Raw genomic sequence first — 142,778 nt, 5'->3', positions numbered from 1 at the left:
TTTAATTCAAAACGGGTTCTTCCGGGAATTTTTTTGGTTTTTCAAAAATTTCTTCGAAAACCCCTTCTTCAGGGAAAATAAAATAGGTAAAATTAGGGGGCCGTAAAAAATTTTTCCCAAAGGACCAAATGGGTTTCCCTTTAAATCGGAAAAGCCCTTCCGGGTTTTTTTTTAGCACATTATTTTTCAGATTTCTTTTTAAAAAAAATTGAAATAATTTGTGATGATTTAATTTGAATTTTGTTTTTGATTAACTGGCAGCCTTAAAACCCCTGGGGGGGAGGGAATGAAAATATCCTCCTTTCCCCTTTTTAATAAATTGTCCCAAACAAAATTTTTTCTTTCTCCTTCTTTGGGGGGGAAACCCTAAAACATCCCTTTACACAAATTACAGACAAAAAAAGGATAATTTTAATTCCCCAAAGAAAGGGGAAAACCTTTTGTAAATTTAACTTCCCTTTTTGTGGCAAAACCAAAAGGGGGTGATTTTCCAAGGGGGATTGGGCTTTTTGGGAGCCACGGGTCCACCCCCGGGGCCCAAAGATTAAACAATTGAAAGGGCAAAGGCAATTTGGGCAGGGGCACTATACACTACCCCAACGAAGTGTCCTCTCTTTCACAAACTCAAATCTGGTCACCCTACAGTAATGCAGTGGGTCAAGTGAAGCTCGAAAATATGTCGGAATGATAATGGAAGGGGGGGGGGGGGGTTACTCTGTGTGTTTAGGATTATTTAACTTTGTGCAGCTCTTCACGATCGCCACTAGGTGTTGCTAGAGGGCATATGAAACATATACAAATACACTAGTTCCAACACAATCTCTCATGATAAACCTACTAGTCCCAGAATCAATACATGTCATTCATACCTGAGTCATCCTATAGTTATAATACCCATAAAACATCTTACATTCAACATTACAGTTACAATAATAGACAGTGATCATACTTTTCCACATGTTTTCCTCAATATATTCTTCAGAATATCCCTGTTTATTTATCATATCTTTCTTATGAATTAATTTAAAACATAGGCTCTCATTTACATGTGCAAGTACACAAAATCGACCAAAACTCGACAGTGCATAGTTTGCGCATAGGTGGAGTTGTCTTGTTGGTTTCCAGTCGGTGCACAGGCGTGTCCACGCCTCCTTTCTGCTCTGATGCACATTGATATGAGACTTTACAGACTCTCCGTTATCTATTTCTAAGTACAGAATTGACACATGGACATTCCTTTGATAAGATGAGTGTGGCAGCTGTGTCTGATTTGGCCTCGGCTGCTGGTGATTGGCAATCAGTCAGCAGCCGAGGCCGCCCTTATAAAAGCTCCCACTTGAGAGTGGAGGGGGAGAGGTGAGCAGAGGCACGTGATTTGCGGTCTGCTCGGTGTCATTGTGTGTGCAAATAAATATGTCCGTGAACAAAACCTCTGTGTCTGGCGGATCCTTGGTGCTGGTGGGGGAAACCCACGGGTGGCGGCGTCAGGCGTGCTACATTGGAGCCCAACGTGGGGCCCCTGAGGACCCAGTGCCTGAAAGGGATGGAGCCAGACCAGGAGGAAGAGCTGATGAGCAGCTTGGGCCAGATACTGGCCCGGATAGAGGAGATGGGGCGGGCAGAGGCGGAGGAGAGCCGCCTGTTCCTCGGAACCCTCCGAAACCCGCCGGCGCTGTGGCAGACTCCCGTTCCCCGTGACCCGTCGCCGCAGCCGACCCCCGAGCCCCGGGAGCCGTCGGAGCTGCCGACCCCCGAGGTCCAGGAGCCGTCGGAGCTGCCGACCCCCGAGGGCCGGGACCCGTCGGAGCTGCCGACTCCAGAGCCCCAGGACCCGTCGGAGCTGCCGAACCCCGAGGTCCAGGACCCGTCGGAGCTGCCGAACCCCGAGGTCCAGGACCCATCGGAGCTGCCGACCCCAGAGCCCCAGGACCCGTCGGAGCTGCCGACCCCCGAGGTCCAGGAGCCGTCGGAGCTGCCGACCCCCGAGGTCCAGGAGCCGTCGGAGCTGCCGACCCCCGAGGGCCGGGACCCATCGGAACTGCCGACTCCAGAGCCCCGGGACCTGTCGGAGCTGCCGAACCCCGAGGTCCAGGAGCCGTCGGAGCTGCCGACCTCCGAGGTCCAGGACCCGGCGGCGCTGCCGACGACCCATGGTCCCCGGGACCCGTCGGCGGAAGGCCGACCCTGGTTCCCCAGGACCCGACGCCGCTACCAACCCCTGATCCCCGGGGCCCGTCGGCGGCGCCTGTTACCCCTGCCCCGTCCCCATCTCGGCTGGCTTCAGCTCCCAGTCGACCCCAGAGTCCCCACGTCCTGAGCCCGGTCCCACAGAGCCCCCTCCTCCCGAGCCCGGTCCCCCAGAGCCCCTCCTCCGCCCAAGCTCTCATGGGGGGGGAGGGGGAGTAGGTTAGGCCGGATGGAGCCTCGGCCTAAATCGAGTGGTGGGGAGTGTGGCAGCTGTGTCTGATTTGGCCTCGGCTGCTGGTGATTGGCAATCAGTCAGCAGCCGAGGCCGCCCTTATAAAAGCTCCCACTTGAGAGTGGAGGGGAAGGTGAGCAGAGGGGCGTGTTTTGCGGTCTGCTCGGTGTCATTGTGTGTGCAAATAAATATGTCCGTGAACAAAACCTCTCTGTGTCTGGCGGATCCTTGGTGCTGGTGGGGGAAACCCACGGGTGGCGGCGTCAGGCGTGCTACAATGAGTTTTAAATATTGTACATAATCCTTAATTTTACAATCACACGTCATTGACAAAGTAGTCAGGACAAGAGGGACAGTCGATCCATTAAATGTGTCGGTTTCGTCGAATGAGTCATCTATGTCAATGAGTTTGGCGCCTAATAGTGGCATCATTAGGGGCTGGTTCTCCTGGGTCAATGCGGTGGCTGTGAGTCTGGTAATAAGAGTCCTTATGCAGGGGATGCAACAGTATCCACATAAGATAATGATGCTGGTGGTAATGGAGATTGCTGTTAACACTGAGTTAAACAATTGTTTGTATTTTCCAAAACCATGAGTCCAATAAATCAGAGAAACGTTCGTCAATGCCACTGTTTCTACTAGTTCTTCACTGAGGGAAGCAATTCCTTTTAATGCTCCAGTCACTGATCCGTCAGGGGCTGTGTTTGAAATGAAGGTGCACCCTACTTGTTTGTTGAAAACATCAAGTGTAAAACAGTCCAAGTAAGCTATTTCATTGCAAGTGTGCTTTTTTGCACACATTACATGTCATTTAGCTGACGCTTTTATCCAAAGTGACTTACAATCCTGTTACATTCATACACCGTAGACGCAGGTACAGGGTTAAGTGTCTTGCTCAAGGACACATCAACTAGGGCGGGGATTGAACCTCCAACCCCCTGATTGAAAGACAGACCTGCTACCCACTGACCCACATAAAACTTCATTTGCATTGTTTAGACCATTTTGTTGGTGATTCATGAACATTTTTCTTCCTCTAAAATGTGGTGCGACAAAAAAGTTTGAGAACCACTAAATTAGGCAAACACAATTGACTCGACTTTCTGATTATTACATTATTCCATTACATGTCATTTAGCAGACGCTTTTATCCAATGCGACTTACAATAAGTGCATTCAACCTAGAGTACAAACAAAGAACAACAAGAATACAGAAAGTAACATTTCCTCAACATAGTCGAACTACAAAAGTACCATAATAAGAGCTATTTAAGTGCCACTGAAGTGCAAATCTGTGTTTTAATCCAAATATAGTGGGAAAAGATGTGTTCTTAGTTTCCGGTGGAAGCTGTACAGACTTTCTGCTGTCCTGATGTCAGTGGGGCGCTCGTTCCACCAATCAGGAGCCAGGACAGCAAACAGTCTGGATGTAGAGTGATTAGCTCGAGGTGCAGGAGTCACAAGTCGATTGGCTGTTTCCGAGCGGAGCGAACATGCCGGGGTGTACGGTGTGACCACATCCCGGATGTAGACGGGGCCCGATCCGTTCAGAGGACGGTATGCCAGAACCAATGTTTTGAAGCGGATGCTGCTCCACCGGTAACCAGTGAAGAGAGCGGAGGAGCGGAGTGGTGTGGGTGAATTTCGGGAGGCTGAAGACCAGCTGCTGCATTCTGGATGAGCTGCAGAGGTCGGATGGCCTTAGCAGGTAGAGCTGCCAGGAGGGAGTTGCAGTAGTCGAGGCGTGAAATGACCAGAGCCTGGACCAGAACCTGTGTCGCCTTCTGAGTAAGAAGAGGCCGTGTTCTCCTGATGTTGTGCAGCATGTACCTACAGGAACGCGCTGTCGCAGTGATGTTGGCCGTCAGGGAGAGTTGACTGTCTAGTGTCACCCCGAGGTTCCTGGCAGTCAGGGTAGGGGATTATCTATTGTAATTCCCATTCCTCCTGAAACTACTGTAAACTTTCCTCTTTTTTAATTTGGAAGGTTTCGCTAAGCGCTCTGTGGAACACGCCTGGGCTTTCATGATACCCCATTGGGCATCTGGTCCAGGTGTATCCAAGTCCATTAAAAGAGAAACCAAACCAGTGTTAACACTCTGGGTGAACCGGGACAGAGAAAAATGCATTAGCCAAGTCAATAACCGAAGTGTGCGTCGACGATTTGATTCCCTGATGCATACAAACTTCTAGAAAACCCGACAGTTACCAAAACACGTCTGTTAACAACTCGTAATGGTTGTGAGATTTATCTTTTTAAAATTTTCAATTTCCATTTTCATGACTTGATTGAGTTTTAAATAATCTTAATCTCTCACTGCGTGTTTTCCGTTGTTTCTTCAACTGGATTGGATCGGCAGTCCTGGTCTCCGCAGAACGGCAGCTTCTCACCCTCGGGGAGGAATCATTTATCTTATGGCCTTCTGACCGTCCGTCAGAGTCCAGCTCTGCGTGTCCATCCCATCCTTGTCGCCAATTTGTGGTGGAATTAATGTTCCGTTACCTTGTGAGAAATCAAAAGTACTTTAAGCACGGTGGTCTTATCACACTTTATTATATAGTAACAAGTTCACGAATGATCAAAGTTTGAGCCAGGTACAAACAAGAAAATAAGTAAGTCAACCAAACAAATAAGTCATGAAAACACCCAGCTGAGCGGAGAACAACCCTGGACCCTCCGAATGAGAATGCAGGATGAATGCTCCCTTCTTGGTTCAATCGCCTCCTTCTTATACACATAGCAGAGAGGCCCACATTCCCAAAGTTCATCTGTTTCCTCTCCAGGAGGAGTTGGAGACCCCCAAAGGCTCCTTTTAGTCTGCACCCCCTCCATTGCGTGATCGATTGGGTTTGACCTGTCCAGGACCATAACCTCAAATCATTGTTCGTGACCTTTTCCCATGACCCCACAGAATCAGGTTAATCCTCTAAACATTTCAGGGGAGAGAACTACTAAACAACATTTTTCAGCAGTAATTTAACCTTTTAACCCCTACCCGATTTTTGGCCGCAAAACTCGGTGACGCCGGGTCGGAACACCTAATATTAAATTGAAGGCCGGCAATCTGTGTACTACGAATATACAGAGGTTTAAAGTGTCACACATCAATGCAGTATAGCAAATAAAAGCACACTGTGGAACGACACCCTTCATCGAGAGAGACAAGCTCATGCAAACAGGACACGGAAGAAGCAAAGTCCAGAAGAAAAGAGATGAACCAGCGTCCCTGAGGAATTGTTGGAGTTGGACAGCATCACACCACCTGGACGGCACTCACTGGAAGAAATACGGTAGACTTTTACTTTAACTCTATAAAGCGTTTATTCAAAAAGGGATACAAATAGACAATCATGCGCATGGACCCAACACCAGACCTGTCACCGATGGCCCCAGCTCTGGCTAAAGGATGCCGGATCGGTGCGTGCGGCCATTGAAATATTCAACAGGAACAGTTCTGATTGGTCAGGAGTAAAGAGGGTGGTGTCTTCTCATTGGTTCTTGTTCCTCTGCTTCCGCCGTTGTTGCTCCTTCATTGGTTCTTGTGGCCAGCCAATGAATTCATAGGTTATGTGAGAAAGCGTGAGAAAGGAAGAGAGCTGTGTTACTTTGTCTCTTTCTTTGAACCTGTCTTTCACTTCTCTCGCGGAGCCTTATCGGTGCAGGAACGAAACTGATATTCTTAGAAGGTCGTTAAACAAAGGCCTTTTCACGTGTGAAAGTGTGTGAAGCGGTCAGTGAGGGGGCATGGATGATTCCTGAGAATAATGGCCCCATCTGGACCTTATCTATCTGCTCGGTGAGTTTAAGGTCTATAGTTGCTCTTTCTGAACTATGAATATAATGAGCTCTTTGTATGTGACCATTTCTAGAAAATGCGTGATGCGGGGGAAGGGGGGTGCATAAGACTTCCTTCGAGTGTCACTGTTATCGTTATTAGATCAGTCAGGCGCAAGAGTGCCCTGCCGAAGTTTTCAACTCTCATTCAGTGTTATTCCACCTTACACATAATCTTTATGCACACAATATTTGGGACAAGCCAAGCAAAAGTATATATCCTTTACAGAATGACACGCACGGCAATATTAAGATGCTGGAGAGGTGAGAGTTGTGTCGGAAATACACAAGGGCAAAGGTCAAAACTGCACCTAAGAAATATTATTGTGCCTCTGATATCATGAGGTGAGGGGCAACAAATTACCCCATAATTCCCTCTAATAATGTTGAACTTGTCAAAAACATCGTAGCCTAAATGACCTGGTTCAATTGCACTATCATGTTTTGATTTACACCGTGAGTTTGCGTTAGCTAGCTAACATTAGTTACCTACAAAGGTTTGCTTTCAAGCTAGCTCAAGTCAGAGGGCAGTCATTCATCCTCATAAGTTAATGACATCTTGTGATCCACAACCAATCCTCTATTTGGGTGAAATACAATTAGTTGAGACTGCAGTTGACTGGGAGTTTCAAGGTTTACACTTTCAGCCACCTGACCCCAATTGGGGGGCAATTTTGGACATTGTGGTTAAACTGTGTAAAACATTATAATAAACATGAGCACATATAATGATGTTGTACATAAAAATAAAGAACACAACTTGGGCTATAAGAATCAGTAAGCCATGTCAACACAACTCAAACACCAACTCAAGTAGCCTAATCATTAAAATATCCTAATCATAATTTTGTCAGGAGTCGGCCCACTCAGCATGTTTCCGAAACTAGCGACAACTAGCTTGGTGCTATCGGAAGAAGCCATATCTTAAAAAGCAAGAGGACTTCACATATATTCTGAATATTTTTACAGAATCATTCTGCACCAAAGCATCACGGAGATATGAGCCAAAGAACACAGCCACATGAACCTCTTGATCGCTTTACAGTCAGCAAATGCTGCTTATAGGGCGGCTGTAGCTCAGTGGGGTGAGGGGGTCGTCCTGCAACCCCAAGGTTGTAGGTTCGATCCCGGCTCTCCCCATTAGTTGTTGCAAGTCGAAGTGTCCTTGAGCAAGGCACTGAACCCCCAATTGCTTCCCGGGCGCATCACTGCAGCCCACTGCTCCTTAATAACCAAGGATGGGTTAAATGCAGAGAACTAATTTCCCCTTGGGGATTAATAAAGTATATATCTTAATCTTATGATTAGAAGAAGAAAAACATTATTGTTAAATTTCAGCGTACCGGATTTCTCATTTCACAAATGGCGACGCCATTCTGTATCCCATTGGCTCACAGTGCTGTCAATAATGTCTTTCTTGTTACCAATCGATTCTATTGGCTCTGACGCTTCCAAAGACGTGTCGTTTGTTTAAACCCGCCCTTCCCCCGCTGAGATGTCCACGTGCGTAAAGCCCAGGCACGTGCACAGATAGAGCCCTTGTGGTGCTCAAGCACCAGCCCCTTTGCCCTGGATGAGAAAAGTTCCCTTTTTGCTGGAGCCCACTTTTTTCATTCTTCAGTATTTAAGAATAAAAGTTACTCTCTGTCATCAAGTCCCCCCAAATATGTTTTAATATCCGACGGGGCATTTATTTGAGTTCTTGTGAGAATTTCGCCCCGACATGCTCCGCGACGCTCGCAATTCCAGGATGCTTTATTTTCATTGGTTGCTGGATTAAATCTTACCCAGATACAACAGATAGGTTTTTTTTCTGATTGGCCCATTTCCTTTTTTTTGGATCCGCTGATAAGCGGCACCTCACAGCAGAACTCCAGGGGAGCGCTTGATTCCTCCACGGTGAGGGCAGCGCGGCCAGCTCATGTTTGCGCGCTGCGGCACATTAAAACATTAAATAGCCGAGAGTTTTTTTCAGCGTGAGAAATACGATGTGTGGCGGGAGTGCGTGACTTAAGACCGAAATGCGTGACTGTCACGCTCAATGCGTGACACTTGAGAGCAGGCACGTGCACAGATAGAGCCCTAGTGGTGCTCAAGCACCAGCCCCTTTGCCCTGGATGAGTCAAGTGCCCTTTTTGCTGAAGCCCCTTTTTTAATTCTTCAATATTTAAGAATAAAAGTTACTCTCTCTGTCATAAACTCACCCCAAATGTGTTTTAATATCCGACGGGGCATTTATTTGAGTTCTTGTGAGAATTTCGCCCCGACATGCTCCGCGGCCCCCCCCCCCTCCTCCCTCCTCCTCCTCCACCTCCTCCTCCGCGCAGTGCTCCTCGCGCCACCAAACGGCTGCACCTCCTTCTCCTCTGACCCGCAGCATCAGACACACAGGTCATGACGTGTTCGTCCCCTGACGTTGTTTTGTGATAAATCAACCACAACATTAGCGCTGCTGAAAACATGACGTCACAACTGGTCCGACGGTTCCACACAAATAAACAAACAAAAACTCACGAAATCCATGATTTCAAAGCTTTGCAGCTGTTTACTGACGTTAGTTATGTTTAGAGAATAGAGAGAGGGAGAGAGGAGAGAGAGGAGAGATAGAAGAGAGAGAAGAGAGGAGAGAGAGAAAAAAGAGAGGGAGAGAGAGGAGAGAGAGAGAGAGAGAGAGAGAGAGAGGGAGAAGAGAGAGAGGAGAGAGAGAAGAGAGAGAGGAGAGAGAGAGGGAGAGAGAGAAAAGAGAGAGGAGAGAGAGAGGGAGAGAGAGAAAAGAGAGAGAGAGAGAGAGAGTTCTTATTCCGTTCTATTCAACAGGGGCTCGTCTAGGATTTGCGTGGCCAGACTGAAAAAAAAATCATAAGGCCTCTGGTATTGTTCAGAGGGCCGGGCCAAATGTGGAGGCGGGCCTATCCGGCCCACGGGTCTTAGTTTGAGGACCACTGCTCTTGGCTGTTGATGTCTATCAATATCGCTTATTTTGAAAATGACGTAAGAGGGCAATACGGATCCGTATCAGACCAGCGAGGAGGGCAATACGTGGCTGGCATGACGACCATTAGCCAATCAGAACGCTTGTACTGTTGTTGCTATAAAATAATTCATCTTTATTCATAAAGAAAATGTAAGCTAGTGGTCTGATGCTGCCAGAGGAGACGCAGGTCGAGGACAGCTTCATCAGTGTCATGCTGCTTATGCTTCAACTCTGTCAGAATTTTTTTTGGCATTGGTGCCCTTTTTTTGGGTTTGAGCACCTGCCCCCCAAAATGTCTGTGCACGTGCCTGGTAAAGCCTCGAGGGAGAGGGAAATGATCATTGCGTACGAGGACGCATGCGCACAGCACCACTTTGTTTTATCGTTCTTTTATCTTTCTAAAGACAAAGACTGATGCATTTTAATTAGTGCTCTGAAAAATAACGCGTTAACTCAGTTAATTCAATTACAGGTTTAATTTGTTTGTTTTTTTAACGCATTTAACGCATGTGCAGAATGAGCTTCCAATCCTTCTGTTGTTGGTCGTCGGGACGAAAAAAAAGTCACTTGCAAAATGAGCTTCCAATCCACCACTTCAATCTGAACTCTGTCCGCTCTCATGCAGACGGTCTGTTCATCGGTAATGATCCTTCCGCAGGTTCACCTCCGGAAACCTTGTTACGACTTTTACTTCCTGTAGATCAGGGTCTCAACACGTCGATCGCGACCTGCCAGTCGATCGCGGCGTCGTGTCGGTAGATCGCATGACATTAAAAAGATTGGCCCGCCCCCTGACATGTTCTCTATAGCACGTCTTTGTTCTTTTATTAAACTAAACGTCTGTTGTTGATCGTATCTCCACAGCAGCATGTCATTTCTGTCTCTTCGCGTTGCGTTAACACTTATCGATCTCCGTCTGGCGCGCCACAGAGCTCCGTGCGCGCGCATCGGGACCGAGCAAAAAAAAGTCACTTGTCAATCTGTCCACCTGTCGGTGTCCGGTGAGGTTTCAGCTTTGCAGCGGTGTCCCCGCCGTCCCTTTCATCATGGCCCAGTTCATGAAGAAAACCCACACAGTCAGTTTGCCTCAGCAGCTGCTAGAGGAAGACTAGAGGCCTTTAGATTGTATCATGGTGGAGTTAATGGTTGACAAACAAGAGAAAAATGCTCTGTTTAACCCTCCTGTTACCTTTACATTTACTAACATATTTCACCCTCTGGGTCAATTTGACCCCAGCAATTAAAACCTCCAGAAAATTATTAGAATTAATATTGCTTCCCAAGTTTAAGTGTGAGGTACTTTATGTTTGTTTGTTGACTTCCTAAATAGCCCTTTAAATAAATAAAAAAGTTGATATTTCTTATATGTTTGACACAGTGAAAAACAGCCTGGGGTCAAATTGACCCCAAAGAACACCGACATTAAACATTGAATCGGGTCAAATTGACCCGAAAGGTAACAGGAGGGTTAAACATTCTGTTTAGGATGAAGATGTATTAATGTTCCATATGGAATGATGATGAACTGGTGGTAGTTGACGAATAAGCCACTCGTATATGTACGTATTTCTACACTGTACATGTCATTTAATATGTGCTCTTTAATTTTCAGAAATTGCATATTCCCCTCGGCTCTGCTGAAATTAATTGTTTGTAAATGTAATTTAATTAATCTATTTATAGCCCTTTTATAGCTTTTTGTTCTTTGTTTTGTCTGTCCTATCTGTATTGCCTGTATTAAATGAATACATTTATTTTTTTAATTATAAAAAACAAAGAAAAAAGTTATAATTTGTAATAGTTGTTTGAAAAAATCTAATAACAATAAATAACCACAGAGAAATAAGAATACAATTGAATATGATTGTCTGATTTATGTTTGTTTTTTGATCCAAAAATCTAAGAAAACACTTTAAATCTGTAGACTATTGCCTAATAGTCTTAACTATTGCAATTTGATGACAATTGCTCATATACTGTAAGGCTAAATAAGTATATTTATTATTTTGAACAAAGGTTAAATATTGTTTCAAAAGTTTCAAAAAGTGCCCCCAATTTCTTTTTTGCCCCCCAGTCAGTGGGGCCCCCCTGACTAAAGGTCTTACCCTGAGTGAGAGTAACGGTCGTTTAGTTATGTTTCCTGCCATCTTCATGTGATTTCATAACCATATGATCCCGTATTGATGTGATCTTGTTTTTATGTGATCTAATATTGATGTGATCTCATAGTCATGTAATCTCATCTTCATGTGATCTCATATTACATCGGAACATAACAGGAACGCTGCTCGTGAGCTTGTTTAGACTCTACTCTGAGCTGAAGGACATGAAGAACTGTGGTGACACAGAACACAGAGTTACATGACGATGATGAATGACCCGTCGCGTAAAGAGATTCTTCTTTCCTAAACTACTGCTTAAGCTCCATGAAATCTTCACACGGAGGAAAAACATTTCTCTCTCTCCTCATGAGTTAATGACAAGAGACCCAGACAGAGTGTTAGGAGACAGTCCTATACTGGACCTATTTCAGGTTGAAGAGTCTCTACGAGCCAATCAGATCGTTGCTGTCAAGCTTTAACAGAGTTCCCTGCTCTGCTTCTGTCAGTTGTCATTTCAGCTCAAACCTGAATGCGACCCTCGTCCACCCCAGTCACCTGCAGGCAGCATGCAGTCATATTCATGGTTTAACAGCGGAGATACTTCTCGACTTCTTGTCAGTGTTTGTTTGCTAAAAGTGTGCCATTATCAGATCTCATTCTTCTGGGAGCCATCTTGGGATCTGACAATGTGCTACAGATGTCCTCACAAGACTCGGGGACTTAATTCTGTTCAAAATGATGCACTTCTGTGCTTTACATGTTATTTCCTTACAAACTCTCTTGGCTTTTAGACTAAAAACACACCCGGCCGGCCTGGTACCTCCCAGAGGATTACACACTTTGTTTGAACATTTAAATATTGTTAGAGCACTCACTTCTACTATTGGACATCGACACATCAGCCAGGGTTTCCTTTCAAATTCCAACAGTACTTATGACAAAACGTTATTTGCCCTGAGCAGAACATGCAGACGTTCAACAATGAAGACGTCAGTCATGTTCATGATATCATATTATTGTGATCTCATAACCATTTGGTCCCGTATTGATGTGATCTCATCTTCATGTGATCTCATATTCATGTGATCTCATATTTCAATAGAACGTAACAGGAACGCTGCTCTTGAGCTTGTTTAGTTCCAGTCATCAGACTCTACTCTGAGCTGAAGGACATGAAGAACTGTGGTGACACAGAACACAGAGTTACATGTTTTATTGAAGCAAAAGAAGCATCGGCACCATGAAAAAACACAACTTCACCAATAAAACATATACATTCAGAGTTATGGATGTATAAACTACAGAAGAAGGTTCTTCATTATTAAAATAAAAGTACTCTTCATGCAGAATAAACTCTTTTAGATGTAATAAACAGCATGTTATTGGACCATTATTACTCAATAACATGCTAGTAGCATTTTAACGCTGCAGCAGGTCAAGACGCTACTAAACAAAGCTTCATATTCTCTAAGCTATAATACACATTTTATATTTAACATCTTACTGTGCAAAGTAACTAAACTCTATCTGTAACTCAGTATGGGTTCCTCGTGAGGTTCATAAAGAAGATTTCTAGAGAAGGAAAAGGTTCTTCAGAAGCAAATGGTTCTGGGTAGAACCTCAGCCCTTCAGGAAGAACCTGTTTGGAATCCTTATTTCTGAGAGTGTAGAAACTGAAGCTGATGGATGTTATGAAGTAAAAGTTTAATGTACTATGAAATAGAAACTGGGAACTTCACAGCAAAGGGTCTGTACTTTGGTACGTTGGTTCTTTCTACCATTGATTGAGAGGAAGAGGGAAAAGAAGAAGAGGAGGAGAGGAAGCCTCTGACCAGAGTGGATTGAAAGAACATTACAGCTCATCTCTTCTCTTCTTGGTCTTCTTCTCTTCCTTGTGAAAGACTTTTCCATCCGACTGCTTCCTCCAGCTCAGTTTGATGTCGTCGTTCAGCCCCTGGTCCTTCAGCCTCTGTTTGAGCTGAGAGATGAAACATGTGGAGAAGAAGTCTTCAGTAAACTGTTGTTCCCATGCATCCTGCATCCTTTCTCTCACTGTCCTCATGTGAAGCTCTGCTCTAGAAGAACTCTGGTTTCCACTAGAGCATCTTTGTTGTTTGCATGTTCTTTGGACACAAGTCTACCTTCAATAAAGACGTGTCCTTGTGTGCACTGCTCATAGCACCTTTACATTGCTCTTATGAGTCCACTACTTCTCATGTATCACCTGTTGTTCTGTTGCTAATGAGAGGAAGATGTACCTTCTTCAAGAGGTCCTCCATCACCACAGGGTCATTCAGATCCAGAGAGGAGCTTCTTTTCTCCAGCCGCACTTTCACCTCTCGCTTTGAAACAGGAACAACGTCTAAAAAACAAACAACCTTCATCAGTCACAAGATGTCTGGTGGATAATAATCAACATCCTTGAATATTTAACACTTTGAATGATAAAAGACAAAAGTGTGGTCATTTTACATCAGCTAAATGTTTAAATATGGCTGGTGCAAGAACACCTTAGCTTAGCAAAGACATAGCATTAGCATTGGTACATCACTCAGGCCAGCGCTCTCTAAACCTAAGTCCACCTTTAGAGACTAAGTGATTGACAGCTCACCAACGTAGCAGATGAACGCTGACTTGACGTTACAGTCCAGGGTCTCCCAATGTCCATCGGCACTGAAGTCTGCTGCCACACAAACATCAGAGGAGCCATCAGGTGGACGAGGCACCAGAGGATTCCAGTCCCTAAATGAGGAGCCACTTCCATCAGACCACTGCCATTTGTCACTGAAAAGGCCGATCCAGATCCACTCTCCAGAGGTAATTAGATTCTGGACCATCTGGTTCTCCGCCATGGTCCTCACACTGGCCAGGTCTGTGTGGTGTTCTCTGCAGTAGCTCTGGGCCTCAGTCCACGGCATCATGGTCTCAGTGAGGACATATGGGTTTGGCCCTGGAAGTAGAGCAGAGTGAAGCTGAGTAGAGGAACCATAACAGACCACATGATGCAGACCAGTTTATTGTTGCTCAATGAATCTCAGAATGGAGGCATCAACACAGAGCTGTGTGAGTATGAACATGCACATTCATGAAGGCAACAGACAATACTCTGCTTTAAAGGTCCTTCATGTAGCTGAACACTAGTTCAAGTAACCACGAGGAACCTTTAAGATGATCAGTCTAGTCCTGGTCATCTGGTCTGAGTTTAGTCCTGATTCTCTTTCTGACCTCAGTTTAGTCCTGATGCTCTATGTGACCTCAGTTTAGTCCTGATTCTCCATAGACTTAGTTTAGTCCTGATTCTCTTTCTGACCTCAGTTTAGTCCTGATTCTCCATAGACTTAGTTTAGTCCTGATTCTCTTTCTGACCTCAGTTTAGTCCTGATGCTCTATGTGACCTCAGTTTAGTCCTGTTCCTCCATAGACTTAGTTTAGTCCTGATCCTCTATATTACTCTATTACCTGCTTGCTGATAATGCTGGAGGGAAGAACCAGAACCAGGACTGAGAGGGGCAGACTGTCAGACCCTGCTGCACTACAATGAGAGGTTTTCAAAAGGGACCCTGTTGCTCAGAGTCAATACCACTTTAGTCCACAGGGGGCGCCAGAATCAAAACAGAAGGAATGTTTCTCTAATCACTTTAATATTCTCACCTCTGACATCGAAGCAGACTGACTTGAAGAACCTATGACAATCAATGTCGGCCCATTCCCCATTTGGAAGCATAGTGATGCAGTTTTCCAAGTTGCTGTTCGGTTCTCCAGGCCCCCATCGTCTGAACTCCGTCTCCCCGGGTTTGTAGAAACTTGTGTTTGACAGTGACCAACTCCAGTTGTCCAGGGAATAGAACAGTCCGATCCAGGCAGGCTGAAAGCAATATTTCATTGTGATATAAAGAAAGACTTTTTCTCACGATGCAGCTCTAAAAAGATAACATGACTACATTATATATTTACATGGACGATGTTTTTCTGATGAGATATTAATGCTGTACATATCCAGTTCAGATGAGCAGTATGTTGGGTAACATTTTCCAATAAGTACACACTATTTAGAAGAAGACAAACAAATGACTGACCCAAACAAAAAAGACTGGATCTAAGCAAAAACAAGGGCTATATTAATAATGTTGGTGTTATAATAACAATAATAACTCTCAGCTCTTGTTCTGATTCGTAAATATCAGTATATATGTTACTGCTTATTAGTACATTTTGTTTGCACACAACTCTAAAAATGGTTTAATTTCCTCTCCTAAATCATAAGACGATATGTGATGAGTCTCTCTGCAAAGGTTGACTGGAATAAAGTGAAGCAGAAAAGAAATTAGAGAGTATTTAGGACAGAAAATTCAGCGAGATCTGTCAAATCTGGCATTTCCTCTCCCTTCCCCCCTGGTCGGAACCCTCTCAGCCCCGTGCAGCGCCAGGAACGATTTTTGTGTTGCTAGATAGCTCGATACGCATAATCAATAATGTGTAGGTGCCTGCAAACGAAGAAACCAACTCACCACTCATGCCACTGACGGACATCGCCCTGCCGGCCTTATAATTTCATTCATAAATACTTTATGAGGCATAGATTGTCCTCACTTTAGATGATGAGTTCACAAAAAATACTTAACTACTAGCTACCTGAATTAATCATGAATTGCAGTCTTATAACTCAATTATCTCAATAGCCATCTGTAAGTCCTTAAAAATTGGTTTGTAATATATATTACTTAATTACCAAATGCAGAATACATCATTTATGAAGGAGGGAAACCCAATCATGAAACGCATAATCGTCACACTATTAACCAAGAAAAAAACATTTATAACTGTGTTCATGAATTGCTGAATAATGAATGTTTATGTTAGAAAAATGCTTTATAAATGATGAATTAAGTCAGTTGTGTAAGGGTTATAGGTACTGGAACCCAAAAGCACGACAAACACCGGAATGCAGGAGGAGGCAGTTTACTGTGTGTTTCAGGCAGGGTCAAAACCAGGTAGTCAGTCCAACAGGGCAACAAATCCAAAAAGGGGCAGGCAAAATCTTGAGTCGGGTAAACAGGCGAACAGGGTCGTAACAGGCAGGTCAGGAAGAAACTCTAATAAACGCGGGAAGGTTTGGCGGTGACACACAAGACAATCTGGCAGAGGACAAGTGGAAGTGAGGGAGCTAAATAGTGAGGGACTAATGAGGTGATGGGCTGCAGGTGAGAAGGGCGTGAGGACCAGGTGAAGGGAATGAGGGACAATCAGGTGAGGATGACAGGATCTGGACTGACAGGAGAGTTAATGAAACATGTAAGCAGGATGAATTTAACTAGGAAGGTGGGGAATTCGTGACAGTTGTTTTCAAACTTTTTCTGTCGTGCCTTTATAACTGTTCATTAATTGCTGACTAATGACTGTTGCAACATTGCTTCATAAATGATTAATTAAGTATTTACTCATACTTACCTAATGCTAGATAACATGTTTTTATTATAAAGTGTAATCGTATTTTGCATTAAATCCTATGTATTATATAAAAAATATCAATCTGTAAAGTAGCTGTGTCAAATAAATGTCCCTCTGGAATGTAAAATTAACCAGAATTAAACTTAAATATTCAAAGTACAAGTACACACTGAGGTCCAGTTCATCTCCATACTTTCCACCACTGTGTGAATGTAATAGTTCAGACCACCTGTCACTGACGTAATGAGACTCACCGAGTGGACCGTTCCCTTCAGGGTCTCCAGGGTCTTCAGGTCCTCCGGGTCTCGTATGGTGGCCAGGTCCATGTAGTTCTCTCTGCAGTGACGCTGTGCTTCAGTCATGGTCTTCAGCTCATAAACAACATGGTAGCGACGTACAGCAGCTGATGAGATACCAAAGAGTCCTGGATGGATAAAAGGCATATTGATCACATTTAATATTTATAACTTAAGCTGCGTTCACACAAAAAGTGTTGAGTAGATCCCGTGCAAAGTCAATGCACAGACGTGATTGGTCACGAATGAATGGAATTTTCGCCGGGCGGCACGACTGACGAAAGCCAATCAATGGGAAAAGAATAAAAAGAGAGGAAACTCTTGCCTGACATGACAACAACGGTCAGAAGAAATGTGTCCATCCTTGTCGAACCTCTGGTCCTCTGTGTCAGGCGGGGTGACTGTTGTGACTGTTGATGTGCAGCTCATGCAAAGTACAGCCAACAATCATTTTCCTAATGGACTTAGGCGTGAGCAAGTCTTGGGCCTGTAAAGGCAAGCAGTAGCAAGCATTGGGCCTGCCAAGCCATCAGGAGCAAGCATTGGGCCTCCATTGGTAAGCAGGAGCCAGCATTGGTCCTATAAAGACGGGAGCACGCATTGGGCTTATCAGAGCAAGCGGGAGCAAGCATTGGTCCTATAAAGACGGGAGCACGCATTGGTCCTATAAAGACAGGAGCAAGCATTGGTCCTATAAAGACGGGAGCACGCATTGGTCCTATAAAGACGGGAGCACGCATTGGTCCTATAAAGACGGGAGCAAGCATTGGTCCTATAAAGACGAGAGCAAGCATTGGTCCTATAAAGACGGGAGCACGCATTGGTCCTATAAAGACGGGAGCACGCATTGGTCCTATAAAGACGGGAGCAAGCATTGGTCCTATAAAGACGGGAGCAAGCATTGGTCCTATAAAGACGGGAGCACGCATTGGTCCTATAAAGACGGGAGCACGCATTGGTCCTATAAAGACGGGAGCAAGCATTGGTCCTATAAAGACGGGAGCACGCATTGGTCCTATGAAGACGGGAGCAAGCATTGGTCCTATAAAGACGGGAGCAAGCATTGGTCCTATAAAGACGGGAGCAGGCATTGGTCCTATAAAGACGGGAGCACGCATTGGTCCTATAAAGACGGGAGCAAGCATTGGTCCTATAAAGACGGGAGCACGCATTGGTCCTATAAAGACGGGAGCACGCATTGGTCCTATAAAGACGGGAGCAAGCATTGGTCCTATAAAGACGGGAGCAGGCATTGGTCCTATAAAGACGGGAGCACGCATTGGTCCTATAAAGACGGGAGCAAGCATTGGTCCTATAAAGACGGGAGCACGCATTGGTCCTATAAAGACGGGAGCACGCATTGGTCCTATAAAGACGGGAGCATGCATTGGTCCTATAAAGACGGGAACAAGCATTGGTCCTATAAAGACGGGAGCACGCATTGGTCCTATAAAGACGGGAACAAGCATTGGTCCTATAAAGACGGGAGCAAGCATTGGTCCTATAAAGACGGGAGCACGCATTGGTCCTATAAAGACGGGAGCAAGCATTGGTCCTATAAAGACGGGAGCAGGCATTGGTCCTATAAAGACGGGAGCACGCATTGGTCCTATAAAGACGGGAGCAAGCATTGGTCCTATAAAGACGGGAACAAGCATTGGTCCTATAAAGACGGGAGCAAGCATTGGTCCTATAAAGACGGGAGCACGCATTGGTCCTATAAAGACGGGAGCAAGCATTGGTCCTATAAAGACGGGAGCAGGCATTGGTCCTATAAAGACAGGAGCAGGCATTGGTCCTATAAAGACGGGAGCAGGCATTGGTCCTATAAAGACAGGAGCAGGCATTGGTCCTATAAAGACAGGAGCACGCATTGGTCCTATCAAGACAGGAGCAGGCATTGGTCCTATAAAGACAGGAACAAGCATTGGTCCTATAAAGACGGGAGCAAGCATTGGTCCTATAAAGACAGGAGCAGGCATTGGTCCTATAAAGACGGGAGCACGCATTGGTCCTATAAAGACAGGAGCAGGCATTGGTCCTATAAAGACAGGAGCAGGCATTGGTCCTATAAAGACAGGAGCACGCATTGGTCCTATCAAGACAGGAGCAGGCATTGGTCCTATAAAGACAGGAGCAGGCATTGGTCCTATAACGATGGGAGCAAGCATTGGTCCTATAAAGACGGGAGCAAGCATTGGTCCTATAAAGACGGGAGCACGCATTGGTCCTATAAAGACGGGAGCAAGCATTGGTCCTATAAAGACGGGAGCACGCATTGGTCCTATGAAGACGGGAGCAAGCATTGGTCCTATAAAGACGGGAGCAAGCATTGGTCCTATAAAGACGGGAGCAGGCATTGGTCCTATAAAGACGGGAGCACGCATTGGTCCTATAAAGACGGGAGCAAGCATTGGTCCTATAAAGACGGGAGCACGCATTGGTCCTATAAAGACGGGAGCACGCATTGGTCCTATAAAGACGGGAGCAGGCATTGGTCCTATAAAGACGGGAGCACGCATTGGTCCTATAAAGACGGGAGCAAGCATTGGTCCTATAAAGACGGGAGCACGCATTGGTCCTATAAAGACGGGAGCACGCATTGGTCCTATAAAGACGGGAGCATGCATTGGTCCTATAAAGACGGGAACAAGCATTGGTCCTATAAAGACGGGAGCACGCATTGGTCCTATAAAGACGGGAACAAGCATTGGTCCTATAAAGACGGGAGCAAGCATTGGTCCTATAAAGACGGGAGCACGCATTGGTCCTATAAAGACGGGAGCAAGCATTGGTCCTATAAAGACGGGAGCAGGCATTGGTCCTATAAAGACGGGAGCACGCATTGGTCCTATAAAGACGGGAGCAAGCATTGGTCCTATAAAGACGGGAACAAGCATTGGTCCTATAAAGACGGGAGCAAGCATTGGTCCTATAAAGACGGGAGCACGCATTGGTCCTATAAAGACGGGAGCAAGCATTGGTCCTATAAAGACGGGAGCAGGCATTGGTCCTATAAAGACAGGAGCAGGCATTGGTCCTATAAAGACGGGAGCAGGCATTGGTCCTATAAAGACAGGAGCAGGCATTGGTCCTATAAAGACAGGAGCACGCATTGGTCCTATCAAGACAGGAGCAGGCATTGGTCCTATAAAGACAGGAACAAGCATTGGTCCTATAAAGACGGGAGCAAGCATTGGTCCTATAAAGACAGGAGCAGGCATTGGTCCTATAAAGACGGGAGCACGCATTGGTCCTATAAAGACAGGAGCAGGCATTGGTCCTATAAAGACAGGAGCAGGCATTGGTCCTATAAAGACAGGAGCACGCATTGGTCCTATCAAGACAGGAGCAGGCATTGGTCCTATAAAGACAGGAGCAGGCATTGGTCCTATAAAGATGGGAGCAAGCATTGGTCCTATAAAGACGGGAGCAAGCATTGGTCCTATAAAGACGGGAGCAAGCATTGGTCCAATAAAGACGGGAGCAAGCATTGGTCCTATAAAGACGGGAGCAAGCATTGGTCCTATAAAGACGGGAGCACGCATTGGTCCTATAAAGACGGGAGCAAGCATTGGTCCAATAAAGACTAGAGCAAGCATTGGTCCTATAAAGACGGGAGCACGCATTGGTCCTATAAAGACGGGAGCAAGTATTGGTCCTATAAAGACGGGAGCAAGCATTGGTCCTATAAAGACGGGAGCACGCATTGGTCCTATAAAGACGGGAGCACGCATTGGTCCAATAAAGACGGGAGCAAGCATTGGTCCTATAAAGATGGGAGCAAGCATTGGTCCTATAAAGACGGGAGCAAGCATTGGTCCTATAAAGACGGGAGCACGCATTGGTCCTATAAAGACGGGAGCACGCATTGGTCCAATAAAGACGGGAGCAAGCATTGGTCCTATAAAGATGGGAGCAAGCATTGGTCCTATAAAGACGGGAGCAAGCATTGGTCCTATAAAGACGGGAGCACGCATTGGTCCTATAAAGACAGGAGCACGCATTGGTCCTATAAAGACGGGAGCAAGCATTGGTCCTATAAAGACGGGAGCACGCATTGGTCCTATAAAGACGGGAGCACGCATTGGTCCTATAAAGACGGGAGCAAGTATTGGGCCTTTTAAAGGCGGGAGCAAGCATTGGTCCTATAAAGACGGGAGCACGCATTGGTCCTATAAAGACGGGAGCAAGTATTGGGCCTTTTAAAGGCGGGAGCAGGCATTGAGCTGTAAAGGCAAGCGGGAGCAAGCATTGGGCCACTATAGACGGGAACAAGTTTAATGCACTGATTGGCTTGTTGAAGCAAAAAATATCATTGGCCAATCCAGGACCAGCGTCTTACATTAATATCAGGGTCAAGGCAGGTCACTTCCTGTTTTGATTGCCGTACTGGACAGCAGGGTCTACGTGAGCGACGTTCACTAGATTATAGATGATCGACAGAGAGCGGAGAGTGCAGTACTGTTGCAACTTTCATAACTGTTAGCCAAGTGAATGGCATTTTTTGGACATGGCTAGCGTGAGCAAATGGTCCACAACCACAGAGACTGAATGAGAAGACAGTTCAGATGCAAGTGCCTGTACATTTATCAGCATCGAGGGATGTTGTTTCAATAGCTAGATGTAATAGGCAGAGGAACAATTTACCCATTTGCATCTGTCTCGCATTCAGGTTGGAGCTGAAATGATAACTGACAGCAGAGCAAAGAACTACTTTAAAAATTGACATCAAGGATCTGATTAGCTGAGAGACATAGTGCCGCATCTAAATGGTCGCTATGAAGTGGACCACTCCCAGATCAGCTGATAGAGTAATCACTTGGAGTAATAAACTCGGACGATGATGAATGACCCTTCGCGTAAAGAGATTCTTCTTTCCTAAACTACCGCTTAAGCTCCATGAGATCTTCACACGGAGGAAAAACATTTCTCTCTCTCCTCATGAGTTAATGACAAGAGACCCAGACAGTGTTAGGAGACAGTCCTATACTGGACCTATTTCAGGTTGAAGAGTCTCTACGAGCCAATCAGATCGTTGCTGTCAAACTTTAACAGAGTTCCCTGCTCTGCTTCTGTCAGTTGTCATTTCAGCTCAAACCTGAATGCGACCCTCGTCCACCCCAGTCACCTGCAGGCAGCATGCAGTCATACTCATGGTTTAACAGCGGAGATACTTCTCGACTTCTTGTCAGTGTTTGTTTGCTAAAAGTGTGCCATTATCAGATCTCATTCTTCTGGGAGCCATCTTGGGATCTGACAATGTGCTACAGATGTCCTAACAAGACTCGGGGACTTAATTCTGTTCAAAATGATGCACTTCTGTGCTTTACATGTTATTTCCTTACAAACTCTCTTGGCTTTTAGACTAAAAACACACCCGGCCGGCCTGGTACCTCCCAGAGGATTACACACTTTGTTTGAACATTTAAATATTGTTACAGCACTCACTTCTACTATTGGACATCGACACATCAGCCCGGGTTTCCTTTCAAACTCCAACAGTACTTATGACAAAACGTTATTCGCCCTGAGCAGAACATGCAGACGTTCAACAATGAAGACGTCAGTCATGTTCATGATATCATATTATTGTGATCTCATAACCATTTGGTCCCGTATTGATGTGATCTCATCTTCATGTGATCTCATATTCATGTGATCTCATATTTCAATAGAACGTAACAGGAACGCTGCTCTTGAGCTTGTTTAGTTCCAGTCATCAGACTCTACTCTGAGCTGAAGGACATGAAGAACTGTGGTGACACAGAACACAGAGTTACATGTTTTATTGAAGCAAAAGAAGCATCGGCACCATGAAAAAACACAACTTCACCAATAAAACATCTACATTCAGAGTTATGGATGGATAAACTACAGAAGAAGGTTCTTCATTATGAAAAGCAAAATGACTCTTTATGCAGAATAAACTCTTTTAGAGAGCTATCATGTAATAAACGGCATGTTATTGGACCATTATTACTCATAGTAGCATGTTAACACTGCAGCAGGTTGAGATGCTGCAAAACAAAGCTTCATATTCTCTAAGCTCATCACACGTTTTATATTTAACATCTTACTGTGCAAAGTAACTAAACTCTATCTGTAACTCAGTATGGGTTCCTCGTGAGGTTCATAAAGAAGATTTCTAGAGAAGGAAAAGGTTCTTCAGAAGCAAATGGTTCTGGGTAGAACCTCAGCCCTTCAGGAAGAACCTGTTTGGAATCCTTATTTCTGAGAGTGTAGAAACTGAAGCTGATGGATGTTATGAAGTAAAAGTTTAATGTACTATGAAATAGAAACTGGGAACTTCACAGCAAAGGGTCTGTACTTTGGTACGTTGGTTCTTTCTACCATTGATTGAGAGGAAGAGGGAAAAGAAGAAGAGGAGGAGAGGAAGCCTCTGACCAGAGTGGATTGAAAGAACATTACAGCTCATCTCTTCTCTTCTTGGTCTTCTTCTCTTCCTTGTGGAAGACTTTTCCATCCGACTGCTTCCTCCAGCTCAGTTTGATGTCGTCGTTCAGCCCCTGGTCCTTCAGCCTCTGTTTGAGCTGAGAGATGAAACATGTAGAGAAGAAGTCTTCAGTAAACTGTTGTTCCCTTGCATCCTGCATCCTTTCTCTCACTGTCCTCATGTGAAGCTCTGCTCTAGAAGAACTCTGGTTTCCACTAGAGCATCTTTGTTGTTTGCATGTTCTTTGGACACAAGTCTACCTTCAATAAAGACGTGTCCATGTGTGCACTGCTCATAGCACCTTTACATTGCTCTTATGAGTCCACTACATCTCATGTATCACCTGTTGTTCTGTTGCTAATGAGAGGAAGATGTACCTTCTTCAAGAGGTCCTCCATCACCACAGGGTCATTCAGATCCAGAGAGGAGCTTCTTTTCTCCAGCCGCACTTTCACCACTCGCTTTGAAACAGGAACAACGTCTAAAAAACAAACAACCTTCATCAGTCACAAGATGTCTGGTGGATAATAATCAACATCCTTGAATATTTAACACTTTGAATGATAAAAGACAAAAGTGTGGTCATTTTACATCAGCTAAATGTTTAAATATGGCTGGTGCAAGAACACCTTAGCTTAGCAAAGACATAGCATTAGCATTGGTACCAGTGGTAGCTGGTGAATTTTTTTGGGGGGGGCGCAGTTGGGCGACGCGGTTTAAATAGCACTCAACAATGAGAAGAAAAGAGGTTTTGAGTAGAATATTGTAAAAAACAAAGCTTTATTTAAAGAACACACCGTGCTCAACACTGTCCAACAACAACTATCAACACACTGACTTTGGGCATGAGAGGTTCAGAGCAGCTTTAAGAAACATTGGGTTGGGTTTCAGAGGTTTACAAAATAAAAGAGTTTCACCCTCACATGAAAGAGGTTCAGAGCAGAATAGAGTCACAAAGAGATCACATGTTACATTGGGTGACAGAGTAGACCCACTACTGTAAAGACAAAGTAGCCTCCTCTCTTTAAAGTGGTCAAACGTCTCCATAACTCTCTGGTTAAAGTCAATCATGTCTGTAACCAGCCTGTTTCATCATTCTGGAGGGAATGTGTCTGTTTTTCAGAACTTCTTCGTTGTGTTTGCGATGCCAGTTCGGTCTCCTTATGCTGCTCTGCTCTGCAAACAGGGTTAGCTTCATGCTGTTAGCGAGTTAGCTCCATGCTCTTAGCTAGTTAGCTTCATGCTGTTAGCTAGTTAGCTTCATGCTGTTAGCTAGATAACTGCGGCACGATTCGTGCTTTACACTTGTCTGCAGCTCTTTAGATCCCTCCCCCCGTTGTAGTCCAGAGAGTTTCAGTCCCAGGACTTTGGAACAACAGACAGGGGAAACTAAACAGAGCATTACTCACTGAGCCTCCAGCTAACAGCTCCGTTAGCTACCTGCTCCCGTAGCTCCGTGGAGCTCTCTGGCTGAGGGAATGATACCGGTCTCTGATTTGCCGAATAGTCCAGTCACGTAACATAAGAAACGATGTCATTGGCCAGGGTGCACATTTTTGTGCCCCAAGATTCACGTTTCATCCGCCAATGAGAAGCCGTCCTTGCCGAAACGACCGTGAAATGTTTGCTCGCTGCCGTACACACACGTTGGGCCGGAGCCCCGAAAATGGGGCGGGGCTTCTCCCCGTGAGGATGAGTGGCGATATGTTATTTATGTCACATTTAACTTAAGTGGTTGTCGACAGGCTGACGGTCTCCCACACACATTTAGCGAGTCAACACGGTATATTTGCTATTTAAATGATTTGGTATATAATGTTTTTTGACAGGATATATTATATTTATTTCTTCTTCTTTTTTTTTTCATATCTAAATTTTAAGAGGGGCGGCGCCCTAGCGCCCTCTATGGATGCACCGCCACTGATTGGTACATCACTCAGGCCAGCGCTCTCTAAACCTAAGTCCACCTTTAGAGACTAAGTGATTGACAGCTCACCAACATAGCAGATGAACGCTGACTTGACGTTACAGTCCAGGGTCTCCCAATGTCCATCGGCACTGAAGTCTGCTGCCACACAAGCATCAGAGGAGCCATCAGGTGGACGAGGCACCAGAGGATTCCAGTCCCTAAATGAGGAGCCACTTCCATCAGACCACTGCCATTTGTCACTGAAAAGGCCGATCCAGACTTTTCCTCCAGAGGGAATTAGATTCTGGACCAACTGGTTCTCCGCCATGTTCCTCACACTGGCCAGGTCTGTGTGGTGTTCTCTGCAGTAGCTCTGGGCCTCAGTCCACGGCATCATGGTCTCAATGAAGACATATGGGTTTGGCCCTGGAAGTAGAGCAGAGTGAAGCTGAGTAGAGGAACCATAACAGACCACATGATGCAGACCAGTTTATTGTTGCTCAATGAATCTCAGAATGGAGGCATCAACACAGAGCTGTGTGAATATGAACATGCACATTCATGAAGGCAACAGACAATACTCTGCTTTAAAGGTCCTTCATGTAGCTGAACACTAGTTCAAGTAACCACGAGGAACCTTTAAGATGATCAGTCTAGTCCTGGTCATCTGGTCTGAGTTTAGTCCTGATGCTCTATGTGACCTCAGTTTAGTCCTGATTCTCCATAGACTTAGTTTAGTCCTGATTCTCTTTCTGACCTCAGTTTAGTCCTGATGCTCTATGTGACCTCAGTTTAGTCCTGATCCTCCATAGACTTAGTTTAGTCCTGATCCTCTATATTACTCTATTACCTGCTTGCTGATAATGCTGGAGGGAAGAACCTGAACCAGAACCAGGACTGAGAGGGGCAGACTGTCAGACCCTGCTGCACTACAATGAGAGGTTTTCAAAAGGGACCCTGTTGCTCAGAGTCAATACCACTTTAGTCCACAGGGGGCGCCAGAATCAAAACAGAAGGAATGTTTCTCTAATCACTTTAATATTCTCACCTCTGACATCGAAGCAGACTGACTTGAAGAACCTATGACAATCAATGTCTAGCCATTCCCCATTTGGAAGCATAGCGATGCAGTTTTCCAAGTAGCTGTTCGGTTCTCCAGGCCCCCATCGTCTGAACTCCGTCTCCCCGGGTTTGTAGAAACTTGTGTTTGACAGTGACCAACTCCAGTTGTCCAGGGAATAGAACAGTCCGATCCAGGCAGGCTGAAAGCAATATTTCATTGTGATGTAAAGAAAGACTTTTTCTCACGATGCTAACAGCTCTAAAAAGATAACATGACTACATTATATATTTACATGGACGATGTTTTTCTGATGAGATATTAATGCTGTACATATCCAGTTCAGATGAGCAGTATGTTGGGTAACACTTTCCAATAAGTACACACTATTTAGAAGAAGACAAACAAATGACTTACCCAAACTAAAAAGAGTGGATCTAAGCAAAAACAAGGGCTATATTAATAATGTTGGTGTTATAATAACAATAATAACTCTCAGCTCTTGTTCTGATTCGTAAATATCAGGATATATGTTACTGCTTATTCGTACATTTTGTTTGCACACAACTCTAAAAATTGTTTAATGTCCTCTCCTAAATCATAAGACGATATGTGATGAGTCTTTCTGCAAAGGTTGACTGGAATAAAGTGAAGCAGAAAAGAAATTAGAGAGTATTTAGGACAGAAAATTCAGCGAGATCTGTCAAATCTGGCATTTCCTCTCCCTTCCCCCCTGGTTGGAACCCTCTCAGCCCCGTGCAGCGCCAGGAACGATTTTAGTGTTGCTAGATAGCTCGATACGCATAATCAATAATGTGTAGTTGCCAGCAAACGAAGAAACTGTCATGACTTGGGACTTCTGTTTTTGCCACTGGGGTCATTTGGCGACCTCTGGCGGTCGAAATACATTATTTCAGTCTTTCTGTTCCACACCTGTTTCCACTTGGGAATGTTCAATGAACTTTGTTTGACCAGGACATAAATACCTGGCAGTGTGCTAGACACGTCATCGCGACGTTTGATTATACTTAGTGATACCCTCTCGTAATCTTTGCTATTCTTCCGTGTTTTGGATTTTGACTCTTGTTTGGATTATACCATTTTTGGATTGTGACTCTTGGTTTGGATGATACCATTTTTGGATTTGACTCGTTGTTGGGATTATACCCTTTTTGGATTTGACACTTTCGTTTGGATTATACCTTTTTGGATTTAACGATTTCGTTTGGATCTACCTCTTGTGTTCACGTTATTGCTGCTTCAAAGACACGTTTACATTTTGTGAAACTCCATTGTGACGGAGAGGAAATAAAACAATCATTTGACTGTACTCTCTGCATCTGGGTCCTCAATTGCCCACTGGGTAAATCGTGGGTTACCACTACAGCGACCCGGGTTTTCTTCCCGACTCCGGTGCCCTGACAGAAACGAACTCACCACTCGTGCCACTGACGGGCATCGCCCTGCCGGCCTTTCAATTTCATTTATAAATGCTTTGAGGCATAGATTGTCTTCACTTTAGATGTTAAGGTCACACAAAATACTTAACTAACGACTAGTCGCGACCTGAATTAATCATGAATTGGAGTATTATAACTAAATGATCTCAATAATCATTTATAAGTCCTGAATAGTTGGTTTGTAATTTAAAACTTACTTAATTTAAAAATGTTAAATATATCATTTATAAAGTCAGAAAACCCAATCATGAAACATATAATAATCAGGCTATTAATCAAGAAACAAACATTTATGTGTTCATGAATTGCTGACTAATGAATGTTTATGTTAGAAAAATGCTGTATTAATGATGAATTAAGTCAGTGGTTTTCAAACTTTTTCTGTCTTGCCCCACTTAGAGAAAGAAAGATGTTCGTGACCCACCGCCCCATACATTTTTAACAAAATGGTCCATGCTAAATTTGTATTGAAGTAAAAAATGTCAATCACTTTCAATTAAAGCAGATTGCTCCATTAGACAAAAAACTAATAATTTTTCAATCACTTTATTAGAATACAAATATGTGTAAACAATAACACATTTTTGGCAAAAAATAGCTTATTTTGTCTGCAATTAACCTGTTTTGCACTGAATATCTTTTTAAGATAATAACAATAAAGTTCAACCTGTGAAAAACAAAGACAAAACAGGTTGAAATATTCGGCAATAACATTTTTACAGAGTATTACACTGGATTTCTTTTCAAAACAATAATGTGCAACCTTTGCAAAAAGAATGCAGATATGTGTGCATGAGTCATCACGTTTTATCATTCTACGCTGCAATGAGCTTTCCACTCCATCTCTTTTTAAAACGGAGTTGCAGGCTTGATACGTCGACTCTCAATAATGCTCAATGTTGAGCTCTTGTTTTGAAGGGCAACAGCAGGAAAGCCAAACTCACAGAGACTTTGGCAAATCGCCAAGATTTGGGCAGGAAAAATCATTGCAGACCCCTCCCACCCCGGACACAAACTATTTAAACTCCTCCCCTCTGGTAGACGCTACAGATCACTGTTCGCCAAAACCTCGAGACACAAAAACAGTCTCTTCCCCCTCGCCGTCTCACTACTAAACAATAACCCACTGTAGCATATATATTTATCCCTGCACTTCTCGCACTCTCCACTTCTTCTGGCACTACTGTTTCACAGCCACTGTATATAGCCATTCCTCTTGTATATATTTTAAGTCACTTTCTTAAACTTCTTAGACAGTTGCACTGTTTTGCACTGTTTGTTCTGTACTGCACTGCTTTGTTTTGTTTGTTCTGTATTGTATTGTGTTGTAATGTATATTTTGTGTAAGCACTGAGAGACACTTTACCAAGTCAAATTCCATGTTTGTGCAAACTTACTTGGCCAATAAAACTGATTCTGATTCTAAGAATATCGGCGGTCATGTACGCTCAACTTAACCTGTTAACGCTGTAACTTAAACATTTACACGAAAGTTCAGGCATTTAGCTCTTTATTTATTAATGACTTAGTTTTATCTCTGTGTACTTTGTAATGTGAAGTTCTCAATAAAAGGTCTTGAAATAAAAGAATCTGCATCTCCGCTCGCACCCCACCTGTAATGCCTTGGCGACCCACTAAAGGGTCACGCCACACAGTTTGAGAACCACTGAATTAAGTGTTTACTCATACTTAACTAATGCTTGATAGCGTGTATTTATTATAAAGTCTTATTGCATGTTGCATTAAATCATGTGTATTATATGAAATATATAAATCTGTTAAGTAGATGTGTCAAATAAATGTCCCTCTGGAATTTAAGATAAACCAGTATTGAACTAAAATACTCAGTAAAGTACAAGTACACACTGAGATCCGGTTCATCTGCATACTTTCCACCACTGTGTGAATGTAATAGTTCAGACCACCTGTCACTGACGTTGTAAGGTTCTGTTCTGTGTCTTCTCTGTGTCTCCTCTGTCTCCTTGATTGTGTCATTCCCTGCACCTGCCCTCAGCCACTCTCGTCTCGTTAGTGTCTCATGTCATACACCTGTTTCCATGTCGTACACCTGTTTTCCCCCCTATATATTGTGCCACTCTTTCCCTTGTCTGTTGCTGGATTGTTGTCTTTTTTCCGTCGTCCTGTGTTTACCTGATCCTGCCTGTTTCGCCCCTGCCTGCCTGCCCTGAACCCCGATTCTCTGCCTGCCCCTTTTTGGACTTTGTTGTTTTTTGTGTGGTAACGTTTGCCTCATTAAAGAGCGCCTTTCTGATAATGTACACTGACTCCTCGATTCCTCTGCACATGAGCTCCTGCACCTCGCTACCTGTGACGTAGCCCTGACAGAACAATCCAGCCAAGATTGAGCTCAGCAGAAGACGACGCCATGTTCGCGGCTCTCCAGAAACCAGGAGGGACACTGGACTCGAACTGGTCTCGGGCCAGCAAGATCGAACAATTTCTCAGCGGTCTGCTGACCTGGGAGGCTATGGAGGCGGACCTGTCACATAGTCGTGTCCCCGAGTCGCTGTTCCTGCCGTCGCCGCCAAGCCCCAGCAGCCCGGCTACCCATCCGTCTACCAGCCTGTCTACCAGCCCCCACCGTCCGGCAACCCGCCAGTCTCTAAGCCGAAGCCCATGCAGCCGTACTACCCACCATTGGTCTTTCCACCATGGCAGCCCACGACTGTTCCCGCTGCAGCCTCCTTGCCACAGGTCCCGGCAGTTCCCGCTGCCGCCTCGCAGCGCCCGCCGACCCCAGCTCCTGGTATTCGGTCGCTGGCTCCATTCTCCAGTTTCCAGTACCCCTTTGCCGGTTCCACTACCCAGTACCCCGTGACCCGTTGCTGCCCCGGTCGGTTCTAGTTTCCCGTGCTCCAGTTCCCGGTGTTCCGTCGCCGGTTCCAGTCCCCGGTGTTCCATCGCCGGTTCCAGTCCCCGGTGTTCCATCGCCGGTTCCAGTCCCCGATGTTCCGCCACCGGCTCCAGTCCCCGATGTTCTGGTTCCAATCCCCGATGTGCCGGTCCCCGGTGTTCTGTCACCGGTTCGAGTCTCCGATGTTCCAGTCCCCGGTGTTCTGCCGCCGGTTCCAGTTCCGGTCCCCGGTGTTCCGGTTCCAGTCCCAGGTGTTCCGTCGCCGGTTTCAGTCCTCGATGTTCCAGTCCCCGGTGTTCCGCCGCCGTCCCGTCTCGGTCCCAGGTTCCCGTGCTCCCTCGCCGTCCCTTCCAGCCCCGGTTCCCCGTAACCGGTCCCATCCAGCCCCGGTTCCTTGTGAACCGTCCCGTCCGGCTTCAGTTCCCCTTGGCTCATCGCCTGGTCCCGGTCGAACAGAGCCCCCATCCCTAGACCCCTGTACCCTTGAGACTTCCTCTCCTGAGCCCGGTCCCCTAGCTGCCCATTCCTGTCCTCCGGCCCGCCCTCCAGAGCGCATCCTTTCGCCTGATGGCCGTCCTCCAGCCCATCCTCCCGACTGTCTCGGCCATGGTCTTGAACCCTCCTCCGGCTCCCCTCCACCCACCCTTGTTGATCTCCTGGGACGTCTGGAATCCGTCCCTTGAGGGGGGGGGGGTTCTGTGTCTCCTCTGTCTCCTTGATTGTGTCATTCCCTGCACCTGCCCTCAGCCACTCTCGTCTCGTTAATGTCTCATGTCGTACACCTGTTTTCCTCCCTATATATTGTGCTACTCTTTCCCTTGTCTGTTGCTGGATTGTTGTCTTTTTTCCGTCGTGCGTTTACCTGATCCTGCCTGTTTCGACCCTGCCTGCCCTGAACCCCGATTCTCTGCCTGCCCCTTTTTGGACTTTAATGTTTTTTGTGTGGTAACGTTTGCCTCATTAAAGAGCGCCTTTCTGATAAGCTACACTGACTCCTCGATTCCTCTACACATGAGCTCCTGCACCACGCGCTGTGACATAGCCCTGACGGATGTAATGAGACTCAACGAGTGGACCGTTCTCTTTAGGGTATTCAGGTCTCGTATGGTGGCCAGGTCCATGTAGTTCTCAATGCAGTGACTCTGTGCTTCAGTCATGGTCTTCAGCTCATCAACAACATGGTAGAGACGTACAGCAGCTGATGAGACGGCACACAGTCCTGGATGGAAAAAAGGCATTGATTACATTTAATATAATAACTTATGCTGCGTTCACATCAAGTGTTGAGTAGATCCCGTGCAAAGTCAATGCACAGACATGATTGGTCACGAATGACGCACATTTTTACCGGTTGGGCTGAATGACGACGCAAATTTAGCGAAGCGAAATAATATGCCCGACACTGAGTTGAGACGCTCCGGCCGTCATCACTGACGTTGATGAATCTAACTGGCTGTCCCACGTTTTGGGGAGTTCCACAAGTATAAAGCATATATAGTGTTTGTTTATTCTATGGTGGATGGGGGGAATTTTAACCACAGAGATGAGCAACGGCCCATTTAAGGATGCAAATGAAGCGAATAAAGACAAGGAAGAGAATGACGTGGATGACGCAAATAATTCACAAAAAGTCGTGCGAGTAAATCTTTTGGTGTGAACGCAGCATTAGCTCACTCATGCAAAGTATAATTTTATATGAAAGTTAAAAATACCAACATAGAAGTCGAAGTAAGAAGAATGTCACCGGGACACATTGTGAAACAGTATTATTATAATGTAGAAAAATAATAATAATAATAATTTAAGCTGCGAGCAGCGATGAACGGGTCCTTGCTCATCTCCGCTCGGCCGAGGACACAGGCACGCCGGTTGGACTTTTCGCCGTTGGTCACATATTGCGTTATTTTTCTTTCGCCAGTAGGTGGCGCTTTGACTAAGAATGAAATTAGGCGTGTTGATATACTCAGGCCGTGACTTGTAATGAGCACGACAAGTTTTGGGCAGATTCAAGCAAGTTCAGTTGAGCCACTAAGTGACGCTTTGACAGAGTAAAAATATACGTGTAGTTATCGGAACCTCTGGTCCTCTGTGTCAGGCAAGAGTTGTTGCCTGACACAGACTGTTGTGACTGTTGATGTGCAGCTCATGCAAAGTTCAGCCAACAACAACCATTTCTCTAATGGACTTAGGCGGGAGCAAGCATAGGGCCTGGAAAGGCGGGAGCAAGCATTGGGCCTGGAAAGGCGGGAGCAAGCATTGGGCCTGTTGCTTTCCTTTACAGGCCCAATGGCTGCTTAAAGGACCCATCGTATGCCCATTTTTCCACAAGTTTATATGGTTCCTTGGGGTCTTAATGAAATGTTTGTAACATATTTTGGTCAAAATACCACAAGAATCATTTAAAACAGCACCCTTTTTACCCTGTCAAAAACACCTCCCCACAGATTTACCTGTTTTGAGTGCCTGTTCCTATAAATGCTAATGAGCCAGCTCCCCCCTCCCCCCTCTCCCCTCCCCCCTCCTCCACGAGATGCGCTCACCTAGCTGCTGCCTGCCCAGCTAGCCATGACCTTTGTAGAAATATGGCTACTGCAGATGAAGATAGCGTTGTGCAACCATATCGTTTTGAACCAGAGTCAGACCCTGAACAAGAAGAGGCTCCCGAACAAGTTCGAGAAGTTAGGGCTCAACAGGACGTTTCTGAATGGTAAGTTAACTTTGTCACTTCTACATTTTTTTTTTTTACATTGGCTAATCGTTGTATTTGTTGACTTATGACTTATTTGATGACTCAGGTCTGTAATTCAATTCAATTCAATTCAGTTTATTTGTATAGCCCAATTTCACAAATTACAAATTTGTCTCGGAGTGCTTTACAATCTGTACACATAGACATCCCTGCCCCAAAACCTCACATCGGACCAGGAAAAACTCCCAAATAACCCTTCAGGGGGAAAAAAAGGGAAGAAACCTGGAGGAGAGCAACAGAGGAGGATCCCTCTCCAGGATGGACAGATGCAATAGATGTAATGTGTACAGAAGGACAGATTTAGAGTTTAAATACATTCAATGAATATGACAGAGTGTATGAATAGTTCATAGTAGGCATATTCCACGATGGAGACCTCCACGATCCATCAGGCAGATGGCGGTGGGGAGGAGGAGTGGGCGGAGTCTCAACAGGACAGTGGCGTAGTCATGAGCAGGAATTCCACGACCCAGACGATCCATCAGGCAGATAGGATCTATGCCGTCTCATAGGGTCCGATGACCCCATGAGACGTAAAGTCAAAAGGACTTCCGGAGAAAGCAGAGTTAGTAACGTGTGATTGAGAGATGAAAATTCATCCTTAAGGAGAGAAAAAGAGGAGATAGGTACTCAGTGCATCCTAAAACGTCCCCGGCAGCTATAAGCCTATAGCAGCATATCAAGGGGCTGGACCAGGGCAAACCTGATTCAGCCCTAACTATAAGCTCTGTCAAAGAGGAAGGTCTTAAGTCTACTCTTAAACGAGGTGACTGTGTCTGCCTCCCGGACTGAAATTGGAAGCTGGTTCCATAAAAGAGGAGCTTGATAACTAAAGGCTCTGGCTCCCATTCTACTTTTAAGACTCTAGGAACTACTAGTACTCCCGCATTTAGTGAGCGTGGCTCTCTAGTGGGGCAATATGGTACGACAAGCTCCTTAAGATATGATGGAGCATCACCAATCAAGGCTTTGTAGGTTAAGAGAAGAATTTTAAAAGTGATTCTTGATTTTACTGGGAGCCAGTGCAGAGCAGCTAGTGCAGGAGTGATGTGATCTCTTTTCTTAGTTTTAGTGAGAACACGAGCTGCAGCATTCTGGATCAACTGGAGGGACCTAAGAGATTTATTAGAGCAGCCTGCTAATAAGGAGTTGCAGTAATCCAGTCTCAAGTAACGAGCGCGTGAACCAATTTTTCTGCATCTTTTGAGACAAGATGTGCCTGATTTTGAAATATTACGTAGATGAAAGAATGCAGTCCTTGAGATTTGCTTTACGTGGGAGTTAAAGGACAAGTCGATCAAAGATAACGCCAAGATTCTTTACAGTGGTGTTGGATGCCAGGGCAATGCCGTCTACAGAATCCACATCACCAGATAATTGATCTCTGAGGTGCTCAGGGCCGATTAAAATTACTTGGTTTTGTCTGAGTTTAACATCAAGAAGTTGCAGGTCATCCATGTTTTATGTCTTTAAGACATGCTTGAATTTTACAGAGTTGGTTGCTCTCCTCTGATTTTATCGATAAATATAGTTGAGTGTCATCTGCATAACAATGAAAGTTTATGGAGTGTTTCCTGATAATATTGCCCAAAGGAAGCATGTATAAGGTAAATAAAATTGGTCCAAGCACAGAACCTTGTGGAACTCCGTGATTAACGTTGGTGGTTATCGGCGTCATCGTTTACAAATACAAACTGAGATCGATCTGATAAATAGGATTTAAACCAAATTAGTGCCGTGCCTGAAATGCCAATCGACTGCTCCAGTCTCTGTAACAGGATGTCATGGTCAATGGTGTCGAATGCAGCACTAAGGTCTAACAAGACCAGGACAGAGAGGTCCTTTATCTGCTGCCATTAAGAGGTCATTTGTAATTTTCACCAGTGCCGTCTCGGTGCTGTGGTGTTTTCTAAATCCTGATTGAAATTTCTCAAATAAACTATTATGATGTAGAAAGTCGCACAACTGATTTGCGACCACTTTCTCAAGGATCTTGGAGAGGAAGGGAGGTTAGAGATCGGTCTGTAGTTAGCCAATACCTCTGGATCCAGAGTGGGCTTCTTCAGGAGAGGTTTAATAACAGCCACCTTGAAGGAGTGTGGTACGTGGCCTGTTAGCAGAGACACATTGATAATATCTAATAGAGAGCCGCCAATTAAAGGCAAAACGTCTTTAAGCAGCCTCGTCGGGATGGGGTCCAAGAGACAGGTAGGCGTGTTCAAGTAGAAACCGTTGAAAATAATTGGTCACGGTTGATAGGAGAAAATCCTCAAATATACACCAGGGCATACAGCGGTTTCCAAGGCCATTCCACTTGAGGACAGATTGGCACTGGTTATGGGCAAGAGATTATTAATCTTGTCCTAATAGTTAAAATCTTTTCATTAAAGAAGTTCATAAAGTCATTACCACTAAGGTTTATAGGAATGCTCGGCTCCACAGAGCTGTGACTCTCTGTCAGCCTGGCTACAGTGCTGAAGAGAAACCTGGGGTTGTTTTATTTTTCTATTATTGATGAGTAATAGGCTGCTCTGGCATTACGGAGGGCCTTCTTATATGTTTTAAGACTATCTCGCCAAACTAAGCGGGATTCTTGAGATTAGTTGAACGCCATATGCGTTCAAGCTTTGTGACGTTGCTTCAGTTTGCGGGTCTGAGGGTTATACCAGGAGCAAACCTCCTCTTCCTCACTGTCTTCTTCTTCAGAGGGCTATCGAGTCCAGTGTCATTCTCAGAGAGCCTATGGCACTGTCAACAAGATGATCAATCTGGGACGGACTAAAGTTAGACCAGGAGTCCTCTGTTATATTGAGACGTGGTATCGAATCAAATACAGAAGGAATCGCTTCTTTAAATTTAGCTACAGCACTATCAGTTAGACATCTAGTGTAAAAACTTTTGACTAACGGAGTACACTCCGGTAGTATAAATTCAAAAGTTATGAGGTTGTGGTCTGACAGAAGAGGATTCTGTGGGCAGCCGTTCAAATGCTCAATGTCAACGCCATAAGTAAGAACAAGATCAAGCGTGTGGCCAAAGCTGTGAGTGGGTTTCTGTACTCTCTGACAGAAGCCAATCGAGTCCAACAAGGAGATGAATGCAGCACTAAGGCAATCATTATCAACATCCACATGGATATTAAAATCTCCAACAATAATAACTTTATCGGTTTTAAGAACCAAACTTGATATAAATTCTGAGAATTCAGATATAAACTCTGAATATGGACCTGGTGGCGGTACAGAATCACAAATCGAATTGGCTGTAGTGTTTTCCAGGTTGGATGTGAAAGACTAAGAACAAGGCTTTCAAATGAGGTGTAGTGTAATTTTGGTTGAGGATTAATTAATAGGCTCGATTCAAAGATGGCTGCTACTCCACCTCCTCGACCGGTGCCTCGAGGAATGTGAGTATTAATATGACTTGGAGGAGTCGATTCATTCAGGCAGACATATTCTTCATGGCTCAGCCAGGTTTCAGTTAGGCAACATAAATCAATGTGATTATCTGATATTAAATCATTCAGTAACACAGCTTTAGATGACAGAGATCGAATATTTAGGAGACCACATTTAATAGACCTATTTTGTTGCACTGCTGAAATAATTGTGTTAACTTGTATAAGGTTATTGTGTACGACTCCTCTTCTGCTTACTTTTGATTTATTTAATTGAAGTGGCCGTGGGACAGACACAGTCTCTACTCTAAAGTCAAGGGTGGGTAACTGCTCGAATGGAAGAGCAGAGAAGGGTGTTAAACTACAACTCTGCTCCCGGTTCCTGATCTGAACCCTGGGTTGTCATAGATTAAGTCCGGTGATCAACTTGGTCATATTCGCAGAAATGAGACGCTCCGTCCAACGTGGGATGAATGCCGTCTCTCCTCATCAGATCAGGTTTTCCCCAGAAAGTCTTCCAGTTGTCTCGTAGCCCACATTATTCGCTGGGCACCACCTCGACAGCCAGCGGTTGAAAGACGACATTCGGCTATACAATTCGTCTGTCTGCAAATTTGGGAGAGGGCCAGAGAAAATTACGGTGTCCGACAACGTCTTGGCATAAGCACACACCGATTCCACATTAATTTTAGTGAGTTCCGAGCGGCGGGCTCGGCGTCATTACCACCGGCGTGTATTACAATCTGACTGTATCTCCGCTTATCCTTAGCCAGCAGCTTCAAACAAGACTCCGTCGCCCGCTCTGGCCCCGGAGGCACACGACTCTGGTCCGTGGCTTCGCTATTTTCACGTTCCTGACTATAGAGCTCCCGATAACCAGGGTGTGTTCCTCAGCGGGTGTGTCGCTGAGCAGGAAAACTGGTTCAACGTGAAGTGGTTGGTGCACAGCGGGCTTCTGTGTAGACTTACGACTCCTGCGAACAGTTACCCAACCATCCGGCTGCACGGTTACCGCGGGCACAGCTAACAGCTGACTGTAGCTCCGCGCCGACTACGGGAGAGGGCGGGCTAACTAGCATAGCTGTCTGAGCTTCGATAGCGCGGAGCCGTGCATCTAACCCACTTAGACCTGCCTCCAACCTAGCAAATAAACTACACTTGTTGCATGTATCGTTATCATTAAGGGAGGCAGGGGGATAACTATACATGAGACACACTGAGCAAGAGGGAGCGCGAGAGAAGAAGAAGTCATGCTCGCTGTTGAGCTGGCAACCAAAGCTTACCGGAAGAGTGAGATGATGCGTTCAGGAGCAGAACATTCTAGGCTATCTTGGCTAATATGAACACAACTTTCAAATAAACTTTACCTGCAAAGTTGTGGTGGGGGCCAGTCCCAGGCCAGACTCCCATGGGCATGCTTCAAAATCTACGTAAGCGTTGGTGGTGATCCTTTGGACGCCCCTGAAGCATCTGGTCTGACATAGAGGAACCACAACAAGCCGCGTGAGTTGTTTTTTTCCAGCGTTTGTGTGTTGGGAGACATGCCAGATACCCAAATTAACGTATAGAAGCACTACAAAAGTGGAATTTTTTGTACTTGAGTTTTAAGCCTTGACAGGCCCAATGATTGTTAGATATATGCTGTGACACATGCCCTGGCTGCACACAAATGACCGCCAAGCTCAGACTCTCGCGCCCCTGATGTGTAAAGGTAAAAGAGATTCAATAAAAATCATATTTGTGTCTTTCTTTTTCTTTGATGGTTAATCAATGACCTGGTTTAGGTTGGTAGACAATTTACAATTAGCGAACTGTTGTTTGTACTTGAGTTTTTACAAGCCAGTTAAAACCCAATGGGTTAGATATATCTGTGAAAGAAGGTAAAAATAAATGAATAAATTACGCTACTCTCTTGTTTCTTCAGATAACTCATTCAATTTTCATATCTGGTTCCTTTGGAAATTAAAATATTATTTTTGTATTTTAAATTATATTAAAAGACTCTTTTTTATCTCGTAAACTAAGCGTTGGGCCTGGTTAGTACTTGGATTGGAGACCTCCTGGGAACACCAGGTGCTGTAAGCTCTTTAACTTCTATCTCCAGAAGGGAGTGGACAATGCTGCTTTTTCATTTGAGAAAAAAATTAGAAAAAGGCCAAATGAAAGAAGAAATGGATAAAAGAGGTGTGTAAAGGTAAAAGATATTTAATACATATCGTAATCATGTTTTCTTTGATGGTTCATCAATGACCTGTTTGCTAGCCGGTTAGGCTAAGGAAGACCTCTTCCCTGGGAAAGGGAAGGACATATTGTTTCCGTGACGATACTGGAAGTGGCTGCACTTGTAATGTACCCTGATGTCCTGGCAGCTGGTGAGGAGAGTGATGGGGAGTTATCTTCCATGCATATCAGATACAGTAATGTGTTGTATTTACTTTATTATAACAGGCACGATGTGTCTGAATCCCAGGGCTTCTTCACAACCATACGATATTTTATAAAATCAGATAGTTTTAATATTTCCACCAGTGTTAGAACAAACATATTTCTAAAATATCTAAATGTGACTATTTTAATTAATAGTCTGAATCAGAATCTGAATCAGAATCAGAAACAGGTTTATTGCCAAGAATGTTTTCACAAACGAGGAATTTTCTTTGGCGGAAGGTGCAAGATTGGCGCACCAAGACACCGAGGCGCCGTCCGCAGCGCCATCTTGGAAAGGGTGGATGAAAGATTACAGCATAACATGAGGGAAGAGAGGCGAGAAAAAGAAAAAGCAACCCCCCGACTATGCCCCTAGAGGGGTACAGTGTGGGAGCAGGAGAAAAAAAAACACCATTGCACATAAGCACATACATCTTAGACATGACTTGCAACGAGTAGGAAGGGGGGGAGGGGAGGTAAGCCAAAGACTGGGCGATAGCCCCGCCATTGGGGGCAGAAGGTAACCAGCACCGACAAGCAGCCAGCCCGGTCCGTCAGCCGTCACGGCGCGGACACAGACCCGTCCTGTCACCCTGGGGCAAAGCAGGCGAAGGCGTGGGATGGGGGGGGGGTAGTGATTGCATATCAGTGTGTTGAAGTTCGTGTGTGAGTGGCCTGGTGTCGTCCTCCCCAGTCCACAACAGACAAAGTTCCCAGACCGCAAGATGGTCGTTGCCATGGAGATAGCCTTGAAGGGTCCTGGGGAGAAAACAACCACAGGTGTCTGTGGATCGGGGGAAGGAATGAGAGAGTCTCGCTTCAGTGATCTTCGGGAGTTGTTGTTCCAGTCACGGCCTTGGCCAAGGCCCGTCCTGGTAGAGGGAGCCGAAAGCAGATAAGATTGGGATTGTTTGGTCTTCCAGTAGCTGCATTTCAATTTTGCGCACCTACTATTCCTCCATTTTCCTCCCATTTCCCAATAGGATTTCAAATCGATCCAATTTCATTTGCAGAGCCATCAGCTTCTCCACGATGTTGTCATTCTGACGGTTTAATGCCAAAGTCTGAGTGCCAACAACTCTGCCCAACGCGTCAATCATGTCGGGCAGCCTTAGGGGGCTTTTAACGGCTGTCACCGTTTCCTTAATTTTCCGATAAGCCAGGACAGCGCCAAATCCAATCAGCAGAAATCCTGTAATCAAAGTTCCGAATAGGTAGATGTCTTCTACGTCCTCCACGGAAAGGGCTGCTAGGCACAAGACACGCCACTTCCCCCACGCGTCCATCGTGTAACCAGCAACACTCGTCCCAGCAGGACAGGCAGGTTCCCCCGAACCCGAGCTTCTCGTCGAGAAGATGGTGTCAATTGCGTTTAGGGACCAATTGATCAGGTCCATGGTTTTTAGTTCGAAGAGCGATGCGGAGAGAGTCTCTCAAGTATAAAGACAGACAAGACATGACGAGAGAAGCCAAGCAGGGAAGGGAAGGTCATGGGGAGGAGGGGGAGAGAAAAATGCGACCGCCTTCGGAGAGAGCCAAATCCACGTGGACTCTGCGTGGACTCAGCTTCGCTATTGGAATAATTTGGTGGACAACTTAATGTCTTAGATGGCATCTCTAATTGTATGTGTAGCATTTGTTTTTGTGTGTTTAGCATCGTCACTTTGCCCCAGAGCCCATCAGACGCTCACACACTATTTACCTGCGACGGCGTCAGAGAGGGGCAGAAGACGGACCTCATGCAATGTGTTGCATACCTGCAAACTTGTCACCTTTCGGTGAAATTCACCGTTTTGAACTCAAAATAGTTCATCCACGTGAATCGTGGAGATCCGAAGAGTTTTTGTTTTGGGGGGAGGGGGGGGGGTCACCTGGTGCCGCTGCCGTTGAGATTGCAGTGAGACGCGGAGAAAAATGTGATGTGGTGCTCTTCACAATAAAACATCTTTGATGGGACGCGTCTCGGCCAATCAGCGTTCAGATGTCGACATCGTTTGGGGGTTCAGGTTAGCTTGAATGTTAGCCGCTACATCTGCTGCTGTCACGCTGCACGGTGTAGCGATGCTAACAAAGTACCCGTACGTTAAACACGATGTGAGTTAGCATATTTTTAGTTTCGATACTTCATTAAGAGAGCGATCAGAGCGCACGCGCTGCTCCGTGTGGAGCTGTCTGCGCACACTGCGCTGCGCAGCTCACAGCGAGAGAAGTGGCGCAGCTTTAGAGACCGACTTCGGCTTAAAAAATAAAAAGATGCCAGAAGGTAAATGTTTCAGTCTGTAAAGTTCTGTAACTCTACAGCTGCTCATCCTGATGAACTGTGTATCATCTGGTCAGAGACTAACGGCCTCATCGTGTATAATCAATGCTATGATGGAACCATGTAGTTTCATTCATATCTGGCTGTATTAATACTAATATTACTGTTATATGTTAAGTGTTGAAAAAGTTGGTAAAAAGTGAACCATACAGATGTTTTATTTATTACTATTATAGATAAATATACCAGTCTCGTATTTATGGTACCATATTGTTTTTATGGTGTATTGAATTCTGGTATCGGGTATCATGATATTAATGGCAGGTATGTAATATGTATAGAAGTTATAATATGAGTATCGTGACAAACAGGTAGAGACAGAACAGATTCAGGGAAAAGTCCATGAGGACTGTTCAGGCAAAAAAAAAAGGAAGTTGGTTCATGAATGACTTTAACCATTTTATATATAATGACAATGTATATTTGTTATTACTATCATTATAGGGCTGAGTCAGAGCGGAGGACCTTTTGTTCTTAAACTGTTTATTATCATTATTTAGATTTGTGGTCAGAACAATAAAATGACTGTAGTTGTGGTTCTAAAAGCTTTGAGGCTTCAAACAACGTGGATGTGGTGTGGTGACAACAACAAAAAAGAAAGTCACCTGCATTTTAAGGATAATTTCTGGGAAAAAACTATAAACACACAAATTGTGTTATTTTTAACATATATTTATGTTGAAATATGTAACACACAGCATTTTACAGGTTTAAGAATATATTACAAAATTCTAGTACACGAAGTACAAGTATGCAAGTTGACGTGAGTTTTCTTTTCTCGTTTCACATGGGGAACGAATATCAGTCTCCTGGGTCAAACTTGTCCACCTCTCCCTCCCTTTATCTTTGTACTTCCTTGTTCATGATTACATGAATAGCATACAAAATATGTCTGTTTTTCCTGATCCAATGTAAGGTCAAAGGTCAGGGATGTCGAATGTGTACAGATTGTAATGCCCTCCGAGGTAGATTTGTGATTTTGGTTATACAAAACTAATTGAATTATAGGCTCATGGGAATGCCACATTTTCATTAACACCTGGACCCAGCTCCACATATATGAAGCCATTCTGGATCAAATTTCAGAACGGAACTGTAGAGTGACATCAGTCATCTTCTTCTCGTAGTCTTCATCAAACTGTTCACTCTGGGCCGCAGAGAAATGGTTCTTCCAGTCACCAACTTTCCCTGCGAATACGCAAAGAATCATTTAGGTGTTTTTTCAGGTTTTTGTTTACATGTCACACATTGTATTTATCAGTTTACCTTTTCTCATGAAAGGAGAAATTTTGAAATCCATAAACGGGTTGGTCGAGTAGTTGGCCATGTTGTCCTTTTTCATGTTATCAAAATGCACTCCATTCGTAACTCTTTTCTTCACCTCGTCCGAACGAGACAAACCAAGAAAGCAGCAGAGTTTGTCTATTTCCCGTCCGGTGTCCTGGAAACAGAGTCAGATATCATTGTTGCATTATTACCAGCCGGAGAAGGAAAGTAGCTTGAGTAGAAAGAGCCACAACAACTAGATCACCTCGGCCAGATCTTCGTAGAACATGTAATGGAGTTTCGCGTAAGTCTGTTTCTTCTTCCACCAGCCGTTCACATGGTTGTGCCAGGATCCATACACCACTGAGGCCACAGAACCAAACATGCATTGTTCAGCAACGTTCATCGGAAATCTGAGCGTCTCATCTGTTGTCGTTGTGTTTTCACTCGTACCTTTTCCACCCATGAATCTGTGGAGGTAGTTGCTCCAGTCTCCGGCCTCCGGCTGAAGTATGTTCATGCGATCAAAATGAAAAGAAGACACCACGTTGTCTTTAGCATTACGGGCCACGTACACGACCTACGGAAGAAGAAAACGCTTCAATGATTGGAAGACTAGCATTTCATAAATATTGGACATGGGACACTAAAGTAAGGGTTTCTTTCATGTATCTCTTAATAAATTTGCTACTATAGGATTTCTAATAGACCATCTGGCTGAGAGTGACACACACCCTGTTTCATCCCAATCTCAGACGCACACACACTCTCTAACGACCCCACCTGTGCAAGTAATACAGATACTATTTTGACGGGAACCTAATAATCACACTTATTAAGGGAGGCGCTAAACATACAAAATGGTTGCTGAGACGTACTTCAACATTACATTCTGCAGATACGACTGCACCAAGAGAATGGCTGCACGCCGGCCTTTGGTCATCTTTTATAATATAATTGATGTATCTTAACACTTTAAATAAACATCTCTATTCATATATATATATTTAATAAGGATGTATGTATGTGTATATATATATGTATATATATATATTACCCTCATGGAGGTATTATCCTCTGTCATCACTGATGCCAACATTTCACACGCGTGACCAGCACATTTTTTGTCTGACGCGATAATTAGATCCAGAATGTATGTGCGATTCTTTTGATTCCCATGTTGGCTCCTTAATTATTAAATCTTAAACCAAACAGTGTACTCAACGGCCTCCACGGGAAAGTTGTTGACGACAATCCGTTTAAAGTAACTCGTATAATCATTCCCAAACACACTTCTACTGATATGGTAGTTTAATATCTAGAATAATGTCAACCCACTTTGCCAATGGGCCAATATTGAGCCGCAATGAAGAAGAATCACAGACACTGCAGATTACGGTCACGTGAGATGTGGAGCTTGGGATCTCATCCCCCTCCGTACTCACCCTGCAGTTTTGCTCCCAAAAGGACTTTGGCACGAACTGGACTGGAAAGTGAGTTTTGATGATTCGAGGGGAGGTGGCGAGGTTGTCCACCATGTCTGTTCCTTGTGTGAAGAGGTAAAGATGGAGTGAGCAAAGCTTTGAAGCTGAACAGCGATTCGATAGCTTCTTGACAGCTGCGGTGAGGTAAATACCTGAAAGCACAGATGGGAAGAAGATCTCCAAGAAAGGCACTCTATGATATATTGGGACGTCCTTCTGGCGCTCTGTCTCACCAAAATACAGCAGGTCAAGGATGTAGGAGACCCAGGTGGTCCCTAATGACAGAAAGAGAGAGACAGAGAGGAACATCAGGTGATCCCAACCACTCACCTCCTCGGTACATAGTTTCTTATGAGCTATAAATCATCTACACCGAATGTTTATGTTCATGGGTTACCTGCTTTGGGGTATGTCGCAATGAGTATATCATCCGGCCGGGCCTGAAAGTTTTGAATGTTCTCCCAGTTGTCTGTGAAGTAGTGGGTCATCGAGACTCCCTGGAAATCAAACAGTTCTGGTCGAGGCGGTGACTAAAAAGACAATAATCAATACACAGAGAGCATGTGATCATTTCAGGAGAGCAATTGACTGAGAGGAAAAGAACGCAAACGTTGTTCACTGTCAGTCGCAGACACTGAAGTCAGAATAAAAATGAAACTTCTCGACATCTGCTTCATACCTGCATGGCGTTAGATTTACTTATTCATTATGCATGAGTTTTAGCAAATGCCAACAAGAAATTAACCCGATGGGAGATAAGAAGCCCTTTTCAAAAGAGGTTTTTAGATGTTTCATATAATAGTATAAATATATATATACTGTATTTGATATTGTGTCATTTGTATGGAAGTCGGGTTAGGTTGACAACTGACTTAAATTAGATGAAGAATGTTACGGCCTAGAGATACTGGACCCCAAAGCAAAAGACTTAGAGAGATGATCACAAGCAAAAAGTTTATTCTTAGATAAGCAGAGGCAAAGAAAAAAGGCAGTGGAGGCAGGAAGCTGGCTGGCATGGAGACGTCAGAGACAGGAGGCAAAAACCCAGGATAGCAGCGAGACACACCGTAGGGTCGAACACAAGGAATTATCTGGCAGGGAAGTGGCAAGAGGACTAGGCCTTTATACACAGGTGATTAGGTGAGTGGAAACAGGTGTGCCTCGCTTGCTGCTGGGAGGAGCCAGCCAACTCCCTGTCACACACCAGGCCTGCAGAGGAAAACAGAGAAGGGAGGAGGAGACAGAAGAAAAACACAAAGGCACACAACAAAACCATAACTAAACTGAATCATCACAGTACCCCCCCCTCAACGGACGCCTCCTGGCGTCCTACCAGGCTTGTCCGGCTACCTAATATAAAAGTCCCTATGGAGATCAGGGTCCAAAATAAGGAGCGGAGATCCACGACGCTCCTCTAGCCCGTATCCTCCCAATCCACCAAGTACTGGAACCCCCGGCCTCGCCTACGCACATCCAACAACCGCTGGACGGTGAAAGCAGGGTGATTGTCAATAATCCGGGGGGGAGGGGGCTCGGCCGGAGGACTCAGAGGACTGGAGGAAACTGGTTTGAGCAGTGAAACATGGAATGATGGGTGGACCTTCAAGCCAGCAGGCAGCTTGAGCCTAACCACAGCGGGATTAATAATCCGTTCAATCACAAACGGCCCAATGTACCTGGGTGCCAGTTTGCGGGACTCAGTCTGGAGTGGAAGATCACGGGAGGACAACCAGACCTTCTGGCCGGGCTGGTAGTCCGGGGCTGGAGTGCGATGGCGGTCTGCAAGTCTTTGGTTGCGAGCAGCAGTGCGAGTGAGAGCTGCCCGGGCTTCCTGCCAGACTCTGCGGGCACGCCGAAGATGCCCCTGCACTGAGGGAACTGCCACATCCCTCTCCTGGGTGGGGAAGAGAGGGGGTTGGAACCCAACAGAAGCCATGAATGGAGACATACCTGTGGCGGAGCAAACCAGGGAGTTGTGGGCATATTCAACCCAAGGCAGGTGGGAGGCCCAGGAGACTGGATGGCGAGAAGAGACACAGCGAAGGGCTGCCTCCAGGTCCTGATTAGCACGCTCAGTCTGGCCATTGGTCTGCGGGTGGTAACCTGATGACAGACTGGCCGACGCCCCCAACGCCTGGCAGAAGCCCTTACAAACTCGAGAGCCAAATTGGGACCCCTGTCTGAAACAATGTCCTGAGGAATGCCATGCAATCTAAAACATGCTGGGTGACTAGTGTAGCAGTCTCCAGAGCAGAAGGTAATTTAGGCAGGGAATGAAATGTGCGGCCTTGGAAGCGGTCAACAATAGTCAGGATAACTGTATTACCCTCCGATGGGGAAGACCCGTCACGAAGTCCATGGCGATGTGAGACCAAGGCCGATGAGGAATGGGAAGAGGCGGAGAAGGCCAGCAGGGGCGCGGTGGGATGCCTTACTGCGGGCGCAGACGGAGCAGGCGGCGACATACTCCTTGGTGTCAGAGGACATGGAGGCCACCAGAAGCGTTGCTGGAGGAGGCCTAGAGTCCAAGTGCTCCTGGATGGCAAGCTATCTTAGCATCATGTCCCCACTGGAGCACTGAAGATCTGGCGTGCGGTGGAACGAACATCCGACCCGGTGGACAATCCTCAGGAGCTGGATGGTCCTCTTGTGCCTCCTGGACCACCCTCTCAACTTCCCACCTGGCTGCTCCCACCACACAGGAGGATGGCAGAATGGTCCCCACGGAGGACTCCTCAACCGGAGGAGCGAACTGACGTGACAGGGCATCCGCCTTGACGTTCCGTGAGCCTGGCCGATAGGTGAGGGTGAAGCTGAACCGGCCCAGAAAAAGCGCCCACCGAGCCTGGCGAGAGTTGAGCCTACAAGCAGAACGGAGATACGATAAGTTTCTGTGGTCAGTCCATACCACAAACGGGTGAGTCGTGCCCTCCAGCCAGTGCCTCCATTCCTGTAGGGCTAAGACTACTGCCAGCAGCTCCCGGTTGCCCACATCATAGTTCGTTTCTGCCGGGGAGAGCCGGCGGGAAAAGAAGGCGCAGGGATGCAACTTCTGGTCGGAGGCTGAGCGCTGGGAGAGGACTGCCCCGACACCAGTGTCGGAGGCATCCACTTCGACTACGAAAGGAGCTGAAGAATCAGGATGAGACAACACAGGAGCAGAGGAAAACAAACACTTCAACCTAGCAAAAGCAGCCTCAGCTGCAGATGACCACACAAAGGGAACTTTAACTGAGGTGAGCTTGGTGAGTGGGCGCTGCTCGACTATAGTCACGAATAAACCTGCGGTAAAATTGGCAAAACCAAGGAACCTTTGGAGTTGCTTTCTCGTTGTAGGAGTGGGCCATTCGGCCACTGCCATGACTTTGGCAGGGTCGGCTCTGACCTGCCCCTTCTCGACCACAAAACCCAGGAATGAAACAGAGGAAACATGAAATGCACACTTCTCAGCCTTCACATAAAGTCTGTTTTCTAGCAGTCTCTGCAGCACCAACCTTGTGTGTTGGACATGTTCTTGGGGGTCACGAGAGAAAATGAGGATATCATCAAGATAAACAAAGACAAATCTGTTAAGCATATCACGAAGGACATCATTAATGAGTGCCTGAAACACAGCAGGGGCGTTAGTTAACCCAAAAGGCATAACAAGATACTCAAAATGTCCCAGGGGAGTCTTAAATGCAGTCTTCCACTCGTCTCCCTCCCTTATCCTTACTAGGTGGTAGGCATTTCGGAGGTCCAACTTTGAGAAGATGGTGGCTTGATGGAAGCAACCAAAAGCTGAATCTATGAGCGGGAGAGGATATTTATTCTTCACTGTGATGTCATTCAAGCCCCTGAAATCAATACAGGGGCGTAGAGTCTTATCCTTCTTGGCAACAAAAAAAAACCCTGCCCCCAATGGAGAGCGAGAAGGGCGAATGAGACCAGTAGCAACAGAGTCAGTGATATAAGTCTCCATGGCTTCCCTTTCAGGCCTGGAGATATTATATAGTCTGCTCGAAGGCAAGGAGCACCGGGAGCAAGTCAATGCCACAGTCATAAGGTCGGTGAGGTGGTAGAGACAGGGCACGATCCTTGCTGAAAACCTCCTGGAGGTCATGATACTCCGAGGGAACTGACGTGAGGTCAACAGGCTTAGGGGGAACAGGTTTGGAAGTAACAGTGGTGGGTATGGCAGAGTGCAAACAGTGAGAGTGGCAGAACAAACTCCAATTGATGATGGATAAGGTGGTCCAGTCTATGTGTGGGTTGTGGAGTTTAAGCCAGGGGAGACCTAACACAAGCGGAGCAAGGGGTGAGGGAATGAGATAAAGGGAAATGGTCTCATGATGATTACCTGAGAGTAACAGTGACACTGGGGCAGTACGGTGAGTTACACGGGCTAGAAGTCTACCATCAAGAGAAAAAATGTCCTTGGGCTCGGGAAGGGGTTCTGAGGGAAGATTTGACTGGAAAACAACATCAGAGTCAATAAAGTTCTCGTCAGCCCCTGAATCTACTAAGACTTGGAGGGGAAGGGAAACTTGTGCACAGGAAACAGTACCCTTTAACTGGAGGCGATTAACGAGGGCAGGGGAGACGGATGTATGGCTCACCAGCGCCCCTCCCCTGGCTGATGAGCCTGCTCTTTTGACAGGACGGAACAGTTGGCTCGAATGTGGCCAGCCTGGCCACAGTATATGCAGAGCTTCTGGAGGAAGCGGCGTTCACGTTCGGCAGGTGAGAGCCTCATTCTCCCAAGCTGCATAGGCTCCTCTGGGCTTAGAGATGAGGAGGCTGATGGAAGTGGGTCCCGCTTGGGAAACGGCTCCAGGCGTGGGTTAGGAGGTGCAGTCTGTCCAGCCCGACGTGGTGACTTGGGTTGGTAAAAGGGGAGGGAATCTCTGCTTGCCTGTTCTCTCCCTACGCCTCTCACGAAGGCGATTATCTAAGCGAATGGCTAAAGAGATTAATTCCTCAAGGGACGAGGTCTCATCTCGAGCAGCTAGCTCGTCCTTTAACTCCTCGTTTAATCCACGGGAAAAAACTGTCTGTAGAGCCGCCTCACCCCACCCGCTCTCTGCTGCAAGAATGCGGAAATCAATGGAGTATGTAGAGACTGACTCTGAACCCTGATGTAAAGAAAGGAGTCGATTACCGGCCTCCTTACCCTGAAGCGGGTGGTCAAAAACGTTAAGCATTTCAGAATCAGAATCAGAATCAGAATCAGAAACAGGTTTATTGCCAAAGAATGAATGTTTTCACAAACAAACGAGGAATTTTTTTTGGTGGAAGGTGCAACATTTGGACATGACAAACAACAATCAACGCAAGGAGGGAGGAGGAGGAAGAGGAAGAAGAAGGAGGAGAGAGGAAGGTGGAAGAGGGTGGTAGTCCTGGGGTGACAGTCAGTCAGTCCCGGGGTGATTGATGAGCCCGACCGCCGTCGGAAAAAAGCCAGCCTCCTCCCGAGGAGGACTCAACAGGGAGTGTCCAGGGTGGGAGGGTCGGCGACAATCTTTCTGGCCGTGACCTGGAAGTGAACAGGACCTGGAGGCGGATGATGCTCTGCAGCCTGCGCTTGTCTTTGGCTGTGGCTGCAGGGTGCCAGACGGTGATGGAGGAGCAGATGATGGACTCAACGATGGCGTGTAGAACTGTACCATCATCTTCCCTGGCAGGTTGAATTTCCTCAGCTGCCTCAGGAAGAACATCCTCTGCTGGGCCTTCTTGGAGATTGAGCCGATGTTCAGCTCCCACTTGAGGTCCTGGGAGATGATGGAGCCCAGGCGGTAGGACTCAGTCACACAGGATGAGCATTCCTCCTGAAATCCACAACCATCTCCACTGTCTTCAGAGGTCACCAGGTGGTCAGTCTCCCACCTGAACTTTAGGAGCTTGACGGACTGGTGACTGGAGGTGCAGCTGTTGTGTACAGGAGAACAGCAGAGGGAGAGAACACAGCCTTGGGGAACCCGTGCTGGTGGTCCGGGAGCCTGAGTTCCCCATTCCCCAGCCTCACGTGCTGCTTCCTGTCGGTCAGGAAGTCTGTGATCCACCTGCAGGTGGAGTATGATGGAATTGAAGGCAGAGCTGAAGTCCACAAACAGGATCCTGGCGTAGGTTCTCGGGAGTCCAGATGCTGGAGGATGTAGTGAAGGTGATGGTCTTGAGGTGTGACAGGACCAAGCGTTCAAGGACTTCATGACCACAGAGAGTCCTGTGATCTTGGGTTTTAGGTGTTGAAGATGTCGGTGAACACCGGAGACAGCTGGTCGTGCTTCAGGGTGGAGGGGAGACTTTGCGGGGGTTCTGCTTTTAAACAGCCTGTTGACAGCTCTCTCCAGGATGGCGAGGCGTCGCTGAGTTGATGGAGGTGATGGGCTGGGGAGGGTGGGCTGATGGTCTGTGGCTTGTTGGTGGGGCTGTGGGGATTGTCTCAGGACTGCTCCATTGTCTTTCAAAGCAGTAGAACTCATTTAGCTCATCTGCCACATGGAGTGGTGATTTGGGCTTGTGGTTGGTGATCTGCCATCCAGGCTGTTGGTAGCAGTCCTGAAGACATCCCAGTCAGCAGTCAAAGCACGCCCGTAGATCCTCCAGAGCCTCACTGCAGGTTTGCAGAGCTAGTCTGCCTGCTGAGAGATCAGATGAAACATGGCGTGGTCAGGTTTCCCAGTGCAGCTCGAGGAGGGGCGTGATAGGCCTGCTGATTGTTGTGTAGCAGTGGTCTTAGGAGTCGTGGCTGAGGTTTCCTTGTTAAAATCCCGAGTACAATAACTAAAGAGTCCGGAAGGTCCGCTCCCACGCCGTATCTGTTCAGCCAGGATGAATGAAGCGAACTCACGTGGGAGTAGAAGGGTTTGCAGTGGATGATAAAGATTCCAGGTCCGCGAACAGTGCTGTAGAATCACCTGTCGTTGCACCAGCCGTTGTTGAGGTAAAAGCAGATTCCTCCACCTTTTTTACCGGAGAGCTCCGTGGCCGGTCCGCTCGGAACAGCTGGATTCCGTGAAACACAGAACGGAGGATGAGGAGAAGTCTCTGTCTCTCCCCACCAGCAGCTGGAGTTCGGTCTCAAACACAGGAAAGGAGTTATAGATAGCTGGATTACCCTTGGCTATGACCACCGCCCATGCAGACGCTTTACCCGATAACAAACTCATAACGAAAGCTATCCTAGTTCTGTCAGAGGAGTAAGTTAAAGGCTGCTGATCAAAGACTAGGGAGCACTGGTGAAGAAACTGACTGCATGTCCCTGAATCACCTGAATACCTCACAGGGGTGGGGATGAATGGTTCACGGGGTTGGCCGGGATGAATGACTTGAATCTCTGGAGCTGGAGGCGGTGAAGCAGGAGCTGGAGCCGTCAGAACGTTGAGCTGGGTGGAAAACTGGGTCAGGCGGCTGCTGAGCTGAGTTACACCGGCATCAAGGTTCTGGAGGGATTCCATGATTCCTTGCAGAGCTCGTTCGTGCTGCCCCACACGAGCTCCTTGTGAGGAAAGAGCCTGCTTAATTCTCTCAGTCTCTGCGGGGTCCATACTTTGGCCAGATAATTCTGTTACGGCCTAGAGATACTGGACCCCAAAGCAAAAGACTTAGAGAGATGATCACAAGCAAAAAGTTTATTCTTAGATAAGCAGAGGCAAAGAAAAAAGGCAGTGGAGGCAGGAAGCTGGCTGGCATGGAGACGTCAGAGACAGGAGGCAAAAACCCAGGATAGCAGCGAGACACACCGTAGGGTCGAACACAAGGAATTATCTGGCAGGGAAGTGGCAAGAGGACTAGGCCTTTATACACAGGTGATTAGGTGAGTGGAAACAGGTGTGCCTCGCTTGCTGCTGGGAGGAGCCAGCCAACTCCCTGTCACACACCAGGCCTGCAGAGGAAAACAGAGAAGGGAGGAGGAGACAGAAGAAAAACACAAAAAGGCACACAACAAAACCATAACTAAACTGAATCATCACAAAGAAAGTTATATTGAATAACGTTGAAACAATATATATAGAGTGTGTATATATTTTATTTTATGTGTACTTTTGTTTTGTTGTTTTTAACCTAACTTATTATTATTATGTATTACCAGGGGCATCGTTCAGCCCCCCCCCACCCCCCCAAAATAATTTGGCATTTTGGGCTTTGAACATTTTTTTGTTGTTGTTTTTTGTGTGACATCATTAAATGTAACTATTGTTTTTACATGGACATGTTATTTATAACTCTTACGTGCTGCACATGTGCCTGCGTTCTGGTTTGTATGTTTTTGCCCACTTCAAATTACAATCCAATAGCCTATGATCATACTTCATGATATAACGCCTGGGCACTAGGACCTTGGGGAAGCTGCTGCGCTGGCTTTCTCACTCCGCTAAGTAACGTCTCAAAACAGCTAGCGAGCTATTTTGTTAGAAACTGTCTCCAGTGAGCAAGACTGAACGAGCGAATTCGAAATACAAGAAATAACTATCGACATCTCTCTATTCTTTGCATTAATATATATTATTATAATATTGTTTTCTATTGAATGGTATATTTGACACTAAACCAGTTCATCTTTATCTCAGTGATAGTGTCCAAATGAGCATAACATATCACTATGACCCTGACATTCTGTCTCTTGTGCTGCAAAACTAGAGCAACACTTTCTGATTGAACCAATCTATAAACTGTTGGAAAAAATGGATATTTGGCCCCCAAAAAGTGAGCCCTCCCTTTCTTTGAATCCTGCAAACACCCCTATGAATAACTCAATCACAGGGCTCTCAAGTCTCAGCATTGAGCGTGACACTCACGCATTTCGGTCTTAAGTCACGCACTCCCGCCACACATCGTATTTCTCACGCTGGAAAAAACTCTCGGCTATTTAATGTTTTAATGTGCCGCAGCGCGCAAACATGAGCTGGCCGCGCTGCCCTCACCGTGGAGGAATCAAGCGCTCCCCTTGAGTTCTGCTGTGAGGAGCCACTTATCAGCCAATCAAAAAAAAGAAATGGGCTACACCAGTGGTCACCAACCTTTTTGAGCCCAAGATCCCTGACCTCCGCCTTCATGACCGGCAAGATCTCCCTATTGAGGCGTTGAGAGAAAACGACTGTCCAGACTGTCCAGAAATTGTCATTTTGGTCCAGCGTTCAAATTGATGAGACCAGGAACACAGAATTTAAGTGTAATATAACAAGTAAGATATTTGTTCACCGCACACAATATGAACAAAAATAAACACATTTGCAATGAGCAGCTGGATGAACTACCAATATAAATGTTGTATTTATTTACATTTCGTTGCCTCTGTACCTGGACTCTAGCAATGACAATAAATTGAATCCAATCCAATTACAGCACAACACTGACAACATGATCAGTCAATGCAACTCATGTAAGTTCAGCTCTCATCACAATGCCATCAAGTCATGTGATTCCAGTCAGTGTGATGGATGTGACTGAACTCTGTCTGTGAGCTTGTAGTTAGTTCATAATCACAGACAGACAGTCTGAGGCCGTCTGTGAGCTGCTGTCAGTAATCCAGCTCCTGGTCTTTGATTTGGTGATTTTCTCAACTCCACTGACGAGTTTTTCGGGGCAAATTTGGTATTCATGAAGTTTTCTCATCTGGGATTGGTTCTGAACTCAGACCGTTGGTGATTACATTCACATCAACTCAACAGACATCCTCAGATTTAAATAATTATCATAATAATAACTATGAGAATCACCATTTGTGACTCCTGCATCTGTCCCTTTTCAAATAATAGAATACATGTAATTGCAATCACTTTCAAGTAAACCAGATTGCTCTATTAGACAAGAAAAAAAAGCTCAATGTTGAGCTTTTGTTTTGAAGGACAACAGCAGAAAAGCCCAACTCAGGAGGTAAAATCTCGGCTGTCGCGCAGCGTAACCTGTTAATGCCTTAACGTAAACATTTACACGAAGGTGCAGACATTTCAACATTTATTCATTCATGACTTAGTTTTATGTCGGTGTACTTTGAGCTTGTGTAATATGTGAAGTTATCAATAAAGGTGTTTCTGCATTTCCCCCTGCGCCTCACCTGTAGTGGTACGTTCCCCTCTTTCAGGGAGCACAGCTGAGAACACGGCTGTGTAGCAGAACCCGTTTTCAGGCGTTCATGGGGGGGCTGGGGGGGGGGCTGATGGAAATGTCACTCTTGCCTGTCTTCAAAACTTGAGAGCCCTGCAATCACTTTTCTTGCTTGGCTCTTTGACTACTGAGCTGCTGCAGGAATCGCATGTTCCTCTTTCTTAGATTATTAGAGACACATACCTTGTCCGGATCAAAAGACATGCTTTACTGCTGCTGGTTCCTCTGCTGTAGTTCAAGACCAGGAAAGCAAACTGTTCTCTTTCCTCTCACTTTGTGTTGCAAAATACTTCAACCTTTGTATTTGGACACTCAGCGCCAGATGTGATTATGTAGCTCCCGCCCCTTCGCTCTCCGGTTTCCCTGTATATGCAGAATCTTGTGACTGTGAAAAAAAGAGGGGCTTTTTTAACCCTTTATTGACCTCACCAAGAAAAAAGTCATGGAAAAAGAAGTTTGTTGCATTTTGTTATTCTTTGGGGCAGTAATAACAACAATCTCCCAACGTTTCTTTAACAGACCTCACAGTTTTGTAAATACAGGTGTCTAAACTGCCAATAATTCAGTTCATGGTAAAAGTAGTTAAATATATACAAATACCAAAACAATAGAATTAGTCAAATACAATGCTAACCTATGGCAGTAATAAACAGCATACATGTTAGAAACACTTCACATGTCTCATGTTCGGTGATATGCTATCTTGTTTTTCATTCAAACAAAGGGAACACTGCAATACACACACAAAACATTGCATTTATAACATTTTACTCTCAACATTCCTCAACTGTGCATTAGATCCACTTTATTTCTCATAATTAGCTACAAACACACGTGTTTGAATGCAAACCAGCAATGCTATGTCAGAAGTGCAACCTTTTCCTGCAGGAAAACATTGCACTTCTGACATTTCCATCTCGACACTCCCTTTGGACACACGTTGCACCTCCCACGATTGTCACAGTGAGGCCAATGTTCACAGTTACCATAATGCACATCTCTATCATCCATTGAATCAAAAGAGGTATCCCCAGTCTCTTCTGCTTGTGTGGGATGATAATCAGGATCCTCAATGTGGTCATCGTCATCACTTAGATCAGCATCAGAGTCTTATCAACTTCCCTTTTCACAGGAAACAATTCAGTTTGGTTTAGGCAACAAAACTACCTTGTTATGTTTAGGAAAATAAACAAAGTGTGTTATGTTTAGGAAAATGAACAAAGTTTGTTAGGTTTAGGAAAATAAATAAAAATTCTAGAACACGAAGTACACAAGTTTACATGAGTTTTCTTTTCTCGTTTCACACGGGGAACGAAAATCAGGCTCCTGGGTCAAACTTGTCCACCTCTCCCTCCCTTTATCTTTGTACTTCCTTGTTCATGATTACATGAATAGCATACAAAATATGTCTGTTTTTCCTGATTCAATGTAAGGTCAAAGGTCAGGGATGTCGAATGTGTACAGATTGTAATGCCCTCCGAGGTAGATTTGTGATTTTGGTTATACAAAACTAATTGAATTATAGGCTCATGGGAATGCCACATTTTCATTAACACCTGGACCCAGCTCCACATATATGAAGCCATTCTGGATCAAATTTCAGAACGGAACTGTAGAGTGACATCAGTCATCTTCTTCTCGTAGTCTTCATCAAACTGTTCACTCTGGGCCGCAGAGAAATGGTTCTTCCAGTCACCAACTTTCCCTGTGAATCCGCAAAGAATCATTTAGGTGTTTTTTCAGGTTTTTGTTGTTGTTTACATGTCACACACATTGTATTTATCAGTTTACCTTTTCTCATGAAAGGAGAAATTTTGAAATCCATAAACGGGTTGGTCGAGTAGTTGGCCATGTTGTCCTTTTTCATGTTATCAAAATGCACTCCATTCGTAACTCTTTTCTTCACCTCGTCCGAACGAGACAAACCAAGAAAGCAGCAGAGTTTGTCTATTTCCCGTCCGGTGTCCTGGAAACAGAGTCAGATATCATTGTTGCATTATTACCAGCCGGAGAAGGAAAGTAGCTTGAGTAGGAAGAGCCACAACAACTAGATCACCTCGGCCAGATCTTCGTAGAACATGTAATGGAGTTTCGCGTAAGTCTGTTTCTTCTTCCACCAGCCGTTCACATGGTTGTGCCAGGATCCATACACCACTGAGGCCACAGAACCAAACATGCATTGTTCAGCAACGTTCATCGGAAATCTGAGCGTCTCATCTGTTGTCGTTGTGTTTTCACTCGTACCTTTTCCACCCATGAATCTGTGGAGGTAGTTGCTCCAGTCTCCGGCCTCCGGCTGAGCAATGTTCATGCGATCAAAGTGGAAATAAGACACCACGTTGTCTTTGGCATTACGGGCCACGTACACGACCTGCGGAAGAAGAAAACGCTTCAATGATTGGAAGACTAGCGTTACATAAATACACATTTTGTCAATTGATTTATTTTTATTCAGGGATAAAAGACCACGTGATAAAAGACCACGTGATAAAAGACCACGTGCCGTGGTTGCTCAGACAACCCAAACGATGAGCACATGAAAATCTAAATTTTAGTTAGTTAGTTTTTTGGTTGGCCAAATCAATTTGGTGACAAGATATTGAACATGTGTTTCTTTATTATGCATTTAATGATTCATGTCTTTCTTTACAGTGCTTGTATGTAAAGGCCAGTAAGAGTGAGTTTACAATTCATTACTAATCCTCCACGTCCTTGTGGAGGTTGGATGCATATATAGGTTAAATAGAGATTTTTTAAAATATGGATACACATATATATATATTAGTGCTGTGAAAAATAACGCGTTAACTCAGTTAATCCAATTACAGGTTTAACTAGTTGTTTTTTTTAACGCATTTAACGCATGCGCAGAATGAGCTTCCAATCCGTCTGTTGTTGGTCGTCGGGACGAAAAAAAAGTCACTTGCAAAATGAGCTTCCAATCCACCACTTCAATCTGAACTCTGTCCGCTCTCCTGCAGACGGTCTGTTCATCGGTAATGATCCTTCCGCAGGTTCACCTACGGAAACCTTGTGACGACTTTTACTTCCTGTAGATCAGGGTCTCAACACGTCGATCCCGACCTGCCAGTCGATCGCGGCGTAGTGTTGGTAGATCGCATGACATTAAAAAGATTGGCCCGCCCCCTGACATGTTCTCTAGAGCACGTCTTTGTTCTTTTATTAAACTAAACGTCTGTTGTTGATCGTATCTCCACAGCAGCATGTCATTTCTGTCTCTTCGTTGCGTTAACACTTATCGATCTCCGTCTGGCGCGCCACAGAGCTCCGTGCGCGCATCGGGACCGAGCAAAAAAAAAGTCACTTGTCAATCTGTCCACCTTTAGATTGTATCATGGTGGAGTTAATGGTTGACAAACAAGAGAAACATGCTCTGTTTAACCCTCCTGTTACCTTTACATTTACGAACATATTTTACCCTCGGGGTCAATTTGACCCCAGCAATTAAAACCTCCAGAAAATTATTAGAATTAATATTGCTTCCCAAGTTTAAGTGTGAGGTACTTTATGTTTGTTTGTTGACTACCTAAATAGCCCTTTAAATAAATAAAAAATTTGATATTTCTGATATGTTTGACACAGTGAAAAACAGCCTGGGGTCAAATTGACCCCAAAGAACACCGACATTAAACATTGAATGGGGTCAAATTGACCCGAAAGGTAACAGGAGGGTTAAACATTCTGTTTAGGATGAAGATGTATTAATGTTCCATATGGAAGAAAACTGCTAAATAACTGCTGAGTTGCAGCACCATTGTATAGAAGAATGTATAAATGTATATATCCGTCTTTTGTCATAAATCTCTATGTTCTCACAAAATATACCGAGAATATCGGTAATATGTGATTAATCATGATTAATCCACAAAAACCTGTGATTAATCCGATTAAAAATTTTAATCGTTTCACAGCCCTAATATATATATATATTTAATAAGGATGTAAATATATGTATATATTTAATAAGGATGCATATGTATTTTTTACAATAAGGATGCATATATCCATCCATTTTCATCCGCTTGCAACATTGAAGAGGCGTGTCAGCCAAGACAGCCCAACAATGTCCAGCGCCTTCAGCATCTCAGGGCGGATCTCATCCACCCCCGGCACCTTGCCAACACGGAGCTTTTTGACAACCTTAGTGGCCTCTGCCAGGGATATTGGTCCACTACATACGGCCGCAGATCAGATGATACGATTACAAAGTCGATTATTGATCTCCGGCCTACGGTGTTCTGGTACCAAGTACAATTATGAGCCACCTTCTGTTCGAACATGCTGTTCGTTATGGACAAACCGTAACTAGCACAGAAGTCCAATAACAGAACTCTGCTCGGGTTCAGATCGGGCAAGTCGTTCCTCCCAATCACCCTCGCTAGGTTCCTCTGTCATTGCCCACGTGAGCGTTAAAGTCTCCCAGGAGAACTATGGAGTCGGCAGGCGGTGCCCTTTCCAGGAGCCCCTCCTACCAACTCCAAGAAGGTTGGATACTGTGAACTGCGGTTCGGTGCATAAGCGCAAACCACAGTTGGAGCCCCTGCAGGGGGCTAGTGAGGATCCCCACTCCCACCCGGCGCCTCTCACCATGGGCAACTCCAGAAAAGAACAGAGTCCAACCCTTCTCCAGGAGCTTGGTTCCAGAGCCAGTGCTGTGCAGGGAGGTAATCCCAACTCTATCTAGCTGGTACTGCTCCACCTCCCGCACCAGCTCTGGCTCCTTCCCCGCTAGCGAGGTGACGTTGCACGTCCCTAGAGCTCGTCTATGCTGCCAGCGATTGGCTCGCTCAGGCCCCCTGCCCGGCCTGCCGCCCGCTCTACATAGCACCCGACCCCGATGCTTGTCCCTGCGGGTGTTGGGTCCACAGGGTGGCTGCTCGATGTTGCTTCTTCGGGCTGAGGCCCGACCACCAGACACTCGCCCGCGAGCTAACTTCCTGGGAGCCCCGGTTTCCCTTGTCCGAGCGAGGTAACTGAAGACCGTGGGCTGCTATTCATCGGGGTCTTTTGAACCGCTCTTAGTCTGAACTCTCACCCAAGACCTGTTTGCCTTGGGAGACCATACCAGGGGCTAATGCCCCAGACAACATAGCTCCCGGGATCCCTGAGCCTCACACATGTGTGTATATATATATATATATTTATATATATATATACACTACCGTTCAAAAGTTTGGGGTCACTTAGAAATGTCTTTATCTTTCAAAGAAAAGCACTGTTTTTTCAATAAAGATAACATTAATCAGAAATACACTCTATACATTGTTAATGTAGTAAATGACTATTCTAGGTGGAAACGTCTGGTTTCTAATGAAATATCTCCAGAGGTGTATAGAGGCCCATTTCCATCAACGATCACTCCAGTGTTCTAATGGTACATTGTGTTTGCTAATCGCCTTAGAAGACTAATGTCTGATTAGAAAACCCTTGTGCAATTATGTTAGCACAGCTGAAAACAGTTATGCTGGTGATATAAGCTATACAACTGGCCTTCCTTTGAGCTTGAAGTTTGAAGAACAAAATGAATACTTCAAATATGAATCATTATTTCTAACCTTGTCAATGTCTTGACTATATTTTCTATTCAATTTTCAATTCATTTGATAAATAAAAGTGAGTTTTCATGGAAGACACGAAATTGTCTGGATGACCCCAAACTTTTGAACGGTAGTGTATATATATATATATATATATATATATATATATGGCCCCTCCATCACAGGTTCCAGTGTGTTTGACTGAAAGCTAACTGAACCACCGGTTACACACACTGCTGCGTATTTCTTCAAGGAACGTACCCTCACTCGTCTAATCAGCGTCTTGCATGTACATTGATTGACTGCAAATAACTACTCACCCTGCAGTTTTTCTCCCAAAAGGACTTTGGGATGAACTGGACTGGAAAGTGAGTTTTGATGATTCGAGGGGAGGTGGCGAGGTTGTCCACCATGTCTGTTCCTTGTGTGAAGAGGTGAAGATGGAGTGAGCAAAGCTTTGAAGCTGAACAGCGATTCGATAGCTTCTTGACAGCTGCGGTGAGGTAAATACCTGAAAGCACAGATGGGATGAAGATGTCCAAGAAAGCCACTCTATCATATATTGGGACGTCCTTCTGGTGCTCTGTCTCACCAAAATACAGCAGGTCAAGGATGTAGGAGACCCAGGTGGTCCCTAATGACAGAAAGAGAGAGACAGAGAGGAACATCAGGTGATCCCAACCACTCACCTCCTCGGTACATAGTTTCTTATGAGCTATAAATCATCTACACCGAATGTTTATGTTCATGGGTTACCTGCTTTGGGGTATGTCGCAATGAGTATATCATCCGGCCGGGCCTGAAAGTTTTGAATGTTCTCCCAGTTGTCTGTGAAGTAGTGGGTCATCGAGACTCCCTGGAAATCAAACAGTTCTGGTCGAGGCGGTGACTAAAAAGACAATAATCAATACACAGAGAGCATGTGATCATTTCAGGAGAGCAATTGACTGAGAGGAAAAGAACGCAAACGTTGTTCACTGTCAGTCGCAGACACTGAAGTCAGAATAAAAATGAAACTTCTCGACATCTGCTTCATACCTGCATGGCGTTAGATTTACTTATTCATTATGCATGAGTTTTAGCAAATGCCAACAAGAAATTAACCCGATGGGAGAGAAGAAGCCCTTTTCAAAAGAGGTTTTTAGATGTTTCATATAATAGTATAAATATATATATATACATATACTGTATTTGATCTTGTGCCATTTGTATGGAAGTCGGGTTAGGTTGACAACTGACTGTTAAATTAGATGAAGAAAGTTATATTGAATAACGTTGAAACAATATATATAGAGTGTGTATATATTTTATTTTATGTGTACTTTTGTTTTGTTGTTTTTAACCTAACTTATTATTATTATGTATTACCAGGGGCATCGTTCAGCCCCCCCCCCCCCCCAAATAATTTGGCATTTTGGGCTTTGAACATTTTTTTTGTTTTGTTTTTTGTGTGACATCATTAAATGTAACTATTGTTTTTACATGGACATGTTATTTATAACTCTTACTTGCTGCACATGTGCCTGCGTTCTGGTTTGTATGTTTTTGCCCACTTCAAATTACAATCCAATAGCCTATGATCATACTTCATGATATAACGCCTGGGCACTAGGACCTTGGGGAAGCTGCTGCGCTGGCTTTCTCACTCCGCTAAGTAACGTCTCAAAACAGCTAGCGAGCTATTTTGTTAGAAACTGTCTCCAGTGAGCAAGACTGAACGAGCGAATTCGAAATACAAGAAATAACTATCGACATCTCTCTATTCTTTGCATTAATATATATTATTATAATATTGTTTTCTATTGAATGGTATATTTGACACTAAACCAGTTCATCTTTATCTCAGTGATAGTGTCCAAATGAGCATAACATATCACTATGACCCTGACATTCTGTCTCTTGTGCTGCAAAACTACAGAGCAACACTTTCTGATTGAACCAATCTATAAACTGTTGGAAACAATGGATATTTGGCCCCCAAAAAGTTAGCCCTCCCTTTCTTTGAATCCTGCAAACACCCCTATGAATAACTCAATCACAGGGCTCTCAAGTCTCAGCATTGAGCGTGACACTCACGCATTTCGGTCTTAAGTCACGCACTCCCGCCACACATCGTATTTCTCACGCTGGAAAAAACTCTCGGCTATTTAATGTTTTAATGTGCCGCAGCGCGCAAACATGAGCTGGCCGCGCTGCCCTCACCGTGGAGGAATCAAGCGCTCCCCTGGAGTTCTGCTGTGAGGAGCCACTTATCAGCCAATCTAAACAAAGAAATGGGCTACACCAGTGGTCACCAACCTTTTTGAGCCCAAGATCCCTGACCTCCGCCTTCATGACCGGCAAGATCTCCCTATTGAGGCGTTGAGAGAAAACGACTGTCCAGACTGGACTTATGACTTTTTATTTGGCCTAATTGTCATTTTGGTCCAGTGTTCAAATTGATGAGACCAGGAACACAGAATTTAAGTGTAATATAACAAGTAAGATATTTGTTCACCGCACACAATATGAACAAGAAAAAACACATTTGCAATGAGCAGCTGGATGAACTACCAATATAAATGTTGTATTTATTTACATTTCGTTGCCTCTGTACCTGTACTCTAGCAATGACAATAAATTGAATCCAATCCAATTACAGCACAACACTGACAACATGATCAGTCAATGCAACTCATGTAAGTTCAGCTCTCATCACAAGGCCATCAAGTCATGTGACTCCAGTCAGTGTGATGGATGTGACTGAACTCTGTCTGTGAGCTTGTAGTTAGTTCATAAGCACAGACAGACAGTCTGAGGCCGTCTGTGAGCTGTCTGTCAGTAATCCAGCTCCTGGTCTTTGATTTGGTGATTTTCTCAACTCCACTGACGAGTTTTTCGGGGCAAATTTGGAATTCATGAAAGTTTTCTCATCTGGGATTGGTTCTGAACTCAGACCATTTGTCATGATCTGGAGTTTGTGTTAGTTTTGTGTCTTGTTTGGAAGTCCTTGTGTCGTCTGTCTCCCTGTGATTGTCTGCCCTGGTCCTGATTGTTTCCTTCTGTGATTGCTGGCCCCGCCCTCATTGTGTCCACCTGTGTCTCGTTCCCCGTTGTCCAATCCTCTCACCTTGCCTGTGTATGTAAACCCTGTTCGTCTCATTCCCAGTGTGGCTTCGTACTGTTTGGTCTGTGTGTTTTGTCGTCCTGTTCTGGTTTCTTGGAGTAAAGATTGTTTTTGTGCAATAATGTCGGCGTTTGGGTCCTCTCTCGTTGCGACAACCTGGACTGCGCATGACAGAACGAAGCCAACAAGAATGGACCCAGCCTTCAGTTTCCACTGCACGGTTCCTGCCGGGCCAACTAAGTTTCAGGTACTTCTGGAGGAGATGTGGGAGTCCCTCCGGGCCCGTGGTCCTGTGCCGGCTCCAGTCCCCGATGTTCCGTCACAGGCTCCAGACCCCGAGGTTCCAGTCCACGATGTTCCAGTCCCCGGTGTTCCGTCGCCGGTTCTGGTCTGGCCAGCCTTCCATGAGGTGCATCTCCACAACATGTGGGAGTCCCTCCGGGCCCTTGGCCCTGTGCCGGCTCCAGTCCCCGATGTTCCGTCACAGGCTCCAGACCCCGAGGTTCCAGTCCACAATGTTCCGGTTCCGTCACAGGCTCCAGACCCCGAGGTTCCAGTCCACGATGTTCCGTCACAGGCTCCGGACCCTGAGGTTCCAGTCCACGATGTTCTGGTTCCAGTCCCTGGTGTTCCGTCGCCGGGCCCAGTCCACGAGGTTCCGGTTCCAGTCCCCGGAGTTCCGTCACCGGTTCCAGTCCACGATGTTCCGGTTCCGTCACAGGCTCCAGACCCTGAAGTTCCAGTCCCCGATGTTCCAGTTCCAGTCCCCGGTGTTCCGTCGCCGGCTCCAGTCCCCGGTGTTCCGCCTCCTTCCCACCCGGCCCTGGTTCTCCTCATCCCGCCTCCGTCCCGGTCAGTCACAGTTCCCGTGTTCCGTCCGTCCCATCCCGGTTCCCGTGAACCGTTCCGTCCAGCCCTGGTTCCCCATGTCTCGTCGCCTGGTCCTGGTCCCACAGAGCCCCCATCCCCAGACCCCGGTACCCCTGGGACTTCCTCTCCTGAGCCCGGTCCCCTAGCTCCCGCTCTTGTCCTCCGGCCCGCCCTCCAGAGCGCCCCTCGGCCTGGTTATCGTCCTGCGGCCCGCCCCCCCGGACTGCTTCTGCAGCCTTGGACCCTCCTCCGGCTCCCCTCCACCCACCCTTGTGGAACGCTTGGCCGTCTGGAATTCGTCCCTTGAGGGGGGGGTACTGTCATGATCTGGAGTTTGTGTTAGTTTTGTGTCTTGTTTGGAAGTCCTTGTGTCGTCTGTCTCCCTGTGATTGTCTGCCCTGGCCCTGATTGTTTCCTTCTGTGATTGCTGGCCCCGCCCTCATTGTGTCCACCTGTGTCTCGTTGTCCAATCCTCTCACCTTGCCTGTGTATGTAAACCCTGTTCGTCTCATTCCCAGTGTGGCTTCGTACTGTTTGGTCCGTGTGTTTTGTCGTCCTGTTCTGATTTCTTGGAGTAAAGATTGTTTTTGTGCAATAATGTCGGCGTTTGGGTCCTCTCTCGTTGCGACAACCTGGACTGCGCATGACACCATTGGTGATTACATTCACATCAACTCAACAGACATCCTCAGATTTAAATAATTATCATAATAATAACTATGAGAATCACCATTTGTGACTCCTGCATCTGTCCCTTTTCAAATAATAGAATACATGTAATTGCAATCACTTTCAAGTAAACCAGATTGCTCTATCAGACAAGAGGAAAAAGCTCAATGTTGAGCTTTTGTTTTGAAGGACAACAGCAGAAAAGCCCAACTCACGGAGGTAAGACCTGGCAAGTCGCCAAGAATCTCGGCTGTCGCGCTGGTGTAACCTGTTAATGCCTTAACCTAAACATTTACACGAAGGTGCAGACATTTCAACATTTACTTATTCATGACTTAGTTTTATTTCGGTGTACTTTGAGCTTGTGTAATATGTGAAGTTATCAATAAAGGTGTTTCTGCATTTCCCCCTGCGCCTCACCTGTAGTGGTACGTTCCCCTCTCAGGGAGCACAGCTGAGAACACGGCTGTGTAGCAGAACCCGTTTTCAGGCGTTCATAGGGGGGCTGGGGGGGGGCTGATGGAAATGTCACTCTTGCCTGTCTTCAAAACTTGAGAGCCCTGCAATCACTTTTCTTGCTTGGCTCTTTGACTACTGAGCTGCTGCAGGAATCGCATGTTCCTCTTTCTTAGATTATTAGAGACACATACCTTGTCCGGATCAAAAGACATGCTTTACTGCTGCTGGTTCCTCTGCTGTTTACTTGTATCTTCTTCTGCTGTAGTTCAAGACCAGGAAAGCAAACTGTTCTCTTTCCTCTCACTTTGTGTTGCAAAATACTTCAACCTTTGTATTTGGACACTCAGCGCCAGATGTGATTATGGAGCTCCCGCCCCTTCGCTCTCCGGTTTCCCTGTATATGCAGAATCATGTGACTGTGAAAAAAAGAGGGGCTTTTTTAACCCTTTATTGACCTCACCAAGAAAAAAGTCATGGAAAAAGAAGTTTGTTGCATTTTGTTATTCTTTGGGGCAGTAATAACAATCTCCCAACGTTTCTTTAACAGACCTCACAGTTTTGTAAATACAGGTGTCTAAACTGCCAAGAATTCAGTTCATGGTAAAAGTAGTTAAATATATACAAATACCAAAACAATAGAATTAGTCAAATACAATGCTAACCTATGGCAGTAATAAACAGCATACATGTTAGAAACACTTCACATGTCTCATGTTCGGTGATATGCTATCTTGTTTTTCATTCAAACAAAGGGAACACTGCAATACACAGACAAAACATTGCATTTATAACATTTTACTCTCAACATTCCTCAACTGTGCATTAGATCCACTTTATTTCTCATAATTAGCTACAAACACATGTGTTTGAATGCAAACCAACAATGCTATGTCAGAAGTGCAACCTTTTCCTGCAGGAAAACATTGCACTTCTGACATTTCCATCTCAACACTCCCTTTGGACACATGTTGCACCTCCCACGATTGTCACAGTGTAGAGGCCAATGTTCACAGTTACCATAATGCACATCTCTATCATCCATTGAATCAAAAGAGGTATCCCCAGTGTCAGTGCAGGAAACTTGCGTGGCCTTCCACCGTAAAAGGATTTAGCATTGATCTATTGTTTGAAAACCAGAAAGGAAAACAAGTTATAAACCATGTACTTTATAATGCTAGTAATATGTTATTATACCAAAATATTTCATTTAATTTTTACTGTCAGAGGAAAAATGTGTTTAGAAGTTCTCTTTCCTTTTATGGTTGGTTCTCTCTCCATTTATGGTCATGGGAAAAGGTCACGAACCGATGACTTAAGATTATGGTCCTGGACAGGCCAAATCGAATCGGTCACTCAGAAGACTTGGTCTTTGGGGATGTGGATTGTCTCTGAGGTCGTATAAAAGATGGGGTCTTGCACGGAGGAGACAGCAGTTATTTCAATTTCAATTAGTTGTATTACTCCTACATACTTATTCAAGATATTTACTTTATTTACTTTTTACCAAAACATTCTGAAAACATTTACGAAATCAATATTTCTCATCAAACATTTAATGGAATACCATTACATATAGCTTAACATTAGTTAATATTCATATGTATTTTTCTTTCATTAGAAATAATTACATTTATTAGCTTAGAATGACTACGTTTACCATAAAATGACAAATCAACCGTTCGATAACAACTATTTTTTTTGACAGGAAAGAATCATACTTATGAAATAATGTTTGCATATAAAAGATTTAATAACATTACATTTATCATATTTAGAACAATGAATCATCAGATGTGTTTTATTTCAAAGCAAATAATTCAACCGTTTGGTAAAGCACGTTTTTAGGAAATTATTATAAGACTTCAAGTGCTGTAATATTCAGAATAAATTCACTTACCTTGAAAATGTGGCTTGCTAACTTCCTGTGAAGAGGCTAGCTGAGAAGGCGTACTTCTTAAAGACACGGTGACATCCAGTCGATGTTTTTACAATGATGTGCCTCAACCAAGTAGAGATAGCTCAATCAGGTTAAGTTAAGGTCAATACATTTTGCAATGAGATATATAGTGACTCAAATTGTGCGCTCACAAAATATAGAGCAAGCAGTTAAAGGGTTAAAGTTTAAAAAGTAAAGGTTTTACACACAAAAACTTGAAAATACTGCATCCACATTCAAGGAAATGACTTTACAGTGTGCATATGATTTCAACTTAAAATACGTATTGCATAGTGCATTTGTGGTCAGATTACATGGTTATACAACCAAGCTGGTGTGTTCTTTTAACGGAAAAGACATAATTCAGTGTGTGTAAGGTAATCACCCTTTCCCTCTGTGATTAAGAGTCTTGGCACATCTTACTTGCACTTGCCCTGCAGAGAGGAAGTTCAACAATGGAGCACATGGCCAAATGAGAACCCAATGTGTTGCAACCTTTTAGTGACAAGATTAATTTAAATAACAAGTCAAATTGGTTATATATCTCTATCAAATGTATTGATTTATTATCTAACATAAAACTAATCGATTGTTAAAAATTTGTTTTGAAAAACATTTCAATCCGGGGATACACTGATTAAAAAAGCTTCAATTTGATCCAATAATTCCCACAGACATTTCTACCACAGGACGGCCCTAATATGCCAACAAAGTACAAAATCGCATCTAGAAATTTGGTATAGATTTGTACTTCAAGTTATCAAAAGATTCAGATTCAGATTCAATTGTATTGTCATTGCAGAGTTCAAGTACTGAGACAACGAAATGTAGTGAGCATCTGACCAGAGTATGAGAATACTTTGACAATCTTATCAACAATAAATCAACATAGGCCTTTTTATGCTTATCGCAAATGTTGTAACAAGAAACTACTGTACAAATATACCAAAGACATGTTTTAAGTGATTCATGAGCACTTTTGCTCATATTTTTTAAATTATGTTTTATAATCTTCAATATTGTAAAACGTCTGTGTACTTTACATTTGTATGTAAAATAAATGGATACATATCTGCTTATATGGTTAATATACGAAATAAACGGATCTTAAAATATATTTTTTATCTGTATTGAACTAAAAAGTCCAGTACTGGTTTGCCTACTTTTTTGTTGTGCTCATGCCACTGAAAGTATTTGATAAAGCTAGAAAGTGGACCTTGATTTGAAATTGTTTAGTTAAATAAATGTTTCTAATACAAACAAAAACCTCACTAACAAAATAAGTATGAAGGCAGAGGAATATGATGTATTCATAAAATGTCAAAAGTACTATTTCCGGGTTTATTCAACGTTTAAAATACACCGAGCAACAGGAAGTGACGCATTCAGAAGCGACGTCGCCGGAAGTAAAAAACGTATACAACAAAGATGGCGTCTCCCGGCGGCCAAGCGTTGACTGTTACACACGTGGAGAAAAAGAAGAAGGTAATCACGATTAAATCATTATGAAGAGTGTTTTAACTGTCGGCGTCAACAGCCGAGAGACACGAGCACGGCGCTTTTCAAACTGACGCAGACTACGTCGCGTTAGCTTTGCGAGCGTCACGTAGCTAGCTCACGCGAGCGGCGCGCGTGCACGGGGCGCCGTTTCTGGGCACACATTCACTCGGCTCTTGTTTTCAAAGTTATTTTCTCCTCTTCAACAGCCTCCCGCTCGTTACTGGGAGGATCCTCCTCCTCCGCAGCAGCAAGAGGGGAAAGATGAAAACAAAGTGAGGAAAGACGGAGAGCAGACCGAGCGACAGACACCGAAAGCAAAGAAAAGAAAAGAAAATGAAGATCAAGGAGATGGAAAACAATTTATATCAGGGGTGAGTGAATGGAAGTGCTTGTTTGTGTCTGTCATGCTGCTAACATTAAATGTCTAATATATATACACATGTGTGTATATATATGTGTATATTTATTTATATATATATATATATATATATGTGTATATATATATTATTTTTAATAAGATGCATGCATATATAATATATATATATATATGCATCCTCATTTTATGTGTATAAATACTAATTAAATATATATATTAAAGATGTATATATTTGCATCCTTAATAAATATTTATTTATATATATATCCTTACATTTCGGTGCAGTATAAAGTTAAAAAAACGTGCATACATGAAAGAACGTGGGAATCTACTGGCTAATGGTACGGTTCAGTCTATTTCTGTTGCATATGGACGTGTGTGTGTGTACAACATCAAACCTGAAGTACGCATGTGTGTGTCAAGGTTGTTTGGAAGGAGTAATTTTCTGAATTCAACAGTTTGATAAAATATTTTCCCATTTTTGCTTTTGCTGAAGTAACTTTTTATCATCTTGTTCCAGCTCTTCATTCAGTCACTACATTTACGTCGAGTGAGACTTGTGTTTTTTTCTTTGGATGCTCGATTCAATCAATTGGAAATATACATTTCCAATGCAGTATATTATTAATCTGAATCAAATTATCATATTACATGTGTAACTGTGAAATGGATGGATGGATGGATGGATGGATACTTTATTAATCCCGAGGGAAATTTAGGTAGAAAAGGACAATACATAGGAGAATATAAGTGATATAAATAGTATAATCTGTGCAATGGGCTAGTAAAAAGATTAAAAGATGGACAGTGGGATAGAAAAAATAAAGAGCTGCAGGGCTCCAGACTAACTTTTTTTACTAGGAGCACAGTGGCCCCTAACTTAAAATTTTAGCGCAGCAAAAAAAAATTTAGGGCACAGGTTTTTCCTGGTCATACGGGGGTCGTGCTCCCCCAAAAAAATGTTTTTGCAGCTTACGCCACCATCTATTATCTGGCAAGTCGAGCTTGAGTGAGTGATCAGCAGCTGGCCGGGAATCTCCGGTCGGTCATCAACGGCTCGCTCGACAGAGCGCGAGCGCCGCGAGCGCCGACATGTTCTTGTGATGCGCGGCGCACGGTGAGCCACACTCACCACCCCCCACCCATTGATTGAATGCATTTAGAAAGCAGTTTCTCTCTTAGGAACGGATCAAAATAAATATTACTATGCAGCACGGTCTCTTTTCAATACCATCTAGGGTATGATGATGTGATGATTAGAGATGCTTGTTTGATTGCTTTAGGGGATTTCAGATATTTGGGAAATGAAATGATCTATAAAGATACAAAATCAGTTCATTGTTTACTTTTATATGTTCGTGTATGATTTGTCGACATCTTATTTCTTCCTAAACTTATCAAAATCCTCGGCGCTCCTGATCGGCTGAGTTGACCCAGAGATTCAACTCGGGGACGGGGGGCCGCGCTCGGTGGTGAGATCCCCCGTGGACCCTCTCACCTGCGGCCCTCGCCCTCGTTGTGTCTCCCTCTTTTCACATCACATTAGCCCCTCTCACACACAGGCCTGCCTTCTTCTTTCGTCTCCTTTCTTCTTCTTCTGGTTGTAAGCAACAAATATATTTAATAACAAAAAAGAAATCTGCTAATTTACTCGCGCATCGCGCGAGTTGATGAAAAAATTTCACTGTGTGTGTAATTTTAGGGGCAAAATCGACCATTTTGTCGCAGTCTGCAGATAAGTCCATCTCCTCCCTCTGTGTGTGTTGTACACAGTCGTATGCCCTGGGGACAAAGGACTTCCTCAGCCTGTCCGATGACTCCGCCACTGATGTGAGGCAGTCCAGTTCCATGCCAACAACAGCACCTGCCCTTCTCACCAGCCTGTCGGTCGCCTGCATCCAGCACACCACAGCATAAAAGGGCGCTGGCAACAACAGACTGGAATGCGTAGGAGTTTGCTGCAGACATTGAAGGACCTCAGCCTCTTCTTATAGATGGCATCTATGTTGTCCACCACCATCTCCTTGGTCTTGGTGGCGTTCAGCTGCAGGTGGTTCTGCCCACACCACTGCACAAAGTTGTCCACTCCTGTCCATCCGCAGAGTCATCAGAGAACTTGGGATGTGTGCGACTCCGTGTTGTAGGTGAAGTCTGATGTTGAGGAGCGCCGGTGCTGCACAACACAGTCTCAGACACGCAGTCTTTCAGCCTGACAAACTGTGGTCTCTACTTGGCTCGTGTTGTCTTAAGAGCGTTCCACTGAATGTTGTGGTGCATCCCTTTGAACTGTGAAGCGGGCGTTGCAGCCAAAAGATGATATTTAATCTGTACTCTGATGTGGATATTGCATTGATGCATCTTCCGGCTCAACATTAATTGACCCTCATCTTAATGTTTCACAAAATAAATCCAGTGCGTTTCTTCTGATCTCAGAAATCGGATCGTTTCCCCGGGCCTGCTCCTATTCCAGAGGACAGGCTACAGAAGTTCAAGAGGAAAGAGAAAATGAAGAAGGTAAGCTCCCCACTGCGTCTCTTTTTAAATATGTCTAGTAAATGCGTGGAGTCGACACGCGTCTCAATCCCCTTTTTTTCTTGTTGCAGCCTCGCCGCCAGCATTACAAGCTGCAGGACATGATCGCTCGCTCGGAAGAAAACTCCGAAATGAGCCAGAAGCAAGCGGCTCGTCTGGACCTCCTGCTCCCAGAGGATGCTGGGTATTTCTAAATGTTGTCTGGCCGCGCCGCGTCACGGTGTCCGACGTGACAGAGATTAAATGATGACGAATGCCTCTAAGATATTGCTGGTGGCGACGTGATTTCTTCTGATCTCAGGTTCCTAGAAGGCGATGAAGACGAGGACACCTGTACGATCTCTCAGGAGGACATCGCCGAGTCTGTCGACATAACAGCCAAGACGAAGGTGGGACTCTCGTGTAGATCTAGAGAGATGTCTCTTCTGACATTTAATTACTGGGCTCTTTAAACCTTTTTTTTTATTGTCGAATGTTTATTTTAAACGTTGATTTGTACCCAGTTTATTTTCTGTTCTTATTAGGAGATACTATTTGGGGATTTAGCTTTTCGAATCCAGAGGGGTTTAATTCCTGTTTTTAGATCATTTTTTTAAAAAGAGCAATTGTAGAAAACAAGTAAACTGCAGTTTGTGTGGAACAAGACTTTTTATTCTATATATTTAAAAGGTGTTTTGTCTTTTATTTATTAATTAGTTTCTTCCTCTCTCTCTGCTTCAGCATTTTGATCTGAAACTGTCTCAGTTTGGACCATATCGAGTGGATTACAGCAAGACTGGCCGGTCAGTATCTCTCCATCCTCGTACAAACCCTGTGTGACGGCTTTGTCTTCAGCTTTGCTTCCAGACCTACAAATATGAGTCGGTCCGGCTTATTTTAAAGCTATAAACTCCAAAAAACCGCTTTCACAAACAGCTTTAACTTCATGTCGCTCGACAAGAGAGTCCATCGCGTAGAATTATTGATTTAAACGTTTGAATTGTGTGTGTTTTTTCCGCTTCAGTCAAGTGCTGCTCGGCGGGCGCAGGGGCCACGTGGCGTGCATCGACTGGCAGTCCAAAGAGCTCACGTGCGAGATCAACGTGATGGAGACCGTCAATGACGTGAAGTGAGTCATCCGCCAAGCGCCGCTTTGCGCATTTCCATCGCGCTTCACCTTCCGGGAAAAATGTGAATGTAAATCATCCTAAACACACACGTGTGTGTTTTGGTGCAGGTGGCTCCACAGCGAGGCCATGTATGCCGTGGCTCAGAAGAAGTGGCTGCACATCTACGACGCCAAAGGAATCGAGCTGCACTGCATCCGCAAGTTCAACGACGTCCTCCGCATGCAGTTCCTCCCCTACCACTTCCTGCTCGCCACAGCGGTGGGTTCCCTTTAAAACCGTCTGTACACGATGTGATGGATGTTTATTATGACGCTATTAACGCAATAGCAATGCCGTAATTTGTCACAAACCTTGACGTGATGAATCTTTTTCTTCTTCTTTTGGTTAAAAGTTCATTTTTCCTATAAACTAACAAGATAAAGAGGACCGTTGTTGCCATAGTTGCACACAAACAGTCGGCTAAGGCGACAAGTGTAAACAATATCCAGTTAACACGATATGAGTTTCCAAAACTATCCAGAAGACGTGTTTTCAAAGCCTGACACTGTGGCGCCCCCTTCAGGCGAAGTGGAGACATTTTACTATCACTGAAATACTTAGATACTGAAGAGAACTTTTCAGGCGAGTTATAAGCGGAGTCATTTTCTATGATTTCTTCAGGACTGGAGATGGGAAAAAACACATTAGATACAAAAAAATAAACCTTTTTGGAGCAAAAACTGTTATTTACAGACTTATTGGAAATATTTGAAACATTCCTACTGGAATTTGATTCTTCAAATGGTACATAGTAATATGATATTCCTTTATTTGTCCCACAGTGGGGAAATTTCAAATATAATATTATATAATATTAATAATCAAAAATTAATTATCAAAAAATTTAATTAATTTTAAATATTTTTTTATTTTAAATTAAATATTAAATTAATTATCAAAAATAATATTATATAATATTAATATTATAATAATATTAGTGTAGCCTGGCCTTTTTTGCTGCAATTGTGCCGTAAAACAAGGTTTAAACGGAATGGAACTACAAAAAAAATTAAAAACAACCTTTGGGTGAATGACACAAATATATTTTTAGTAATATTTTTGTTAGAAATGGGCAAATTTAATTTTCAACAGCACACGTATCCCAGGCCCACCCGCTGTGGTTGGGGCTCGGACCCCAAGTTCAGGAACCGCTGATCCTTTAACAACCGACTTCCCTCCAGCTCTGACCAAACCTTCCCGTCTTCAGAGCGCGACCAGTTTCCTGCAGTACCTGGATGTGTCCGTGGGGAAGGAGGTGGCCGCCATCTGCACCAAGACGGGCCGGCTGGACGTGATGTGCCAGAACCCCCACAACGCCGTCATCCACCTGGGCCACGCCAACGGCACGGTGACCCTCTGGACGCCCAATCAGAAAGAGGCCCTCGTCAAGATGCTGTGTCACCACGGCGGCGTGCGCTCCATCGCTGTGGACAAGACGGGAACGTAAGTCACCGTAAAAAAACAAACACGTTGCTCTCATGTAGGAAAACGGGCATTTTGGATTTGTTCAGGATGAAGGAAGCTGTGCATAATTATATATAGATTGTTTTGGGGGAAATGGCCTCCGGCCAGCTGCTGGCGGCTCCCACGCAGGGTGTTACCTGCTCATCAGGTAACTAATTAACTTCCATACAACTTTTGTACCGTAGGCACGACGAAGGGAGCATTTTTGTGACTCTCACTGAGGCGCGGTCACCCGCCAGTAGAAAGTCCATAAATAATAATTAACTTAAATAGGGGCTATTGTCAGGATTGATATGGATTGGCAGATTCAATGCGAGGTCACAGTCAATAAAAAGCTATTTCTCTGCGTTGATCAACAAGTTCTTTTTCTCTTTTTATGTTTTATCCAAATACAAAATGTAATATCTTTATTTATATATATATATATCCTTTTTTTATAGAATATTGCCGTGTTTCTTTGATAGTTCTGATGAGACAGATGGATGTAATCCAACTTTTTAGATTAGATCTGAGGGAGCAAACGTGCATCACCTGAGCTAGTTCAGATTAAAAGAAAAGAGTAAACCCGGCTGCCTCATATGTGGTGCATGAATAATTCTAAAAATTCCATTTCCTGTCCTTGTGAAACATCGCGTCTGTGGACTTTACGCCACGCGTCTCGAAACCCGGACGTCATCTCGTTGAAGGGATTTTTTTTTTTACCTCGTCAGCTTTCAAATCAGTACAACCGATGTTTATGATTTGATTGTGGACTTTGGCACAATGTTCTCCGGGGCTCTAGCCTCTTATTTTTGCTTTGTTAACTAATTGAATACTTGTTTTTATTGAACGCCGTATTTTTTGTTTTAATGACTACAAAAATACTACATGTTCCTCATTAAGGCAGCGTTCCATTGTCATGGCCTGTACATTATACTTATTGCCTGTGTCCCCCAGGAAGGACAGTGGGTGGTTGAAATTTCCCAACTTGTCAAAGAAATCCATAAACGATTAACCGCTTTATTTATCGGGTTCAATAACTTTTTTTGCTCCCCCTAAACTGCAGTTCCCCCAGCGTCCACCAGAGAGCAATCTGTTGTGTGTTCTCCTCTGCAGATACATGGTGACATCTGGAATGGATAAGAAGCTGAAGGTGTACGACATTAGGACCTTCAAGCCCCTCAAGTCCTACTTCTTGCCCGCTGGAGCTTCCTGTTTGTCCCTGAGCCAGAGGGGACTGCTGTCTGCGGCCACGGGCGACATTGTTCAGGTCACTATTTCCTCCTCGCTGCCCGAGTCGGGGTTTGACGCAACACTAGTTTTTAACGATCGGCTCACAGGAAGTGGTGCATTCCAAGAGCCGAGTGAACACAGCTGCATATTTACCACGATCAGCAAATGCACATCGTTTGGCGGAAGAAGTGTCGATCCGAGAAGCACTTTGATTATATAATATTAAAGAAAACGCATTATTATTATTATCTTTAATTATTTATTTATTTATACAGTCGACCTGCTGTATTCATTTTTTTTTTGCTTCTTTTTTTTTTTTATCATTAAGATCAACATTTTCCTTCTCAGAGAAACTAGTACAATTTCAGAATTTATTTAATTAAAAAAATATTTATATTTCTCCTATTTTTCCCCTTTTTTATCTGAGAATGAACTCGTCTATCGGAGTCCATCCCCAACACGTTACACACCTGAGGGAGGCGTTATGTCCAGAGTCCTATTCACATTCAAATGTTTCCTTTTTGAGCCGACTGTTGAAACGCTCAACACAACTTTGCTACATTTTCTCCGAGTCACGTAGAAAATGTAGCGAATGTAGGTGGGACGACTACACTTGTATCGAATAATGTTGGATCAGCTGGCGTGTTTGGGTCAAGTTAACGTGGCGGCGTGCTAGTTTTGCCTCCATTTTTAATTTCGTGGTCAGTTTTTAAAGCATATATATCTTAATATTTCATTTTTTTAGACTGCATGTCTTTTTTCAACCTAGAGGAACGTATAAGTTTGTGTGTGTGACATGATAATAACGATACTTTAAACGTATACAGTGCTTTACCAGCTAGAATGTGACTTCATGGAAATAGAAAAAAAGAATAAAAATAAGCTGGCCGTTTGCACATTTCCTATATTTAAACGACCCGTGACGATGCGTCTCTCTTTGCGTCTCGGGGTGTTTTTCTCTTTTCTTTCTGCCCTCTTGTCTCCTCATCCGAGTCCGTCTCCCTGCAGGTGTACAGAGACGTGTGGAGCGCCCCGGTGACGAAGCCCTACATGGCTCACAGGGTTCAAAAGACTGTGTGGGGGACGCACTTCTGCCCCTTCGAGGACGTCCTCGGGGTGGGGCACGGAGACGGCTTCACCAGCATGCTCGTCCCAGGTCCGGCTCCATTGGAACACTTTTGACCAATTTGCCGCATGGCCTCTTTCCTTCTTTCAGTTTTCTGTTCTCATTTGCATTTGGCCCCGTTGTCCATCGCCCGTCTGCCTCGTTTACCTTCACAGGTGCGGGAGAGCCGAACATCGACGGCCTGGATGCAAATCCGTACCGCAGTGCGAAGCAGAGACAGGAGTGGGAGGTCAAGGCGCTGCTGGAGAAGGTCCAGCCAGAGCTCATCAGCCTGGACCCCACCGAGCTGGGGATGGTGGACCGCGCCGCCGCCGATGTGAAGCACCAGGACCGGGTCCAAGCTCTGGTGAGTGTCTTTATATTAGGAAACCCAATGTGTGCGTGTGTGTGTGTGTTCTCCTAACAACATTTGTTTCGTCTTCCCAGGGATTCGACCCACTTGCTACAGAGAAATTTGTTCCCAAGTATAAGAAAAAGGGTCGCAGTTCGTCCGGCAATGTTGAAAGGCGCAAGAGACAAGTCGCTCATGAGGACCAGAGGGTAAGTAATCCACAATATAGTGTGTGTGTATATATATATATATACTGTACCGTTCAGAAGTTTGGAGTCACTTAGTTATGTCCTTATTTTTCAAAGCCACTGTTTTCATTAATGAAGATAACATTAAATGAATCATAAATACTCTCTACATAGTTAATGTGGTAAATGACTATTCTCTGGTGTGTAATGAAGTCTCTACAGAGGTGTGTAGAGGCCCATCTCCAGTGTTCTAGTGGTACATTGTGTTATCGCCTTAGAAGACTAACGGAGGGGTAGAAAACCCTTTTTACGTGAGCGCAGCTGAAAACAGTTATGCTGGTGAGAGAAGCTATACAACTGGCCTTCCTTTGAGCCACAAGAAGAACAACATAAATATTTACAATACAAATAATTATTTATGTCCTTGTCAATGTCTTGACTTTATTTTATATTCATTTTGCAATTCTTCTGATAAATAAAATGTTAAAGAGTTTTTACGGAAAACACAAAATTGTCTGGGTGTCCCCAAACCTTTGAACGGTCGTGTATTTTTAAGTGATGGATTGTGATGTTTCTTGTTATCTCGTCAGTGTTTGGCTCATCTCTCTCTCTCTTTCTGTCTCTCTCTCGCGACTTATTTACCTCAGGATGATATCCGGAAAACTGCGGAGGACCGAGTGAAGATTGAAAAAGAGAGGAAGAAGAAGGAGACGAAGGAGGCGGTGTTATCGAGCCAGAAGTCTGCTCTGGACAGATTCAAAAAGTAGACGAGGAGAACCCTTTGTGCGGCCCGAAAAGGCCCCGTGACATCCTGTGGGCTTTGAACTTCATTATAAAGGACACACACATGTTTTCAGACATGTCTCTCCACCGAGGGAACGAGAGACGCTGATATTCTCAGACTGTTGGTGAAGACTCGTTCCAGTGGCGCTACATGGTCTGTGATCGATGTTTGAGTGCATTGAGTGAGCAATTCTGCTTTTAATGCCTGCAGCGCTTCCTGTCGTCACGGCGATGCGAGGAAGTGATCCAGAGTTGGTGTTGAGTTGTTTCTTTTTCCCTCTGCTGATAAACAAACACACTTTTTACAAATGTTTGTCCTTGTCCAACGGAGCCATGTAATGCTTTTGGTGACTAGTACAATGTTTTATATAGTCAGTGTTATTTAATACTCCACACGTGCTCGTACTTTTGGACACCGGTTCACATGGAACTGGTCTAGGAGCGACTTTCTGAACGGGTTGCATTCCTCCAAGAAAATTCATCGGGCATATTTTGGGAGCTGCCGATGATGATAACAATGACAACAAGAAGAGGTGCCACCGTTTGACAGATTACAGTTTGGCGTCTGCAGCTATTGAGCGTAATGTCACAGGTTCTTCCACATACCAACCCTGAACTGGTTTCCAGTCTGACGCAATGACTCCGGTAAGTGGCTCCAGGCACTCCTTGTGCCTCTGGGGGAGATTTAAGATGAACTTCCTGATGATGGAGGACAGTTTGTTGTGCCACTAGAAGCATAACATACTGATGTTCTTTGAAAAGGCCGAGCAGTTTTAGAGCCGAAAACGTGCAACTTTATTCCACGCCATTTTTGCTTGCTAGATTCCTTTTATGTGGTAGAGACGTCTGCCCTTGGCTCCGGGACTCAAAGGGCACTTGGCTTGCGATCAAAGCGTCTTTAGAAGTTAATAAATCAAATGCACATATTGTTCTTCAGCCACAGCGTTCGCGTGAAAGCGATCGTCTTATCTCGAGTAACCGGGTCACGAGTCCTATAAAGAGGTAATGGCCTCAGCGCCATGGAGTTTAACTATTATTGGTAATGAAGGCAACTGACAACGAACCAATAAAACATTGACAAATAGCTCATTGATTATCACGATAAGAGAAATGAAATAAAATGTTTATGTTTGGTTGCAACGTGTCGTGCAAAGGAGAACAGAGAGTCGCCCACATCCTCTTTCTGGTGTCGACCCGGATAATAAAACGCTACGCGCCGTGTCGTGTGCAGCCGTCTGACACGCTGTGAGACGGAAGAAAAGGACAGTAACGGAAACTGTGAAACAAAGCAAACCTGTATGCAAAAAACTAAACAAAGGACTTCAGGCAGACGGAGCCGGTGTGACACGGAGCGCTTTATTTGTGACGACACTTCATTCAAACGTGTTCAAACGCATCTTTCTCGACACATTGTGCACTCTCAATTTACACGCTGTCGTGTCATTCACGCTCTACTTAATCCCACCGGCACAGATAAAGGTAATAAATATGTAATAAATACTCTGTAGGCTTCTGTAGCTGTCAGTCACCTCGGTTGAAGTTTTTCGAGCCTCCAAAATGATTTTTTAAAAACTCAAATTAATAGCGGGCTGCACTTATCCTAATGTCATTCTTATTGTTACTGAAAAAACACAATGCTTAGAGTTCCTCTGTGTTTGTTCTATTAAAAGGTTTCGGCGAATATATATTTATACGTATAATTCCCCCCCGCTGGGTGCATGAAGCCTGTGTTTCATATATCTATTGTACTATTTGCAGCATCATGCACTTAGGAGTCGTAATAGACTAACATCTACTGGACCTGCACGGCTGGATGGACTGCAGGTGTTGCATGTGTGTGTGTGTGTGTGTGTGTGTGTGTATTACTCATAAGTGGCTGTTTTTCCTCACTGGATCAATGTTGATCTACCATAAGTGTAATAATGAAAGAAAAGACTCGATCATATTTTCTGCACACAAAAAAGAAGAAAAAACAAACAAAACGTAAGTGTTTATAAAAAAATAAAGCTCTATAAATAAATAAATAGAGGGACATTTCACAGCCTGAAGAGCACTTAGTGCTGTTCACAGTATTTGAAGCTTCGCACTGAGTCCAGGTCTCTCCCCCCCCCCCCCCATCACAAGCCTTGCTCCAGGCCCAGCGCGCTCCCGATCATCGACCTGACCTTGCAGAGCCCCAGAGAGGCGCGCCGGCCCAGCCACGAGCAAGGCAGCGACGTGTGGACGCCGGCCCAGTAGTGCAGCATCTCCCTGGGCGGCACGTGGTGGACGGACACCATGGCCTGGTAGCAGCAGTGGCCGTACGGCACGCCGGGGCCCCCGGAGAAGAGCGGGCAGTGCGAGGGCAGCACTCCGGCGGTGCGCGCGCACAGGCCCACGAACACGTCCTCGGGGGGCAGAGGCGTGGACAGCGGCGACGCCGAGGCCGCCAGGGAGATCTTCAGCAGCGCGGAGCGGGACAGCACGTAGGCCGTGCCGCTGCAGTAGTCCGGGAACACGGAAGGAGGGTAGGCCCCCGAGGGGAGGTAGTGCTTGCTGTCCGGGTCGCGGTCCGGGGCCACGTGGAGGTGCACCCTGCCCAGGTACAGGTCTCCCTGTTCGTAGGGGTTCCGGCTCTTGTTCAGGAAGTGCAGCAGGGCGCTGGGGTTGAACAGGACGTCGTCGTCCACTTTGGCCATGAAGTGAGCCTGAGGGCAGAACCGGCGGGCCCAGCCCAGCATGGACAGGGTCTTCAGGGTGAGGTTGGAGTAGGAGTCCAGGAAACGGCCCTGGATCAGGTCCCCTCGCTCCCTGGCCTCCTCTATCAGGAGCTTGGCCAGGCCGGGGTCAGATGCCACGCCCACCATGAAGAGGGTCATGACCCGCAGGCCCCTCACCTCCACCTCCCCTGCCCAGGTGTCCCTGATGGCCTGGCGCGCCCTCTGGTTGGCGGGCGCCGAGACCACCATGGTGATGAGGTACGGCTTGGCGCGCTGGCACACCAGCGGGCTGGGCATGAGCAGGAACTCCTCGGGCCGGGTCGGGGGCACGCTCTGCGGGGGGATGATGCCCGCGTGCGGCTCCACCGCCGTGTTCATGCCGATGGAGGTGACCCATGACTCGATGAGGTCCACGAAGAGCAGCGCCAGCAGGGCCGCGGTCGCAGCCGCCGCGCACAGATAGGGAACGACGCCGAGCCGGCCGCCTCGCTTGCCAAACCGGGGCTTACATCCCAAGAGTCTGCGTCCGACCATGACGCGCGACCTCCACGACCGGCCGCAGTTCGCCAGAGGCTATATACACACAACTCGCCCGTAATCGGCTCACCGGCCCTCATAAACGTCCCGCACGGTTAACATCCCGGCACCATCACTGCAAAGGCTCCTCCGGCTCTTGATGTCCTTTTGTGCGGCTCCTCTGCGCGGGCGTGTGGGGTAACGCGCCGCGGCAGCAGTGGCAGCAGCGGCGGTTGCGGTAGCGGCAGCCTGGATGGATGGAGCGGCGTCGGGGTGGAGGATGCGGTAAAGGAAGCTGGTGCTCTGGTGTTGTTGCTGCAGCTCTCGGTCCCGTCCTCTTTGTGTGTGTGTGTGTGTGCGCGCGCGCGCGTGCGTGTGTGTGTGTGTGTGTGCGCGCGCGCGTGTGTGTGTGTGTGTGTCTCCAACCAACGCGGGATATGCAGCTGCGCAAATGAAGCGGGTCGATTCGGCCGCAGCTGCTGGCGCCCCGATTGTTTACAACGTGACGCTGGAGCTGCTCAGAGGTCGGTTGCCTCATCAGAAGAGGAAGAAGAAGAGAGAGATGTGCCAAAACGCACCGGACGTATACACACTCCGTGTGGGAGGTGGGGCTTTCATGAGCACTTTCGTTTTCCGGTCATCAATCCGAGTGCACCCATATAAGCTCATATACATATACTTACACATATTAATTATTAAAATAAATATTACTCTTACTTATTTAAGCCTATGTTGGACTGCGGGCTGATTGCATTTGATCGAAATCTTATTTACACAATATACGCATCAGATTCCGATATAGAGCTGCACTCAAAAAAATAAATTGTTGGTGTTGTAAATTATACTTAATTAATTGGTATATATTCTACATTGTATTAATACGTTTCACTGATTACTAGACTTTATTAAGTAAAAGTTACACATTTTAATCATACAATAAATTAACTCTGCGGGAAGAGTAAATGTTACTCCCCAATTTCTCATACTGTTTACATGTTTTATAATGACTGAACATAAACTGAAAAAGGTAAGTAAATTTTAATTAATCTAAACATCTATCGCGTTTGAATCAATCGACGCGCGCAATTCGCATTCAAGGCGGCAACGCGACGAGACGAGACGTTGGAGGAGACGTTGGACGAGACGTTGGAGGAGAGCTTCATGCCAGAACAAGTAAGTCGTCTCTACGTTTTTGAAAATATATGGTCCTTGTTACGCGTGTGAGAGAGAAAGACGTTTGCGAGCCGCAATATTCCAACAGCTGCCGGCTTTATGTTAGTAACGCTCGGTACATTGTTTGAACATACTGAAATAAGACTGAAACATGCTAGCTATGACAGCGCTGTGTGAGCTAATGTTTGCTGTCTGGTTCTCTGTCGGTTTCATTCAGTGGCGGCTGGTGACATTCTTTTTGTTGGGCGGCGCGGTTTAAATAGCACTCGACAATGAGAAGAAACAAGGCTTTGAGTAGAATATTGCAGAGCTGCCAACTCTCACGGTTTGACCGTGTGACACACGCTTTTGCATGTTTTCACACGCTCTCACGCCACACAACCAATTTCTCACGGCAAAAGAAATTCTGATTTTGGGCCGAGGCGCGTTGGTTCCTTTTCAAACTCCGCGACGATAGATGGCGCTAAGGAGCGCATCTGTAAACCTATTCGCTGCATACACATCCTATTTACCCCAAAGAGTCCCGGAGTCAGCAACAGAAGAAGATTTTCAAACAGACACAACGAGCAGAGACTACGGTGTGTTAATGCAGGGCTCTCAAGTGTCACGCATTGAGCGTGACAGTCACACATTTAGGTCTTACGTCACGCACTCCCGCCACACATCGTATTTCTCACGCTGAAAAAACTCTGCTATTTAATGTTTTAATGTGCCGCAGCGCGCAAACATGAGCCGCGCTGCCCTCACCGTGGAGGAATCAAGCGCTCCCCTGGAGTTCTGCTGTGAGGTCCCACTTATCAGCCAATCAAAAAAAAGAAATGGGCTACACAATAGCCAATCAGAAAATAACCTATCTGGGTAAGATTTAATCCAGCAACCAATGAAAATAAAGCATCCTGGATAGATATGTCACTCTTGCCCATCTTCAAAACTTAAGAGCCCTGTTAATGACATGTGGTTCAATTAAGTACTCACTCTCTTAAACTTTACATCTTGAAATAATTCGGTGTGTTTGTGCGTGTGATTTTGTGTGGTGATGTAAACTCAGCTGTCATAACAAGCAGTAGGAGAGCACCTTGTTAACCTCTTGGTATCCTGCATGCTCAACACATCATAGCATTGTTTGTTAAGGCTGCCCACATAGCATTTATCACTTTATTTACAGGCCTAGGAAAAGGACCCTCTCAAAAAATTTCCAAACAGCACTTTGACCAAGTAAGATGTATTTTAAAGAATTTAACATAAAGACAGGACATTTGTGCAATAGAATTAGGCATGTTTTTGTAAATGAGAGTAGAGTTATTAAAAAACGTTTTAATTCTTTACGGTAGCAAAGATGTCTCGTAAAAGACCTTTGCCAGGCCAGAATGCAGGGTACAACATGGGTACAACATGGGTACAATGCCACATTAATTCAAATGTCCTGATATTATACCCACCAACGTGTGTGGCTGCGTGCGCGGCAAAATGTTGGTCACCCCCGACAAAATCTCACTCCAAGGTTTTTTGAAAAGTTGGCAGCTCTGTATTGTAAAAAACAAAGCTTTATTTCAAGAAAACACCGTGCTCAACTGACTCCTGCTCGGTCGGAAGTGCAACTGAAGCCTCGCCATCGAGACACAACTCATGGAGTAGATGGTGGTGTTCGCCGTACTCTTTCCTTTCTTTTTTTAAATATCTTGAACCCAAAATCAACGGTTGGTTGCGCACGCAGGTCCGCTCCAGGTACACCGCGCTGTTTGGCCCGGCAGGTTTTTGACAAGACGTTTTTGGTGCGGCTGTACACGCACACGCACACGCACGTTTGGCCAGCGCCCGTAAAGGGGGCGGGGCTTCTCTCAGTGATGATGAGTGGCGATATATTATTTGTAGTCACATTTAACTCAAGTGGTTGTTGACAGGGGCTTACTCCTACTCTGTTGCTTCTATGTTCCTCCACACTCCATGCTTCCATAAATGAGTCTTGCTTTCACTGTTTCTGCAGATGTATGCAGTTCATTTTGCATGAACAAGGGGTTCAGTATTGACAACATATTTATCTATTCACAGAACCAAAGCATTGGGATGAAACGAGAAACTATTATCCGCAGCCTTATCCTGTACCTTGGTGAGAAAGAGGAGGCGTTATTTGAAGACTGCCTGGTAAGTTTTTTAAATTGATTTATTCATTTTATTGTATCAAAGTTTGTGTAATGTTTAATTAGCTGTTAGTTAATTAATATGTGGATACCATTGTCTAAATTCTTATTGTATGTTATATACAGGTGGACAGCCAGTGATGCATCTCAACACATCGTGAGGATCGTGGTTGTCCGTGGCACCGATGGAGAAGATCCCGTTGACGTATCGATCCTCCTTGAAGGCAAGGAGATGTTGGCGGGATGCGATTTATTTACTAAAAGACTGGTTTTAAGCATCGTACAAGGGTTATTGGCACGGTGACAATTTTCTCTTGTGAATGTTTTGGAGGGGATTCCCCCCACGACCTCAAAGTCTTACATTTAGGTAAGATATAATAGATGTAATATAAAGCAGGAGGGTTATATCTGAGAGACAATTGGGAGGTCAAGGGTCAGTCTGCAGAGTATGCGTGCATGTGTATATGTGTGTGTGTGTCTCTGCCTGTGTGTGTGTGTCTCTGCCTGTGTGTATGTATGTGTCAGAGTGTGTGTCTGTGTGTCTCTGCCTGTGTGTGTGTACGTATGTGAGTGTCTATGTATTTCTGTCAGTGTGTGTGTGTGTATGCCTTTTATATTGTATTGTTTGAATAAATATAGACGTTTTATACTACTTACGCTTAACAGATAAATCTGACATTTATTTTGAAAGGTTAAAAGGAAGTGCACTTTGTTTTAGGTTAAAATGCGAACTTTATGGTGTAGATTACGGACAGATGCGCATTTTATAACAAGTTTAATAGTTGATTTGACCCGTATGGGACTGACTCTGTTAAGGTGGTGATGAGGTGTTGATAGTTTACGAGTTTTAATAAATGTATTGTCACCTAAAGAAAGAAAATAAAGGAGAGTCACCAGCAGTAAGTCTTCACGCCAATTCATATGATCCGTTACAACGCTTATTGCTGTCATAATACGCAGGCGAAACATATAAAATAATAATAAATAAGACTAGAGGACGCTTTTTCCAATTCATAACAGAATTGTAGAAAAGAGAGATAACAAACGGCAAAGATACGTTGATCAGAGACGTATTTGTAATACGTCAAATACAAACGTAATCTGGAGAGAAATACGTTTCAGTCAAACGTAACTGCAAATTGAATTTTAGGTCTGGGGGAACGTAATTTTTGTGATGCAGGGTTGCATAAATGTACACAGACTGTAAATGTTCAGCAGCTGTTTCAACATGCATGTTGGTGTTGTGTCAAGTTAGGCACCAGTTCTGTCACTTGATTGCAGATTAAAACAAATGTTTATATATTTGTATTTTATTTTTCTTTATTATCCTAAGTGTGAATTTCTTGACACTGAATTTTTATTTAAGAAAAACAAGAGTTTTTATAAAATTGAATCTTATTTGCTGACAAAATAAATATTTTGAATTGCATTGTGGCTGTGATTTGTGATGTATAAAGATTATGGTTATTTACTCTAAAATTAAGTATGTTATACTTAACACTGTCTAGTAAAAGTTACTTAGTTAGTGTTAGTGCAAATTGTTACGAGGATTTTATTAAGTAAATCCTAATTTATAAAGTATAATAAAATCTACCTAGTTAATTCATAACTCTAAATGATAGATTTTACTTAATAATTTCATAACATTGAAATTTCTGTTTGTGAAAAAGTTAAGTAGACTTTACTTAATTAGCTAAATAAATATAAGTTATGTTTAAGCATAATTAAGTAACAATTACTTCGTATTTTCATGGTTATTTACTCTAAAATTAAGTATGTTATACTTAACACTGTCTAGTAGGATTTACTTAATCCTTCAACAGTAAAAGTTACTTAGTTAGTGTTAGTGCAAATTGTTACGAGGATTTTATTAAGTAAATCATACAAGTTATTTCTTTGAGTGTGCAACGTGCACGAGCAAATAATGGCGATGCATGCGTGTGCACAGAGGGGCGTGTGCACAGAGGGATGGACGTCTACATGACGACCCTAGCCGATTATGCAATAATATTACTCAAATTAAATCAAGTGTGTGTGTGTGTGTGTGTGTGTGTGTGTGTGTGTGTGTGTGTGTGTGTGTGTGTGTGTGTGTGTGTGTGTGTGTGTGTGTGTGTGTGTGTGTGTGTGTGTGTGTGTGTGTGTGTGTGTGCGTGTGTGTGGAGGGGTAAAGACCATCTGAGAATATGTTTTGTTGTCTTAGGTATACGGGTTAAGAATAGATGTGAATCTCCACCGCGCGCTTATTGTTCTCCTGCACGTTGTCATATCAGACCTGGTGGCGCAGGGCGACACCTGGTGGTGATCCAGAGGTACTTCACGTTTGCTCCGGTTGGACCATAAAGTCCTCATATTTCTATACAATATGAGAAGATAGTCGTGTAAATGCAGGAACATAAGAAGTGATTCTCTAAAGCAGAGATCTAACCAAAATAAATAGACGTGGGAAGATGATTAATGTATTTATTCAGTATGTTATCTGTTATTTTATTATTTTGGAGTACACACAACCACACTATCCCAATGTGTTTAAATACAAAATATTCTATGCAAATAGACAAATAAGTAAGCAGTTTTTCCACATATAAATAAAGTATGGATGGGGGGAAATACTCCGCTTCGTGCAATGATTTGTGTATGATTTGTTTTTCCACAAAGAAAAACAAAACCCTACATGTCTACTCCATAAAAGCAGAAGAACATTTATATAAACACACTGATTTTTTAACCAGATTGTATTTGTGTTATGTTAACATTTAAATGGACAGATACAAGTGATACCTTTTTCTTCCTACTGGCACACACTTTGATGATATGAAATACGTTGAGTGTTTTTAATAGTATTATATCCGTCTCTTGGTAAACTGCATGGCAGGATAGACGCAGGTAGTTTGTAGGTCGTGGTTATTTTGGCATATTTGGGCAAATGTCTTGTAAATTAATTGTAAATGATCTCAAATTAGGGCTTGTATAACGGAGTGGGAACTGATGAGTGTGCTGTTATTGTACTTTACATTGCTGTAATTACAAACACGTAGCAAACATATTTTTGTCCTAGTAATTACATTTGTATTATTATAGAAATACACTATAATAACTCTAGAGAAAGTCCTTCTTCAAAGGTTAAAAAACAAATCTATTAAAAAGAAAGGGTCATTTGAAAAGGTCTTAAATACCAATTATCTAATAGGTGTGTAAGCAGGCTATACTTTTTTTCTTTTATAATAATTTTATAACGCATAATTTCACAACAAAGTCGACAGACGTTCAGACACGGTGACGTCAGCCCCGTCTGGCTCGCGCCAAGGTTGGGAGGGGGTTGTTGGAGGCGCGCGGGGATGCGAGAGGAAGGAGGAGGAAAAAAAGGAGGAAAAAAACCCCAACCTCAACCATCATCAACGCGCTAGCGGTGCGGGGGTCACGAACTATGACCTTTAAACAGAGGAAAACCAAAACAAATATTTTTATAAAATAGCGGAGAGCCCAAAATCCGTGTCCACCGTCTCCCGGAGGTAAGTCTCGGTCCCGGGTAGAAAAACCGTAGAAAGCTCTGGTGAGATACCGGATGATGAAGAGGAGCGGAGCTAATTCTCCCCTGCTAGCTTCGCTAGCTAGCCGACGCTCAGCTCCCCTTCCTGCCCGACTCTGGCAGCTCGACTCCGGCAGCGCGAGCACCGCGAGGCGCCGGGCGGAGTCTCGACGGAGGGACGTGTGCAGTCAGTCGGCTCGCGCTACAGCCGTTGATGCTCGTGGTGATGGGGCAGCTGGTTTTAAACGGTTAGCCAATGTAGTGGAAGATGAACTCGACCCTTTTGCCTTCTCGGGGCGCTTAAATGGTCGTGAAGTGACAATTAATGTATTCAACAAAGTTGTGCTTTTTTATTTTTATTTATTTTTTGTTACATTTACTACCAGGATGCCAACAGTTTGAATAAATAACAAAATTGCTCCCGATATATTTATCATATAAGATTTGTCTCTCCGGTGTTATTGGCCGCCGGCCAGATTGTCCATTTTGTTCGGCGCTGTGACCCGTTGGTTGGAGGGGCGGGGCCAGGGCGGTGATGGACACTCTGTTCAGCCAATCGGTACAGAGTACGACGCAGCATGTCCCACCCCTTTTGGGGTCTGAGCGTATGGAGCCACTGCAGGCACATCAATCAGTTTTCACTCATGCTGCCAATATATATATAATAATATATTTAAATATATATATATATTAAATCGATATATTAAAGGAGTATAGGCCGTCACTTAATTATGCCTAAGAAGATGCCCAAATGCATTGTTACTCACATTTTGTATACAGTTTTATAGTCTTTGGAAAGCATAAATAGACTGTATGAAAGATAGATAATTAAAGCAGCCTTTATATATACAAGTAAATAAATATTAAATATTAAATATAAAAATGCACAATATATATATATATTTTTTAAAGAATATTAAATGAACCAACAAAACAATAGTACAAAGATCTAACCACACAAACATATACCATTTGGTGTATACATATACATTTAAATAGTATAAATCTTTGGATAATGCTTTATCCACTGGTTAGATGCACTTCTAATGCTGTGATCACAACATTCATTGCTTTTTACCCAACTACAATAACTAAATACACACATGTTTTCTCAGTCTTATTTTTATTGCAGTAACATATTAATCTGGTGTGTCTGCTCATTTGTTTTGGGTGCATCAATCTTTACTCTACTATCGGTATAAAATAGGGACACACCAGGTTTGTTGCCTGAAAATGGAGGCAAAGACAGCAGGAAAAAGCAGCCGCGGTCGGGATGTTCGTGTCAGAGGTCGTGTCAGTTGTCCGGCTTTGTTACCGGGTCATGCTGGACAACGTGACATCAGACGGTGATGTCATCTGGTTATCAACCGCCTCTCAAATTTCATGTCTAGTTCAGATTTAAGAGATCACAGACTCGACCTGCAGTCATGCAACGCCTGGATTTGTCGAGCAATTTCTTTTGTACCTACGGTACAATATTGAAGCAGTTTAGATGTGGAAGGAAAAAAAAGATAACCTGATGTTAAAGACACAGTATATTTGTTAATTATTTGATGGCATGTGCAAAATTGATGTTCCATCATGTTTTTGTTTCGCGGCCTTGAGTGATGTTTTCTGGTGTAAACTGTAATCCCAACGACAAATGGCCTTCGTGGCGTTGGCCTGCTCTTCTGTGACAGTTTGCACCTCTGGTGGTTGATTATCTGTCGCATCTTTTCCAACCAGACCTCGCTAATGACCTTACATCGCCATGACAACCAACCTCGATCTGCTCTCTCAGCAGAAAGTGGACTCTGAGGCAGAGGTGAGCGTGCAGAGGGGGATTTTCTCGATATAGTCTTTGAGTTGTCCCACATGGAGTCTAGAATACCGGGGTGCTAATCGTCTTGTCTGTGATTGGTTGATGGATGTTTTCTTTATTTGCTGTCATAAAAAAATAAGTTCTCCAGACAAAGTGTGATTGTATAAGAACTAGAACGGGCACTCGGTAGAGCGCATACCTTCGCATATCACAAGATTGGGCATTGAATTATGAACATGTTGGCATTAGTTGCATGCCAATTGGATAGAAATTGACCGCGCTATGGTAAAAAGAAGATTTTGACCTTTTCATGACCTTGACCTTTGACCCGATCGATCCCAAAATCTAATCAAATGGTCCCCGGATAATAACCAATCATCCCACCAAATTTCATGCGATTCGGTTTAATACTTTTTGAGTTATGCGAGTAACACGCATACAAATAAATACACAGCGATCAAAACATAACCTTCTGCATTTTCAATGCGAAGGTGAATATCTACGCCTTACGCAGACTCAAGTGGAATACGTGTGTGTTGCAGACTATATCATTCATGAGACGTCGTGTGTGTTTGAGCGTGTTGACGTGTTTAAATGTGTCCGTGCCATCCTCTCCTTCAGACTCCGTGATGAGCGAGTCGCCGCCGCGCTTTCATGTCATCGCCGCTGAGCCCGCCGCAAGGCCACAGAGAACACAGGTAACCGCCGCATTTAGAAGGTGATGTTGCAACGTGTGACGTATCTCTTCACCGTGTCATCTGCGTCTTTTTAAGAACACTTCGCCCCGCCGGCGCTTGTTCCTTCCCACCTTTTCTCTCACCGTCTCCCTCTTCTTCCAACGCCGCCGTCAGATTGTAACCGACCGGCAGACGGGTCAGAAGATCCAGAGAGCGACGGCGATGAAGCCGTCCAGCGTTTCCAAACAGCAGTTCATCCTGACGGCGGCCGACAGCTCGGGGGCCGGGAAGGTCATCCTGGCCTCGCCGGACAGCCACAACGCCAAGCAGCTCATCTTCACCGCTGCAGACAGCCTGATGCCAGGACGGATACAGGTACGGACCCCCCCCCCCCCCCCCCGTAATGTTACGAATCGATGATGCTATGGGCAACATCCTGGTTTCGATATTTGTTTTTTCTCATTTTAAAACCTTGTTGTAAGAGTAAAGGCGCGTTCACACCAAAAGACAGTTTACTCGATTGACCTTTTGTGGCTTTTTTGCTTCACTCGCGCAAGGGGCGGGGCTTATAGGGGGCGGAGCTTATCTCTGTGGCTTTACTCCGTGGAAACAGTTATCGTTTTCCTCCATCCAGCGTAGAAGAAGTAACCACTAGTGCTCCTCTATACTTGTCGCGGACGTCCCAAAAACGTCGGAACATCGAACGCCCTCGTGTTCGGGTTCATAACATTAACATCATATACATATTTACACATGACATCCCCCGTCGGCTCTCACAGCTCGGTGACTTTCACCGACTACGTCTGAAGGACTTCCAGCGCTCCGAGAGCAGCAGTTAGATTCACCGACGGCGGAGCAGCTCGACTCTGATTGGATTTCGCAACTCAGCGATTTCGCAACCACTCGCGTCCGTCCGCTGACTTTGCTGACGGGATCTACTCGCGCCAACAATTCGCAACGCTTCAGAGTAATTTTGACATTGAGTTCAGACGAAGCACAAGATGAACTGGCGTGTGTTTGACTTTGCTTCTCAGATCGTCACAGATCCGGCGTCGATGGAGCGGTTGTTGGGGCAGTCGGGCGACTCCAGCCGCCCGCAGCCCGTGGAGTACTGCGTGGTGTGCGGGGACAAGGCCTCAGGTACCGAAGCTCACGGTCGCATCGCCCGTTGTGACGCGAGGATCTGCGCGTTTACCTTTTTCGGGCTCGCGGCGGCGTCTCACGCCCTCTCGTGTTCGCAGGGCGTCACTACGGGGCGGTCAGCTGTGAGGGATGCAAAGGCTTCTTCAAGCGGAGCGTGAGGAAGCACCTGACCTACAGCTGCCGCAGTAAACAGGACTGCGTCATCAACAAACACCACCGCAACCGCTGCCAGTTCTGTCGGTTGAACAAATGCCTTAACATGGGGATGAAGACTGACTGTGAGTTTGCGTGAGAAATCCAGGACATCCGACAAAACACGTAGACACAAACGGCCTGAAACAATTCAATTCAGTTTTCAATTCAGTTTATTTGTATAGCCCAATTTCACAAATTACAATTTTCCCTCAGAGTGCTTTACAATCTGCACACATAGACATCCCTGACCTTTGACCTCACATCGGATCAGGAAAAACTCCCAAATAACCCTTCAGGGGGAAAAAAGGGGAAGAAACCTTCAGGAGAGCAACAGAGGAGGACCCCTCTCCAGGATGGACAGGACAATAGATGTCATGTGTACAGAAGGACAGATTTAGAGTTAAAATACATTCAATGAATATGACAGAGTGTATGAATAGTTCATAGTAGGCATATTCCACGATGGAGACCTCCACGATCCATCAGGCAGATGGAGGTAGAGAGGAGGAGTGGGTGGAGTCTCAACAGTGGGCGGAGTCTCAACAGGGCAGTGGCGTAGTTGGTAGCAGGAATTCCACGATCCAGACCTCGATGATCCATCATCAGGTATTTTCAAAGTACCTGCGGGGCCTTGATATGTAAAGAAACATTCATTCCCCTCCAAAATAAAAGTCATACTTTTCATTTACTGAGCGCACTGGGGGTCGTTTTTATCGCCTGCCATTATAAGAGTAACTGAAACCGGGCACTTCGCAGATGATGGAAATCAGGCTCCGGATGCGCGTGAATTAAGTTTAACAACATTTAATGGCAAGAAGTGTAAACAAACATTCAAGGCTCATGATCGTGGCCTTCGTGGTGATCCGGGCTCCTCAGGATCCAGCCTGAAGCACCCGGGTCAAGACGAAAGAGATCGTTATTTCCCCAGTACAGAGTATTAGTTGCAAAATAAGCCAATCAGCTCCTCTCAAGGTTTGAGTTCATCCTCTAACACCTTCCTGTTGGATAAAAGTCCCGCTATCAAAATGGAGAGGTCAAACGTCACGAACCCCGGGTCAAAATGTCATTTCCGGTCAAGTCGCTAGACAAGTATTTTCACAATAAAAGTCCCGTCTGTTATTGTCCGCATTAAAGTCACTTCACGGGCTTCAACCGGCTCCGACAATCTGAAATACTAAACATACAGTCACTCTTATGCAACATACATTAATTCTTGCCATTTACATTAGCATAGTCAACATTACCCCTATGCTTCATAACACATTAATAACAATATCAATATTGTTATTATTGCTAATATTTCCTATTACAATATCTTTCTATATGTATTAATTTAAAGCATAAGACTTCCTCTGCACATGTGCAATATCAAAATAAACTATTACAACCTAACACCATCCACGGTCACAACCGTTTCTCTTTGTTTGTTCCCAGCTGTCCAGAGTGAGAGAAAGCCCATCGACGTCGTGCCCAGAGAGAGGCACGCCAACTGCGCCGCCTCCACCCAAAAGATCTACATACGCAAGGACCAGAACAGTCCGCTCATCGCCACGCCGACCTTCATCTCCGATACGGAGACGGACGGCTCCAGGTCAGCGGGACTCGGACCTGCGGACGGTGTTGTTGTTGTGTGAACTGTGTTTTCTCACGATGCTCTGTGTCATGTGCAGGTCCAGCCTGCTGGACCAAGGCATGCTGGTTAATATCCAGCAGCCGGTCATCCAGAGTGATGGAACGTTGCTGCTGGCCATCGACTCAAAGGTACAGATGTTATCGACGATGTGTAAATATTAGGGCTGTCAGCGTTAACGCGTTAATCTATGCGATTAATTTGGCCGCGTTAACGCACTAAAATATTTTAACGCAATTAACGCAACTTTGTTTACTTCCGGTGTTCGTTGAAGTTTTTACACTCAAACCGAGGGTCAAACCGCGGCAGTACGGTTTAACACTGTTTCCGTTTTTAAAACAATTATTTCTCCGCGAAAATAAGGAGCAGAAATCAGTTTAACTCGTGGATGAATCAGTCGGGTTTCCTCCTGCTCCTCCTTCCTCCCGTCTCCCCCTCTGATACACAGAGGAACCGAGGGGCGACGTGTCGGGTGACGCGGCGCGGAAAGAACTCGTCACACGAAACCTTCACCGTGATTGGTCAATCCGTTTGTCTGTCAACATTTTGGGAAAAAAACAACCAATGAACACTCAGTAAATCACAAAGGACCTCCCACTTCACAGGTGAGGCTCATTAGCAGCCTGTCAGTCAGAGAGCAGAGAACACGGCGCGAGGACAATGAGCCTCATTGAATAGAGAGCTGAGATTTTTCTGGAATGTTTGATGTAGAACACGTGGGTATGTGTCACATGAAAACGCCTTTAAAAGGTGAACGTGACATATTTGAATGCCAGTCAGTTACCAAGGCCACTGGTTCTGCTGCTGTTCAATGTTAAAGATGACAGGACCAATGGGGTCTCAATATACTTCTTTTTTTTAACTAATCTGATGTTTCACTGAAGAAACAATTTATCATCCACAATATTAAATACCTCGCTGGCACTTTATAGGTAGGAGCCTCTTTGAAAACACAGCTCTGTGTGAAGTTTGGTCTTTAAAAAGAATGAACTTTTAACCTTTAATTGCGATTAATCGCGATTAATGAATTTCAAAATGTGCGATTAATTAGTTAATTTTTTAAAATCGATTGACAGCCCTAGTAAATATATCTCATCTGTTGATGTTCTTGGAAGGGTTTCTTTGCTCTAGTTTTATCTGGTGCTTTAAAGTATTATAGGGTCTCCGAAATATAATCTGTAAACCTGTTTTTAATCCATCATCAAGGTTCGTACGGTCATGGAAAACCTGGAAGTCATGGAATAAAAAAATTGTTATTTCCAGTCCTGGAAAAATCCTTGAAAAAAATGTAATCCCGAAAGTGTTGGAAAACTCATGTAAATGTTCATTTACACAGTTTGATTAAAAGAATAAACATTTATCTGCATATTTATTATTTTAATCAAACTATTGTCTCTCATTCATTTGTGTAACCTGAGGTTTATACTCATTACTCACGTAAACACCGAGATTTCACATCATGTCTGGTCATGGAAATTTGGTTTAAAGTCCTGGAAAGGTCATGGAAGAGTCCTGGAAATCCATCGGTCCACACGCGGAACCCTGATCACGTACCGTGTGTGAACTGAACTCACACACGTCGTCGTCTCTTTCCTGCCAGAACATGATCGTTTTACGTCAGCGCAGAGCTTCCGGAGCCTCGAGCCGCATTACTCACTACGGGGTTCGTACGGTCATGGAAAACCTGGAAAAGTCATGGAATTTCAAAATGGTCATTTCCAGGCCTGGAAAAGTCTTGGAAAAAACTTAAATCATAAAAGTTTTGGAAAAGTCATGGAAATGTGTTATAATCACATGTTCATTTACGCCGAGTTTGAAATAATTAATATGTTTTTTTAAAGAAAGACGCTCAAAATAAAAGCCGGCGTACGCAACATTTTCTAAAATGTTCATGTTTACACCGAGATTTCAGTTTGGTCATGGAAATTTGGTTTAAAGTCATGGAAAAGTCCTGGAAATCCATTGGTCAAAATGCGTAAGAACACTGTCACTATTAAAACAGCTTAAGCCACAACACGGAGAACATTCCTCCAGTGATGATACAATAAGATGATAATGGATCTTTAGACGGCGTCCATGAGGGAAACTGGTACTGTAAGACAGGCGACAAATTCCAGTCCAAAATATGGCTTAATATGTCCAGTGCCTGCACTTTAAGAAGCATATTCCATATTTCATTGCATGCAACACACTTTTTTTTCTTCATGATTTAGGATCACCTGTCACCTATTTCGTGTCTCCGGTGCTTTCCGGTTTCAGCTACTTGTCGGCATATAATCTGCGTTTGTCTCCAGATGGACCCTGGCCAGGGGGACTTGGGGACACTGGCCAACGTGGTGACGTCACTGGCCAACCTGAGCGACTCACTCAGGGAGAATCTCAGCAATGGTGATACCTCGGACAGCCAGCAGGAGGAGCAATCTGCCAGCGAGATAACGCGGTCAGTGAGCAGTGCAACGAGGGGGGCGGAGTCTCTTCTTGGTCGCCGTGTGTCGAGCTATTGGCTAAGAGTTTTTTTCAAAGCAGGTCATTTAAAGGTGTGTTTGTGTGTGTGTGTGTGTGTGTGTCTTCCAGTGCCTTTGACACCCTGGCCAAAGTATTCAACCCCACAGAAGGAGGCGTCGGACACAGTCTGCCAGATAAGCCGCAGTGCGTCAGTGGAACAACCTTCCAGCTGATTGGTCGAGACCAGGAGACCCCCATCATCGAGGTGGAAGGACCGCTGCTCACAGACAGCCATGTCGGCTTCAAGGTGGGCGGAGTCAACTCGTACGACTGTTGTTAAATAACTCACACGCTGGTTATGTATTATTCATGATGTCGGGATGTGAATTGTCTGAGTTGCTCACAAGAGAGGGAAATAACTGACCTGGATGACTCATGCATAAGCATCTCTTCCTCAAATATTTGGCCATTTCCAAACTGTTTCCAGGACCGGCGTCTCTTTTTTTATCAAACCAATCTGTCAAAGAAATGAAAAGCGGTGACTCGCTTGAATGTGTTTCCTCTATTGTGACATTCAGAGGAAGTCGTATATATATTATCTTTAAATATCCTCCTCTCTACCTCCATCTGCCTGATGGATCATGGAGGTCTGGATCGTGGTCCATGCCGACTACCAACTGTTCATACACTCTGTCATATTCATTGAATGTGTTGTTACTGTGTATTAATTTGTGCGTCATGACTCCTGGTCACATGACATCTATTGTTCTCTCCATCCTGGAGAGGGATCCTCCTCTGTTGCTCTCCTGAAGGGTTCTTCCCTTTTCTTCCCCGTGAAGGGTTGTTTGGGAGTTTCTCCTGATTCAATGTGAGGTCAAAGGTCAAAGGTCAGGGATGTCTGTGTACAGATTGTAAAGCACTCTGAGGGAAATTAGTAATTTGTGAAAATGGGCTAAACAAATAAACTGAACTGAATTGAAATATAATGTCTCTTTTCTCCGTCTCTTCCTCTCCGTGCAGCTGACCATGCCCAGCCCCATGCCCGAGTATCTGAACGTGCACTACATCTGTGAGTCGGCCTCCAGGCTGCTGTTCCTCTCCATGCACTGGGCGCGCTCCATCCCCGCCTTCTCAGCTCTCGGGTAAGACCGCATCGGATACAGGGAGACTTCAACCACGGAGGAACGCCGCCGTCCGTCTACGGGCGTCACACTTACCTTATGTTCCCCCCCCCCCCCCCTCTGCAGCCAGGAGGCAAACACCAGTTTGGTGCGAGCGTGCTGGAACGAGCTGTTCACTCTGGGTCTGGCTCAGTGCGCTCACGAGATGAACCTGTCCACCATCCTCGCTGCCATCATCAACCACCTGCAGAGCGGCATCCAGGACGGTATGGACCACAGGCCTCGCCGACATTCCTCAGTAGGACACACACACACACACACACAGGCGCGCTCTTGAAACGGGAGTTGAGAAATGTGATTTTATCACGAAGAGCGACCAGCTGTCAACGTCGATGTGTGACACACGACGAGATGAAGGCAACTGCAACGTGACACAATCTGTCATTCATGGGGAAATCTTTGACGACGATCGGCTCATTTTCATGCAAAAAACAACAAAAGGAAAAACAAAACAAAAGACGGACTGTATAGAAATCTGTGAGAAGCTGACTCTACTTCTTCTCTGTGTCAGTAAACATTGTAAACATGAGTTTACGGTCTCGAGTTTCAAGCCCTCTTCCATGCAGCGTGATGTTCATCTCATAAATGAGACCATCAAGTAGAGTTTGCTTTAGGGCGGGCTTAGTGTGTGATTGACAGGTCGCTTTGACACTCTCCCAAATATGGGAACTTCCTTTCATTGGTTGCAAAAATCCAAGATGGCGGCGGCCAAAACGATGAACTCGAGGCTTCAAAACGACGTCCGCTTCTCACATGCAGCCTGTGGTCCGAGAGGATTAAAACGATGACGTCATGCTGCAACTTTTGCGCAGGCGTTGGACCCTGTAGCTCTCAGAACCTCCAACGTGTGCTTCTCTCTCAGACAAGCTTTCGGGGGAGAGGGTGAAGCAGGTGATGGAGCACATCTGGAAGTTCCAGGAGTTCTGCAACAGCATGACGAGGCTGGAGACGGACAGCTACGAATACGCCTACCTGAAGGCGGTCGTGCTGTTCAGCCCGGGTGAGTCTGCTTCCCTGAGTTTATAACACACACACGCGAGGTTTTTAAATTCCTCAAATAACAAGAATCAATGTGTGTGTGTGTGTGTGTGTGTGTGTGACAGATCACCCCGGTGTGGACAGCAGCGGGCAGATTGAGAAGTTCCAGGAGAAAGCCTTGATGGAGCTGCAGGACTACGTCCAGAAGACATACCCAGACGACACCTACAGGTACCATCCCACCTCCGGTCCAACAGCCGGCTCAGCCTCCACACCGGAGGATTTATTTTGAATTATATATATATATATATATATATATATATATAGAAATATATATATATATATATTTTTAAAGAATTAAATTTAAAATATTAGAATGAAAGATTTTATTACTACAAGAAGTTATTACTGGGTTATTTTTCTTGACAAATTATTTTTTGTCTCACTTAAATGTGTATTAATTTAAGCTTCATAACAATTTACATAGATACAAAAATGTATGTGTGAGAAAATAAAAAAATAATATTAGATTTAATTCATTATTGCTTTAAAAATACATGTCTAATCTAAAAAAATAAAATAAATCAGAACAGGATTATAATTTATTTATAGACCACCGGTGTTTTGTCTACAACGGCATCAGCAGAGTCACATATCAATGCTAACTCACTGGAAACAAATTACACAAAGAAAATATCTCGAATATAATAACATAAATCCATTTAACTTGAAACCTTCAAAATAAAAGCACAGGATATTTTTCTTCAATTTCTTGAAGAAAAGGTGATCCCATGTCTTTCAAGCCGTCCGGGGCCACGTAAAATGGCCTTGAGTTTGACACCTGTGCACTCGATTATCACCCAATCAGTCCTGGAAAACTAAAACCGTACTTGGAAAAAGAATCAAATCAAATCCGACTCTTCCCGACTTGTCGTCCGCAGGTTGACCCGCATCCTCACCCGCCTGCCGGCCCTGCGCCTCATGAACTCGGGCGTCACGGAGGAGCTCTTCTTCACCGGCCTGATCGGCAACGTGTCCATCGACAGCATCATCCCGTACATCCTCAAGATGGAGACGGCCGAGTACAACAGCCAGGACTCGGCCGACTGACTGAGTCTCCGCTTCAGGTACTCTTCTTCGTCCTCTTCGTGGAGGAGGGTTTAAAAGCCCCACGTTCCCTTTTCTCTTTTTTTTAAGCGATGCAAGGTGCGAAGTCGTTCAGGAATTCCTCGGTAGATTAAGATAATCTGGGATCGAAGAAGCCGGGATGTTCTCTGGTAGTCTTGAACTTCTGGCTCTGAACTCCGCCGCTAAAGGAATCCTCTGCAGCGCCTTTCAAACGTCTCAACGGCGCTCCAAGCTAATTACGTCTTTGTAAAGTCTTAAAGATTAAAGTAAATCTCAGTGCTTTAAGTGTACTTTAAAAAAGCTGTACGGTATTTGTTTGTGTGTTTGTATATTTGGGAACATCGGCGCTGTTACAAACAGGTGTTTAAGGGGCCGTGCTGTCAAATAGAGAATTCAGGCTCCAGACTTCTGAATATCGATGCTTTTCAAATTAATAATCTATCTCTCTCTTCAGTTCTGAGACCGACGGCACTTCCTCGGAGGTGCGAGACATCAATGTACAGTTCTAAACTTTTTAAATATGATATAAATACATTTAAATAATAGTTGGAATGAGAACTCCAATCAGGTACAAGAAACAATCTCGAACCTCAACTAATTGATCCTTAATCTGTATTCATCTACCACACAGTGCATTACAACATGGCCGACATCCCATTTCACTCAGTTTCACTTTAACTCAATCAGCCAAATTAGCCAGTTAAACTGACCACATGTGTTAATATACATTAATATATATATATATATATATATTTATATTAGGGCTGTCAATCGATTAAAAAAAATGTACTAATTAATCCCACATTTTGAAATTCATTAATCGCGATTAAAAGTTTTTCTTTCTTCTAAAGACTAAATCTTCTAAATGAATGAGTAATCCCTTCAGACGGCGTGTATTTTAGACACTTGTTTTATTGTATTCTTTTTTAAAGACAAAACTTCACACAGAGCTGTGTTTTCAAAGAGGCTCCTACATATAAAGTGCCAGCGAGGTATTTAATATCGTGGATGATAAATTGTTTCTTCAGTGAAACATCCAGATTAGTAAGAAAAGGTGTATTAGAGACCCCATTGGTCCTGTCATCTTTAACACTGAACAGCAGAACCAGTGGCCTTGGTAAACTGACAAATATGTCATGTTAACCCTCTGGAGTCTGGGCTCATTTTCTCGATTTTACAAAAACATGTAAATTCACCTTTTAAAGTCTTTTGCATGTGACACATCCCAGTGTTTCCCCCACCATTCTATCAGGGTGAGGCCCCGCCCCCCTGTCATGTTCTCTATCGCGCCAGATTACAGCAGAAGTAACGTACGGTTCTTTCCTTAAAGACGTCTTTGTTCTTTTATTAAACTAAACGTCTGTTGTTGGTCGTCTCTACAGCAGCATGTCATTCTGTCTCGACGTGTCGGTCACTCTTCTCGGCTCTCCGTCTCGCGCGCCGCAGAGCTCCATGCCGGCGTGTCTGCGCGCGCATCGGGCGGAGCAACAAAAAAAAGTCACCTGCACCTTCCGCCCCGCGTCACCGACACGTCGCCCTCTGCTTCTCTGTGAATATCGAGGAGCAGACGGGAGGAAGGAGGCAGACTGCCACGGTTTGACACTCAGAGGAGTGCAACAACTTCAACGCACACCGGAAGTAAACAAAGTTGCGTTAAAATATTTTAGTGCGTTAATCGCGGCCAAATTAATCGCATAGATTAACGCGTTAATGCTGACAGCCCTAATTTATATATATATGTTTAATAAATATATATATTTATATATATATTAAACATATATATATATATTTATATATTAAACATATATATATTAATATATATATTTATTAAACATATATATATATTTATATAAATATATATATATATTAAATATATGTATATTTATATATATATATTTATATTAATCATATATATATTAAACATATATAAATATATATATATTAAATATATATATATTTATATTGTTCATATATATATATTAAACATATATATATATATTAAATATATATATATTTATATAATATAAATATATATATTATATATATATATATATTATATATATTCTGAATGACATCTCAGAGATGTTATCTCCGGGTTTGTTTCATGCTTAGGTACATTTATGTCTGGATTATCATGTATATGTTGTTAATATAAACTGTGCAATCGCCTCATCACTTTCCCTTTTTACGACAATCAATCATATGTTTATTTCCTTCTGTCTGCATTTTATATATATCGTGTATTTATCCATGGCATTTACTTCTGTTGAGGAACTAGATTATCTTAAAGATTTTGGGTTCGTAAATGTAGCTTCTGTGTAGCTACTTGTGCACATCAATCAGCTTTTTGTGTTCATGCTGACTAAAACTTTGTGTCTTGTGTGTTTTCTAAAAAAATACTTTAAATTTGTTGTGAACAAATTTGCTCGTTGCATACTAAGTGTACTTAAAGTACTTTTTGGGCAGGTTTCCCCGATTCAAAAAAATAAAAAAACGCAATCCTCTCGGGAAGCGCCGATGTCCTGTAACGGATCAGAATACGCATCCGCAGCAACGTGAATGATGACGGGAATGTAAAGACGTCAACAACGATTATGTCTCGTGAAATATATGTCACTTGTAATATTTTGGGGGGTTTCAAACCCACACGACGGACTGTTTGTTTGTAAAGGCGCTGTTGTGTAATAACCTTTGTACATGTAGTTTCATTAAAATGAGTGCATGATGTTTTTAAGCCGGGTTTTATAATCTTGTCGCCGTCTGCCCCGATAAAGGAGCGTCGTTATCAATTTTAGAGTGCATTGCCATGCATGAAGAAGTTGCTTTCAGTGCATTTTATTAAATGCTGTATGAAAAGAAAAATGTTAATTTAAATGTCGTGGCTTTTAAAATATTAACCATGAGCAGCTAACACATTAGAGTCAGCTTTGTGGGTTGAGTATCCCATGTTTTTGAATTTTATACAATGTCAAATGTGCTTTTTGTTTTCTGCTCGTGTAACGATGCGTTTCTTCAAGCGTTGGGGAACAACATTCATGTTTTCGCTCACTAACCCCACATTTCTACCTCACCGATATATAAAACAAGATGTAATAACGACTAAGCTCCTGTATTCCAGTCTCCGAGGCTGGCTTCTCCGAGGCCGCACGCTATAAAAGAAATAAACGATTAAGGATGAAATACGACTGAGTCTCTTCCTGCTGGAAACGTCTGAGCGATGGTTAGTACCTGTTTACTGAAGTGAAACTATGACACCTGTGAGATCTGTATCCGAATCCCCTCCCATGTAAATATAGCTTTACACACCACACAAATGATATCATTAATTTGTTGTGTAGAAGCTGAACCTATGAACACAATATGTACATCCAGGAATGAACATTCAATAATCTTGGCAAAAACTTCATTCATAAAATGAGATTTTCTTTATGGTGTGGGTGGGGGGGGGGGGGGGTACAGATTATAAAAGCAACCTCGAGGCAAATATGTGATTTGAGAAATTGGGTTTACGCTAATAGAATTTTATTTAAAAAGTGACTTGGAATTATCCAGATGTTCCCATTACAGAGTAATGTAAATCATACAATTTCATTCTGATTTTGATTTAAATGGAATTAATTTATTCAAGTGTGTATTGTTTATTATTTATGTCTTGTAATTTATCTTTGTATCCTTTTTGGGGTGATTTCTTGATGTAAAAAAATCAGGTACACGGATTTATGTTCAACCTGCCTTGCTGTTTGTAAATGTGCCGTTCAATAAAGAAGAGAAAGAAAACGAGAGAAAAAGCTATTTCAAGCTGTTTAAATAAAATAGAAGTAAAAAGTACAAATTGGCTTTTTAATAACTATATTAATTAATATGATATATTTATAATACTGTTTTGTTTCTCATTTTAATATTTTTATTATAATTCTTCACACTGTTACACTGGTAAATATGATAAAGAAGGGAACAGTTTCTGTTAAGGTACATTTTAGTTTCATTTTGTAATTATTTTTCGTATTTTTAAAAATATTAACAAAATATTTGTATTTATTATAATTATTAATATTATTAATAATATTATTATTTTGTATCAATAATAATACAAGTAAGTATGCCTTGTTTAGTTTATACTTGTCATGACGTCAACAACAAAAAAGAAGAAGAAAAAAACCTCCCAACCTCCGGGTCGCTCATCTGACGTCATCAGAAAGCGCCTCACCCTGTGCTGGACTTCTTTGGCGGAGCTGTGAAATCGGACTCCAAGGACGCAAAGATGCCGATGAAGGGACGGTTCCCCATCAGGAGGACGATGGAGTACCTCCAGAAGGGCGACATCATCTTTAAGAACCGAGTGAAGATCATGACGGTGAACTACAACACGCAGGGAGAGCTCAGCGACGGCGCAAGGTCAGCGCCACATGGTGCCTTCAAGCTCGCGAAACGCGCGATAATGATGATTATTATTACGTGTTAATGCAGATTATTCTATAAGAGTCTCGTTGGTCGCTTAAAGAATGGAGACAATAACACTCGATGCGGTTGCTCCTCGTTTCTTTTCACTGAAGTTATAGAAAAGTGTACCTGTGATAATGTTAATTATTTTATTAATTATTATATGTATTAATGTTAATTTATTTTGATTGATTCTGTATTTATTTTAGCTGGTTATTGAGCTTAGTCCTAGCTGGTGTTTGAAATTTTGTTTTGTTTTGTTTATGATTATTGTTGCAACATGCTGTCCTGATGTCCCCTTTGAATGTAATCACAATGATAACCTGGTTTGTATAATTGTGTATACTTTTTTAAATATATATATATCATTTTAAGATATGTGTTTTTATATATATATTTGTATATATAATTTTTTTAATATAACATTTGTTTGTATATTTTTTTATATAAGTTTTTACAATATATTATTTATATATATATATATTTCAAATATATATTTAATATATATATATTTCAGATATGTTATTTATATTTATTTAAAATATATATTATAGACAATTCTGTTATTGACCAAACTTTTATTGTTTATTTTATTGTTTGTTTTTCTTTTTAAATTTAGTACTTCAAGAAATATGTTAAAATAATTTAGACCTCCCGTCGTGTGCCGCTCTTAAACTTGTTCTTTTATTTTTTTGCAGGAAATTCGTGTTCTTCAATATTCCTCAGATTCAGTACAAAAACCAGTGGCTCCAAATAATGATGTTCAAAAATATGACACCGTCCCCGTTCCTGAAGTTCTACCTGGGTGAGTTTATTCTCCTGGTTCGATTCACACGGGAGACGTTTTCTGTCGGGTCTTTGGGCCAGAAACGTTCATTTGAACCCCAAACCGGATATGTTCTGAAAGAAGGATTTAAAGCTAAAAAGAACATTTCTGTCAGAAAACCATGGAGGCAAAACTTCTCCCGTCTGCTCTGTTGACCTGCATTAAAGTGACATCATTATTATGGGTGGTATCACACCTGGGCTGATATGCTCTCTCCTTCCTTTGCAGATAATGGGGAGCAGGTTCTGATGGACGCGGAGGGGAAGGACCACAAACAAATTTCACAACACGTGAAGATGATTTTGGGCAAATCGGAGTAAGATATTCTAAAATATACAAAGTTGTTGAGACGTCCAGGCTAAATGTGGGACGTGTCTCCTGGTTTAGTTACTTTTGCCAAATCTGCCGTTCCACCACGTCCCAAAAGTAATCTGTTGGATTACGATGTGGAGGCCATTTGAGTAAAGTGACTTTTTATATATAAATATAATATATATTTGCATATAATTTATAAATAGATGTGCAATATATATATCTAAAAAATATATAATTTATATAAATATGTAATATATATATTGTGTATATACTGTATATATAATAAATAATATACAGGACTGTCTCAGAAAATTAGAATATTGTGATAAAGTTCTTTATTTTCTGTAATGCAATTAAAAAAACAAAAATGTCATGCATTCTGGATTCATTACAAATCAACTGAAATATTGCAAGCCTTTTATTCTTTAATATTGCTGATTATGGCTTACAGCTTAAGAAAACTCAAATATCCTATCTCTAAATATTAGAATATCATGAAAAAGTATACTAGTAGGGTATTAAACAAATCACTTGAATTGTCTAATTAACTCGAAACACCTGCAAGGGTTTCCTGAGCCTTGACAAACACTCAGCTGTTATAAATCTTTTTTAACTTGGTCTGAGGAAATATTAAAATTTTATGATAGGATTTTAGAGTTTTCTTAAGCTGTAAGCCATAATCAGCAATATTAAAAGAATAAAAGGCTTGCAATATTTCAGTTGATTTGTAATGAATCCAGAATGCATGACATTTTTGTTTTTTTAATTGCATTACAGAAAATAAAGAACTTTATCACAATATTCTAATTTTCTGAGACAGTCCTGTATATGATAATATATATATAAAATATTAATAGATGTATTAATATATATTAAATATTGATTAAGAAATATAAAGTATGAATGTTAATATATATATATTTAGTAATTAAATTAATTTCTGATGGACGTTATAAGGTCACTACAAAAACAGATGGTACCTCAAAGTAAACTAATGAATGTTATTACAGTAAAATATAGGGTTGGTAATCTTGCAATAGTACGAGACAGTTTTCAATATTATTACAGCTTTCTTTTCTCCAATGAAAGTCGATGGCAACACAAGCTCCCACAGGCTTCCCCCGAAGCCACTCCCCCAAATCATCTAAATGAATGTAAACACAGAACACGCCTCCATGTTATGCCTCTACTGTTATTTACACTTGTGATTTTTCCAACTGACATTTAAAATGCTTTCTGCAGAGAAGTGTTGCAAGCCGAGGCTCGGACCAAGATGCAGGCCTCCAACCCCGCCAACTTCGGGCCCAAGAAGTACTGCCTGAGGGAGTGCATCTGCGAGGTGGCGGGCCAGGTGCCGTGTCCCAGCACCACGCCGCTGCCCAAGGAGATGACGGGGAAATACCGAACCAAGATGGCGGCGGCGGAGGCGGAGTGAGACGCCGAGGAGGAGGAGGAGCGCCGAGTACCGAGTACTCTCCATTCACCGGGCCATGTCGGAGGCTCCGTGGCGTTTAAAAAATGTTGTACAATTGCACTAAAAGGACGACGGCATTGCAAAAGAAAAAAGTAGCTGTAGCTACGTGTGACTAACGGCCTCCCGCTGTGCGTCGAGAGAACGCCGCCATCGGACCTCCGAGCAACGCCACACACACACACACACACACTCTCTGTAATGTCACATTGAGCAGAATGTCAACGCCGCAATGTAAACACACAAATAAAAAAAACGGATTTGCTTCGCGTGAGCATAACCACAAAAAGAGAGCGAGAACTGTTTTACAGAGACACGTTTTTATTTCATTTTATTTTTCAGCTGCTGAGATGAAGTTTGTGCATCAAAAATGTTTTAGCAAATTACCTAAAATTCCACCGCTAGTCCGCGTGAAGAAGCTTCTCGCCCCTCAGGTGTCCGTGCGACACAAAACACTGTCTGAGCTCTCAGGACGTTCCTCACAGATAATACTTGCTGGCAGTAACGTGGCGAGGCTTTAATCTGACCAACGGAAACCTGTTTTTAAAAAGCTGCGTTGAGCTAACGAGGATCGGGTTGATCTTTAGAAAAAGGGGGCGTGGCCACTGGGACCGTAGTGCCTTATTTGAACGTTCGTGTTGACGCCTTCACGGTGGACGAGCGAATCCTCGTCGGAAAACCGCGACATTAATCGACGTGCTTTTAGTTCTCGGCTCAGTCGGCTCCTTTTGTTCAATGCTGTAAAAAAATAAAATATAAGGTTTATATAAATAAAAATAAATGCCAACGAGACGCACAAAATAAAAGATGACGACTGAATCTGCTCGAGTACGTTGAGGAGGCGTTAACGTTTAAATCGAGTTTTACAGAAATGAACTAACATTTATTAAGAGTACGATTTAAGGATTAAAATAACGTCATCGGAGTCATGAGTGAAAGTCACATCACGGGGATTCTGTCTTTAATTTCCCGCGTCAATCTGATTGAATAATTTAAGCCTGCGATGAAGTTCCGATAAACAACGACTTGCAGAATGATCGCGGGTCGTGAACGGCTCCATGGATGCGTGTCCAATCTAAACGATCCGATGATTGTTCAAAAAGCTTTTCGTGTCTCCGGAAAAGGAGCCGCTTGAAATAATTTCCTCGCGTGACGTCACACGAGTCAACGACAACGTACCGAGAAGGCGTGAGGCGACGCTGCCGGAGCGACGCGTCGAGCATCTCTGGTTTTTTTACGGGCGTTAATATAAGAGAGCAACGCTCTGAACAGAATTTGGCACAAAAAACCCCACATGTATCTCTTTTTTCGTGGCTCCCATTTCTTCACTTTTGGCCACAATTGAAAAAATGTTGGGACTTCGTCCGACGGTGAAGCGACGGAGATCCGAACCGGACTCGAGCAAACCAACGGACTCATCCCGTTAAAAAAGTTTTAAAAAAAAGAATAGTTAGAATGCCGTTCTTCAGTCTTCCTGTTTGTGGGTCGACATGCATGCTTTAGGCAGGCTGGGTAAGGGGTGAGGGGGTCCTGCAACCGGCAATCGGGTCGTTCTTCTCCCCCATTAGCTAGCTGCAAGTGTCATTGAGGGCACTGACTGAACCCCCCTTTCCCCCCCGCTTCACGCAGCTGCCCACTGCTAATTAATAAGGGTTAAATGTTAAAAGAGAGAGAACTAATTTGGGAATAAATAAAATAAATAAAAAAAAAAAAAAAACCGAACCACCGGACTTTAGTGCTTCAGAACTGTGCATGCTGGAATGGACTCCGGCCCTCAGAGCGACGCTGTGCGGGGCGAGCGGGTTAGAAATCAAGGGATTCACTCCAGACCGCTGAGCTTTAGTACACGTTTAATTTCGGGACTCACCAAATCTTTTTTGTTAGTGGCGCAGCCGACCTCGCCCAGTCAAACCGGTGGGCTCATCGGTCGCGTGGAGCGAGTTCGCCTGGCGGGACTCGGTAAGCGGCAGGTAATAGGAGCGGGTGGGGGAGGGGTTTAGTGGGCGGGGTCAGTGCGTCTTCTTCTTCTGCTCTCGCAGCGCGTGCTGGAGCTCTCGGAGGTTCGCCGACAGCAGCTCCACCTCGTCGAGGCGGCCGCTGAGCTTGGCGTCGAAGACGTAGGCCCTGATGTTGCCGATCTGCTGCAGCAGCAGCTCCTCCTCGATCACGTCCACGTCGGGCGGCTCCTCCTCCTCCTCCTCCTCCTCCTCCGCCGCGTCGTCGTCCCCGCCGTCGAAGGGGTTGGTCGAGACTCCCGCGGAGCTCCCGCGGGCTTCCAGGAACGGGTTACCCGCGTCGGCGGCGCCGTCCGCAAACGGGTTTCCGGACGCCTCGGCCCGCTCGTCCTCTTCGTCGAAGGGGTTGTACGCTTTCCTCTCGCCGGCGCCCTCTTCGTGCTCCCTCTTCATGTCCTCGAAGAAGGGATTGGACGGGTCCTCCTCGGTGGGGGTGGCGCCCTCTTCGTCGAATGGGTTGAGGGAGGCGCGGTTCTGTCCCTCGCCACCGGGGGGAGTCACGTGGCCCCCTAAGCGCCGCAACCTGGGAGGCGACTCCTCCCGGCCGGCGAGAGCCGGGAGCGACGCCCCGGCGGAGGACGGACTCCTCTCGGCTTTCGGAGTCAGGTCCCCGCCGTCGGCGTCCTCCTCGTCGCCGGAGCCGCCCAGAGGCCTCACCCAGGCAATGGGCGGCTGAGCGGCGCCCCTCCCCCTCTCCCTCCCCTCCCTCCCCTCCCTCTCTCGGGCCTCCAGGCGGTCGAGCTCCCCCCGCTGCAGGCTCTCCTCCGCGGCCAGCCTCTGGGAGAGCGCGATGGCCAGGCCGGTCTGCTGCTGGTCGAACTCGTCCTGCAGCTGGCGCAGGTTCTCCTCCAGCATGGCCACCTCGTCCATCCTCCTGGCCGCCCGCGCCTGACGGAGAAACGAGCGGATGTTTTCGATCTGCTGCAGCAGCGGGTCGTCCAGCTCGCTGCGCGCGTGGACGCCGTCCGCCGACGGCAACCACCCGCCGGCTTTGGTCGCGCGCGGCGGCGGCTCTCCGTCGGCGCCGGGAGCAGCCGGCCGGTTTCTCCCGGCCTCCTGCCTCTTCTTCAGCGACTCCTGGGAAACCTGTCGACACGCGACCACAGACAAACGTTTAGAGGCGAGCGGCGAGCGCCGGCGGAGGAGAAGAAGCCGCGCCGCCGCCGCCTCACCAGCCTCTCCTGTTGGAGTCTCTTCTCCTGGTCCTGTCTCCTCTTCTCCTTCAGCTTTTCGTATTTATCCTTCGTGGGCAAAGACATGAGACCTAACAGTTTCTCCTGAAACAAGGAGGACACGGAGGATGAGGGAACTGAAGAGGATGACAATGGAGAGGCGCATGTGGCGGTTTAAGCTTCACCTGGATGAACAGCGTGGCGGTGTAGCGGATCATCTTCTGCAGCTGGACGGCCTTGGGATGCGGCGGAGGATCGTCTTTGGCTCTCAGCGTTAAAATCTTCTTACTGAGAAGAAAACGCAGAACTCCATTTGAGATTTAAAATCTCTCCACATTCGACAAGACTTCTGCTCCGTCACGACATTTCTTGTCGTTTCAGGGCCGCCGTCTACCTCAGGGCGTCGATCAGCTCGTAGTATTTCATCACCTCCAGCCTCAGGCCGCCGGCGGTGTCCAGGTTGTACGTGGTTTCTCCGGCACTGTGAGATCAATGCGATGAGAAATCCATCAGAAAAAGCTTCCTAAAGAACTGTATGAAGACTGAAAGGAAATTGAGAGCCATACAAGGGAGGGGGGGGATGGGGGAAAAGTTTGTTTCATATTTTTGTTTTGTATTGTCTTGTTTTGTTACCTTTGCATTGAAAATGCGGAAGGTTATGTTTTGATCGCCGTGTATTTATTTATTTGTATGTGTGTTACTCGCATAACTCAAAAAGTATTGAACCGAATCGCATGAAATTTGGTGGGATGATTGGTTATTATCCGGGGACCATTTGATTAGATTTTTGGATCGATCGGGTCAAAGGTCAAGGTCATGAAAAGGTCCAAATCTTATTTTTACCATAGCGCGGTCAATTTCTATCCAATTGGCATGCAACTAATGCCAAAATGTTCATAATTCAATGCCCAATCTTGTGATATGCGAAGGTATGCGCTCTACCGAGTGCCCGTTCTAGTTTTCTCCTTGTTTTCATCTTAAAATGTTAAAAAAACATCATCCTTGTGGTGTTTTTATCAGGTTATACATTTGTGTATTTTCTTTTTGTAAAATAAGACTTTCAGAATAACAAACTGTAAATGCTTGCTATTTCACCATAAATATCCTGTAAAAATCTTTTTGTTAATAAAAAAATATATATATATAAAAAAGAATGCTTCCTAAAGAACCGCTTTTTATAAAAAAAATGAGAACTTACTTCAACGAATCGGCCATCCTGATGTATTCCGGAGCCTTTTCATCCACCTTCCCCATGCACATCCTCAGCCGCTGGGCAGGAGCAACAAGTTTAGAGCGAAAGGGGGGGGGGGGGGGTTTAATAAAACACAATCGACTGTAAAGCGACTCGAGTCTCGACCGTGAGATGGTTCGCCGTGCTGACCTCGTAAAGCTTCACCACGTCCGGCGTGTGGTCCTTCTCCTCCAGCTTCTGCTGCCTCTTCAGCAGCGTGTCCATGCAGTGGCGGCAGCAGCGGATCTTCTCGTCGTCCTTCTCCTCCAGCATCGACGTGACGCTGCTCAGGCTGCTGATGCTGCCTCTCCTGGAGCCCCTCCCCCCCCCGCCGCCTCCAGCTGGGGGGCACTGCGACTGGACCGGGCTTCCGGGGATACACAGGGCCTCCAGCGTCCCGTTAATCAGCTTTTCTGCGAGGCGGAGAATCGGACCGTTGGGGGGGTTGAGACACGGGCGGCAAAAACTCGATATGCAAATAGTTGTTGTTGTTGTTGTTGATACGTACGAGCCAGAGGTAAGGGGACAAAGTCCATGCACTTCCTGCACATGATGGACCCGCAGAGGCGACAGTGGTGCCGCCTGTTCCGGAGGTTGAACTTGTTCCCGCAGTCGGGACAGAACGGGACGTCCGAGTCGTTCACCCACGACACCACCGACTTCTCGACGGCTGCGAAAAGAGGAGGATGGACGAAAAAACGCCGAGTCGTTCATTCACAGGGAACGGCGGGCGGACGGAGTCGCGAGGGGAAACACGAACCTCGGATTTTGGCGGCGTCGGAGTTGATTCTGTCGAACGACGTCAGCTGAAAAGAAGAAGAAAAGAAGACACATTTTAATGGCGAGTTGGCGGATCTCCCGAGTTTAATTTCACTAACGGCAGGAAGAGATTTTGTGAAAGCGAACCTTTCCCAGTCTAATGATGAGCTTGTTGACCTCGATGACGTAGTGATCGATCCGAGCGGCACGGTGTTTCTTGAAGATGTCCAGGTGGCTCCTGGTTGCTCCTACGGAAAAGCAAAAGAGGAACAAGAGGAAGCCGTCAGAGTTCACGCTCGACCGGAGCTCGGAGTTAATTCCATCGACGCTAAACCGGCAACTGAAAAAAAAATAATAAAAGGTGTGGCGGTTTATTTTTCCTGCAGACTTTTAAAAGAGCATCGTCACAGTCTCACCCAGTTCCTGGGGCTCCCACATGTAGGGGTCCACCCCCCCATAGTAAAAGGACTCGTAGCTGCTCGTGTCCAGGCGGTCGTCTCCGTCTCTTTTCAGCAGCTTGTCTTTCGCTTTCTTTGCCTTCTGAACCAAAACTGTGGAAAAAGGAAACAAAGACCATCAGGGCCACCTCCAAAGTCCACGTCCTGCACATCGACTTTCCTTCCCTGCGGCGGAAACTATTCATCCAGTCCAACGCTGCAGTGCCATTATATCAAACTGCACTTTAAAAGAAGGCCACACAGTTTTTTCTTGGAAAAATCTGATCCGGTTCTTTATCACACCCAAAATATCAAATAACTATTCTAAAACAAGAAAGTCATGTTGGAGGAACTGTGGGTCATCTGATGCTAACCATGCACATATATTCTGGAATTGTCACAAAATAACATAACAGAGTTTTGGGGAATGGTCCATAGGATAACACGAGATTCTGGGATACGAATTTCCTATGAAACATGAGCTGATGTATCTGAATATTTACTCAGAGAATATTGTTCTTATTCTTTTCCGCCTTTTTTTATTTGATTTTTTATTCTGGTTGTCGATGTTGTTGATGACTTGTTGTATTTGTGTTCTTATTGTTGAATAAAAAGAAAATTGTAAAAAAAAGAAAGAAGGCCGCGCTCGTTTGTAGGCGATCACATGAAGTTATTTTGATTCTCAACACTCACTTTTGAGTTGCCCCCTCACGTGCCGGTCGTCCCCGGAGTGCTCCTCCTCGTAGTGGTCCTGGAGCTGGTAGAACGACTGAAGGTCCTTCAGGCACAGCGGGCACAGGAAGCCCTCCTTCACTTCCCCGGCGCCCTCGAAGGGGGGGGGATAACTGGAGGCCATGGCGGCGGCGGCGGGATGAGTTCGGCGAGGAGGAGAGACGCAAAGTGGGAGATTGTCGACGTGGTGCACATGTCACGGGGCGAGCGACCCCCCCAACGACGGCTCCATCGCACCGGAGACGCTCCTGGGACGCCGGAGGAGCAGAATGAGGAGACACTTTTAAATGTATACGAGAAACACAGATTTAAAAGCATAACGTATCCTCCTCCACCCGTATGCAATCATCAATAATGTGACTTTTAGGAGATTGACGTATAGAAGGAATAAGTGACCATGACAATAAATTCAACAGGATTGTGAAACATAGCTGTATTATGTCTTACTTCTTGTATAACACCTGCACATATTGAAGCTAATGATTGGTCAATGTTGCTCTTAAAGGGTTCAAACGTTCACCAAATCTAGACTGCGTGATCTTAAAGTCGAGCTAACATGTTAATGTTTATTTTTATAACGATGCCAGAGACTTAACATGTGAAATGATGTTAAATATGTGATATTTGTGAATTAACCATCGAGCGGAAGTTGTGCTGTTGGATATGTGACGTTAGCAGCGCGATGCTAACAGCCGCTCTCGTTCCTCCCTCGTCGTGTTGTTAAAAAACGAAACACGGAGGAGCGAAAAACTTCAAACTTCTCAAACAAATACTCGCGGAATATGCAACACTAGTTGCTGTACTTACGAAATGAATCCGACAATAGCTGTGTGGTTGACAGTTCGGCTCCTTTGACAGCTCGACAACACCAGCCCTGCCTGGTCACGTGATTAGCATTCGGCCGGTACGGGAAGCGACGAGGGACAAACCACACGAAACGCGCACTGACTGGACCCGCCTTGTTTTCAACAAAATATTGTTTTTTTATTTCTTTCTTTTGCTCAAACATAATATTTTAGCATGACGGCCATCTTCTGCTTCGGGATACAGAGCAGATGTTAAATGATTTTAGGTATTATTAAAGCCTCCCTCCATGCCTTTGTTGGCTTATATATATTCAAAAGACGTCAACATTATGTGATACATTTCATCTTTTCCCTGGAGATGTCAGCTAGTATTCTGATGACAAAAAAAAATGTCTAAACTAAATCGAGGAATTACTGGATGATAAAAATGATTCAAGGATCGTTTATTGTCATTATGCACAACAACATTCGGCTGTAGCTCTCATCTAAAGGCATGAAAAACAAAACCAGGAGTGCATTCCTGCAGTTCAGTGAATTTGCATCATAATCAATGTAAACAGCAGCATTGAAAACAACTCTCTGGGCGGACAACATGGCCGACATCTTGCCAAATTACATGTCCATCAACTCGGCCTGTGTTTGAGCACCACTCGGATGTCGGAGCCGTGGCCTCCTCCTGTCCATCCTGCTCTCTCTCTCTCTGTTGATTGCCACGCTCCCTCCTTCTTCAGTCAGATATCCTAAACTATGTTGCTATGAAATACTTTCACCATAATATTTTGTCTCGAGCCGACTTTCTACTTCTGCTTCCGATTCCTATTCTTTTCGGTTCCCGCCCATCCTCTTCATCGCACCCCGCACTTCTGCTATTATCTTCCCAATTTCACCGTCTACGTCTCCATGCTTTGACTTGTCGTTCTTCCCTCTCCTGTGTGGTCTCTCTTGTACGCAGCTAAATGATCACATAGCAACTCTCTTTCCTCTAGAGACATTCTCCCACTTCTACATTTACGTCAACGTGTCCCCAACTCTGCGATCTCACAACTTAACCTGCCAGCAACTTGTCCAACCATCCATTTATAGGGCCTATTAGAATAATCGATAATGTCCACAACATATTCCTGATCACAGCGTCGGAAAAGACGAGAGCAAAGGGCGAAACTTCCCCTAAGAAATATATTGTTGCCCTGGTATCAATAGGAGAGGGGAAAAAATGCTCCCATAATTACCTCTAAAAATTATGATAGTTTAATAGCATTTTGTTTTTCTTTGTTGTGTGTGTCCTATCTGTATTGCCTGTACTACACACACAAAATCAATAAATATCATTTTGAATTGTAAAAAAACTAATAAATAAGTTATAATTGCTAATAGTTGTTACAAAAAAAATTTATAACAATAAATAACCACAAAGAAATAGGAATACAATTGAATATGATTGTCGGATTTATGTTTTCTGTTTGTTTTTTGTTTGAAAAATCTAAGAGAACACTTTCAAAATGTAGAATAATGCCTAACTGACAGTCTTATTATTGCAACTTTAATGACAATTGCTCATGTACTGTCAGCCTAAATATGTATATTTATTATTTTAGAACAAAGGTTAAATGTTATTACACAAGTTTAAAAAGTGCCCCTGGATTGCAGTCAGTGGGGCAAAAATGTCCTCACCTGTCTGACCACCAGCATTTCCCAGTGCTCTATAAGTCTTCTGAACCACATGTTTCTTGATTTTTGTCTGCAGATTGTCTCCCAAGTCAGCCCAAGGTGGTTGAACCGCTACTTTTAATAATAATTAAACAATTACTCTTGCATTAAAGGTAACTTATATTTTCTGTTATTACATTATCATTAATTAGCTCACTGCACCTTCCCATTTGGCCTCACGAGTAGGAGCTCTCTTTTCCCTCCACGAGTGAGCTCTCTTTTCCCTCCACTTTCTTCTTCTGCGCTTACATTTCCCGTTGCAGTACCGCTCCTCACCTGCAGGCGGCGCGGTACTTCTTCTCGCCCAGATTCGTGACTCCCTTCGCAACGTTTTCTAAAAAAATAAAGAGAGATAATCTCTTCCATGTCTAATGTTCTGAGGTATTATTCATATTTTCTCCTCGGCTATATTATCACTTCCCTCAGTCTCTTATTTCACTCAGAAACCCCGGAAGTAGTTCCCTCAGCTGTTGCCGTTGCCGTGACGACACGAGTACATTATTGGGTTTCCTGTCTGCTGTTTAGGCCAATGAGTGAACTTAAAACAAAAAGTCAGCCTCTTGGAAAGCAGCCTTACCGAGGTGTCATTGCAGGGCAACACAAGCTCACACAGGTGTAATTAATAACATGAATTAGGGCCGCGTTCCGTGTCGGTGGGCCAGAGCCCTGCCGGCTCACTGTGCACATTTCATTACTGGCACGTTTGTTCAGGATCACGTGACCTGAGATGATTCTCCATTATGACTGACTCTGGAGTTTATACTTTTTTTTTTAACTTCATATTTTAGCCCACAGCTCAGTTTCTGGGGCTCTTTGGTACAAAACACACTTAACCAATGCCTATACTATTTTACCCTTTTTGACCACAGCAATTAAAACCTCCAGAAAATGATTAGAATTAATATTGTTTCTCAAGTTTAAGTGTCAGGTACTTTATTATTGTTTGTTGACTACCTAACTAGCCCTTTAAATAAATAAAAAAGTTGATATTTCTTCTATGTTTTACACAGTGAAAAACAGCCTATAGGTCAATTTGACCCCAAAGAACACCGATGCGTACAAGTTGTGTTCAGGACAGTGAAAACATATCATCGTGTGAATTTTATGTTTTCCCAGTTGTCCCCAATAAATTAGGAAAAGTGATGAAATATTTAAAAAAATTAATCATTTTTTTAGAGACGTCAAACATTGAATGGGGTCAAATTGACCCCAAAGGTAACAGGAGGGTTAAGATGCCACGAGGTCAACGGGGGCCCAACGCTGATGTATGGCCCCGAGGCCAAAGTATGATTGCGTTGACGGTCTCGGCCGTTCTCCATCCTGGGGGTCGGGAACATGAACGATACAATGATTGAATGAAGCTTTAATTTATTCTACATGTAGAATGATGTTTAATAGAAATCGTGTTCTCTGACGTTTGCTTGTATAACATCCTGGGATAAATCTCTTAACCCTTGTGTTGCCTTAGGGTCATTTTGACCCGAATCAATATTACACCCTCCCCCCGCTTTAGGATTAATTTGACCACATTCAATGTTTAATGTCGGTGTTCTTTCGGTAGTCAACAAACAAACATAAAGTACCTCACACTTAAACTTGGAAAACAATATTAATTCTAATAATTTTCTGGAGGTTTTAATTGCTGGCGTCAAATTGAACCCAAAGGGTAAAATATGTTAGTAAATATAAAGGTAACAGGAGGGTGAAACATTGAATCGGGTCAAAATGACCCAAAGGCGGGGGGAGGGTGTAATATTGATTCGGGTCAAAATGACCCTAAGGCAACACAAGGGTTAAATAAATGGCACAACTGTGAAGAGCAGTCACAATAATAATCAAATAATCGCAAAATGTATATGGACCCAACCTTAATCATGTTTGTGTGGTCAGATTATCGTCTGCAGCTCCGATGTGGGAACATTGTTGGGTTTGGGATTGTTTTTGATGTTATATAACTTAAACTTTGATATACTAACCATTGATAAACTAATATTGTCTGTTAGGATTATGAATATGCAATTTGGTTGTTTGGTTTTCTTGGTTTACATTTTATTTATTTCTGATATTTTAATATTTTTGTTTCACATTACAATCTATAATGTCTAAATATTCTTAATAATTATGATTCCTTGAAAGGATGTTCTAGTTGTTCTATTATCAGCATTATTATCAGAGGCATAAAATGGTCTTAAAATGACAATATTTCTGGGACGATTGTCCCAGAAATGTGTGTGAGTGTGTGTGTGTGTGTGTGTGTGTGTATGACTGTCACATAAAGGTGTGTCTTCTTCTTTAACGACACTTTCTACCGCTTGACCAACAAACACAATATATATATATGTTTGATATATGTTTGATATATATAAATATATATATATGTTTAATATATATTAATTTATATGTTTAATATATATTAATTTATATGTTTAATATATATATATATATATATATATATGTGTTTGATATATATATATATGTTATATATATATATGTTATATATATATCTTCTCTTCTTGGCAATTCAAGTTCTCTCAAATGATGTTGTGCATGAGATAAGTATATTTATTATTCATCCAATGTGCATCTTTTCCCTCCTGCTTGATGGTTTGTTGAATCCTCTGGATTCACGTCCGATGCAGGTGAAAGCTGCGCGCGCATTCTCCATCTCTCTAACGCGCTGGGCGAATAATCTGCATATTGATCAGGCGGCCCGCGGGCAGCTGCCGTGATGGAATGAGCCCAATTACAGTGAGCAGAGGAGACGGCTGTCACCCTCGGTCTGCTGCCTCGCGCTAAGAGGCTCGAGCCGAGCGACGTGCTGGACTCCATTAGACCTGCTGGGTAAACAGCGTGATGGACTTTAATAGACTGTAATGAAGCACAGCATACAGGTTTACCAATGCGTTTTATTGTCCAACAAAAAACATTGGCGGTTGACTTTAAGGCAAAGGATTATTATTCTCTATATTATTGCATGGATTAAGTTGATTTAACCATAAAACCCAAACAACGTTAAATCAATGCAATAATACTATCGAAAGAAATAATCAGAGATATTTCATTTTGCGACGGTATTAATTATATTGTACATGAGTAGAAAATAATGAAGCACACATAAAATCGATTCCCTCTGCAGAGCTGTAAAACGTCGGCCGCTTTCCATTGATCATATATTTCTGGGCTGAAGAGCGCGCGCCGCCTCACAGAGGCGACCGCGCCAAAGAGCCAGCAGGCTGATGACGCGTTCACTCGCGGACTTGATTTGAGCCGAATCAACGGAATACATACTAAATAAATTCAGTTATTAAATCAGGAAATGGCACGTGCTAACGCGCCAACTTTACAGCGATATACTCGGTTTGGATGATAATTACGCACATGCTCTCCAAACTGAACAAACGGCAGATGCATGTGTGCGTGTGTTTTTTTTGTGTGTGTTTTTTTTGCGACGATGGTACAGTAACTGTCGGGTGGCACAGCAGATTAAATGGTGTAAATTAAGTTTTCGTTTTTTAATAATTCACTGTGGTCACATGGTTTAAACATGTATTTGTTTACAACGAAGCAGCAGAGACACACAAAGACACACACAGACACACACACGCACACACCGGACCTTCTGCTCCTAGTCCTACTCTCCTTCCACTGAGTCCTCCTCGGGTGCAAACCGTTTACCCGGGTGCTGTCGCTTCTCCTCGGCGTGGCTCTTGTGAATGTCATCTAAAAAGTCGAGCAGCAAACTGGTCTTGCTGCAGCTCGTAGGGTCCGACGCGTCACACGGACTGTTTGTGCCCAAATCCGGACTGGAGTTCTCCCAAAACCGTTTCCCGGGGTGCTGCCGCTTTTCCAAGTCGGCGAGGTCGTCGTCGTCGTCGTCTCCCTCTCCGTCCACATCCCAGTCGTCCCCGTCGTCGTCCCCGTCGCGTTTACCTGGGTGCTGGCGCTTGCTGTGCACCACCAGGTAGCGCTTCCCCGGGTGCTGGCGCTTTGCAAGCCCCCCCCCCAGGAGCGTCGCGGGGCTTTCGGAAACGCGTCCCGCCACTGCGAAGCGCTTCCCCGGATGCTGCCTCTTCTGCAGCTCCGTGAACGAGTGCATTTCTTCTACCTCGCGTTTGCCCGGGTGCTGCCTCTTCTGAACGTCCGAGTACTGGTCCCCCTCTTCTCCTCCTTCTCCTCTCCTCCCCGGATGCTGCCGCTTCTCCAAGTCCTCGCCGTATCTCTTACCGGGATGCTGTCGTTTTGTCACCCATTCTGCCTGAGAGGAGGATCCCTCTGGAGAAAGGAAATAAATAATGTTCAGATTATCTCCAGGAGACCCATAGACTTATATCCCCGTGTCCCTTGTGCGTAAATTGCGCACAGACTAGTTGTCATATTAAAATGGGAGGAAGATTCTTTTCCATTTATCTTGTTTTAGAGATAATGTGTTGTATGTTTTTTAAAATAATTATCTATCTGGAACCCACGTGTACGCCTTAAGAACATCACTATAACACGTTTCACTTTAAAATACTTTCAACTTAAAAATCAAGGTAAAATATCACTGTTATCGATTTTCTGGCGGCGGGGATTTTAATTTAATGACTGAAAACTTCTTTTTTTTAAAGTCAACTCCTGTCACCATTGTTGCATCAAATCACCCGTTTCCCGCGCAACTGATCCAAACGGCGCGTATTTTTACGCACCGTTTCTGCCGTCTTCGTCCTGTATCTTCTTGAGAATGGAACGCAGCAGGAGACTTTCTGCTCTCTGGAGGATGATGTTGTCGATGGTCCTCCCGTCCGTCTCAGCCTCGGCGGGGACGCCCTGTCCTCCAGACGCAGTGAAGTTGCAGAGCGCGAGGAAAGCCCAGATGAGCAGACAAGTGGACTTCATGGTCATTGAGTTGGTCCTCTGATGAAGAAACAGAGACGATATATATCAGATAAGAGATGAATAGTTTGTTTAGATCAACTTGGTTCAACTTGACGTCTTTCACATTTAATTCTGACCACTTATTTCTTATAAAAAAAAGTATAAAAAAGCACACGATTTTCACCGTAGCAACATTTTAAACCAGCTTCACAGAAAGAAAATATGTAAATTGAACACTAAGTTGTCTTAAAAACTTCCGAAATGAATTATAATAACACAAAAAGAGCCATCTGATAAATAACATATAACACAGCTCCACAGACGACAGACATCTTCACGTTGGTCCTCACCTGGAAGTGGAAGCTCTCCTCTTCCTCAAGACTCTGGAGACGGCTGTTGCTCTCAGTTGGTCACCCGGATGGACCAAGTCTGGAGGAATGAGCAGATAACTTCGCCGTGTCAGCATTTATACCGGCCGGGCACTGACGTCACGCGGACGCCCTGAGTCATTTCTCAGCATCGCTTTGTCCCCGCTGATGTCACCGAGTCGTGCGCAACATCCATGATTGGTGAACGATCGCCCCGTGAGGGGGTCGTGAGATAAATGGCATGGCACTGCTGTGGCTGGATAAAATGCATTCACTCACAGATAATGGAAATTTATGAACGAAGAACGGCGTTTTTTTATCATGCATTGTCTATATTAAGTTGAGTTATCTTTCAAATGTTTTCATTTTGGACTTTAAATACACTGAGATGTTTGTTTCTCGGACAAAATAAGTGGAGTGTGTGTTTGAAAAGAGAAAAGAAAAGGTCTCCAATGGGGAGGGGGGGGGGGCACTAAGGGCTGCAGAGAGATTATATATATATATAATCTCTCTGCAGCCCTTAGTGGGCCCCTGGCATTCTCTTTAACGTTAAAAATTGAAATCAAATTGGGGGGGTGAAATGAGAACATTAACATTTTACAGCTGAGAAAACATTTATTTAACTAAATTAGTTTTTGGTAAAGTTTAATATCTCTGAATCCTCATTCTACCGACACACTTAACATACAAGCGAGACCCTCTGGGGACCCCAAGAATAAACAACCACAACATTAATAGTTATGTAATACATCTCACCTGTAGAAAATACAACAGATTATGAATATAGTCCACTTATATTACTACTTATATACTTATATATTGTGTAAAATGAAACTTAGACTGAGCGCATGAGGAAATCTGAAGTCCTTCAGATCTGAAAAATCATAACAATTAGTGACGATGTCGCTCATGTAGCGAGGAAGAGGACGGGTTAAGTGTACACCCGGTGCACTGGGAGCAAATAATGAGACTCATTAGCATGCGTGCTCTGTTTACTGTGTTAATTATACATTTTTATTTCTTTTTTTATTTGGTGAACTTCTCCTGCGTGCAACAGAAGTTTAAGGCTGAGCAGCTTCTTTCTTTTATTCCAGGACGTCATTGTTCTGCTTCATCAGACTCTTCTCCTTTTTCACCACAGCCCCAAAAATGTATTTCAACCACCCCAAAAGTCACTCTGACTCGTCATAAATGTTTCATGTAATCCTTTTAACTTTATCACAGTCATCTATAAAGTGTTTATTTGCATGAAAAAAGTAAATATATATATATATATTTTTTAAAGTGCCATTTACCAAAAAAAGAACCACAGTATAAATATCACCATGAAGTTCACACCGCACACGACCCCGGAGCTGGAGACACGACGTCAGACTTCAGGTGAAACTTTAATGCTAAGAGGAGAAACTAAAACAAATAATTCACGTTATTGCAAGCCTGTTAAACTCCTCCAAAATACTAAAAATGCTAAAAAAAAAATTGTCAACGTTCGCCAAATATGAGTCTGATGATCTCACAGAGATGATATCCACAGTCGGGTTCACTGTGATCCGCTCTCCTGGATCTGGATCTGGATCTGGGTCTGGATCTGGTTCCTGACGTGTTTTTTTGGGACTCAACTGAAGCACAGAAACCTCCTGCAGACGAGATGAATCCTATAAAACGGATTCTTCAGTCACGTTGGAGGTTCTCGGATATTAAAACCGGCACGTAAAAAAAAAAGTGTTGTTTTTGCTGTTTTGGGACAACAAGATATAAAATAAGATAAGATTAGATTAGATAATCCTTTATTAGTCCCACAGTGGGGACATTTCAGGATCACGGCAGCGGGTACACATTAGAGAGGTCTGGATCGTGGTCCATGCCGACTACCAACTATTCATACACTCTGTCATATTCATTGATTGTGTTGTTACTGTGTTTAAATTTGTGCGTCATGATTCCTTCTGGTCACATGACATCTATTGTTCTGTCTATCCTGGTGAGGGATCCTCCTCTGTTGCTCTCCTGAAGGTTTCTTCCCTTTTCTTCCCTGTGAAAGGGTTTTTTGGGAGTTGTTCCTGAGCCGATGTGAGGTCAAAGGTCAAAGGTCAGGGATGTCTATGTGTACAGATTGTAAAGCACTGAGGCAAATTTGTAATTTGTGAGAATGGGTTATACAAAATAAACTGAATTCAATTGAATAGAGCATTCATAAAAATAAAACACAAAACACAATAACAATACTAAATACTAAAATATTAAATATACAGAGGAAACAAAACATATGAACAAAGCACTGACTATAGTGAACATAGTATCACACTTAGCAACATACTTCATAAGAAAGATGGTGAACTTTTGGGCAAACGGTTGATTATTCACACCTAACTGCAGGATCGAGTCATAAAAAACTGGAAATGAGTCGGTATTATTGCACTTTCCTCATCTCAAAGTCTATATATTTATACATTTGATGGGATTTTGGTCTGTGGAGCAGATATTTTAACGTTGTGAAGCATGGTGGAGTCAGCTGACCCATACCAACATGGCGGCTGGGTCACATGATCACTGTGAGGTGGAGCAGCGAGAGCAACGACTCTCAACCCACACGTCCTCTCGTGACTTCTGACCGCTCAATCATTCTCCAATATTTACCTTCGGCGCTCGGAATGAAAGATGAACAGATGAGTTCAGAGAGAAAGAAGAAGAAGAAGAAAAGTATCTCACAAAAGTTTCTGTGAAACTCGATGAAAGTGGAGAGTGGCATCTTCCGACAGGTGGACTCAAACACCTCCGCGTTCGTTGACACCTCGTGTGTGTGTGTGTGTGTGTGTGTGTGTGTGTGTGTGTGTGTGTGTGTGTGTGTGTGTGTGTGTGTGTGTGTGTGTGTGTGTGTGTGAGACGGATGAAGGCAGCCACCAGGAAACGAGGCGACACACACAAATAAATAAACAAATGGAGGAGTGCGTGCGGCGGCGTGATGACCCGGGTCCCTGGAAGTGACACGGGCCTGACAGGAGGTCACCGCGGCGGGGGAGAGAGCGACAGCTTACAGGGCTGTGTGTGTGTGTGTGTGTGTGTGTGTGTGTACTTGCTGGCTTGGCCTTGCATGTTGATATTCAAAAGGCGCTCATGAGCGATTCTTTCCACGTAAACTATTTGTTCCGATTGCTTTCCAAATAATTTATCACAGCCGTTCCCTCGTTTCAAAGTTTAAAAAGAGAAATCGTGCAGCAGATTTTCATTTCAAACTGCGGCGATGTCTCGTTGTTGACGCATCGCTCCACGCTGAAGAGTGCGAGGTGACCCCGGGGTGATCGTTCCCCCCCCCCCCCCCTCTCCGGGCGCCGTCAGAGGCCTGCTGTGCTTCGTGGGGGTCCGGGAAAAAAGGGCGAGGGCGTGACGGACGGGCGCCGTCTGCGTCAGAGAGTGAAGACTCTGAAAGTAAATATTTTAAAAAGGGGTCCCTGAAGGCCTCACACAGTGAAACCCCCTTCAGCCGTTTGCACACACATGACGTGGTCTCAAGACCTCGATCAAAGCGGAGCTCTCCTCGCAGTATATATTCATATTTCGCATATTTTAGTCGCCAAATCTGGAAGTCGAGGGTCGTTTGAGATCAGAAAAATTATTCTCGTGATTTTCTTTTCTTATTCTGTCATTTTGTGCCCTGGAGTCTAAAACCAGTCGTCTGAAAGCTGCGTGGCTTCAGATATTGAGTAACGCCTTATGTCCTCATTTTTCATCACAGTTAGTTGTAGTCACACACAGAGAGCGAGAGAGAGAGAGAGAGAGAGAGAGAGAGAGAGAGAGAGAGTGTTTAGCATAATTTATTTTTCAGATTCCATCCATCTTTAGCTGTGTGTCTGTTACCTTGAGAATTCCATTATCTCCCAATAGCCGTGTGGCTCTTCAGCCGGAGGCCGTGATTAGCGCGGCGCTCCGAGCTCACGCTACAACCCACTTACCGCCACGCTCACGCGCCCTCGTCCCCGTGGCCCTCCATCACCGACCTCGAGTGTCTGGGAAGCCACCTTCATCGGGCCATAGATCTCTCACGACCGGCGGAAATGGCAGATGGTTATTTCTAAATATTTCAGGAGTGATGAAAAGTAAAAATTATAGTTCTACAAAGAATACTCCTATTCCCGTCCAGCCATTTTGTCTCTGAACCCCTATTTTCTTCAAAAGAAATGGATTAAAAAAAGAAATGAAATGTGTACCCAGTAGAGTGCGGATCCCCTCCAGGTGCGTGTGCAAGCACCACCGCTGTGTTTTGTGATTGGATGAGAACGATCCACGGCTGGCCAACCGCGCGCCTGCACACAAACCAGCTGGAAGGCGCCGCTCAACACGCTTCATTCAAACTTAAAGACAAGCGGCGATGAATGCAGGTATTTACGCCTGAAATAGCATCAGCTGAGTGGCAGTGACACACACACACACACACACCAGAGGGTGTTTGTTATATCTTTTTAGAACTTTTTTTCGCCCCACAATTTATTTTGCTCACTTTTTTTTTGAAAGTTTATGAATTTATAATCTTGAAAGCTTCTGAATTTCTTCTTGGAAATTTCCCACTTTAATCTCCTGAGAATATTCAAATTTGTACGACTTCGATTAATTTTTTTTTCCCTGGCTCCGTAGTTATAAAATAAAGAATATGTCACCTTCAGTAAGGTAAACCACTGCGTTGTGGATATCTGCTGCCCCCTAGTGGTCAACCTGTTACTGCAGGTGGAAAACCCATATTGACAGATATTATTTCCGAGACTGACATCAATCATATTTAGTTTGTTGTGTTGTTTTTTTAGCTTGGTAGAGTAGACATCTCCAAAAAAATCATTTCAAAATAAGCTTTCAGTAAAGATATGGTTAAGTTTCATGGTACGATTATTATTATTTTTTGAACCTCGTGGTGTTCTTTTTATTCCAGTTTTATTCCTTTTCTCAGTCATCATTCATTTACCTGATTTATGTACATTTTATTAAAAATATATCATGGCTGTTTAGTGAATTCCTTCAGTAAAAACAAAAAGTAGCAAGCCTTAACTTGGCCTTAATCCAACGTTTACATTTCTGTTATGGAAATATGAGAACATCTGGACACATTTAATAAGACAATGCCTGTATTTGCACATTTAAACATACAAATTCAGAAAACTTCTAATACAAAAAATGATTGTTCCAATGTGACTCAACAACTGTGGAGATTTCGTGGCGATATCTCCGAGTTAAATTTCAAACCCTATTCACCTGGAGTGAATCTCTAAATCATCCTCCTGCGGCTCATTCTGGTCCGGTTGCCAATCTGTTCACATACGACATCCCTGACCTTTGACCTCACATCGGAATCAGGAAAAAACTCCAGAAATCACACCACTTCATGTGTACAGATGAGTAGACAAGTAAAGACGAGTAGAGATGAGTGTGCTTGATGTTATTTCATTGTTCCAACTGCAAAAAAAACCTAACAAAATCCTTCTATACAACCAGAGGAGTCACCCCTAGTGGTCAGTAGAGAGAATGCAGCTTTAATACATGAAGCATAAACTCGGCGGCTTTAGCTCAGTGGGGTAAGAGGGCCGTCCTGCAACCGCAGGGTTGTGGGTTCGATCCCCGCTCTCCCCATTAGTTGCAAGTCGAAGTGTCCTTGAGCAAGGCACTGAACCCCCAGTTGCTTCCCGGGCGCTTCACCGCAGCCCTCTGCTCCTTAATAACTAAGAATGGGTTAAATGCAGAGAACTAATTTCCCCTTGGGGATTAATAAAAGTGTATATTCTATTCTAATATACAACCAGAGGAGTCGCCCCCTAGTGGACAGTAGAGAGAATGCAGCTTTAATACATGAAGCATAGACTTCTATACAACCGGAGGAGTCACCCCCTAGTGGTCACTAGAGAGAATGCAGCTTTAACACATGAAGCATAGACTTCTATACAACCAGAGGAGTCGCCACCTGGTGCACGTTTAAGGAACCTCTGCATTGCCTTCCCTTTTCAGACACGGAGGTCGCCTCAGGTTCAGAGGGCGGCGGCGTATCCGGTTAAATAAGCCGAAGAACCACAGAGACAATCAGAGAAAGACTCGCATGTGAAACCGATCCAAGAAGCGAAAATGAACCTCCGGACAACTTGACTGAGTTCTACTCTCTCGTGGGAAATCTCTCCTCGCTAGATGAAACATAAAAATATTGCACCATTGATTAAAGACAGGATTGTCATCTCGTCTTGTAACTTTTTTGCTGTTGTTTTTTTGCATGTATGGACACATGTACAAGAGTAGAGTGTCTCATTATTGGAGCGGCCTCCTGGGCAGTGAATGGGGCTCCCAGAGGAACCCCTCAGGTACGTGAGGGCAGCAGCAGGTGGTTTGATTCCCACTATTGACCCTTTTCCCCCAGGAGACAGCAGATGGGACGGTGCCGTCTGCTCTGCCAGTTGTGGTGAAGCTGTAGCCACAATACCCCACGTCTTCATTTGCTGTAACCACAGAGAGACAGAGAGACAGAGAGAGAGAGAGAGACGCGACATATCGGTACTAATAACGTTGTTTTCATTACGTTAGGTTCAAACAAAAAGCCAATATTGACCATATTGTTCTCGTGCTTTATCTTTGCTAATGCGGTTGCGTTGGGTTCAGGGGCTCCGCTGCCATTTTAGTTTGCTCTGGTCACTTCGTCCACTTTTGTGTTTTATTCGTAAAGAGCAGCACCGACAGGCTCATCCGTTCCCGCCGGCCTAATTGTTGGCGGATGAAGATACACCGCCGTCTCTCTCTGCGATGTCCGGAGAGGTTGGAAAGGTCAGACTGCAAAGAGTTGATCCAAGATGGGGGGGGGGGGGGGGCGTCGGCATCTGATTCATCCAACGCGCCACGCCGCTTTAACGCCGCCCGCCCTCTTGCCGAGTGAACCGATGTGTCTGCGTTTTAAAAAAAGGCATTCGACGTGTGGTTTTTCCCGCCTAGCGGCTATCGTCATTAGCAACGTTTGCCTTGGAAATTCGATATTCGACAAATGGAATGACATCACGATCCTCCGGCGATGGCAGTTTGCCACCGCTCTGTTCTCCCAGTTTTACAACGTTAAAGGATATGTGGTGTTATTCCACATTTTCATGAAAACGCCAACGCCATCTGGTCGGTCCCATCGTTCGATTCCCTCCGTCTCCTGTTGCACACGGCACCAAACCCATCGGTTCCTATACTTAAAGGACTACAACTTTAAAAACAGCTGACGCGTGGAGTTTAATGAATGACAAGTTGAAACGTTCGATTTAATTGCCGTGGAATTTGTTTCAGACGTGGACGTTCCCCTCGGCAGGAATTATAATAATCTTTCGTGACTCCCTCACTTCTTATCTAGCGCCATCCGCCCTGATTTATCGACAGATTCCTACAAATACTGAAGACGTTCCGCTCAACTTCTGTCGTCTTGTGCGTTGAGTGCTCGATGGCTAACGGTGACGCAGGGGAGCTAACGCGGTGAACACCAGTAACACGCCTCACTCTCGTAGTTTCGGGACATCGCTGGACGTATCTGGCACAAAGGAATAAACTAAATCAAGTCTTATCGAGCGTCACAGGAAGTTGTTGTCACGCACGATCCGGTCATTGTTGATTTTCACGAGATTCGTTGGCGCAAACCTGAAAAGATCGGAGTACGACGAGCCTCTTTCTCAAAGAGTAAACGGCTTTTCTTTCTGAATTCGAACAATACCAAATCGGACGTCCTGCGTACGCAGATGATTGATTTGGTATTGTTCAAATTCACGATCCGCTCATTGTTGATTTTCACGAGATTTGTTGGCGGAAACCCAAAAAAGCCTTTTTCTCGAAGAGTATACGGCTTTTTTCGGAATTTGAACAATACCAAATCAATCATCTGCGTACGCAGGACGTCCGATTGCGCCTGAATGCGCGAAACGACATTATTTGAAAAGATGGCGGCTCGTAATCACGACCGATTAAACTCAGAGTCTTTGTCCGGGGGGGCGAACGAGATGGACAGGAAGTTGAGAGGAAGAGAGAACTGACAACGGCGGGACAGGTGTGATCTCAACTGAATCACTGAATCATTTCCACTCAGGTTCTTTTGTGACACAGAAAGTGAGCTGATTTCACCGAGAGAGACACCAAGAGAAAGCATAATGGCGTGGTGATTGTCGCGTGGGCGGCTTCCTCATTGTTCGCTCTGTAGCAGCGATACACACACACACACACACACACACACACAGTTTCATAGGATATATGTTATAAATGGGGTTTTCTATCGCATTTTTTCTTCTTCATTCAAATATCATGGGATCAATCGGTTGGCTCAAACTGATGCTGACAATCAATTGTGTCTGTGGTGTCTCGTTTACTTGTTTCCTGACCTATACCCCCCCCCCCGCTCCCCCCCCCCCTGTCTACGCAGGCTGCAGTTCTTCCCATGAGGAAAACGGTTCAAATGTCACATTAAATAAATAAATCCCGAATCCTGTCAAAAGGACCTTTTTAATATTCCTTCCATGTTTTACCTCACTTCATTTTTGTAATTCTTCCTCCCGCTTCCAAAAATGTGGGTTTAAAAAAGTTAAATGATGTTGTTGTTAAAATCGGTTTTGTATCGAAGGGCAATAAGGACTCCGTGAAGTTCAGGACGGTGGATTCTCTGAGGTTTATGTGCTTTCCCTGGTCCAGTGCTCACAGAAGAGAGACCTCCAGATTGATTCTCGGCCTGCCGTCAGAACTCTTGATGGACTTTTACTCTGAGAGCAGCCGGAGTCGAGATGATGGGTTTCTAAAAGAAACGCACGTCATTATTTTCAAGGAATGAGTTAAAAATAGAGAAAATCGACCAAATCTGAAGTCTTTTTCGACCAATTTTTAGTCCCCTTAAAGGGCCAGCGCACCACAAAATAAAGAAAATACAACTTTTACTCATTACCTGTAGTGGTATTAATCAATCATATCAACCATAGAGACGTCCGCCTCCAAAATCATGAAACGATATGGCGCTCTTGGCCATTTTCTTTTAACGATCCACCATATTTCCAAAAACTACAGGCAACTCACACCAAAACAATCTAGTAATTCATTTTGGGGGTGAACTGTCCCTTTAAGAGTGATTGCACGGCCATTATAAACTGTGTGTCCGAGTACCCCCTGACCGGTGCAAAGCATTTTGTGTTGAATAAAAAGATGTAGCACGCAGCATTTTGCATACGATATATAATATATACAATTCAGTTTATGAACTTATACTTCTATTTTATTGAATATTTATTCAATAACTATTTTCAAAGGCTTTTTTTGAATGGATGAAATGGATTTTAAATATATTTAAGACAAAACTCATGTATCCCCTAGAGCAGGGGTGCTCAATACGTCGATCGCGATCTACCAGTCCCCTTCCAGAAGGACCCCTGAGCTGACCTGAGTGCCTGTATGAGCTTTACTCATCCTAACCAGCATTAACCCTTCACACACATGCAGATACACACATACCAGGAGAATAAATGAAACAATTAACAATCAATAAAAATAACAAATACTTGAAAATATAGGGGGGGTCAATGTCCAGTTCGTGATGTTGTGTCCATTGTCACTGAAGGCCCCACATTAACTACGGAAAGAAATGCTCTGGTAAACTGAGGCGGGTGGATTCCCAGTGCTCAGTGATATCTTAGGATACAACTCATAAACAAATGCTCACTGAACTGTCGCATGTCGGCGCGGCGCGGGGCGTCGGCCTGATCACACAGGTGTGTTTGCAGGTGTAACTGAGTGTTTTTATACGAGCGCACGTGCATGTGCACAGCTGGCCTCGCCTCAGATTTTGGGCTTCGGTTTGCTCGCCGTGACGAACACGGGCGGAAATAAACGAGATCTTGATTGCTTGATTTTCCCTTGATGGGAATTTGAAAAGCTAACCACGCTTTCTTTGATATCGTATTAGGATGCGCTCGTTTTTTTAAAAATTCTCCTTTCTTGACCTGTATATTACTTTGATAAAGAAGAGGTTGATAAAATAATGTAATCCCCCTCCTCTGATTGGTCGCGAGGTTTCTTGATCGTCACCAGAGGAGCAACGCGACGTCATATGGAGTCATGTAACTGTGTGCTCTGCTCATTAGCTGCCAGGAGGAAGGTGTGTGTTTAAGCAGAGATGTATCACACACACACACACACACACACAGAAACACACACACACACAGAGCTGACATCATCTATACATCTGGGGATTTTAAGAGTACCCTCTATAACAGGGGTGTCAAACTCATTTTCACTGCGGGCCACATCCGCATCATGGCGGCTTCTTAAAGGGCCGGTTGTAACAGAAGTATATAAACGTATAAACTACTCCCCAACATATTGTTAAATAACTCTCTTTGCATTTAATTATTGTTTATTTTAGTGTAAAAATATTGTACATAAAAAAATGTCTTCAATATTATAACATAAATCCATATAATTTGAAAGCTTCAAAATAGAAGCACGGAATATGTTTCATAAATTTCTTGAAGAAAAGGTGACCGTATGTCTTTCAAGCCGTCAGGTGCCACATAAAATTAAAATGTCTCTAATATAACATAAATCCATTTCATTTGAAACTTTCAAAATAAAAGCATGGGATATTTTTCATGAATTTCTTGAAGAAAAGGTGATTGTATGTCTTTCAAGCCGTCAGGCGCCACATAAAATGAAAATGTCTCTAATATTATAACATAAATCCATTTAATTTGAAACCTTCAAAATAAAAACATGGGATATTTTTCATGAATTTCTTGAAGAAAAGGTGACCGTATGTCTTTCAAGCCGTCAGGCGCCACATAAAATGAAAACGTCTCTAATACTATAACATAAATCCATTTAATTTGAAACCTTCAAAATAAAAGCAAGGGATATTTTTCATAAAGTTCTTGAAGTAAAGGTGACTGCATGTCTTTCAAGCCGTCGGGGGCCTCATAAAATGACGTGGCGGCCCAGATTCGGCCCGCGGGTCTTGTGTTTGACACCTGTGCTCTATAAGCATTCAGTGATCTTGAGCTCGGCCTACGCAGTAGAACGTTTCCCTTTCCTCATCGGTGAGCAGTAATTGAGGGTTTTCACCGTCTCTGCTATGCTTACATGAAACTATTAATTATCAGGACATTGCCACCCGCGTATCGCCGTTACCTTTATCCAGAGAACCGCCGAGCTGGATCTCATATTGTTTGGAGGCAGTGTGACATCTGCAGGAGAGTATTTAAGAGATAAAGATAGCAAGGGGTTGTTGTTTCGTGTGTGTGCGAGTGTGTGTGTGTGTGTGTGTGTGTGTGTGTGTGTGTGTGTGTGTGTGTGTGTGTGTGTGTGTGTGTGTGTGTGTGTGTGTGTGTGTGTGTGTGTGTGTGTGGGCTGTAATAGAGAGGAGAGAGCATGAGGCACACTCAACACTGAGGCAGCAGGAACTTGCGGCAGAACTCCACAGAGTCCTCTCCGTCTGTAATCAGCGGAGCGAGAGGGGAGTCACACCTTCTTTTTTCCCCCTCCTCACAAACACAATCCCTGCCTCTCTCTCTCTCTCTCTCTCTCTCCTCTCTCCCGTGCACCGACCACCAGGCCAGGTGATGTCCTTTAATGTAAGCACCGCTTTATGAATACATGAGCAGCTGCGATAAATGTCAAAAAACCAGCAGGAGACTGCAGGGACGATTCTTTAAGGCGGAAGACGACGAGACTAAAATGAGACGCGGAAACAAAACCCTGTGAAAGGTTACGAAGGACCTCTTTCCCACATGTCACTCATTTAAACATCTAATAATAGACCTCTTTAAACTCCTCCGTGCGCTTCCCATTCCACTTCTTCTCCCCGTCTAACTCTTCTCCACTTGCTGAGTCCTACATAACCAAAAATGGCCCCCAGTAAAATCACCTCCACCCCACCTCCGTCACTCCGCCGCTCTCAGCAGGGTTCTCTCTATTGAAGGATGAACCTGTGGTCGTCCCCTGGCCGCCTTAAGGAGCCCATTCATGAATAAATGAATAGGACTGGAAATTATAACAAGATTGCTCATTTTGTTGCACAGCATTGTTTGTGTGTGTGTGTGTGTGTGTGTGTGTGTGTGTGTGTGTGTGTGAGACAGATACTTCCAATTCCCTGAACTGGACAACCACCAGCCGAAATATGTCATCGCGATTTTGTGTCAAAGGAACGTCTCAAACGTGCACTTTAATCAACCGATTTAACTCCTGATTTGCAAATAAGTTGCATGTCCTCCAGTAATTATGTGCTTGTGAGAACGTTCTTTACTTCCGGGGTCCATTCTAAGCTAAATGAAATGTCCTCACTCCGCTGTATCCAGTTAGCTCGGTCCGCGGGGACGAACTAGCGCGACGTTTCCCACTGATTTATCTTTTGCTACCGCCGTCGTCTTCAGAGGACGCCCGCTTCTGGCGTTTGTTACTCAGCGAAGGAGAAGGAAAGACGGATTCGGGGATTAAATGCAACAAAAAATACGACAACTTTCTTGGTTTGAGTTTATTTTCTTGCTAAAACTTCCCAGAGTGGAGAATAATTGGATTGGATTCAATCTATTGTCAAAGAGTCCAGCTACACATGCAACAAAACGTATTCTCTGGGCTGCAGTGATGCGCCCGTGAAGCACCTGGGGGTTCAGTGCCTTGCTCAAGGACACTTCGACTTACAACTAATGGGGGGAGGGGGGATCGAACCGACAACTTTGGGGTTGCAGGACGACCCCCTTACCCCACTGAGCCACAGCCGCCCACAAGAACTTCAAATAAAAAACTCAAAACTAAAAAAGGGAAAAGTGTGCGTCATTTAGGGCTAGTTTACATCGGGCGACCAGACGTCCTCTTTTCCCCGGACGTGTCCTCTTTTTGAGACCTAAACAATGCGTCCGGCAGGGATTCCAAAAACGTCCGGGATTTTGCTTCGTCGGATATTTTTGATTCTCTGGGTTTTCACAAACTAGTATTTACCCCTTACAAGTTTTGGAAATGGTATCTCCCTTACGTTCCACCTTCTTCAACTCTGAGAAGTTCTTCACGGCCTGTGAAGCTTTTTTTCATTCAACCTGAGAGCGAACACACACCAGCCATCTACAGCCAGCTGGACTAGTTACATCATGGCATAATAATCTCTATTTATACACAAATATAAATGTTTTATTTTCTAATATTTTTAAAGAGACTTTTGCATGATGAAGTAGCAGAAGAGCTATTTCTGTGGAAGTCGTTGTGAATGTTAGAAATACAGAAGCTAAGGCGCCTCCGGGAGGCCTCCTCCTCCTCCTCCTCCTCCTCCTCCTCCTCCTCCTCCTCCAATGGGCTGTGAATGTGGCTTTTTAATTGCCCCCACCATTACGTCCTTAAGAAGCTTCAGCCGAGAAACTTTAAGAAGACCGAAGAATCCGGCTGAAGCCCAAAGTGGCATGTCATATTAGCACCACGCGTATAAAGAAAAGAGAAATCTCCCGGTGTCACCGGCACGTTGCATTGAGCTGGTGGGCTGAGAGGACAGAGGCAGGTTGTACCCTCGTCTTCGTCTCCTCCTCTTCAGAAACACACGCACAGCTTCGTGAAGATGCTGCCGGCTGTTACCTTTTTATTTTGGGGGGTAAATGGAAATAGAACAAAGACAAATGAGAAGTTAACGAAACTCTGGATATAAGAATCTTATATGGTATTACTTATAGTATTACTTATGGTATTACTCATGGTATTATTTATAGTATTATATGGTATTACTTATAGTATTACTTTAGTATTACATTAGTATTACTTATGGTGTTACTTGTGGTATTACTTATATTACTTATTAGATATTCATTTATTACTCGTGGTATTACTTATGGTATTACTTATAGTATTACTTATAGTATTACTCATGACATACTTATGGTATTACTTATAGTATTACTTATAGTATTACTCATGACATACTTATGGTATTACTTATAGTATTACTTATAGTATTACTCATGGCATACTTATGGTATTACTTATATTTCTTATGGTATTACTTATGGTATTACTCGTGGTATTACTTGTATTACTCGTGGTATTACTCGTGGTATTACTTATATTACTTATGGTATTACTCATGGTATTACTCGTGGTATTACTCGTGGTATTACTCATGGTATTACTCGTGGTATTACTTACGGTATTACTCGTGGTATTACTCGTGGTATTACTCGTGGTATCACTCGTGGTATTACTCGTGGTATTACTTATGGCAATGAAAAGTCTGGTAATGAATCTCATTCTCTTAAAGATATTACTTGTAATAAATGTTTGTGATCTTATAAATCCATTTATCTATTTTAAGATTGTTTTTTCTTCTTCTGTCAAACGACGTTCCCTCCCTCCATCAATGAAACAATCCATACACTCGGCCCACGGCCCACGCCTCGGCCGCCATCAGGATTCAACTCTTGCTGTCATCCAATCGCATCGACACGCATGTTGATTGTGTCGGTCGGACGCCACAGAGATCACTTCTGCTCTTCCACGATCTCGCTCATCAAATTATCTCAGATCAATAACGCACACCGGCAGCTTTTGTTCTCGCTCTGCACTCAGGGGTTAAAAGCCCATTTGAACCATGTTGGCCGGTAGCTTTGTCATACTAACAATATTAACAACAATGACACGTGCAAAAAAAAGCACAACTGAACATACGCTGCCCTGCACAAAGAAAAACAAAAAGCGATACGTTTCTTTTCAGAAAGCTTTTAAAAAGGGAAACTATTGGATCTGTAGCTTTCCAGTTGCTTCACTTTGGTGAATATTTCTTGTTTATCTCATGTAGCCATCGAGTCCTCTGGGGTCTTTAGCTTATCACTATCTAGCAGTGGCGGGCCGTGGGCCTGGGGCCTGGGCCTTCAGTGAGGTCCTACACAGTCCCACCCGAATTAATCCACCTCTCATTACTATCATTATGATGCCATGGCTCTAGACACGATACAGGTAGACAGAGACGCAGTATAACCAGGCGTTGCGTCACCTTGAAATTGACATTTTTAATTCAGAGAATTGCAGGGGAAGAGTGCAATACAGTACAGTTCAACTAATAGGCAAGAACATAATCGAGTGCAACAGAGTTATTTTAATATTCTTCTTCTATCCATTTCTGGTCCACAAACTTTAAACTTTAAGTCCAACTTTGTTTACAGTGTGTTCACTAAACAGCGCATTGTCACCCAGAGCAGTTTCACCGTGATGATGAAGATGAAAGTTCCTGTTTACCCAAACACATGACACAATTAATGAGTCTTTTCAATATTTCCCGATTGTTCTTCACCTGTTCATTGTGCAGCTCCGCTGCCCTGCCGCCTGTTCATTGATCTGTAGATACACTCGGGTGTCCCCAAAAGTTTTCAAAGCACCATTGCTTGTCGGTGCCGAGCCGGACTTTGGTGTCTCGTTGCTGCCTCGGTTAGACAACTCAAGTTTGCAAAGCCAGTGTGGCTCCAAACACCAAATCGATCACTTGCAAATAACAGGCATTCCCAGCAGTCCGGTGTGCAGAGCTTCTCGGAGCCTGAGACATTGATATCGCTCGGAGTTGGAACTTTGAAAGTGGCGAACGAACCCCTTCCCCGCCTGTGACGGGCTTTGTAACGTCGGCGTCAGTCTTAAAGTTCATCTTGATAATGGCGTTATAATTATATCCTCGACCAACTCGATATCCTCTCCTCCTTCCGCCATTGTGGGTTGAAAAAACAGCTTAGTAGTACGCAAATTAATTCGTTTATCAAATTCAGTTTCCTAGTTCTGAGGTTCTGCATATACCTGCCCATAGGCCCCGCCTCTCAATATTGGTAATCCAATCAAAAGACGTGCAGCACTCCGCCTGCTAGCTGCTCCTGTGCCGGTTCCGGGGCCTTCTAGAAGGCCTAGAGGAGCCAACTCTAAAGCTGATTGGTTGACACAACATTGTCATTCCCATTCACTTGAAGCTACCAGCGCCCGCAATGTTGATTCTGAAGGCCTAAGGGCAGATTTTAGCCCCCTGGCAACACACGATGGCTGAATATGATTGGATAAAAGATCTAACATAAAGACCAGCCCTCCAAATCTCAACCTGGCGCTGGCAGCAGCGCAGCCAAGAGGAACGCTATGAAATTAAGAGAATAACTCTTACTCTGGGGAATAATTTAATACATATTTGTGGGAACATTTTCTTTTTTTTAAACTTATATTATATGATGATGTTTAGGCCAGCAGAGAAGGCCTTGCTGGCCCTGACGGCCCGCCACTGCTATCTAATGTATACCTTGGGTTAAAATAGACCATAACATATTCTTAGAAAATATATATGTCTGAATACTTAATTGTTTTGTTAAATAGTTTTTCTTGTTGTGGGACCGCACTTGAACCAATTCAGTAGAATGGCCCATATATATATATATATGTATATATCTTTCTTTATATATATATATGTACACTACCATTCAAAAGTTTGGGGTCATCCAGACAATTTCGTGTCTTCCATGAAAACTCACTTTTATTTATCAAATGAATTGAAAATTGAATATAAAATATAGTCAAGACATTGACAAGGTTAGAAATAATGATTAATATTTGAAGTATTAATTTTGTTCTTCAAACTTCAAGCTCAAAGGAAGGCCAGTTGTATAGCTTATATCACCAGCATAACTGTTTTCAGCTGTGCTAACATAATTGCACGGGTTTTCTAATCAGATATTAGTCTTCTAAGGCGATTAGCAAACACAATGTACCATTAGAACACTGGAGTGATAGTTGATGGAAATGGGCCTCTATACACCTATGGAGATATTTCATTAGAAACCAGACGTTTCCACCTAGAATAGTCATTTACCACATTAACAATGTATAGAGGGTATTTCTGATTAATGTTATCTTTATTGAAAAAACAGTGCTTTTCTTTGAAAAATAAAGACATTTCTAAGTGACCCCAAACTTTTGAACGGTAGTGTATATGGGCCATTCTACATATATATGCATGTATATATATATATGTATATATATATATACTATATACATATATATATATATATATATATATATATATAGATTTTTGTGACGAGTGAAGTATTGGCCACATTAAAATGTATCACCAAAGTCATGAGGATTCATCCTCTGGGGAACATGATGTTATGATTTAGAGTGTTTCCTGTTTTGTTTTGAAGTCCCTGTCTTGTTTCCTGTTTCCCTGTGCTTCGTTCTCTGTGCTTGTCTATTTCGTTCCTGATTGTTCCCAGCCACGCCCTGATTGTTTCCACCTGTGTCTCCACCTGTGTCTCGTTTCCCCAGTGTATTTAGCCTGTGTCCTTCTGCTTGTTCGGTGTCTGGTCGTTTTTGTTCCTGTCCGGTTCTTGTCCCTGTTCCTGTTGTTTCTCTCCTGTTGCCAGACTGTGGTTCTGCTCAGTGAACAATTAAAGGAAACCTATTTATTTGGAAACTCTGCCTGCTGCGTTTGGGTCCAAACCTCGCCCTACACAACACATGAATGTCCTTTCCATTTTTTTGTCAATCCATTCTGCAGTTATCAAGATATATAAATATATATATTTATATATCATATATATCTTCTCAACCTGCTGATGATGCTCGAGGAAAAATCCTGGATCAGCAAAGTCATCAGGATTCATCCTCTGGGGACCGTGCATGTGAACCAAATGTCACTGCAGTGCATCCGATGGGACGACACACACACAAGATGTGTTTGCGATTGTGTATTTGGTGAAAAGGGTCCGGCAGGGTCCTTTATGAACTGCTGTAGTCCACGTTGAAGACGTGATGGTCTCTCACAGATATACTTGTAGTATCTGAGCTAGCGTTAGCATGAGCCCTCCCAGCTGTCGGCCGGCCAGTCCTTGCCTCTGAATGCTAATCCAAAAGCTCGAAATGGCAATTAGCTCTATTAGCATGCTGATCACCGTGGAGACGCGGATACACTCGGGGAGGCAATGGGTCCTGACCTTATCAAAGACTGAGTGGCAGTGGGCATGATCAGAATGTAGAGTGAGTGTATGTATGGATGAACATTATCTATAGGGGGTTTTGGGATTCACAGTGTCAAAAAAACAACGTCATAATGGATGCATTTAAAGGACAAGGCTGGTGGTTTTTCAACTTTTTGGAACAAACAAATCCCATTAAAACAAATAAAGACATACAGTCACATTTGCACGCTCAGGTGTTACTTATAATGGTGACACCTCGAGTAGCTATACTCAAATTCAATATGCGTGCACACATACATGGTCAATAAACCTGATTATGATTCTGAGATTTTTTAAAACTAAAACAAATTCAAGCCACATCCTTTGGGTACAGACGGCAACCTCGGGTTGAACTTGCATTCTCTCTCGTGGCCATCAGGGGGCGACTCCTCTGGTTAATTGTATGGATGTCTATTAGAAAACAACCATATACTTCTCACTTTATTTATAATTTGAGTGAACATGAATATATCGTTTCAAGTCTTTATCAAACACAGCATGATGTCTACGGTCCAGAGATCGGTCACTTACGTTCACCGGTTGCAAAAAAACAAAATGGCGACGACCAAAATGCTGAAACCGAGGCTTCAAAACTGTCGATGACATCACAACGACCGTCAACTTCTTCTCTACAATCTACGCTTAAGGATCGGGATTGACTTCAGTCTGGACCGCCACACTGCGAGTGCGTAAAATAATCCGAAATAACTCGAGCTTTATCCTTCACGTTGCCCCCGGAGATACTACAGTCTCTAATATATACTCTGTATATGTTTAAAACTAAAAGTACAAGTTGTTTTTCAACCTGACATTCACAGAATACAGCTCGTTAAATCTCCCGGCGAAAAAAAGGAGAAGAAGCGGACGAACAATTACCACCGCGGCAGGATTATTCCTAAAATACAACCAACAGCCAACCGACTTGTGACTCCTGCACCTCGAGCTAACCACTCTACATCCAGACTGTTTGCTGTCCTGGCTCCTGATTGGTGGAACGAGCTCCCCACTGACATCAGGACAGCAGGAAGTCTCTACAGCTTCCGCCGGAAACTGAAAACACATCTTTTCCGATTATATCTGGATTAAAACACAGATTTGCACTTCAGTGGCACTTAAATAGCTCTTATTGTGGTACTTTTGTCGTTCGACTATGTTGAGGAAATGTTACTTTCTGTATTCTTGTTGTTCTTAGTTTGTACTATAGGTTGATGCATTTATTGTAAGTCGCTTTGGATAAAAGCGTCTGCTAAATGACATGTAAAAAAAAAAAAAAATTACATTTCCCGCTATGGGAAGTTTGACATAACGAAGCTGGAGGCACGAGAGACACCCCGGCATCCACCGAGCTTGAAGACCAATTTAAACATGTGAGTGAGCGTGATGATGTTGAGAGAGTAAAACAGGTGGTGGGGTGTGTGTGTGTGTGTGTGTGTGTGGGGGGGGGGACATGGAAAAAGATGTCGCAACATCATCTCCGGGTGACCTTACAGAGGGAAGCGATGCGGTCCTTCAGTCCCCGGGCCTTTCCTACGTCGGCGCCCGACCTTGTGCCCTCGCCGGTGCTGGGGATCGATCCCAGGCCCGGCCCGCCTCCGCTGCCACGCTCCGGCCCTCTTCATTCAGTCCCCGGCCGCCGCTACACTGGATGCTCTAATTGCCGAGGGCCACTGAGAGCCGGCATCCTCGTCTGGAGCGCTCTCTCGGAAGGAAAAGGGCCGCCGGGCAGCAGCCGCTCGCACTAATCTTTCCCATTATCCTCCGGCCTACAGGACAACAACACCGCCTGGCCCTGTGGTAAGTGTGTGTGTGTGTGTGTGTGTTTTCTGTTTGCATCTTTCGGCTAATGGGAGCACAGGTCTGATCGGACCATGTGAAAAACAGAGCGTCGTCATCGTGTTGACGACTCGCTCTTCGAGAACATCGCCGTGAGATAAAACTCGAGCTTTTTTGTCATGTTTTTTTTGTTGCTTTTAGCGCCGAGCAACAACCACCAGGAGCTGAGATGTGGAGACTGACGACTCATCTGGCCGACGCGTCCCTCCTTTGAGCTGCCACTGGTTCCCAGTGGCGCCGGTGATTCACACGTCTAATTTCAGCCCTTAATCGTCGCAATTAAACATTTTAATTTAGAAATTAAAGCAAGCTTCACGCATGGCAATAATCATTTGCGGGTTCAGTTACAATCTTCGACGGCCTGATGAGAAATTAAACTATTTTTACTCTCAACCCACCAACAGGCGATGTGACGACTCAGTTAAGGGGGGGGAAAAAACTAGAAAATGTCGCCGTGGTCAGAGAGGGGGGGGGGGGGGGGGCAACACTCAGAGGTACCTGGAGGGGGTGGGGAGGTATAAACTACAAAGGTGTTTTTCATTTGTCTTGCAGATGTTATTTATCCACGTTTATGAGTGATAAACCTTTTCGTCCACTTTAAGCTGTAACTACATTGTATCGTCATAATTGTTGTGTTTCTGACCTCAGTCCAAGTCTCTCAAGTCAAAGACACACTTATGCAGATCATGGGAACATGAATTAGGAGTTTGCATGCATCAGTGTTGTCGATGTTTTCCCCACAATGAAACTGTTTGTCCAAAACAAGTGCCATGTTTTTTTCTCACTAAATTATAATGTTCACATTGTAGCAAATCTTTGATCCTGTAACATTGAATAATCAACACTCAACATGAAGTACAGGTGATACGGTATGTTTTGCAGGAATTTGGTCCTAAATAAAATAAAGAAATGGACCGGACTGTCGGTGGCTAGCGCTGTCGGTGGCTAGCGCTGTCGGTGGCTACGGTTAAAATTTTGCTTGCATGAAAACATGAATTAATGATGTTAATGTGTTTATCTTTAACAGGTGACCATGGTGTAAGCGGGTTGATGTCCATTGATTCCTGATTATTGGTGTACGATCTCTCTTCAACCACGTCTGGGGGTCACGGCTATGCGCCGTATGACTCGAGCCTCACAGGAGCTGATGAAGGAAGTGGAGTTTGAGATTTTGTATTTCTTATTTTCTAGATGAGTGAATTATGGCCTCCGGCACGGTCTACTTTGAAGCGGAGCTCATTGTTACCGATAGGATAGGATAGCGATATGTCTCCTGGAATATGAAGACGACATTTGGAAGTGTTTTGCTATGTTCAAAGAGTTTATCTCCTTCTTCGCTTGTCTTTTTTCTATCTACCCGTTAGCACTTGTACATAATCCGTATGAACATTTGCATTAAAATTGTTCATTTGTCTATATCTATATATTTAAAATTGTTGTCCATATTCATCGTATATATATCTTGTCATGTCTCCTACCTCTTTTATAACTTTATAACTTCTACTGCCACCTTCACCTGCACTTTACATATATCTATATCACATCTGCACTAATCACCATTATTGCTGCTCATGTTCTTACGGTTCATACCACTTATATCTTATATCACACTGTATATATCCTATTTATTTATATTTATATTACCATTATGCACATACTCTGCACTCTTCTGCTTTGCACTTCTGGTTAGATGCTAACTGCATTTCGTCGCCCCAGTACTTGTACTCAATAAAGTTGAATCTAATCTAATCTAATAAGGAACAAGCAAGAATATCAAATTGCAGAGCGGGCTTATTTCTATTTTATCTATTCTCAAATTTTAAAAACGTTTGGAGAGCAAAAAATAAAGCAAACAATAGTTTTAAAGCAACGCCAGGAGGCATTAGTATATAAATGACCCGTGAAGCAGTAAATGTGCATGATCCACACGACACAATGGAAATGCAGAAGAGGCTCAAACCGTTCACGAAACATCTGCAACTGAAAGTATTTAATTCAAGTGTTTAAATAACAGTAAATTCACCTCCGTATTCACAGCACCATCTTTTCTCTTTGACTCCTCACTAGTCTCTCTTGCCATCGTGTATATATTACCATATTACTATATTACCATATTACTATATAACTGTCAGACCCTCCAGCAACAACACACATTCCCGTTGACGTTGCCAGCGCTGCTCACGCTTCACAGTCCGATAGCTTCTTGAGACGTGAGACTGGAGTGGAGTCAATGTCCGAAGAGCTGTGAAGAGAATTAAACCGCAAACATCCGTTCACACACACTCCCTTCTCAGACCCTCATGGACACCTTTAATGCCCTTCCCTTCACTGTCTCCTTGTCCTTCACCCTCAGGTTACATCATTACCTGCAGCCGCTCACAAGTACACCGTTATGGACACGCAACATATATTCAGTGTGGGTTTTCACATCGGACTAAATCACAGCGAAGTGTTCATCCTAAAAGAGCGGAACATCGTGAGCAGGCACGTGCACAGACATTTTGGGGGGCAGGTGCTCAAACCCAAAAAAAGGGCACCCAATGCCAAAAAAAAATTCTGACAGTTGAAGCATTAGCATCAATACACTGATGATGCTGTCCTCGACCTGCGTTTCCTCTGGGCAGCATCAGACCACTAGCTTACATTTTCTTTATGAATAAAGATGAATTATTTTATAGCAACAACAGTACAAGCGTTCTGATTGGCTAATGGTCATCATGCCAGCCACGTATTGCCCTCCTCGCTGGTCTGATACGGATCCGTATTGCCCTCTTACGTCATTTTCAAAATAAGC

General features: G+C 44.1%; 8 protein-coding genes across 15 annotated transcripts; 3 read left to right on the top strand and 5 right to left on the bottom strand.

Moving 5' to 3' along the window:
* Positions 1 to 41,555: 41,555 nt before the first annotated feature.
* Positions 41,556 to 54,824, bottom strand: LOC130199981 (cytosolic sulfotransferase 1-like). Of its 4 annotated transcripts, none has more exons than XM_056423873.1 (8): positions 54,748 to 54,824; positions 44,876 to 45,008; positions 44,631 to 44,753; positions 44,440 to 44,540; positions 43,448 to 43,574; positions 43,260 to 43,357; positions 42,995 to 43,169; positions 41,557 to 42,916 (listed from the first exon to the last, which is right to left on the bottom strand). In XM_056423873.1, the coding sequence occupies exons 1-8, from the start codon at positions 54,766 to 54,768 to the stop codon at positions 42,804 to 42,806; spliced, it is 891 nt and encodes a 296-aa protein (XP_056279848.1). In that variant the 5' UTR covers positions 54,769 to 54,824; the 3' UTR covers positions 41,557 to 42,803. The 4 variants fall into 4 exon arrangements, with proteins under 4 accessions (XP_056279847.1, XP_056279848.1, XP_056279849.1 ...); XM_056423874.1 differs by having other exon boundaries at positions 44,440 to 44,534; XM_056423875.1 differs by lacking the exon at positions 54,748 to 54,824 and adding an exon at positions 46,155 to 46,587.
* A 142-nt stretch (positions 54,825 to 54,966) lies between these two features.
* LOC130199973 (cytosolic sulfotransferase 1-like) lies at positions 54,967 to 65,558 on the bottom strand. 4 transcript variants are annotated; one of them, XM_056423853.1, is made up of 8 exons: positions 65,418 to 65,558; positions 60,879 to 61,011; positions 60,634 to 60,756; positions 60,443 to 60,543; positions 56,809 to 56,935; positions 56,621 to 56,718; positions 56,356 to 56,530; positions 54,967 to 56,269 (listed from the first exon to the last, which is right to left on the bottom strand). In XM_056423853.1, exons 1-8 carry the CDS (start codon positions 65,436 to 65,438, stop codon positions 56,157 to 56,159), a joined length of 891 nt encoding a protein of 296 aa, XP_056279828.1. In that variant the 5' UTR covers positions 65,439 to 65,558; the 3' UTR covers positions 54,967 to 56,156. The 4 variants fall into 4 exon arrangements, with proteins under 4 accessions (XP_056279828.1, XP_056279829.1, XP_056279830.1 ...); XM_056423854.1 differs by having other exon boundaries at positions 60,443 to 60,537; XM_056423855.1 differs by having other exon boundaries at positions 60,879 to 60,978.
* A 3,020-nt stretch (positions 65,559 to 68,578) lies between these two features.
* On the top strand, positions 68,579 to 78,135 carry wdr46 (WD repeat domain 46). The gene is made up of 14 exons (XM_056423788.1): positions 68,579 to 68,647; positions 68,869 to 69,033; positions 71,472 to 71,552; positions 71,642 to 71,754; positions 71,872 to 71,959; positions 72,291 to 72,352; positions 72,574 to 72,678; positions 72,787 to 72,937; positions 73,926 to 74,161; positions 75,278 to 75,431; positions 76,403 to 76,550; positions 76,676 to 76,866; positions 76,947 to 77,060; positions 77,687 to 78,135. Exons 1-14 carry the CDS (start codon positions 68,591 to 68,593, stop codon positions 77,804 to 77,806), a joined length of 1,785 nt encoding a protein of 594 aa, XP_056279763.1. The 5' UTR covers positions 68,579 to 68,590; the 3' UTR covers positions 77,807 to 78,135.
* A 1,024-nt stretch (positions 78,136 to 79,159) lies between these two features.
* b3galt4 (UDP-Gal:betaGlcNAc beta 1,3-galactosyltransferase, polypeptide 4) lies at positions 79,160 to 81,759 on the bottom strand. The gene has a single exon (XM_056423789.1). It carries the CDS (start codon positions 81,053 to 81,055, stop codon positions 79,940 to 79,942), a length of 1,116 nt encoding a protein of 371 aa, XP_056279764.1. The 5' UTR covers positions 81,056 to 81,759; the 3' UTR covers positions 79,160 to 79,939.
* Positions 81,760 to 86,930: 5,171 nt separating this feature from the next.
* nr2c2 (nuclear receptor subfamily 2, group C, member 2) lies at positions 86,931 to 100,773 on the top strand. Of its 2 annotated transcripts, none has more exons than XM_056424000.1 (15): positions 86,931 to 87,857; positions 89,600 to 89,678; positions 90,297 to 90,373; positions 90,527 to 90,727; positions 91,387 to 91,492; positions 91,594 to 91,773; positions 93,125 to 93,281; positions 93,361 to 93,451; positions 95,615 to 95,760; positions 95,895 to 96,072; positions 96,786 to 96,907; positions 97,013 to 97,152; positions 97,809 to 97,946; positions 98,050 to 98,155; positions 98,866 to 100,773. In XM_056424000.1, the coding sequence occupies exons 3-15, from the start codon at positions 90,305 to 90,307 to the stop codon at positions 99,032 to 99,034; spliced, it is 1,803 nt and encodes a 600-aa protein (XP_056279975.1). In that variant the 5' UTR covers positions 86,931 to 87,857; positions 89,600 to 89,678; positions 90,297 to 90,304; the 3' UTR covers positions 99,035 to 100,773. The 2 variants fall into 2 exon arrangements, with proteins under 2 accessions (XP_056279975.1, XP_056279976.1); XM_056424001.1 differs by having other exon boundaries at positions 89,600 to 89,689; positions 90,283 to 90,373.
* Positions 100,774 to 103,220: 2,447 nt separating this feature from the next.
* On the top strand, positions 103,221 to 106,409 carry mrps25 (mitochondrial ribosomal protein S25). The gene is made up of 4 exons (XM_056423051.1): positions 103,221 to 103,447; positions 104,191 to 104,297; positions 104,547 to 104,634; positions 105,876 to 106,409. The coding sequence occupies exons 1-4, from the start codon at positions 103,314 to 103,316 to the stop codon at positions 106,066 to 106,068; spliced, it is 522 nt and encodes a 173-aa protein (XP_056279026.1). The 5' UTR covers positions 103,221 to 103,313; the 3' UTR covers positions 106,069 to 106,409.
* A 1,528-nt stretch (positions 106,410 to 107,937) lies between these two features.
* On the bottom strand, positions 107,938 to 113,329 carry LOC130199472 (rabenosyn-5). The gene is made up of 12 exons (XM_056422990.1): positions 113,258 to 113,329; positions 112,412 to 112,698; positions 111,698 to 111,832; positions 111,429 to 111,529; positions 111,283 to 111,328; positions 111,031 to 111,192; positions 110,673 to 110,935; positions 110,490 to 110,560; positions 109,686 to 109,772; positions 109,477 to 109,579; positions 109,292 to 109,396; positions 107,938 to 109,205 (listed from the first exon to the last, which is right to left on the bottom strand). Exons 2-12 carry the CDS (start codon positions 112,572 to 112,574, stop codon positions 108,114 to 108,116), a joined length of 2,328 nt encoding a protein of 775 aa, XP_056278965.1. The 5' UTR covers positions 112,575 to 112,698; positions 113,258 to 113,329; the 3' UTR covers positions 107,938 to 108,113.
* Positions 113,330 to 118,017: 4,688 nt separating this feature from the next.
* Positions 118,018 to 120,237, bottom strand: trh (thyrotropin-releasing hormone). Its single transcript, XM_056423600.1, has 3 exons — positions 120,168 to 120,237; positions 119,649 to 119,856; positions 118,018 to 119,235 (listed from the first exon to the last, which is right to left on the bottom strand). The coding sequence occupies exons 2-3, from the start codon at positions 119,842 to 119,844 to the stop codon at positions 118,595 to 118,597; spliced, it is 837 nt and encodes a 278-aa protein (XP_056279575.1). The 5' UTR covers positions 119,845 to 119,856; positions 120,168 to 120,237; the 3' UTR covers positions 118,018 to 118,594.
* Positions 120,238 to 142,778: the final 22,541 nt, after the last annotated feature.

Source organism: Pseudoliparis swirei, chromosome 9, assembly GCF_029220125.1.
Source record: "Pseudoliparis swirei isolate HS2019 ecotype Mariana Trench chromosome 9, NWPU_hadal_v1, whole genome shotgun sequence".
Taxonomy (NCBI): domain Eukaryota; kingdom Metazoa; phylum Chordata; class Actinopteri; order Perciformes; family Liparidae; genus Pseudoliparis; species Pseudoliparis swirei.
This window is presented reverse-complemented; position numbering and strand designations above follow the sequence as displayed.

Coding starts and splice junctions, on each gene's coding strand:
- LOC130199981 (XM_056423872.1), bottom strand. CDS start 54,768: ATGTCTTTTGATCCGGACAAG. Junction 45,009..54,747: donor TGTCTTTTGATCCGGACAAG/GTATGTGTCTCT, acceptor TTGTCTTTTTAG/TCACCGCCTCGACCAGAACT. Junction 43,575..44,439: donor TTTGGGAGCAAAACTGCAGG/GTGAGTACGGAG, acceptor CTTCTTCCGTAG/GTCGTGTACGTGGCCCGTAA.
- LOC130199973 (XM_056423852.1), bottom strand. CDS start 65,438: ATGTCTTTTGATCCGGACAAG. Junction 60,757..60,878: donor TGCGACATACCCCAAAGCAG/GTAACCCATGAA, acceptor TTCTGTCATTAG/GGACCACCTGGGTCTCCTAC. Junction 56,936..60,442: donor TTTGGGAGAAAAACTGCAGG/GTGAGTAGTTAT, acceptor CTTCTTCCGCAG/GTCGTGTACGTGGCCCGTAA.
- wdr46 (XM_056423788.1), top strand. CDS start 68,591: ATGGCGTCTCCCGGCGGCCAAGCGTTGACTGTTACACACGTGGAGAAA. Junction 72,679..72,786: donor GAGACCGTCAATGACGTGAA/GTGAGTCATCCG, acceptor GTTTTGGTGCAG/GTGGCTCCACAGCGAGGCCA. Junction 72,938..73,925: donor ACTTCCTGCTCGCCACAGCG/GTGGGTTCCCTT, acceptor TCCCGTCTTCAG/AGCGCGACCAGTTTCCTGCA.
- b3galt4 (XM_056423789.1), bottom strand. CDS start 81,055: ATGGTCGGACGCAGACTCTTGGGATGTAAGCCCCGGTTTGGCAAGCGA.
- nr2c2 (XM_056424001.1), top strand. CDS start 89,625: ATGACAACCAACCTCGATCTGCTCTCTCAGCAGAAAGTGGACTCTGAG. Junction 96,908..97,012: donor CCCGCCTTCTCAGCTCTCGG/GTAAGACCGCAT, acceptor CCCCCTCTGCAG/CCAGGAGGCAAACACCAGTT. Junction 98,156..98,865: donor TACCCAGACGACACCTACAG/GTACCATCCCAC, acceptor TGTCGTCCGCAG/GTTGACCCGCATCCTCACCC.
- mrps25 (XM_056423051.1), top strand. CDS start 103,314: ATGCCGATGAAGGGACGGTTCCCCATCAGGAGGACGATGGAGTACCTC. Junction 103,448..104,190: donor GAGCTCAGCGACGGCGCAAG/GTCAGCGCCACA, acceptor ATTTTTTTGCAG/GAAATTCGTGTTCTTCAATA. Junction 104,635..105,875: donor ATGATTTTGGGCAAATCGGA/GTAAGATATTCT, acceptor TGCTTTCTGCAG/AGAAGTGTTGCAAGCCGAGG.
- LOC130199472 (XM_056422990.1), bottom strand. CDS start 112,574: ATGGCCTCCAGTTATCCCCCCCCCTTCGAGGGCGCCGGGGAAGTGAAG. Junction 111,530..111,697: donor GTGGGAGCCCCAGGAACTGG/GTGAGACTGTGA, acceptor GCTTTTCCGTAG/GAGCAACCAGGAGCCACCTG. Junction 111,193..111,282: donor CGACGCCGCCAAAATCCGAG/GTTCGTGTTTCC, acceptor CTCTTTTCGCAG/CCGTCGAGAAGTCGGTGGTG.
- trh (XM_056423600.1), bottom strand. CDS start 119,844: ATGACCATGAAGTCCACTTGTCTGCTCATCTGGGCTTTCCTCGCGCTC. Junction 119,236..119,648: donor GGACGAAGACGGCAGAAACG/GTGCGTAAAAAT, acceptor TCCTTTCTCCAG/AGGGATCCTCCTCTCAGGCA.